General features: G+C 40.3%; 8 protein-coding genes, 2 long non-coding RNA genes and 4 other non-coding genes across 20 annotated transcripts; 9 read left to right on the top strand and 5 right to left on the bottom strand.

Annotated features, from left to right (window-relative positions):
• The first annotated feature begins 599 nt into the window (after positions 1–599).
• LOC115376531 (E3 ubiquitin-protein ligase TRIM39-like) lies at positions 600–8,212 on the top strand. Its single transcript, XM_030076184.1, has 8 exons — positions 600–826; positions 2,670–3,260; positions 3,852–3,947; positions 4,058–4,291; positions 5,026–5,173; positions 5,407–5,433; positions 5,541–5,716; positions 6,754–8,212. The coding sequence occupies exons 2-8, from the start codon at positions 2,673–2,675 to the stop codon at positions 7,129–7,131; spliced, it is 1,647 nt and encodes a 548-aa protein (XP_029932044.1). The 5' UTR covers positions 600–826; positions 2,670–2,672; the 3' UTR covers positions 7,132–8,212.
• A 3,059-nt stretch (positions 8,213–11,271) lies between these two features.
• On the bottom strand, positions 11,272–24,215 carry trim2b (tripartite motif containing 2b). The gene is made up of 13 exons (XM_030075573.1): positions 24,117–24,215; positions 22,805–22,956; positions 21,734–21,914; positions 21,261–21,520; positions 20,605–20,743; positions 20,331–20,516; positions 19,381–19,576; positions 18,597–18,700; positions 18,062–18,229; positions 17,321–17,489; positions 16,294–16,364; positions 15,590–15,730; positions 11,272–14,938 (listed from the first exon to the last, which is right to left on the bottom strand). The coding sequence occupies exons 1-13, from the start codon at positions 24,213–24,215 to the stop codon at positions 14,786–14,788; spliced, it is 2,019 nt and encodes a 672-aa protein (XP_029931433.1). The 3' UTR covers positions 11,272–14,785.
• Positions 24,216–24,659: 444 nt separating this feature from the next.
• Positions 24,660–34,472, bottom strand: LOC115376111 (uncharacterized). Its single transcript, XR_003929779.1, has 2 exons — positions 34,353–34,472; positions 24,660–24,908 (listed from the first exon to the last, which is right to left on the bottom strand). It is a non-coding gene; the product is annotated as an uncharacterized LOC115376111 (long non-coding RNA).
• Positions 34,473–37,193: 2,721 nt separating this feature from the next.
• LOC115376110 (uncharacterized) lies at positions 37,194–40,810 on the top strand. 3 transcript variants are annotated; one of them, XR_003929777.1, is made up of 6 exons: positions 37,194–37,262; positions 38,434–38,573; positions 39,106–39,202; positions 39,613–39,715; positions 40,009–40,129; positions 40,421–40,810. It is a non-coding gene; the product is annotated as an uncharacterized LOC115376110 (long non-coding RNA). The 3 variants fall into 3 exon arrangements; XR_003929776.1 differs by lacking the exon at positions 39,106–39,202; XR_003929778.1 differs by lacking the exons at positions 37,194–37,262; positions 39,106–39,202 and adding an exon at positions 37,333–37,465.
• Positions 38,931–39,023, top strand: LOC115377193 (small nucleolar RNA SNORD14). Its single transcript, XR_003929943.1, has one exon. It is a non-coding gene; the product is annotated as a small nucleolar RNA SNORD14 (small nucleolar RNA).
• Positions 39,438–39,530, top strand: LOC115377195 (small nucleolar RNA SNORD14). Its single transcript, XR_003929945.1, has one exon. It is a non-coding gene; the product is annotated as a small nucleolar RNA SNORD14 (small nucleolar RNA).
• LOC115377194 (small nucleolar RNA SNORD14) lies at positions 39,841–39,933 on the top strand. Its single transcript, XR_003929944.1, has one exon. It is a non-coding gene; the product is annotated as a small nucleolar RNA SNORD14 (small nucleolar RNA).
• LOC115377196 (small nucleolar RNA SNORD14) lies at positions 40,249–40,341 on the top strand. The gene has a single exon (XR_003929946.1). It is a non-coding gene; the product is annotated as a small nucleolar RNA SNORD14 (small nucleolar RNA).
• A 522-nt stretch (positions 40,811–41,332) lies between the features above and the next one.
• Positions 41,333–50,688, top strand: rnf175 (ring finger protein 175). The gene is made up of 9 exons (XM_030075575.1): positions 41,333–41,353; positions 41,670–41,707; positions 41,895–42,036; positions 43,199–43,353; positions 44,500–44,607; positions 45,261–45,381; positions 45,885–46,018; positions 47,352–47,453; positions 47,875–50,688. Exons 1-9 carry the CDS (start codon positions 41,333–41,335, stop codon positions 47,993–47,995), a joined length of 942 nt encoding a protein of 313 aa, XP_029931435.1. The 3' UTR covers positions 47,996–50,688.
• Positions 50,689–51,491: 803 nt separating this feature from the next.
• Positions 51,492–64,158, bottom strand: tlr2 (toll-like receptor 2). Its single transcript, XM_030075571.1, has 11 exons — positions 63,777–64,158; positions 63,208–63,364; positions 62,041–62,190; positions 60,192–60,398; positions 59,889–60,011; positions 58,526–58,676; positions 57,729–57,893; positions 56,132–56,311; positions 53,702–53,842; positions 53,065–53,579; positions 51,492–52,454 (listed from the first exon to the last, which is right to left on the bottom strand). Exons 1-11 carry the CDS (start codon positions 64,045–64,047, stop codon positions 52,025–52,027), a joined length of 2,490 nt encoding a protein of 829 aa, XP_029931431.1. The 5' UTR covers positions 64,048–64,158; the 3' UTR covers positions 51,492–52,024.
• Positions 64,159–72,972: 8,814 nt separating this feature from the next.
• On the top strand, positions 72,973–80,598 carry LOC115376107 (serotransferrin-1-like). The gene is made up of 14 exons (XM_030075574.1): positions 72,973–73,045; positions 73,328–73,430; positions 73,629–73,820; positions 74,813–74,942; positions 75,160–75,215; positions 75,817–75,980; positions 76,226–76,379; positions 76,527–76,684; positions 79,196–79,292; positions 79,403–79,426; positions 79,605–79,763; positions 79,892–80,042; positions 80,202–80,269; positions 80,405–80,598. The coding sequence occupies exons 1-14, from the start codon at positions 73,031–73,033 to the stop codon at positions 80,596–80,598; spliced, it is 1,665 nt and encodes a 554-aa protein (XP_029931434.1). The 5' UTR covers positions 72,973–73,030.
• A 5,132-nt stretch (positions 80,599–85,730) lies between these two features.
• On the top strand, positions 85,731–94,051 carry fgb (fibrinogen beta chain). The gene is made up of 14 exons (XM_030076306.1): positions 85,731–85,870; positions 86,243–86,260; positions 86,612–86,629; positions 86,739–86,842; positions 87,159–87,264; positions 87,928–87,996; positions 88,382–88,496; positions 89,153–89,259; positions 90,290–90,404; positions 91,074–91,193; positions 91,638–91,760; positions 92,033–92,127; positions 92,773–92,963; positions 93,609–94,051. Exons 1-14 carry the CDS (start codon positions 85,793–85,795, stop codon positions 93,838–93,840), a joined length of 1,491 nt encoding a protein of 496 aa, XP_029932166.1. The 5' UTR covers positions 85,731–85,792; the 3' UTR covers positions 93,841–94,051.
• A 5,866-nt stretch (positions 94,052–99,917) lies between these two features.
• On the bottom strand, positions 99,918–110,712 carry fga (fibrinogen alpha chain). The gene is made up of 8 exons (XM_030075698.1): positions 110,482–110,712; positions 107,181–107,282; positions 105,886–106,069; positions 105,155–105,300; positions 104,484–104,582; positions 103,150–103,314; positions 101,189–101,822; positions 99,918–100,627 (listed from the first exon to the last, which is right to left on the bottom strand). The coding sequence occupies exons 1-8, from the start codon at positions 110,710–110,712 to the stop codon at positions 99,918–99,920; spliced, it is 2,271 nt and encodes a 756-aa protein (XP_029931558.1).
• A 2,468-nt stretch (positions 110,713–113,180) lies between these two features.
• LOC115376928 (oocyte zinc finger protein XlCOF6-like) lies at positions 113,181–120,613 on the bottom strand. Of its 5 annotated transcripts, none has more exons than XM_030076767.1 (5): positions 120,340–120,608; positions 119,778–119,918; positions 118,251–118,410; positions 116,881–117,606; positions 113,181–115,832 (listed from the first exon to the last, which is right to left on the bottom strand). In XM_030076767.1, exons 3-5 carry the CDS (start codon positions 118,363–118,365, stop codon positions 114,388–114,390), a joined length of 2,286 nt encoding a protein of 761 aa, XP_029932627.1. In that variant the 5' UTR covers positions 118,366–118,410; positions 119,778–119,918; positions 120,340–120,608; the 3' UTR covers positions 113,181–114,387. The 5 variants fall into 5 exon arrangements, with proteins under 5 accessions (XP_029932627.1, XP_029932628.1, XP_029932629.1 ...); XM_030076768.1 differs by having other exon boundaries at positions 119,778–119,914; XM_030076769.1 differs by having other exon boundaries at positions 119,778–119,914; positions 120,567–120,608.
• Positions 120,614–121,896: the final 1,283 nt, after the last annotated feature.

Below are 121,896 nucleotides of genomic sequence, written 5' to 3'. Positions count from 1 at the left end.
GAAATAAATAAAATTTGATCAACTTAATGCCTTAACCTGACTGTGGCCAGTGTTCATGCCTTTTTAGCACGAGTGTCCCACTTGGAAATGTGCCGACAGGGTTTATCTATTGATCTACGTGACAAATAGACTCCTGCGTGCAACCTTTTGTGATGTAATGAATCATAAATACTTTATTGTTTCACCCAGCTCCATTAGAGTGAATCACCATGAAACTTTCAGCCACTGTAGGGTCAGTGCTGAGATACTTGGATGTAGAAAAAAAAATTAGATTCTTATCTTGATTTGAGCGTAAACAAATGGCTGTGCGTGTGAATGTGTGTGTGTGTGTGTGTGTATACATGCGTTAAAAGGAAATGCAGAACTGCAGCATTCCTCAGGTTAGGTGGTTATCTGTGTGGTTGTGTGTCATAAACAGAAAATGTTACCCGTTGGACTCAAACGGCACACCCAATGGCAAACAGACAGTTTGGATACTATTATTGTGCCTATACATGACTGCATGTGCACACACACAGACACACACACACACTGTTTTACTTTGGTTAAATGCAGCATGTGATCGTAATAACACTGGCTATGCAAACTAATAACAGGCTGTGTGGTAAAATACTGGCATTTTAAGGTGATGTAACGGCAGACAGAGAGATGATCACTCAGCTGAGGCTCAGGAGAGAGAGGGCTGGGCTGCGCTGTGAGGGAAAACTGTGTTGACGCTACATTTTCCTGCTTCACAGCTTGTCAAACACACTCACACTCATTCAAACAGCAGGAGAGTCACCGGCCTTACTGAGACCTGCTCACCGGAGGACACCAGCTCAGAGAAGTAGGTACAAACATACACAAAGAGTTAAAAATATATATATATATATATGAACATTTATATATTCTCTTCTTTGTCTGAAATAGGCTTAGCAGGTATTGATCTGTTATGATTTAATGTTAATCCACTTCGGTTGTCAATGGGAGATGCTTCTTAGAAATATTTCTACACAAGGTGGTACAACACATTAGTAGTAAGTTGTTCCTATTGTTGTTCCTATTGTTACTGCAGTCAGTGTACAGTGCTACGCTGTAGGTAAGGGTTTTATACAGAATTGTTCAACATGCAGTTTTAGAAATGTCACTTTAAACCCAGCATAGTCACTCATTCAAAAATATCAACTAGGAAAGGTTGTAAAATCGCTGCTAACTTTATTTTCTGTCTTCAAAAGGACCTTTGCTTTCTGTTATTTTGATAAAGTACTCGTCTCCCTCTGATTATCTGTGCAAACTACACCTCTACATGCTGACAGCTCTGAAAGGCTATTTCAGATCACTAATAGTGACAGTGATTGGGATAACGTTATTTCCTGGTTGGTGGGACGCGTCCTGATGAGAGAAGCTGTTGTTAAACACAGAATATGGACAATTTTCTTTGTTACAGAGTAGACTGTGATTAGTGGATCTCTTATACCTGTTTTAAAAAGTGACACTTGTGCCATACAGTAAATGTTGCGCAGGAGAATATGCAACGTACATCAAGGCAAAAGTCAATTATTATTATTTGTAGTAGCTGTAGTAGTTGTAGTAGCAGTAGTAGCAGTCACCGTAATGTTGCTGTGGTTTACTGTATGCTTCAGTGGAAAGTGCGGGTGTGTCTGGTGTGTGTATTTAGCAGTGGAAACTAAGACTAATACACCCAGTAGGCCAAACAGTGCAGGGTGTAGACTGTGACAGAACAGAAACCACCTTTGACACGACTCCGGGAATGCATCCAGGATTTTTACATACATAGTTGTCAACAATAAAGGCAGTTCACAGTGCTACATAACATCTACAGCACATGAATGAATGAATGAATGAATGAATGAATGAATGAATGAATGAATGAAAAGGCCACAAGATGAATTATCCCAACCTAATATTACTGTAAGCTACACGATATTTTACTGAATATTGAAGGCTCACGGATAATCAATTCAGTGAACAGTCTTGGGGAAAGAAGTTTTCCGTGTCCATCTGGTGCACATTTTAATTATTTATTTGCTTCCCAAATTTGTGTTAAAATGTTACTCATGCATGGTACTCTTGCTTTCAGGCCCACAGCGGGCAAGCATGGAAATGAAATGTAACTTTCACTCTCTTAACTTTGGCATTTTTTATGTACTGACTGGAAAATTGTCTTTCACTGCATAACAGTGGACAAATGAGGATTAGACATTTATTAATATCCAGATCAATGCAGCTGTTACAATCTGTGAGCAGAGGAGAGTGATCAGGCTTTGGACTTTGGTTGCATTTATGTTTTCTTATTATAAAAATCTACGTCAGCCTGTGTCATCTTGTCCTTTGTGAATTGCAGGGGGAAAGATCATATTTATCAACGCTCCCTTTTGTTACTTCACTTCACTTTGACGTTCCACAGTTTTACTTTTTCTTGAGTAGATTCTCACACTGCTAATCAGAGGTGAAAGTAACTAATTACATTTACTGGAGTAATGGAGAAACCTTTATGTGTATTTGTAGCTCTTTAGGTGTTTTTTTTAAAGGCAGTAATTTTACTTTTACTCAAATTTGAGGCTGTTTGTGGCTATGTGCTTTCTCTCTCTTCCTCTGCATGCGGTTCCTCTATCAAATGTCCTCCTGTGCAACAAAAGCACCAAACTTCCCTTTTTTTTGTCGTCTAGAAAATGGCCTCCTCAGGTGTTTTACCAGAGAAACAGTTCCAGTGCTCCATCTGTCTGCAAGTGTTCACCGACCCAGTCACCACTCCCTGCGGACACAACTTCTGCCAGGCCTGCATCCAGAGTGTGTGGAACAGCAGTGAGGTGTGCCAGTGTCCCGCCTGTGGGAAATCCTTCACTTCCCGGCCTGAAATAAGCATCAACACAGCGTTCAAAGAGCTGGCAGACATGTTTAGAAAGATGCCGGTGAGCCTGTCACCCCCACCGGTGCCCGTGGCCAAACCCGGCGAGGTGGTGTGCGACGTCTGTGCCGGGACGTCCCAGCAGCTCAAGGCCGCCTTCAAGTCCTGCCTGGTGTGTCTGACCTCGTACTGCGAAGCCCACCTGGAGCCTCACCAGAGAGTCGCCACCCTGAAGGTCCACAAGCTGATCGAGCCGGTGGAGAACCTGGGGCAGAGGATGTGCAAGAAGCACGAGAGGCTGCTGCAGATGTTCTGCAGGGACGAGCAGATGTGTGTGTGCCAGTTCTGCACCGAGACTGAGCACAAGACTCACCAGGCTGTTACAATAGAGGAGGAGAGTGGAGAGAGGAAGGTATGCATACTCAGTATATAGGTTCTTGAAATCCGAAACAGATATTTTCTATGCGCTTATATTCAACTTGTTAACATTTTCCCATTTCCTTGCCAAACAATCACAGTTATTCAGAGAGCTGTATTCTTGTCAAGGAGGGGAAGGCTTCAAAACAGCCTTTTTTCCCTTCATTTATCTGTTTTTCTTTTCAAATCATCACTGGACACTAAACTCACCAGACTAAGAAACTCTTTTTAGACTTTTTAGACAATTGCACGAATTTACAAAATCAGGTTTTATAGTTTTTCGGTACTCATGGAGAAACTCCCATCATCATATCATAGTTAAGAAAAGGCCAACATTGGCTTGATTCTATCAGTTTAATACATATCTGTCCTTAATGTATGTTTACAGTAAATACACTATGACTTTAACTTAATGTTGGTCAATGAAGAATTTATTCTACAGTCAGACTCTAGGCAAGCCACTCTCATAAAGCCATCTGTTAAAGGCTTAAAATGTAAATTTAGACCGACCACAGACGACTCACCAACAATCTTACAAGCTTACGGTGTACTCCACCAACTAAAGATGCACCGATTTCTGTCGTAGGTCCAAATGAAGAAGACAAGGGCAGACTTTACGCAGATGATCCAGGAGAGACTTAACAAAGTGGAGGAGATCAAATGTTCTCTGGAGCTCAGCAGGGTGAGTCCCGATAGAAACATTCACAACTGATTGATTGATTCATTAAGCTTGTGAGTGTCTGTCATTATACATATATACATGTGACTATGTATTTTTTTAATCCTAATCAGGTGAGCGCACAGAAGGAGACTGAAGAAAGTGGGCATCTCTTTAAATCTCTGATTCGCTCCATAGAGGAGAGACAGGCTGAGGTAAACACAGAGATTGAGGAGAAGCAGAGGGCAGCAGAGCGTAGGGCGAAGGAGCTCGTCAGTGAGCTGGAGCAGGAAATCACTGAGCTCCAGAGGAGAAACACTGAGCTGGAGGAGCTGGAGAACAGAGACGACCACTTCCAGCTCTTACAGGTTAGAGTGAACCCTCGATACCGAGGCGTGAAGCATCTTGCACCTGATAAATACACATTTTTGAGAACAAACAGGCCAGCATGGTCGATAACATTATAAACAAGTAAAACAAAAATCACTATAGAAGCCAAAACAAAGACAAAGCAATACTTGATCATACTTGAATAACAAAATGAAGCGAATAGTCAATGAAAGGCCATGAGGTCACCAAAGCTGACAGTTCTCTATCCTATGGCTTTAAATTTTGACCATAATGGGACACGAAAACTCTCTGTTGAAACCTATACTGGTAAAATAATGAGGGCGAGCAGCTCTTTGAGGCAAGGTGATCTGTAAAACAATCTGTATTTTCTTTTCACATATTTAATTTTTCCCATTTAACTGTTCATTGTATTTTTGAGCTGTTTTTCTTTACATTTACGGGGAGTAGTGTATCCAATTTCACTGTCTTAAAGGGCTGCTGGGTTTTAATGGGGAGTTTTGGTGTGCCTTCACTGGTATCACTTCACTTCATTAAGTAAATTAAATAGAAACAGAAAAATTTTATACACACTTTTTCAGATTCATATCAGTAATTAGGAGTATAAAACATGCACAAGGCTAACAGGATTTCAAGGCCAATGTGCAAACTTCACATAATTCAAATCCCTCTGTAATGCATGGACAATATACAGTATATCCATAGATACGTGTTAGTCTAATGTGTGTTCTCCTTTGTGTTTGTGTTGTGGTAGAGCTTCCCTTCACTCAGCACCCGGCCGCCCACCAGAGACTGGTCGGAGTTCGGTGTCCACCCCGACCTCTGTGTAGGAACTGTAAGGAAAGCGCTCTCTAAGCTGGATGACACTTTGACGAGTCAGCTGGGAAACCTAAAAGAGGAAGGTGAGGTGAAGAGGAAGGTGAGGTGAACTGGATCATTCTGTGTTCCTGTGTAGCTCAATAGGTCAAGCAGTGTAATGTGAGAGTAAGGTCCTTCCTACCTGTGATGTTTTTAAAACCAATTTGGATGTTTTTCCTCACAAGGATGCTCCCCAAAAGCTTTATCTTGAATTATAAACCAGTAAAATCCTCCACTGGTTGAACTGATTCGTCACATTTTGTTTTTTCTATGACAGAGTTGAAGGCGATGCAGAAATACGCAGGTATGGCCTCACTGTACACATATGGAAATCCACTATTGCCACTTTGAATGTCTGTGTGTTGTTTTGACTCACTAATTAATTCATTTGCTTTCATTTACTCTGTCCAGTTGATGTGGTTTTAGACCCGGACACCGCCCATCCCAACATCGTCTTATCAGCCGATGGGAAGCAGGCCGGTCGAGGAGAACTTCTGCACGTCCTGCCCGACATCCCTCAGCGCTTCGACCCTGTGATCTGCGTTCTAGGCAAGAAGGGATTCCTCTCAGGGAGGTTCTACTTCCAGGTCGGTGTACTTTCTTTGATATCTATCATGTATCACAAAACATATGCGAATGGGACAATGGGGATACCTGAACTAGCACTTAAGTTCAAGTATGGTTTGTTATCCCTGTCAGATATTGGATTTTTCAAGTGAGCTTTAGACAGATGGCCCTAGAAATATTATCCTTCGCCCAAAGTAAATGTGCTCTTTTTGCTTTGGCTCTGTTGGGTTGATAATCATGCCGTCAAAGCATAAGACTTGCATTTCATAACCTGAGAACCTCTGAACTTTTTGATGGAGAGGTGAAAAGTTGACCACTGTCCTCCATCACCTTTCTTTGACCCGTTCTGACTAAGGATAGACACACATAGACGAGGATCTACTCTTTGTTGGCATGAATGTCCACCATAATACATGCAAGGTTGATGTACGCTCTATGGTTTGAAGGGTACCTGGGTATGGGTAGAGGTAAATATGCAAAAACAAACAAAAACAAACAAACCATAAAAAAAAACAACATAGCATTTTTGGGGGGATCATAGGCAACCTAAGTCCTCAGTTAACAAAACGATATTCTTTTCGTAAACAGGATGAATTTTCATGTAATTACCACAAATGATATTTTGGAACTGAACTCTTCATATGGTAGGCTCTGTTCATGTCCTGCTTGTTGAGTTTTTTTTATATTAAAAAAAAAACAGAAGTTAGCTGTGTTCCTGTTCAGTGGGCCTACTTCCTATGAATTAGCAGCAGTTGTGTGTTGAAGTACAAGCTACCCTATTAGGTTTAAGTTTGTATGTTTGACACTGATGAAGATATAATATCAAAGTGTTCGGCTTCCCGATGCACCAGGTACTTTTTGCACTTTGCTTTAATGAATACGCACCAACTTTTTTTTTTTTTTTTTTGGCTTTGGCCTCTGTGGAAGACCTGCCAAATGTATCTCCCATCGTTTTGTGTCATCTGTGTGTTGTCTTTAAACCAAAAATGCAACTTCGATCAAATTTTAGAACTATGCAGTCAAGCCTTTTTTTGTATTATTTTAAATCCCCATTTAGGTTGCAGTGGGGAACAAGACCTTCTGGGACCTGGGTGTGGTGAAAGAGTCGGTCAACAGGAAGGGGATGATCACTTCCACCCCGGACAACGGCTATTGGACGGTGCGGCTGAGGGGCGGGAACGAGTACCGCGCCCTGGAATCGCCCTCAGTCCTTCTCCCTCTCAAAGAGAAACCACAGACTATAGGAATCTTTGTGGATTATGAGGAGGGCACGGTGTCGTTCTTCAATGTGGAAGCCAAATCTCAAATCTACTCCTTCACCGGCTGTTCATTCACCGAGCGACTTTTCCCCTTTCTCAGCCCAAGTGTTAGTGATGAAGGGAGGAACACTGCGCCGTTGGTCGTCACAGCTGTCAGTCAGGGGACACAGGCTTAGGGATGGATCCTTTTACGGCTCCACACTACAGATGAAAACTGAGGGCAGCATTGTACTGTAAAGGACGAAAGTACTGTAAAGTTTTTAATATTCCTCTCAAACATATTTATGTAACAAACCAAAGAACAGGCAGAAATTAGGTCTTTGGTCCTCTTTGTGATGAGATTTTGTGCCAGGGACCCCAATGTGGGAAGATTTTTGCTGTTGTTCTTGATTTAAGATTCAGTGTTTGAATAAATAAATTGACAAACTGTTTATAGCTACATTGTAAAATGAGACCTATGAAAAAAATAGTCATTCTTACACACATTTTCTAATTGGGATCATTCCCACTGAATTAAATCTGAGTGAATTTTCTGAGGTAACCTCAATAATCCTTTTGGGATCTCTTCTGTAACCCCACTTTGAGACCAGATCCCCAAAAATAATCTCCATCAATGTGATCTGAAAAGTAAAAGTGATCCTGATGAAGCAGTATCCTTTTTGATGAGCATAAGATATAGCTCGTGTACAGAAGACATGACAAAGTGATTAAAGTGACCAAAAGAGTGCCTGATTTTGTGTTATGCTGTGCATTTCACACATCTCTATTTAATGTAAAATAATGTTTTTCTTTTATGTTTTACTTGGACAATACATAGGTGATTATAGGGCACAGATTTATTTTCAACAGACCTAATTACCACCTGAACCTAAATGACCTGTTTGTGTATCAAAAACATTATGAGACTGGCTAATGAGCACTGGCTAATGTTTTACATACTGTTTTGATATCTGAGTAAAGAAGCAACCAGTTATATAGGCTATAAGAAAATATAACTGTACATGACATAATAAAGAAACACCACCGAAAACACCAATAACCCTCGAAAAACATCACACATCAAAAGCAATAAATCCATAATTAAGTACAGCTGGATTGGATAAAAACTCAGCAAAGAAAAAGACATAATAAAAAGAAGGCTAATATGGTTATTTTGACAATGTGGTGGCCTTTGTGGTTTTGCTGTTTGTCTAATGTTTTATTGCCCTCCGGTGGAATTGCCAGAACATTGCAGGACATGAATTAATGAGTTCAGAGCTGAGGGACTGTTAATGAGATGTGGATATGTGTGAGCAATCTGTGTTACCATCAGAGTCACCGCTTAATATTAAATAGATTATAGTCCAATTAACTGTTGCACAAGCATTCATTGGCTATTCACATTTTAATTCTGCTGACCTTACAGTTTGGCCGGTCAAATCAGCTGCGTGATGTGATGGAGTGGCACTTAAACTTACTGACTTACTGACACAAGACGCTATTGTGAAGGCAAAGCGGTCAATTTTCTGTTCAGTCTAAGTGTTTTCACCATCTGGTTTCTCTGGTCTTAACTTGAACTGCAGTTATTGCATGGATATTTCCCTTCCTATGTAACTTTCATTAAAACTCATCCATCCATCATTGCATTACTTTTGCACTGAAGGCTCAACATTAAGTTAAGACTCATCCTGGCCCATAAGTTGATGTTGATGTTGAATGCATGTTAAATATTTTGATAACACTTGGCACCTTGTTTACTCCTCAGTTAACAAAATATATATATTTCTTGAGTCCATGACATTCATACAAATGAAAGTTTTCACTGAATTCAGTGAATTTAAAGTGCAAGTTATTATTCCAGAACAGGAGTAGGTCAGAGGTGGCTTTTGATGTTTTTATTGTCTTCTTCTGTTGCATTTAAAAGCACTTATGAAAAAACAAAAGACCCAATTTTATGCCAACTGTGACTCACCTATGAGCATTAATTTTATCTTAAGTCATAAAATGTGCCTTTTTGAAAAGTATGCCTCACATGGATACAGTGGGCTGGAAGAGGATAGAGGCTGATGATGTCAAACTTTTGCTCTGCAGTGGACCGCTGACCCGTTCAGGCTCTTTCCTCACCTCCCGCCCAATTAGCCCTGGGATATTCTCCAGCAGCCTCCCACAGTATTTAGGATAAGCGGCTTGGAGAAGGAATGAGAGCATGAATAAATCACAAGGAAATCCACAAGAACTTAAGTGAGCACAGGTGTTCCACTTTTTCTCTTTTTGCATCTTTGGAGCCCAGTATTAATCTCTGTTCCTGGAAACCTCTGGCCACCTGGTCTCCTGCTCCCCAGTGTTAAACTGCAGTAATACTGCACCAAATTTTATCTTATTGATATGCAAAGCATTAAAAAATGGCACAAAGCTCATCAGGTCTAATGAATCAACTGTGGCCTCCTCTCAATGCTCTGTCCTTTGTTGTTCACTTATATGTTGTCATCCTCTTGGCCTCACAGGGTGTTATAATGTTATCATAATATAAGCACAAATTCTTCATTTTCATGTCTACCATCTCCAATATTATTTTTTTCATTCATTCAAATAATGAATCCAACTGGACACTGAGCCCAAGGAGCCACACCGAACCACACCAGTAAACTCTCTTTTCATGCACAAAATCATCACAAAACCAACCAAACAAATAGTTGCCATTTAGGAATCAATGCTTTATTTCAGTGCTGACTGTGTGAGTAGCAAGAGACTGTTTCTAACAGTGAACAGACATGACGGATAGTAAATACAGAGAGAGAAAGAGCAGGCAAGTCACATTGTAAGAAAATGGATCAATATCTTCAGACTTCTATTTCATAATGCATAACATCCATTTGGGGGATTAAAGAAATCACGACCTGAAATTCAACATTTGATATCTCTCAGTGCTGTCTTGTGGTGATTGGATGCACAAACTAATGATGTCATATTATGATAGATTTGTTTTTGTGGGCAGATAATTAACTAATCAAGAAAATGATGATTTAATTAGAATTAACCTAACGTTTCATTTTACAGCTCCAATTTGTTAGTGTCATCAGAGAATGAATTTTAATTTTCAGCTGTGCATGCTGGTGGTTGTTTTGTGTAGCCTCCAATCTGTAAGCGTGATCACAAATATTACCATTGTCATGCCAGACAACAGTAACACAATCAATTACATAAGCACCATGACTCGAATTTACTTTTAATTTCCCATTTTCCCGATTGTGAATATTGCATTTCAGAGCCAGATGTCCCCCAAATGGATGTGTAGCCTCTTAGAAATGAACTCTTTATGTTTGAAATGGTGATGAAGTAACTATAGATTATGTTTGCGGTGACTTTCAAATTGTGGTGACTGAAAAGGCAGTTCTATCATGTCAACGTTGAAATAACATTCATATGGATTACTGACATTAAGGCTGATTCTCTAGCAAACAAAAGGCCCTGCTTACTTATCAAACTCTCAGACTGAATATCAGCACAAGATTATTAAGGAGGCCCTATGAACTGTACCTTTAGGCTATGGGGTACTTTGACATTTGACAAAAATATTAATCTTTTCTTTTTCTTGTTCTTGTTCTTTTACTCCAACAAAGCAATTGTCACATATTTTTAAAATTTCCTTTTGTCTTTTTGCTACTCTAAAAGTAGTTTGGTTGCATTGTTAGCACTCTTGGAACCATTGGCAGCTTACTCATTCTCAAGTTAACACATTAGCCAAAAGCTAATGAGCTAATCAGTTAACTTTTAACTTTTGGTACACAACACTGTGAAAGCATTGTTATATTTCTTTAAGTCCCCTGGGCCTGGGAACTGCAAACTAACAATCTGATGATTTGTGAAGGTTGCCATTATCAGACCAACGGGTATTAATAGCCAAAAGCTTGAGAGCTGTCTTGCGAATTTGCAGCTGGCAGAGCTCAAATTGTTACCACGCATTTTTTTTGTTTTGTTTTGTTTTAATTTAGCCACCTACTAGAATTTTTTCCCCCACAATGCGACAACTTTCCTTTCAAGAAAAAAAATATAAAATAAACCTCTCAAGTCTTGATTTATCAACTTACAACAATCAATACAAAAGTTATCAAATACCCACAATCATGTTTTGAAATAAGCTAACTGATGAAATGTACAAAAAGAAGACGTGTAATGGGCACTTAAGAATTTCAATGCACATATGGAACACAATCAAATGGCAAGATAGAAATGTTCAAATGGATACTTAGGCAAGCAAACAAACAAACAAACAAATAAATAAATACATAAATAAATAAATAAATAAATATTTTTGTTTTACAAAATATACAATGTTGTGAAATGCTTGATGAATTTTGAACATAGAATGTATGAGTTGTTGAAGAGTAGCCAAACCCCAAACACAAATCTGTGTGAAGCTTGACATCTAATTGTAAAAATACTGATCTTAAGTGCCAGGTGATGTCGCCACCTGTTTTAACAGAGGGTGATGCCACCTGACACCGAAGACCAGCCAATGGGAGGTGACCATTTAAGTACTTTCACCATGAGACGCCACGGCCTCAAAGGAGACCATCCGCCGGCAAAAAATGGCCCCACTGGTAGTTTATATGGCAGCTTATTATGACCTATAGCTACGTTTTAAAGTTAAGCGACCTCTAGTGGCCCTGTGAAACATGACACTGTGGTGTAGTATTGAGAGAGTGACAAAGTCCATGGCAGAGGTTGGTGGGCTGGTGGACGAGTCAGTCAACATGCCTTTTTCCTCTGCCAACCGGAGTTCAAATCCAAGTGAGGGGCATGTTTGTTTTTAGGTATGCTAGTTTAATATTATTACTATCAGTGAACGTTAGCTAACTGAATAATCCCTCCTCTCTGCTTGAAGGTGAGGTGATCAGTGAAATCACCTTGTGGAGTTTTTGGTCGGAATGAAAATCTTCTCCGTGGCACATGGTTCCACATCCCTTACGCATATGATTGATTGATGGATTTATTGGACGATTTGTTGTTTCACAGAGATATGGGTTTGGGGCTTGGGATTACTCTTAAATTATTGTTTCTCTTCTCGCTTCAGTGATGACTGATAGAAAACTATCTGTAGATGAACTGCTTGGAATACGGTAGCAGCAGCATTGACTGTACTAGTAAAGATGTTTGATATTATTGTTGATGGTGTTGAATTTTACTCAGAGTAACTTTGCTAAATTGTTTTCTATTCTTGTGAATTCAAATAACTGTTTAAGGACTGCAGTAAATGCTTTTCAGTTTGCTAAGGATGATAATGATGATAGTAATATAAAAAAAAAAAAAAACCATATAGCACTTTTCTTAAAATAATACGTAAATGCTTTGCAATTTTTCACTTTGAAGTGCTTTTGTTTGACAGGTACCGTTGACTGTAAGTTTACTGTAGCTCTACTTGGTTGTACTGTTTGTCGAATGGAAACTTACTCTAAGTTGAAAACAGGAGTGGTTTGTTTGATGTCAGCAGTAACAATCACATAATACAGAGGCATGCTTCTAGAACACTGAGGTATCCTTACGTGGATGATGACAGAACATCTAGAATTGTACTGGTGAGTAACAGCACTTTGAGAAATTCGGATGGCATTCTAGAATCCTTGGGGATAATGCAGAATGATTCGAAACATTCTAGAATCCAAGGGAATAATGCAGAACTAATTGAAAAGTTCTAGAATCCACGAGGATAATGCAGAATGAATCGAAACATTCTAGAATCCTCGGGGATAATGCAAAATGAATCGAAATGTTCTAGAATCCAAGGGAATAACACAGAATGAATTGAAACGTTCTAGAATCCACGGGGATAACGCAGAACGAGTCAAAATGTTCTAAAATCCATGGGTATAATGCAGAACGAATCAAAAGTTCTAGAATCCAAGGGAATAACGCAGAACCAATTGAAACTTTATAGAATCCACGAGGATAATGCAGAACGAGTCGAAACATTCTAGATTATGTCCAGAAATGAATGTCTAGAATGTCGAGAAACATTCTAACTTGGCTTTTTGATTCTGTTACTGAGATGACAGGCAAAGACAAGAGTATGTTAAAACATTGCTGATTCCAAATATGTCAATTATTTTGATCTGCAAACATTATTCATGATATTAATAAATGTATTTTCACAAATATATAGGATAAATTTATAGATTTTTTTCACCTTGCAACAGAGTATCTCAGGAAAAAATAGATTAATACTCAAACCAAGCATAGATGCATGATGCTGCTCATCAAAGCTACTGTATCAATCAACCAAATTCATCAGTCAATCAGTCATTCAGACAATCAATCAATCAAAGTCAAGCAATCATCTCTAATAATGACTCTACTGCCTAAGACTTAGAAAGAATACTAGAATATGCCATGATTGCATCCTTGAAACAGAATAAAACATTCCATATTCAGACAGTCCTAATATACAAACAATGGACAATGGGTTAAAAGCAATCCATGTCTCAGGCTGATATCATGGTTATTGGAGATTTGCCAGTTTGAGAAAGAAAAATGCCACCAATTCCAGCAAAAACAATACACCCAGGGAAGGTTTTCTGAGCACGTTTGCTCTCTTTGCTCAAAGGCACCCTGACAAGTTCTAATAATTGGTAGGTAAGCTACCAACTGTTAGAGTTGACATTTAGCTACCAAACATCAGAGGCAATGTTAGCTACAAAATATTAGTTGATATTGGTTACCAAATATTGCCTACTATACAAAAACCATAGAAGAAATTAGTTGGATGGGCCAGGAGGACTAAATAATCTCAAACCAAAACGTAGACCTCTTAACTCATTGCCCATTTAGACAACCCCATAGTTTGGGTATTACATATAATATGAGAAGGCAGAGCATATGTGACAATTTGTTTAATCTTCTCATCTATTCTCTTCACAGTTTCACTCTTTATTCATTTACTCATCTAATGCTTCTTTTATTTCTTTATATTCTATGCATCATTCCATTGCAGGTGTCTAAGCAGTGATTTTTTTTTTAAGTTTGGCATCAGTTGTCTTGTTATCCTCTTCCTGTCCTCCAGTCTTTCACCTGTCCTTCCTTCCTTTTCTTGGCACTTTTCCTTTTTCCACCAGATCTCCATCATTCTGCCACTGCTAGATTGTGAGAAAGGGGGATTTCTAGAATTTGACATCATGCATCCATCGTTGCACTTCTTCTTTTTCCTCCATTCTCACATCTCCCTTCATTCTTGACCATTTTCCTTCTATCTCTCTTGTTGCATTTCCCTTCATTCTTGTCCATTCTCCTTGTATCTCTCATCATCATTGTGTGATGACAGCAGATTCTGAGAAAAGGTTGGCTGCATATCCCTGTGTCCATTCCTTCACACCTTCTACTTCCCCAATCGCACTGTCTATCACTTCCTTCACCACTTAAGATTCTTTCACCAACCATCTATCCATCATTGCAGGTACCTGTAGACTTTAAAAGGAAGTGGCTCTGAAATTAGCATCCTAAATCCATCTGACCTTTCCCTTTGCATTTTCTGTTCTTGATTTTATTTATTCCACAACTTTAAAACCACATTAAGCATAAATGAAGTCATCAAGGATGTCGTAATAAAGTCCTATTTCCGCTGTGGTTCTCATGATGTGATGATGCCAACTCAGCCAAATCCCTCTGTTTTCTCTTCACCTCTGTGCATTGCCTTTTTCTCCCCTCTTTCCATCCATACCTCCATCGCTGCAGGCAGCTGTAGACGTTCATGCAATAGTTCCTAGAATATGGCACTGTGCGCCAATCTCTCCTCTCCCTCAGTTAGTCCAATCCGTCCATCTCTCCTACCTCTCCTTCATCTCTCCATTCATGCCCCCATCATTGCAGGTAGCGGTAGACTTTGAAGCAGTGGTTGCCAGAGTCTGCCACTACCACGTGTCCGTCTGAGGTCAGGGCCAAACCCTGCGGTCCATAAAGAGGGTCAGCGGACGTGTTGATGTAAGAGAGGAAGGAACCACTACCATCAAACACCTAGGAAAGGCAGGACAGTGGAGGAGACAGGCATATTAACGTTGGCAAAAGGGTGTTTTTAATGTTTACTGTGATTTTGGGTGCAATAAAAAAAGCACCATTTTTGGGCAGCTGTATCAAACTACCACTAAAGCACCCATAGCATAATCACAGTAAAGAAGGATCTGTGGTTTTCAGGTAACAGTCATGCCTGTACACTCTCTGGAAAATGTTCTTATGGAGGTATTATTGAGGTATCTGAGAGTCTTCAAAGGCTTTTGCGTTTTTCCAAATTTTGGGGTGTTGTAGACCAAAAACAAAGTGAATTGGGTGGACATTTTTTGAGAACAACAAAATGTATTGAAAATGAAATGCCTATTTGGATTTTTTGCCACTCTAAGTTGCACATTTCCTCAAGCTCGGTCATTTATGGAGGTGGTAAGTGTCTGTGAACCTCTATCAAGTCATTCCACAGATTTTGACTGAGATTCATGTCTTGGCTTTTGCTCAGCAAACAAAGACAAGCTCTGACCCTCTACCCAGCTTTATGCATTCTTTAAACTTTTGTTTTTTAAACTGTTTATTCTGTTTTTATTTCTGCATTTATCATTACCGTTAATTATTATTACCTACCCCCAACCACCCACCTCTCCACACAGCACTGTGCACTACCTGTATTCTGCTGTTGCCCCAGTCAGCCACGATGATGTTCCCATTGACGTCAACGGCCACTCCAGTCGGGGCATTGAACTGACCGTTTCCCTCACCGTTAGACCCGAACTTCAACACCAGCTCTCCCTCTGGGGTGAAGACCTGACCGGGACACAGAGAGAAAGAGAGTTTTGAAGATTCAGAATCACAATCAACTCTTTTAAACAAATGTATTTACATAAGAATATCAAAGGAAAATTGCAGAACAGCTGTGCATTAGGAGACAAGTACTATCAATGTTGTAATGTGGTTTGTACAAGAAATAGAGGCATGCCTATACAAGGGCAAAGGGAAAACTAAAATGATAGAGAATGTAATAAAATCATGAGAGATGAAGGTTGAAAACCAGAGAATAAAAAAATGGAATAAAGTCTCATAAAGCCGACTTTTATTACATTTAAACACCCACACGTTTTTGTGGCAGGGTGGCCTAGCATGTAGAAAGACCTTTCTGTGACTCAGAGGTAAGAGGTTTTTGGTGTCTTTGGAATAGCCTAAATTACCATCAACAGACACATATCCTGCTCAAGCTTCCCTAAAGCAAGACTCTCCCTTTGTAATTCAGTCAAAAACCTAAAATCTAAATCTGTCCTGTTACCCTCCACTGCACACAACTGAGCACAGCAGAGCTGGCTTGAGGCGATGCTCAGTCAGTCAGGCCTCACCTTAACAGAGTGGTTATGAAAGTCAGTCACGATGATCTCATTGTTGTTGTTCACGGCCGCAAAGTGGGGACCTGGAGGCACAGGAAGACAGAAATAACAGACAACATGCATAGTGTGTGATTTGATAATAAGACTTTCTTAGGAGGTCACAATGGTAATCATTTTTGTCTTCATTCTTTATTAATAAAGTTAGATTGCAGGGCAGTGTTTAGTATGTTTGCATGTTACCCTTTCTCTTCTGTATACAGTTATACAGACAGATCTTATGCATGTGTTTTTTTTTTTTTTTTTTTGGTGAATGACATCTCTGTTATAGTTGACATGTTTGTGAAGCAACATCAGATCCCCTCCTCTACAATTTTAATGAGACAGTGCACTCGGAAGTCAAAGATGTAGGAGTCCCAGTCCTGTTTTATGCTCCGCTAACAAGCCCTCATCTCCCACTGTGCCGAGGACATGACCAAAGAAAAGGAAAAGGGACAACTGAGTGCATGCAGTGCCGTTTTTAAGCATCATCATCATCATCCTCATCATTGTTGTTGTTAACATGGAAGAAATCTGATTTGAGCTGCTTTTTGTCTAGTCTAATCATCTGTAATTGTGTTTTTTTTTTTTTTTTTTTTTTTTTTTGGTTGTCACTGATGCCCTACATTTTCATATTTTAATTCTCTCATAAATTTTTAAAAACCTGACCGAAGAGCCTCACAAAAAGGGGAGCAGGGAGGAGAAGACCAGAGGATAAAATTAGGAGAGGAGAATACTAAAAAAAAAAGGAGAAAAATTATCAAGGAAGAATCTAGGTAAGAAATTGTGTTGCTAAAAGAAATATTCTCTTACTTTGCCTAATATTTCATTTGTTTTGGAATCCACTCTTCCCTGATTGGGAGGAGCAGATTCTATAACAACAATCTGCATTATGAATCTAAAAAGCATCAAAGTACAGTCATAAAATACAGAGTTATTATCATAATTATAACAATTTTAAACATGTAATAATTTTTAAACATTATTACACTGCAGCAATTACCTGCAAACTGCTTGTCCCCGTTGCCACGACTACCAAATTTAGTGATGAGCTTGCCGGTCGGCTGGAAGATGAAGACGGTGCACGCCTTGTTGTCGACGACGATCACATGACCGTTCTGGTCCACGGACACGCCCTTTGGCCCCATCAGCCTACCAGAGCCCAGCTTCGCCTGATGGATGACAAACATAAGCGATTACAGTGTTTTGCCTTGTATAACATTTATTTTTGGATATTAATCTTCTTCTTTGATGCATACAACCATGGGAAGAAACTAAGGCACTCCTTCGTCTTTGAATGAAGTGATGTAATTTATTCCTAGAGCAAGGCAACTAAACAGACCAACGCCTGTTGTGTTCAAGTCTTCATAACACATAACATATAATCAACCTTAATATTATACCAGCCATGGGTGGCACTCCAACCCACAAATTGAGGCCTTGAACATAACCACAAGAGGGCGCTACATCATTATTAAGGCCCTCATACATACACAGCTGCCAAAGAAATGTGAATGTCCAATAAAATGTAATGGAAAGTGACTCACATTAAGTGGAAATACACTAAATCCTGAAAACAACCCAGCAATGCAAAAAATGCATACAAAAAATATCTTTGTAAACTGTCATTTTTTAATGTTTCATTCATTGGAAATTTGTTAAAACACAAACTGACAAACTTGAGCACAAATGGTGTTAAATCTTTATTAAATTAAATTAAATTAAATCAAGTGAAAACTCGTACCTTGAACTTGCCCTCGCAGGAGAAGATGCTGACCCATTTGTTGTCATAGTCGGCGATGATGATGTCACCACTGGGGTGCACAGCCACGCCTGTGGGACGCTGCAGCTGCCCCGGTGACCGACCCCGGACCCCGAACCGACTCTTGAACTCCCCCTCGTTGGAGAAAATCTGGAGTGGAGAGGCAGACACATATGGATGAACACACACACACAAACACACACACACACACACACACACACATGCACACACTAATCACATTGTAGCATTTATGATGTAATAACTCCATCTCTTCAATTTTTGTGTCCTGTTTTTCCTTAAAAATGGGATATGCACACACACACACACACACACACACACGCACATGCACATACAAACACACACAAAATTAAGGTTTAATTACAAACAAAATCCTGGACACCCAGAAGTGGGTCAGCTGAAGATCAACGGGAAACTGATCAAAGAGTTTGCAAGAGAGTTGGTTTACTCTTTTAAGTTTTACACGAGGAATGAGGATGACTGTGTGTGTGTGTGTTACCTGGACACACTGATTGTTGCTGTCGGCAATCAGTATCCTGCCAGTGGAGGAGGCAGCGACTCCTTGAAGGTTGGTGAACTCTCCTTTGTTCCTCCCCTTCGTTCCTGAAAAGAGAAAAACACAATGATAGTAGGAAGCAGAAATCAGAAGGAATCAGCAAGAAAAAAAATCCACTTCCAGCCATCCTGATATGAGTATGTTGATGCTCCAGTTAGAAGGCTGTGGCTCTGGCCCTTGACCTCCTCACTACTGGCTGCATGTAATGATTTAATTGAGGAACTAAAACATATTCTACTGTTGTTCCAGATGGGTTAAAAATGCGTAATCATGGCTGCATCATCATCATTAAAGCTGCCATTATGATCAGCTTTTTTATTTAAAATGTCAATTAAATAAATCAGATAATACTAGACATCAAGGGTCCCCAAACCACCAGCCACAGCCAGCTCACTACTGGCCACGCCCATATGTGACGCCACCACAGGAAACTGTATCCACCCCAAAACGCCTCCAGTATTATTGGGAAATGGTGGGATTAAGGCCTGAACACACAGGGGCACACACACACTGTTAATCTATAGCCCTGGATCCCAATTAAGGTGCGGTCCTGGAGAGGGTTTAACAACATTAAGTATGAGAAGGGCTATTTTGTACATCATTCTTACACTCACTATTTTTACCTCCCTATCCATCAACAAGGTATTTATTTGCCTGAAGTAAACAATTATGGCCGCCAAATTGTCTGTATCACTGGTCTGCTCTGACCTGAAGATTTGACCCTCACCGATCCTGAAGATGAGGTCGTCCTCGATGGGGTTCTGGGTTTTACGTCGAGGGGTTCCCAGGGCGCTGCTTGTCCTCTTGGAGCCCTTCTTCTTCTGGCCCGGAGACTTCCCTCGTCTCTTGGCCCCTTCAGAGGAGCCGGTGGATGGGGTGGCGTTGGCTGCTGAGTTGGTGGCTGTGGTGGTGGAGGGAGACACCTGCAGAGACGACAGTGCAGAGGGCATTTATCATTTACATTCATGTGAGTCAACGTGCAACAGGGGAACAAGCTTGGGTAATGGCTTTTAGCTTATTAAATAGCAGATATCTGCTGGTTCCTCCCTGAGCACAGGAAAAATATAATGTTTTCTTTGCACATTGCATTCATTCATTTATTTTTTCATTATTTTGTTGTGAATTACCTCTTTATTTAAAGCCCAAATGCAGTTTGGCCTACCATTTAAAAGATGAAGTAGGTCAACCTGTTTAAAGAGCAATTACATCAAATTGAATCATATTTCTCTAATCTGTGTTTTAATGGAGAGTTTCCATGTCTTATGATTATTTCTGAAAATGTCATTTCAGGGGCCTTTACTCCCTGACAATAATAAAAAAAAAAATTATCAAATTTAAAGGTACTAAATATCAGCACAAAATATTGTCAGTTAACTCAGTTTAAAAATACTGGCAAAATGCACACGGGTCGATAGACAGATGTAAGTACTGCAAGAGGTGAAAGGATGAAGTGAAGTAGGAGAGAAGGGTGGAAAGAGGGAAGGATATAAGGAGATCAAAGCTATATGACAGGTAAACTTTTACATTTAAGGTTTAAAATTCCTAAGGACCTTGGTAATCTTGGAGATGTATTTAATTTTTGCTTGAAATGAGGAGAATCGGGAACTAAAGGCTAGTCAGCCATATTTGTGCATATTAAGAAATACCTCTAAAAATGTTGACCGCACACACACACACCTCTACTTCTGTCTCCGAGACCCTGGTGACCGTCAGTTTGAAAGGACTTCCTTTGATGTGCTGGTCATACAACCTCAGAGCCAACGAGAAGTCGCCCTCCTTTGGCACTATGTACACAAACTCGTAAGTTCCATTCTTATGGTCCACTATCTCTCCGTCCACTATACTGCCATCTGGAGTAAACACCTGGAATAACAATGAATGACTCAGATTCACAAACTGGTCCACTCATATGGTAATATATCTTTCAATTTAGTGTGTTTGTAAAGAGCACCTCGGCCGACAGAATAGCGTTGCCGCTCTTGCAGGCTCCCCCTGCCTTGTCTCTGGTCACTATTGTGACAGATGCTGGATGTCCCACAACGCACTGCTCCAGGCCTGCCCCCATGGCCTCACTCTGGCTCGCCACCGCACTGAAGAAGAGGAGGAAAAGGAGAGAAAATGATGTTGCCAGAGTTGGGAATCTAAGATGTAAACTAACCCTGTCATCCATAAATGATGAATGAACCATGCACCAAATGCTGCTGTTAAATAATCTAATGGAAAACCCATCCTCCACCATAAAATCCCATTATATCTCATTAGTAGTGGAAATGCTGGGACTAGTGAGCAAGACAGATGTGAAGCTAATGTTTGCAAGGAAGACATGGTTCAGAGCCACTACATGCAGTGTAAAAAATGACATCAGTGTCACATATGATAAAAAGTGTTGAGAAAAATTTGTGCTAGTGCGATCATTTGACCCAAATGAAGCCAAGGGGGGTGAATACCTTTGCAAATCATTTGTTTTATTTTGTGTAGTCACACATAAATGTCAGCAAGGGCGCTTTGCAAAGAATCCCCAAACCAAATCCACAAAAAAATCAAATCTATAAAAGGTAAAGCTAGTGAAATGGCCCGAATACTGCAAATTCAAGCATCAGATCTCACCTGGTTGTGACGATGGTCCCCAGGTTGTGAATGGACTTCCTCAGCCCGTCTGTCTCCATCAACAGGTCCAGCTGGTCGTTCTCCTCCGGCTGGCAGGGCAGGCCATAGCTGGCCAGCTCCCCCAGCCGCTCCCCCAGGTCCCGCTCTGCCTGCAGGTTCGCCGCGCACGCCTCCTCGCCCAGGGCCTCCTCTGTCTGGGAACAGCTGGCCGTCATCTCCCCCTGACCCCGGAGAAGGCTCTCCACCTGGGCCTGAAGAACCTGGAGACGGAGAGAGAGAGAGATGACCAACATGAAGGGCGATTTATGCCTGATGATGTCTGTGATGTTATGATACGACAAATTGGCCGATCCCCGCGGGGCAAGTCTCATTTTGCCGGGATGCTTGCCAACAGGCTTGCTTGAACTCAAATGTTGCGAAGCCCCCCTAGGATCTTGGAGCTGGCCCTGAAAACTAGATAAGCTTCTGCGTACCTTCTGTTTGAGTCCATAGGTGACCTCCAGCTCCATCAGCAGAACGCTCTTCCTGACATCCAGCTGTTTGTGCAGATCTTCAAAGCTCGACTGGATGTCCTCCTCAATGGAAGCCCTCTGATTGGTCAGCTGTTGGAGGATCTCTTTAACAAAAGTCAGGGCGTCTGAAATCTGTGGAAGTCTGCAGGAGGAGAGAAAGCAGATTTAAAATTGCAAATCAGAAATGATTAATCCACCTCTTGTTTCTATTGACCCATTCAGAAACCAATGTTCTAATCACAAAAAGTATTAACTGTGGATTTAACTCTAAATGCACTCATAAATCTTTAGCAATAAAAAAAAAGATTATTTATTGTATGTGTTAATTTTTTTCTGTCCAAAGAATCTGAACATGAGAAACTGCCTAATATATAAAATGATAATAAATAGCCTTGAGACCTTTTTTTCCAACAAAAAAGTGTATTTATTTTTATGCATGGTTAACTCATATCCATGAATAAAGTGGTGCTTTAAAACATTTTGTATTATTTTAACAAAATTATTGATGTAAAAAAAAAACCCGAGCTTCTGAAGTATCTCCACAAAGCAGCATGTTAATCAATAGGATGCATTAGAATCTGATTGTATCATTAGAAAATCAAATCAGAACAGTTTGAATAAATGAAAGCGGCATTTCCTTATTTATTTCCCCATTTCCCCTCTGGTGACATTCAGATGCCCTGTCTTTTTCCGGTGGAGCAAAAGCTTCAAGTTGTTCATATGATATTTTACATGTGTAAAGTAATATAACATATCATGTTTACTTTAAACACAGTGCAAACACAAATTATGTACTTTAATAATCATGATTAGTAGATTAAAAATGTGCTTTATGCTTCCTCCTTGTCTCACGGCAGGCTGTACTTGATGAAAAAAGGGGCGTGGCTCCACTGCTGTCCACTTTAGATGAGGTGGAACACTGGGATTGGCTTATTGACATCCAGTCAAATGAGTTTATGCATGTGGGTGGAGTCAGTCAACAGTAATCATAGAGTTAGACGTTCTGGAAAAGTTATGTCAGCCCAGGCCTACCTGTTCTGGACAGTCCCCAGCCTCTCCTGCAGGGCGCTGCGGTGCTGTGCCAAGGCCTGGCTCAGGGGCACATTGGGGTGTTCGCCATGGCCCCCCGCCACACAGTCCTCACACACTGCACACTCACACACCGAACAGTACAGCTCTGTCACCTGGACATGGCAGGGGAGAGTGGAGAGGGAAGTGAAGAATGGAGAGAGGCCCAGATAAACATGATCACAAACATAATTTACAAATCTCTGTACACATTGTCATTACACGTTTGCAAATATCAGGTTTCATGTTTGCAATAATTAAAAGTGCACTGTACACAATACCACTTTATAATAATCATCATTAATAAATAGTAAATTGATCCTTAATTTAACCTTAGTTAATAGTTAATTTCAGTTAAACAAACAATGAGATGACATTTAATGATGTTTACTTAACAGTTTATTGTTGCACATTTTATGCTGTATATTATATTATGTATTTGCATATCATTACCAAATGAGTTGTAAACCTTTAGGAGAAATTGTTTGTAAAACTCCCGCAAACATTACATTGACATATCAGACAGATATTTTTCTATAACACTTTGTTAATGGGTAATAATTGGTTTATAGCCTGTCTATAAACAATATCTGGATGGTTATTATAAAGTCACAACTCATGTAGTAAATAGTAAATACGTGTAGTGCATCTTTAATTAAACATTATTTGAATAGCAATTATTATAAAGTTGAATATTTTTAATTAAGCTGTTAAAGTTTTCAAGTTCTAATGTGTCAACTTGGACCCGAGAATCACCGCTTTATAACAATCATCCAATAATGTTCATAGATTCTAATCCATTGGTAATCATTACTCAGATACTTAATTTCATACATCAAATGTTATAATGCATGCAACAATAAAATGCTAATAAATAGTTTATTGTGTAAAACGGGAACATTACTAATTATCATTTCCATGTTAGTTAACTGAAAGCAACTATTAACTAATGTTTAATTAACAATCAATTTACCATTTATTCATGATGGTTATTATAAAGCGCTACCCAAACAACATGTGACAACACAGGTCAATGATGAGATCCATGTAGACTCAATCATACAATTTTGTGCTTACCCTAGTTTTTCTGTCAGTTGAATAAAGCCTTCTTCACTCCATTTAAACCTCAGCAATTTTGTGCACCTTTCATGATTTTATGTTTTTATTTTGATCATGGTCTTAAAGCCTCGCTATACCGTCACACATTTATTTATTTTCTTTTATGCCCTCCTTGGTGTGTGTGTGTGCATACATATTTCCGCAGGAGCAGACGTACCTTCCCTGCATGCTGCTGGCAGGCGTTTTTGCCAGGCGGAGCCTCCAGGACGGTGCACTCCTCACTGCTGCTATCTGGGGAGTGTTGGTGGGCCTCCATCTGCGACCGGCAGCCCGGCGGGTGTAAACCTCCAAACACACCCCTTATTCCACACGGCAGCCAGCGGGGAGGGGCACAGGGCTCAAATACAAGAGGTTTCTGTTGATTTTTTATTCTTTAAGTTGTTTGTTGTCGTAAATAATGTAAGAGTTTAAAATAGCTTGGCATCCATACATGTACAAGAGGAGGAGCTAAATGTCAGGGGCAGCTGCTGCAACCAGAGGAGATTCAGTTATATGTTTTCTTTGCAGCTTTTTACGGTACAGTCATTAACTTTTGTCTAAATTCTGTGTGAGTTTCACCTCAGCAGGCTCTCCCTCTGCAGCCAGAAGGAACGTCTAAATGTCCAGACTTGCCCTTTACTGCAGACGGTCAAGTATCAAGGATCAATATGTTCACATCCAAAAACATTATTCGGTTACATTCCTGCAGCATACAGGCATCTGGGCATCCTGATTTTTTTTTTTCTTATTTCAGTAATTTTTCATGTGAAACGTCTTCCTAGTTCCAAGTAACAGCAGGTAAATAGTCCATATCCTCGAAACCCTGGTCTCTTGAAACTGTGACACCACAGAAGAAAAGCAAATGGAAGAATTATAGAGTTGGAGTATTGGTCCAGTTCTCTTTGTGCGTGTTTTTTGGCACGATGTTAATTTCCCATGCGATCACTTCGAGGACAGAGTCCACAGTGCCCTGTGGAGAAAAGAGAAAGATGAAATTTAGAAAGAAAAACAGCCAAACAGTATTTTCTACAATTTTATTTTGACCCTTTACTTCCTTTGTGTTGGTTGCTTGCAATTTTCATAATATTGTAATTTTAGCATGCATCCACACCTACATTTGCTTTTCTTTGTTGTGAACCAGACTTAATTACATTTCTTTCTTTCTTTTTAATATTATAACCAGGGCTTGTAAAAAATTATTCCTACATCTGGCAATTCATGCAGGTTGCACGCAGATTGCTTCTGCTTGAAATTCATCCACATTATATTTACATTTCTTATAAAAAATGCCTCTTAAGTGGCTGGATAGATACCTGATAACCCTCCCCTCACATATTAGATCTGCAGTAGCTTCAAGATGTGAATAATGGATGTTTTGATTGCTGCCCTAACCACAATGTTACCCTCGGCACATTAAATCATTAAGGCTCAGCAAAACTGTTCTGCTTAGCTAAATTATTGCAAGTTTTCCGTACCAGCCTATTTAACAATAAATGCCAAAGAATTTACTAAATTGATTTTTTGCATTTTTACATCAAATCCCATTATGTCTGCATCCTGTAGGCTATCTATGTTCACAACATCCTGAACCACAACACATGAACAAAAATTTCAACCAATAAAGACATCACATTTTTAAACAATCAAGAACCTCCCATCAAAATAAGAGCCTTTTCACACCTGGAAGTCTGAACTAAGTGTCATGTTTTTGTTACATTGTGAACAGCTGAGTGTTGGTCTCACCTTGCAATTACATTTACAATCACATGATATACCTGTGTGCTGTTGTCACTGTTGTCAACACCTCCCTACTGTACACTTGACACTGATTGGTTTATACAAGAGTGTGTGTCTGACTTCAGTGTGTCGTAAGTTTGGCAGGTAGCCTTCTGTTGCCATTCAAATTAATATTAATATGAAACATACATTTCCATCCAAAATGCAATAAATTCATTCAATCATTGTAGTAACATAGTTAGTGTCTCAAAATTGCAGTAGCTACTAAGTTCCTGAGCATGTTTCACAATAAAAGCTTCATAGGGAACAAATGGATTCTGTCCAGGTAAATGCTAGAGTTTGGAAGAAATTGCAGGAGTGGCCTTGTCTGCAGCGTTGAACTGGAACACACTGTGCTAACACAGTTTGTCTCATCCACTCAAAACACCTACAAAATGTCGGTATTTTTATGAGTTTTTTTTTTCAAAATGACATTTTAAAAATGTTGTTGGAACATATTTCAATTAAATTCTTGATCTTCTCCTCTCCTCAGGTGCCACCACAGCTCATCTTCCCTTCTTCTGGTTCTGACCACAGCCTGCCAGTACCGAGCCGAGATCACCTCTTTTTTTTGGACCAAGGTTATACTATCCGGTCTGGACCATGAGCTGTGGAGGGAGGAAAAATCCGAAATGCTGGATCAAGCCAGGTAGGTGTGAAAGCCCCCTAAAAGTGTGTGTGCCCTTACACTTTTGAAAGATGCCTCTCCATGTTAAGCACCGCCCCGACAACTTCTTTCAACATCAAATGAACAAATCAAGAGGCTCTCAACACACTGTGTCATTGCCACTTCAAGTAACACACAGGAAACAGTGTTTTCAAATGCACACACACACACACATCCTAGCAGAATCAGACATAACCCTACATTCGCTAATCACATAAACAACAAGTAACCCACACATGATGTACACACACACACACTATAGGAATGCTCATATGCTCCTTCCAGATGGCCCGTCAGATCACTGCACACCCCTAATTAACTCCCAGATGGTACACTCCACATCGAGAAGCAAGTTCAACCTGACCCAGGGACAGATGGCACCTTCCATGAACCGGGCTGTATGTGTGTGTGTGTGTGTGTGTGTGTGTGCAGGTGTGTTTGTCTTATGAACGGGTTAAGTTAAATGCAACAGGAAACCTTTTTGAAGAGTAATAATGTAGGTCACAGGAATATCTCCAGACTGGCGGAGACAGAGAGGGGGGAGAAAAGGCAGCAGTGGTTTCCATGGTAACAGACTGGTGGGGCGGAGTGGCACCCGCTAGGAAAAAAAGATTAAAAAAAAAAAAAAAAAAAAAGTGAGGCAATCATGGGCATTTCAATCCCACCCTCCTAAATTTAGCGGTACTCCTGCCGCTGCACACTGGAAATCGTCCCAGTGAAAACCGAAGGTGTCCCAGTTCTGATTTTTTTTTTTTTTTTTGTTACCTCCCAAACGGATCCCAAGAGATCACATCAGCCAAAAAGCAGAATTTCTCACTGCAATTCATGTAGTTTACAATGTACAATTCAATTTACAGTTCAATCTCACAATAATGAAAGAAAGAAGCCAGAGAGCCGGCTTGATCGGTGTCTGGGGAGAGCAGAGAAGCCTCGATGATTCAGTCAAGGTACAAATTAAAATGTGTTTAAATAAAAATTCATGTGACCTCCTGTGTTATTTGAAGTGCCTTTTTAAGTTCCCTGTCATCCAAAAAAAAAAAAAAAAAAAAAAAAAAAAAAATCTGAAATGATCATCAAGTTAGTTGAATTTGAATAAATGTATGAATGAATATGCTTTCTTAGCCTCCTTGCCCTTATGCCACAAATATATGGTAATAGTGGAAAATATAGTGCAATATATAAAACAAAAAGGTTTCCTAGGAAGCCAGAATGCTATTAAGATATTTCAACACAATATGGGCACACATGGCCCATGCACAGCCCATTATTACTACTACTACAACAACAACTACTACTAATAATAATAATCATCTCATTATATTCAATATTTATCTATTCATTTATTTTTGCATGACTTATCAGTATTTTCTCTCTTAGTTACTGAATGTTAGTGCTGCCAAGATGAATATGAACTCGCAACCAAGTAAACAAGTAAAAACTAAATAATATCACCATGTTGGCAGCTCATCTACAGTTGAATATATTTTACTGGAGTCTGTCAGTGTAACCGTCTGACTTCATGTCTGTCTCACTTTCTTTTCCTCGCCGTCTTTTTGCCATCCTATATCTCTCTGTAAAATGCGCCACGTATACAATTATTCTATTCTTGTGAATAATTCATAAAGGGGAGGGATTATGGATATGAGACGGTCTGTGATCTTGAACATAATCCTGTTTTTAACACCCACCCCCCCGTGCAGGATTGAGCTTCAGTTCAGTTCAGATGAAGGATCCATTGTCCTGAATGGAAATCAAGGAGTTAAATGAAATAATAATAAACGATAATAAACAGAGACTTCCTCACATCAGAGCATGCACACACACACATTCGAACACGCAAACACAGTCATGCATGCTCACACAGTGTCTACTACTGTTTCACACACACGTATATCCTCGCTCATACAAGCATGTTTTATGTCTGGCGCACACACACACGTGCAACACACACACACACACACATGGCTGCAGGAATTCATCTTTTCTTTGTTGCCCCTTTGGCTTGTTTTCATTTTGTTATACAAAGGATTACACTTCCTTTTTACAGTGTCTGTGCTGCTAGCAACCCTCAGAAAGCACGAAAATGCACACTACACACACACAAACACACATACACACACACACACACACGCCCCCACCCCTCTTGCATTCAGAGACACTCTGCAGTATTTCTGATGGTGCAAAGGATAATGGGGTAGCAGTAAGATTCGTTTAGAGGCTGTTTGTGTGTGAGTGTGTGTGTGCGCGTGTGTGTGTGTGTGTGTATCATGTGACACTGCCGTGACTGTCAGTATCTGTCACTCACAGCTGGTGACAGTTAGGCTTTTATTTCATTCTTCCTCTCTCTCTTTTTCTCTCTTTCTTTCTTTTTCCTCCACTCACTCTTATAGAAATCGCCACATTCACTCATCTTTTGTGTGTGTCTGTCTGTGTGTGTGTGTGTGTGTGTGTGTGAGACATTTACTGCCTGGCCTCTGTGCGCCGCCTCAGTGCAGTTTAATGTCAGCTATAGATCACGGCGCTGCGAGCTACTGTTGCTCTGCACCACGTTCTCAATAACGACAGATTCACTTGCTTTCTCCGTAATCCCACCTCAGCATATTCCTCTCTCTCACATCCTTTTACCTCCAGGCCTCTTCCTCCGTCTTCATCTCTCACTCTTTGTAGCCCACAGCACAATCAGTTCATTTACACACACTCTTTACCCCGATTAAGACAATACAACTCTGTTAGTCCCGGCGTTGTGAATGCGCGCTGCTTGGCTGAGCTCTGTACAAACCCACAGAATTTAATTTTTAAATCCTAGAGGCGATCCTACAGTTTCCAAAAATATCAAATACAGCCTGCTCAGCTACTGGGAAAAGTGTATAAATTAAGATAAGATGCACATTTATTGATCCCACATGGGGGGATTCATTTGAATGCACCATGCACAAGACATCTGGATATTTAGTCTTTGATGTAGTGATGCAGTTTTTTCTAACTTTAAAGCCACTTACACTTTAAATTTAAGGGTTGAAAAAACGAGTTTAAGGGGTTAATTATGAGTGAAGTCATAATCAGAGTAATATAACCTGTTAAATATACCTGTTTTTTTTTTTTTTTTTTTAATTTATTGGGCATGCATTTACTTAAGTCAGATTGTTTAATCAGTCAATCAGTCTATCTATCAATCTATCTATCTATGTTATGAATGACTGCAAGACAAACACTATGAAAGAAGACAACACAGAATACACTTTCACCTAGATATTTCCTCTCTCTCTGTAGTTGATTTGAAAGCTACTTACATAATCTTGGCTAAGGAGTCGAGACTCCATTACATCATTGTGAAATTAAAACAAAACAAAACAAAAAAAACAACAACAGTCAATAGAAACTCACTTCAATTAATGCAGTTCAGCTCGACTCAGGCCGACCACAGACACAGGACTGACCAGTTTCTCAAGTGCTCGTGAGTAAATCAGCTGTATGACGTCATCCTGACAGGGCACGCACACATGCATGCACCCACACACACACACACACACACACACACACACACACACACTCTTACTTGCAAAATGATGTGTAATCTGTTTTTATCACAAATACACACACAAGCTCATTATCTGTCTCTTGCTCCCTCTCTCTCTCCCTCTCTCTTTCTCACACACACACACACACCCACACACAAACACACACACAGGTAATCTGAGCTCATTCTCCCCTTATATTCCTATGGGAACGTTCATGACCACTGTCTCTCCCTGTTTCTGTTTTTTCTGTCTCTGTTAATCTCTCATTGTCTCCCACAGTCCGAGTTTCTATCCAAGTTTTATTAGTAGTGTTATTATTATTAGATTTTTTTTTTTTTTTTTTATTACATACTGGATTAGCATACCTAAAAAACTGAATGGCATCACTTAATACAATTCTGTGACTACGCAGATGAGTTTTGATGCTCCCTTGAAGCACAAAGTTCAGCGAGTCCAATCTTACAAACCTGTAGTGAGTTCACGTCAGGCTAAATTGAAACTGGAGCAATGACAGACAAAAAAAAAAAAAAAAAAAAAAAAAAAAAAAGTGGGGAGAGGGAACTGAGTTAAAACAGTCCTTTGATGCAGATGGGAGATGGGCAGATGAGAGCTGGTCACACCAGAGCTGGTAAAACACCAACTAAGTAAACAGTGCAGCAAATTGAACATGGCTCAGACACAAAGGTGAAACCCCGCCGGTCCCATCGCTGCGGTGCGTGTGTCATTACAAATGCGAGCTGTGTGGCCGAGCTTCATTCAAACACACGTAGAACTTCATTTTAAATTCTAGTGGTTTTCTTGCGGTTTCCAAAGATACCAAATGTGTCCTGCTGACTTGTGAAATGGGTATAAAATGACATACAAGACATCTAGGTATTTTCCATTTAAAGTAACGCTGCAGCCATAAATCAATGGCATCTTGGGCTTGAAACATTCACCAAAATTCACCAAAAGATATACAATATGCATTTGACATTGTTGTAAAATAGAAGATATTTGTTGTAGCTACTTAAAATGAGGGTTCAAAGGTTAACAGTAGGCTGAAAACACTTTTTTTTTTTTTTGCCTCTTAGAGTGCTGGTTTGCAGGGTTTACTCGGGGTAACTAGCCTGGTTAAATGTGGTTAAAAAAAAAAATCTTGTGATGATGATGTTGCACAGAGAGATGCGAAAACTGACTCTGACCTGTAAAACGGAGCTAAATTTGTCCTCTCCTACAACCAGGGTCTGATCTGATTTCAGATTATAGTTAATGTGATTTGGTTTATCTTTACAGGGGCAAAGCGAGGCTTTTCTGAAAGAGCAGAAGTGCCATGCATTTATCTATTGGGATAAAACATGGAGAGAGAGACAGAAAGACCGAGAAAGAGAGAGAGAGAGGAAGACAGACGGGGTCATCAGACAGAAGGAAAAGAGAGACAGTCATTGATAAAAAAAATCTACTTCTCAGTCTGTCATTTTTCAGTGTGGATTTGGTCATTCTGAGTCCAAAAGAGGGGCAAACAAGTGGATGGCATATGGAGGCTTTGCAGTTGTGTCTCATATCTCCTGACAACCTCACCTGGTACCATGGAGAATTTTTTTTGTGGAAATAATACTGAAAAATATAGCCTAACGACCAAGTTGTTAAAAGAGTTTCCTGGTTGATTGCTGGTCAATTCTGTGAGACGTTAAAGCCGCAATAATCAAGATTGCCAGAAGACAATTAAGTGAGGACCGTTGAGACGTTGTTGTAGTTGGTCCGACCTCCGAATAAACCATGTGCTTATTCCACAGTTTTGCCAGCGAAGTCTAAAGGGTGCTTGTTTTTTTTTGCAAATTCAATGACGGTGGCTTACAAATAAAAGCAAACCGTGCGGTAGATTTGTTTCTAAATGAAGCAAACGGTGTCGTCTTCAGCCACGTATTTAGCAGAAACACGGTATAATAGAACATATATATTAAATTATCTTCAAGGTTGGTGTAAAGTAAGGTGCCGCAGAGGGCATGGCACACCACAAGTGCACAGTCTGAAGAGCACGGCACAAGTGCATTTAGGGTGTGTCCGAGTCGACTTCTGCTATTTAAATGGTGGAAAAAAGGGTTGTAGTGCCAGGAGGGTGGTTTTAAAGGGTTATCGTTAGTGTCTTAATTGATCACGGGTGTGTTTTGGGTGGAACATGCAATAAACTAATCGGAGTGCCGTCTCCCATTCCTTTTAAAAGCCAGCTGCACCTTGGCAGATTGCTATCATAATGGCGGATTTGCCAGGTAAGGAGGAGGGCGTCTCTGCAGAGGAAAGGGATCTGTTTGTGCGTGAAGTGAAAGCGCACGAGCAGATCATCTACAGCGACAGCGGGACTACAACTGCCCCAAGAGAGCAACGCGCCAACAATTTGCCGGACCACACCTCATTTTAAGGCCAACACACCAAAGGGGCGCACAATTGCAAGTGCATTTGTGTCACTCTTGACGCGGTTTAGCGCCGCTTTTGCATCATCAGGTGTAAGAAAGGGCCTTTATGTTTGAGAAAGTTACATTTCCCGCCAGACTGCACTGCTTCTGGTGGAGCCTTCTGACAAAGGACCTCGGTATAAAATTCCTGGCGTTTAGAGAAATTTTCTAACTTCACTCTCGCTCTGCACAGGTCCCATGCTTTAGTGATTTCTCTGGTCTGTCTGTGTTTGTAGGACTTTGCTTGGAATTCAGAGGATGCTTTTACAGCGGCAGGGAATGGAATAAAAGGATAAAATGTGGGATTGTCCTGCACAAACTGGGACGTTTGGTCACTCTACTTCTGTTGAGACAGATGCATCACCAGAGCAGAGACTATACAGTTCACAGTCGGGCTGCAAAGATCTGAGGACCTCCAATATGGCCACCAGAGTGTGGGTTACACCCCCTGAAAGCCATGCACAATCTATTGTCTTTGTGAGCTTTCCACTTTCGCTTCGTATGAGATCCTGTTGTCCTAGTAGCCTATTTTATTTGCTGATGTCACATTCAGAAATGACAGCATTATGATCAGGCACCGATGTCATCGCCAAGATAAATTGCTGCCACATGGCAAATAAAGTGATTCTGGTTCATTAGGAATAAGTAGATAAACATGTGATCAAATTAACTAGCTGTTAGTTGAGCCAGACATCTTGACTGATTTTTGTGATCGCCTGAAGGAATGAACACCAGTTGCATCCAAGCAATCTGATTCGTCGATGATGATGCTCTGATAATTGCTCATGGGCTGGTGAGTTACTGGTTAAATTTTCCCCTGGTTTTCATCCCCATGTATGTAAATGACATTGGAGAGTACTTGACAGCATTGATAAATTTTGTATAGAAGCCATAATCCCCTTGAGAACATTGGTTTTACCAGGATTATGGGGATTTCATTCTGTGTCCGACTGCTGCATTACTGTCATTAAAAAAAAAAAAAAAAAAAAAGGCCTTTTTCGGTTATAATTCCTACATCGCACATCTCGATTTCCTTCCATGTGGCTTTTGCCTGATTTCCAAGCGAACCTCTTCCCTGCCACGAGTGAGAGGCTGACTGTGTTTTTTCAAGAAACATACAATCCAGGACAATCCCCGGGGGGTAGCGCAGAAAAGCATTTTATGAATCGTTTCATGGCATCAGGAATGAAATCACTCCCCCAATTTCACTCTGCCTCACGGAGACAGACAGGCCATATGTTAGCTAGCCTACCAGCAAAGTAAAGGCACCTCACTACCAGCATGTCCTCCTGCAGGTTAGCGTTACCAGCTTTCCATTTTACAGCCTGTTGAAAGCAAGGAGAGACAAATACGCAAAAGGTAGATATCATGACACGCTGCCAGAAATACATGTCATGTGCTGATGTGAATGAAAAATTGCCTGTATGACTGTGTACCCTGTCAGCATTATTTCCTGTGTTGTTGTTTTTTTTTTTTTTTTTTCCTTCTCTGCTTATTTCTACGGCAGTCTCATGCTTAACGGATCAGCCCAGTTTTTGTTTGAAGAAGTGACGTACCTCCTGTGACTGTTAGCATTTGGGATGCTAACGTGCAGGACATGCAGGCCTGCAAGTGCACACGCGCACACGCGCACGCACGCACGCACTCACACTCAAGCACACACACACACACACACACACACACACACACACACACACACACACACACACACACAGAGCCTTACGTTTCCTATAAAGCTAAAGTCGATCAGGCTGCGTCTGCATTCATTCATGTTCCATTCCTGATTCCTGCCATAGTTCCTGTGTCTGTTCTTTCTTAGTCGCTCCTTCTTTCCTCAGCCTCTCCAGACTTCTCTCCTTCCATCCCTCCCTCCTTCCATCTCTCCCTGCCTCCCTCCTTCCATCCCTCTCTCAGAAAAACACACCATGCCACAGATGCTGTTGTCATCTCCATCCATCCATCCATGCATCCGTCCATCCATTCCTCTCTCCTCTCATCTAGAAACAAAAAAATACACTCACCATGTTTTCCTAAGACGCAGGCGATGAGTGTGTGTGTGTGTGTGTGTGAGTGTGTGTGTGTGTGTGTATGTGTGTGTGACAGAGAGAGAGAGAGATTTGTTTTCCCAGCCTGGAGCCATCGCGTCATGATAGTGTCTTGTTTGCTCCCTCTCCTCTGTGTGTGTGTGTGTGCGTGTGTGTGTGGGAGGGGGAGGATATCATCGTCACGGCAACACCAGCAGCTTGCAGCAGCAGCAGCACCAGACTGAAGAGGAGGAGGAGGGGTGTGTGTGTGTGTGTGTGTGTGTGTGTGTGTGTGGTGGTGGAGTGGTGGTTGCATCCACCAGCATTGCAGGAGCGTTGACCAATGACAGGAAAGGGAGGGAGAGGAAGGAGAGATGCGATTGGCCAGTGTGACTGTCTGCTTTCCTCTGGTGTGGGTGTTTGTCTCTCTCTCTCTCTCTTTCTCTCTCACTTGTATCCACTCAAAAACAGTTCTCTCTCTCTCTCTCCCTTAGCTTCGCTTGACATAATTCAATATTTGTGTTGTTCTGTCTCTCTCTTGCCATCTCTCTGTCAACAGCTCTCCACCCCCTCACTCTCAAACGCTCCCTCTTTTCTACGATTGATTTGAGTCCTCCGCCTGTATCAATTACACACCAAAAATAAGCAATTGTTAGAAAAAGGTGCATAATTGGTTAATCATTCACATATATAACATGCAGTGAACATTTAGTGATTAACTCAGCTGGAGAGCATCTTCATTTTTTGTCTCGGTTTGAGGTGATTGTCATTGGTTTTGGAATCGTCTGACCACGCTGGCCACTGCCTTTAATCGATTTAATAAAAAATAAAATGTCAAGAACAGCTCCTTTATATTCTTCTCTTTCGCTCTCATGCTTTTTCCAGCCGTTCTTTCTTTCACACTCCACGTTTACCTGAGTAACACCAGGGCGCTACTGGAGGTGTTGGAGATTTAGGAGCTGCAGTTCATTCTCCTGTCTCTTTTTATTGGAGTTTTTCTGTGGTGATAACATGAAATTAGGACTGCAACTAACAATTCTTCTCATGATCGATTATTTTCTCATTTAATCGACTGATGTATTGGTCTATAAACCATCAGAAAACAGTGAAAAATGCCACAGCTGACATTTTTAATACCTGGTCTGGAACCGAATGAGGGAAAAAGGAACGGCGAGAAACGACCAACAACATGTTCATGTTGCTTTTCGACCAACCCATAATAATTTGATTTAAAATACTCTAAGAACCTTTTATTCTGAAAAATTTCTAAAGAACTATTTACATTACACTATTTATTGAACCAGTTGGGTCCAGAAAGACCTTTTTTAAAAATGGTTCTTCTATGGCACCACTTGGAAAGACCATGTTTGGTTCTGTTTAGCACCTTTATTTTTCTGTGTTTCTCTTTTCGTGACATTATCATCTCTCCGTTTGTGTTTCTCAGGCACCTTGGAGTTTAAATCACTTTGCGCCGGAAGCCTCTGTAGTTTCACCTTCTGTAGATATTGTGGTCAAATCCTACAAGAGCTGGAAAGAAGAAGAATTAATCTCATGTCCTTGGCACCTCATTTACACCTGGTATTATAATCCAACCTGCTGCTGGATAACATGTCTGGGTAAGAAAAAAGAGTTTGTTACAGTAATGCGAGGCTTAAACACACAGGGCATACCATACTATAACATACAGTAGACTCCTCAAAGATATTATAGCTTTTATACAATAACCAACATGATTACTGACTGCAAAGTGTTCTCTAAAGTGGTGTGCAGCTGTAGAAATGCACATCAAGAGAAAAAGAAGCAAGATAACTAATATGGGCTTCCTAGCAACCAGTTAAAATCTGCGATGTGTTGTCAGCCTCAAGTGAAAGTCTGTCTGCTTTCCACTTTGTTTTTAAGAAACTGTTTTTTAGTTTCTAATTCCTGTTTAAGCACCTTTCTACTTTCTATGACCCAAAAAAACAAATTCCACCAATCAGAGACACTGTTGTTATATACCGTGGACATGGCGAGCTTGTCTGAGTCGCACGGTTAGCAAACCTCCCAGCCAGCAAACAAAAATACCTGAGCATCAAATTAGAGCGTTAAATAGAGCCATGCAATAATAAACACTATATCTGTGTACGATAAATCAGAAATTATTATCATCACTATAGATAACGATAACTTCTGAAGAGAAGTGTTCAAAAAGCAACACTTATGGGATGTGTTGTTCATTCCCTGCAAAGCCTGTTATGTACAGTCTTACTTTGTTTTGGACTTATTTAAAATATTTGTTTGCTGTGAATCAGTTTTTATGAGGTCTTCATGATTTATTCACCTCAAAGGCAGCTGGACCAGTTCAAGCTGAAAAACAGTGACATTCTGTGGATCAGCTTGTTTCAACGCTTGTTTCTTTAAATTCTGCATACTATAAATAAGAACACATTACAGTTATTGTATGTTTACTCCTCCCTGCATAGTGGATGTAAAAGCCTTTTATTTTCTTGATTGTTTTTGTTTTAATACCCTGGCACTATTTTATTATTTTGTCTTGCACTCTAAACCATTTATTGGCTTGTTATCTGCTGTTTGGAGTTTTAATTTAATTTGTTTGGAGTTTTATTTTACTATTTTAAGTTTTGCCTATCTCTACAGAAGCCAAGGGTTGTCATATGAGACTGACACAGAGATAGAAAGGTTTGTAGGATAAACATGATGATGATGTGATGAGAGAAAAAAGGATTAAAAAAAAAAAAAGAGGTGCACATGGCAGCCTATGGGGGGCAGCACGAGCGTCCACGGGCTGCAGCTAAGAAAACGAAGAAGAAAAGCAGCGCTTTTATTCTGAAAAAATCCCCGGAAGCGGCACTTGTTCTCTGGCGGACGGAGAGGCAGCTGCGTATCCTTACGCAGAATCATGGAAAGGTAACTATCGGCCTAAATCTGATTTATTTTTGTACAATATAAAATCAAGCGTGTTGGTAGCAACGCGCAGAAACATATTTACCGATATTTAAGCTCAAATATTGAGTTTGTTTAAGGATGTTCACAGATTGAGGCGGCGGCGTGAGTCCCACAGAGCTGTATGAGAGACGAGTTCTCGCGTTTTTTTACACAAACTGAAAAATGTTCGTTAACTTTTTAAAAAACTTTTTTCCTCACATCCTACCGAATCAAGTTTAGTTTAAAGAGTGGCGAATCATTTCTCATGAGTTTCCTTTTGTTTTTGTTAAAACGTGGTTCTCATGGCATTAACTTAAACTAGCTAGTAACATTTTTTCTTTCTAAATGAACTCAAATGGCCTTTTCAGGTGACGTAACGTTTGCAACTCAGGTAGCAAAGTTATAAGGTTTTTTTTTTAGCCACAGGAATCTGAAGGCTGTTGAATATTTACACTACAAAGTCATTAATGTGCTTGTTTTTTATTGCAGTTAAATTTGGTTGTTCTAGACCGGATTTACACGTGTTTCCATAGTAACAGGCCGTGTTTCCAGCGTGCACGTGGCCGGGATTGGGTTGTGGGACTAGGCCAGGATCACACAAACCTCACAGCTAGAATAAAACTCCAACTAGGAGTGTAGTTTAAGTAAATTCACCCCCAGATTTACATTTGTCTTTTAATTTGGGCTCAGTTTTAAATTGTTAAATGATTTTGATGAATTGTAACTCAAGTTTATATCAGGTACTTTGCAAAATGAAGCAAAAAAAAGATGCCAATCATGTGTTTAGAGACCTTAAACGTTGAATGGGGTCAAATTGACTCCAAAAAGATCATAGGAGGGTTAAATGCCAAAACTAGAATTCAGCAATGTCATCCACAAATATTTTTTTTAAAAATATTTTTTTCATGTGATACAGTATTAAAGAGGACTGCGTTTTATGGGCAAAAAGTTTCGTTGTAAGTTTTGGTTGGACTTTGCGATGCCATGTGACAGCGTATAACACTAGCACACGTTTTTAGTGGTGACCGGCTATTTCCCCTAATGTTGAGTTTATTATTAAATTATGCAAATGAGCCACTGACTTGTGTTGCAGATTATGGCCACTGTGTTAAGATGTTGGTGTAAAGTTGTTGGCTTGCTTTTGTCCATCCAGCATTTGTTACATGGGGCTGTTGCGGTGGAGAATGGCCTTCAGGGACACTGTAGAAAAGTCGCTCTGAGGATTGTGAGACGCTGCAGGACTTGACGATGGCCGGGCGTGTGAACACAGCCGTGCCGGGAGCGTGTGGACTGGTGAGCAGATGAGTTTGTATGCTTTGACGGAGCATGGGCTAATCTGGATTGCAGTTAAATCGGCTCAAAATGCAACCAGTTTTTATGAAACATCTCATTCAGGGCTGTACAATTGGTGTTAAAATGGGCCAATAGAGGCTGCTGCTGGTGGATATTTTATGCCAGGAGCCACTATCTTCAAAGTTTGATCAGTGTCTTGGCAATAAAAATTACAAAATTGTCATTCTAATTTGGGTACATGTTTATTTCCCCCCCAAATTTAACCTTTTTTGAATAAAATCCACTTCCTGAATTGACTCGTGAAAGTCAGATTAGCCCATCCCAGGTCTGTAGACGCACCCTCCTCCTCACTAGTTGTCGCTATGATGATGTCTTTTCCTGCCATTCGTAGTTTCCACCAGAGGTCGAAAGGCCAAAGATGGTCCAAACCTTCCTTGGATGTCTGAGCGATTTATTATAATAATCAAGGGAATATCGTGCATCTTGTGCCGAATCTTTTACGCTAAGAAATTAACCGGAATCTCAATTTCAGGAGGGAGCTGTGTGGAAACCTCTTGACCTTCTGCTCTTTGGCTGAACCTGTATGGAGTCTGGAAACCAAAAGCACTAGAAGCTGCAGTTTGTTGAAGGTATGACATTCATTTTATCTTTTTCTTCTGAAACTGCATTGAGTGCAAATCAAGTCAAATATGGCATAAAATGAAGCCACAGTGGTCTTGAGAATTTAATGACAAAGCCTGTTAAATTAAGTTGTTATTGCAAGTTGGATTTTACCATGCGAGTCTTTGAAATACTAAGAACTTGCACTTGATTGTTTAATGAATCCAGCTGAACCCTCATGTGTCTAAATCTACCCGACGTGTTTCGCTGTGATGACGCCTTTTCCTGCCATTCGTAGTTTCCACCAGAGGTCGAAAGACCAAAGATGGTCCAAACCTTCCTTGGATGTCTGAGCGATTTTTACAAAGATGGAATATCCTCCATATTCTGTTTTGTCTGTAACATTCAGAATTAACACAACCTTACCTCTTGCTTTCAGGGTGGATCTGCAGAAGCGTCCTGCTCTCTGGTCTTTCATCATGTCTGCCCTGAGAGAAAGTCTGAAGCTTCTCCTCCCCAATGAGCTGTGGCCTCTGAAAATGGTAATGCATGTTTGATCTTGTCAAGATTAACTAGAACAAGGCTGGGTGTGAGACGTTTACTCAGATTGGCGTTCACTTTTTGTGACTCCAACCCAGCCTTGGTCTGCACACCTGCTCACTAGTTGTCGCCGTGATGATGTCTTTTCCTGCCATTCGTAGTTTCCACCAGAGGTCGAGAGACCAAAGATGGTTCAAACCTTCCTTGGATGTCTGAGCGATTTTATTAAAAATGTGTCATTGATCTTGTGGATTTCCTGTTAAAAAGCTAACTGAGCTTGAAATTTTGCTTTCAGGGTGGAGCTGAACAAGAGGGTCCTGGCTCCCGGGTTTCATCTTTTCCTCTGCGTGTGTCCTGATTTTTAAGAAGGCAACAGAAGATTTGACCTGTGAAGATGATCATGGCCTTTCAAGGTGGTATGTATCTTGTCTGCTGAAAGTAGAACCAGGCAGGGAGTTAGTTCAGTATTGGCTTTGTTTAAAATCTCTGTTGTGTGAATCTAAAAAAAAAAAACACTCATAATTTAATGACCTGTTTGCTGTGATGACGTCTTTTCCTGCCATTCGTAGTTTCCACCAGAGGTCGAAAGGCCAAAGATGGTTCAAACCTTCCTTGGATGTCTGAGCGAATTGAATTGTGCTCATGAATAGCTCAGTCAGTAACTTTGTGTACATTTGCTCAAATTTTTGTTTTTGTCTTTTCAACAGGTTTACCAGACGAAGGACCAAATTTGGATCGGCTCACTTGACTTCAGTGCAAGACGTGGGCTTTTGTCCAGTCAGCTCTTGATCATTGAGGCATTCAAAGGCTGAATGTGTGTAACTAGTATGTATTAGCGATAATGCTGGCTTCAGTATTAACTGCTTTGTCAAGTTGTATCCCATGAGTAGTTGACTTAATTTTTCTTGTTTTTTTTTTTTTTTTTAAAAAGGTAAATTGTTTGTCCTTAAATAGCTTCACACATTAAGAGCTGAATCAGAACCAGTTGAATGACTGGTGTAGTTGGTCTGATTTTAATTGTAATTGTTCCCTGACATGAAGAAATGTAATCACTGCAATATTGTCTCATGAATCCAAATAAAATGTAAAAACAATGAGCCTGGATTTTTTTTTTTTTTTCATCTTTGTGGTGAGTGGTGGGGTAAAAGCTAACGAATGCTGTCCATTGAATGTGCCTAAACTGTTTTTGCTGATCCTGAGATAAACCACAATTTTTTTTTTTTTTTTTAAAACGTTGATTTGTGCATTTTTTTTTTTCCCTTATCAAAGCCCTTGTTCTGAAAATATACCTTGCAGAAACTGTTCAGGTGGATTTTCTATTGCTTCTCATATCCAGTAAACCTGTGCTTGTTTTTGTTCTAATTTTACTACCAATACTACCACTACTTTTTGTATGTACAAATCACAGTGATTAGTGTCTTATTAGTGCTACTACCCATGGAAATACTATTTAACTGTACATTCCCTTTCGCGTATTCAGTGAGAACAGAATTTTGACCCTGTCATTATTCCGTACGCGGGCTACGTCACGACGCAGCTGTCAAATTTTACAATGGGGAATTGTCAGGATAGAGCTAGCTGCCGTTAGTCGACTAACGTACGAGGGGGAGAAAAAGGCAATGGCAGGGGTGCAGCCCCAGGTAAGACACAGATTAGGTCATCTCATTTTAATTACCCAGTTTCCCGACTATGAAATAGAAGTAACGACGTGCAGGTTTACGTCGAAATGAAGGGAATGCATGAGCCGCCACCGCCGCCTAGCTAGCATGCTAACTCAGTTCAGGTCAGCTGTGACTGGAGTTGTGTTCAGACGTGGCAACACACACAGCATTCGTTGTTTACTGATTTGTTTGTTTGTTTGTAACTCGACTCATCGTCTGTTGTGGTGACTGATTAACTGCATAAAGCTGTGCGGTGTGACCCACAAGTCTCCTGTTTGTGTGTCTGTGGTTTCAGGACGACCTTTTAAAAATGACGCACAGAGAAAACTGGAAGTAAGTAATGACATTTTTCACCCTCACCTGAGGTTACGAGGACGTGCTGGCAACCACAGTTGAATTTAAAGTTAACTTCCAGTGTATTTTCCTTGCTTTCTCACCATACCCCTCCCCTCTTCCCTCATCTCCTGTCTTACCCCCCTTTTCCTCCATATTTCTGCCCCTCTTCTCTGTTTTGTGGCAGGGTGCAACATGAACGCCTCCATGTGAAACACAGGGGTCATGAGGCCATGCACGCTGAGATGGTGCTCATCCTCATCGCCACCCTGGTGGTGGCTCAGATAGTCCTGGTGCAGTGGAAACAGCGGCACAACAGATCGTACAATGTGAGTGGGACGCTGGAAGATCAACAAGAGTGATCTGTCGATATGATGAGGATTGTTTGAGGCTTGAACTTGATTGTGTATCGGGAAGCTACAGTAGGCACTGCAAAAACTCTAAATCTTACCAAGAATATGTCTTATTTCCAGTCAAAATATCTCATTACACTTAAAATAAGACATGATCACCTAAGAAATAACTTGTTTTTAGACAATTTTCACCTGTTTCAAGTGAATTTTGACTTGTTCCACTGGCAAATTTTGCCAATGAAACAAGCAAATTTTCACTTGTTTCAAGTGAATATTGACTTGAAACAAGTGAACAAGTTATTTCTTAGGTGATCATGTCTTATTTTAAGTGTAATGAGATATTTTGACTAGAAATAAGACATTTTGACATGAAATAAGACAAATATTCTTGGTAAGATTTTGAGTTTTTGCAGTGGGGGAATCCAAGGTAGCACCCGGGCATGATGGACCCCCTCTTAGGACCCTATGGAGGAGAGAAGAGCAAGGAGAGGGGAGAAATGTGGCGGGAGGGAGGGGTGCAGACTACAAGAGCTGAACAGTAGGACAGGGTTAGCTGGGTATTTATTTATAGGAAATGCCGGAAGAGGTGTGGTTGAGGTGTGGTCCTGCTCCTGAAACTCTGCTTGTAGCTTCAAAAATGAGAGACATTAGTCATCAAGAAGAATCACAGTACTTAGTGATTCAGTTTTTTTTTTTTTCAGTTTCATCTCACCTTGATGCTCAAAAGAACGACTAATGTTGAATTTTGGGGCAAGGGTAAGATAAGATAAAATATTCCTTTATTAGTCCCACAGTTGGGGAAATTTCAAGCAGAGTCTCTTACTGTATGTAAAACCTGCTATAGGTGGAAAAATCATTTATGGGTTTTCCCGGCTACATCACCGTAAAATTGTCAGCATTTTAGCACAGTATGTAAAAATGCGCAATGCTGTTGTTCCCATAAGTTGTCGAAAAAAGTTGGAAGAATGCAGGAATGTAAAGTTCTGTGTGGAAAAATAAGGGTTAAGTATAGAGCGGATAAATATGAATATCTGGATTGTGTTTTTGTACCATTTAAATGTAAATGCTGTCCCTGATGGCTGTAAGGTCATTGCAGAGTTAAAAGAGGCGCCATCATTCCCCCCTGTCTCTTCCCCAGTTAGTGACCTTGGTCCAGATGTGGGTGGTGCCCTTGTACTTCACCATCAAACTGTACTGGTGGAGGTTCCTGTCCATGTGGGGCATGTTCTCCGTCATCACCAGCTATGTCATTTTCCGAGCCACTCGCAAGCCTCTGTCCTGCAGGACGCCCAGGTAAGACGTGAAGCTCTTGCCACAAGCTCGTACAGTCGCCGACAAAGGAACAACCCCTGATTAGGTTTGGTGACCGTGGATTTTCTGTTTTGTATACATTTTCTTGTCCTCCAGTTTGTAACAGTGGTGTTTTAAGCCAGCCATTCGTCAGATGTAAATACATCAATACAGGAAGCCAGAACTATTTTTTTAATGCTCATATTGGAAAACAGATTTGTTTATTTCTGAATTCAGGAAACAGTTGCTGAAAGAAACCACATTACAGGAAAATACAAGCCAGTTTTGGCTTGAACATGAAAACATTGGCTAATAGGCAGGTTAAAAAGCATTGAACAGGCCATATCAGTGTTTTGCATGGTTTAGACTATTAACTACAATCCAAATGTGCTTTACATTACATTACATTATTTTCCGAAGCATACCATATCTTACTAGATGTTTGGACATGGTTTTCCCACCTTCAGTGCAGGCATCCATGTCAGTACGACACAAAAATCAGTTTGTAAATTGTGCTGCCAAATAGCGTTACATTTCTATTATTAGATATGTGCATCTTGAAAAGGATGATGTGGATTTGGCTTCCTCTTGCTGTGAAAAGTTACAAGAGTCTGGCTAGCTACCAAATAGGAATTTTGTTTTTCCAATTTACCACTTGCACCTGAATGCACCATTCTGCTCTATAACACTTGGAAACCCACAAAACAGGGTTTAGACATCATTGGTGTTTGAATTAAAAATGTGTCTGCCAATTAATGCCTTTTTCACAGGAAACCTGTTCAAGTGAGGCAGCAGCATAAATAAAAACAAAAGAGAAAATTCTAGGAGTTAGGTATTAGAAACACTGACATTCTAAGAAATTTGCATCTGATTCTTTCATTTTGGATTTAAAGGCATTTCATGAGATTAATTTGTTCAGTGTCATTTCAGTTTGTTGAGGGTGCAGAACACACAAATGCCCTTTTCCAATTTCCGTACGGGCTTTTGGGACAGAAAGCATAAAGGTCCTGAATTGTGTGTATGCGCATGTGCATTTGTATATTTTAAATTGCTGTGGTACATTTTGGTTGTAGTATAATTTTGTGTATTTGCATTACAGTAAAGCACGGTCTGTGGTAATGGAAATATGAGTGCATTGCTCTGTTTCAGGATGGTGTACAAGTGGTTCCTGTTGATTTACAAGCTGAGCTATGCGGTGGGGGTTCTGGGCTACCTGGCCATCATGTTCACCATGTTCGGCTTCAACGTCTTCTTCAGGTGACTCGCTTTTTACACAGTCACATTAAAAGCAGATAACAGTCTTTTTTAAACTTAAAACAAGACCAGAAACCGCTGAATGAAGCTTGTCAAACTGTACTTGATAGCCAAGCTCGGTGTTTTTCCAATGTGTTTGTGATACAAATCCAAACCAGGGTAAAAAGCTACAAACAGCTCAGGATTATTAAAAGTCTTAATAAATCTAAACTTTATCACATAAAAGCTGTTTAAAAAAAATCTTTGCACTGCCATGCTTAGATTAATACTGAGTAAGGCTAATCTGCATCCTGCCTGCTTAACGAGTCACAGCTGGACTTCATGTCCTTGTCTCACTGTTGTCCTTTTTCCTTATAAAGCCTGTTGTCTTTCTTAGAAAATAGTGTGTGTATTCGTTGTGGGTTTGTTTACCACCCCAAAACATAGAAAAACCACAATAGCTTTTTGCACATAGAAAGTCACTTCTGTCTATTTAAATTTTTCAGTTGAGCTCAGCACAATTCAGATGTAGTTAGGTTTACTGGCTTGAAATTCTCTTCACAGGTAATTTCTGCCAAAACAAAATGAATAAATTAGTGATAGACCTTTCTTTCTTTCTTTCTGTCTCTTTCTTTCTTTCTTTCTTTCTTTCTTTCTTTCTTTCTCTCTCTCTTCAGGATCAAGGCAGAGGACTCTATGGATGTAGGAGTGATCATGTTGTTCTATGGACTTTATTACGGCATCATGGGCAGAGATTTTGCTGAGATCTGCTCTGACTACATGGCTTCTACCATAGGGGTAATATTATTCATTCATTCATTCATTCATTCATTCATTCATTTATTTTTCCATGAAGAGCAGCTCTAATTTCCCGTTTCCATTTCTAAATTCCACAGTTGATTGAAAAACAGCTGAAAGCAATAAATCACCTTGTTTGACCGTTTTCATGCCAAAAATTTAACATTGTCACTGAATATTACCTATGTGACACAAAGTCTTCAACTCAGACTAATCAAATGCTTACAGGGTTAGCAACTACTTGAAGTAGGATGACCCACCACTCCTATGAAAAAGGGAAACGCTACGATATATTAGATCTTTAAATGATGAATTCATCTACATAAACACACTGAACAGTAAAATTAATAAAGAAAATTGTCAAAAGAATAACATTAGTGCAGGCTTTTCTGTAGATGTGGTCATGCAGGAACTTACCCAGTATGCAAAGTTTAATAAAAGGCTGGCCAAATGTATCAGTTTAAGCTTATTGTGTGTTTGTGTTTTTGTTTGTGTGTTTTCAGTACTACAACAAGGGTGGCATGCCCAGCAGGAGTCTGACTAATGACATCTGTGCTGTGTGCGGTCAGAGGATCTTTGTTGATGTGGACGAGGAGGGATTTATAGAAGACACCTACCAGCTCTCCTGTAACCACATGTATCCTTCAGCTCTGATTTTAAGCTTTGTTTTTCCCCAGAGATAAATCCTCTTTTCTCCCACTGTTGCCTTCACAGAAAGGTCAGAGGTCTCCTGTAACTGGTAGGGAATCTGTGTCTTACCCAAGGACACTTAAACAGGGCGATGCTTGCTAACAAAGAGTTTTGAATCCATGTCATGTCTCCATATTCACAATGCCACTCTGTTGACCCTTCATTTTGTGTGTGTGTGTGTGTGTGTGTGTGTGTGTGTGTATTTGTGTGTGTTTGTATGTGTGTGTGTGTGTGTGTGTGTGTGCACTCTTGTGACTTGGAAAGTTTGCCAGTTGATGAAGAGGCCAATCTACTCCCCCTCAGATATATGATGATCATTTTGGAAAAACCTTACCTATTGCCCATTTTTAAATAAATACAGTGCCTTAGAGAGAATTGATAGAAGGTGATAGATAGACTAATGCTGGAGATGAAGAAAAAGCAATAGAGGAATAGGGAGATATGTGGTTTCATAATGGAGAGGGGGAGGAGATGAATTTGACTGAGTTGCCATTCCTGTCCTTCTACCTCCCCCAGGAGGTGAATCCAGGTCGCTGCATTGTCGAGGGAACGAGGCCCAGTTATCTAAAGCACCATTTTGATAGACCAATTAGTTTAGAGAGGATGGCCTACCATTAGTCAGCGGGATAATCATCTCTAAACTCTAGAGGCTCGTTGCCTCAGCACTTTTAACGCCTCTGGTAAAATGCCATGAAAGAAATTTTCAAACACAGTGTGTAATTTTGATGGTAAGTGCCTTAACACAGCTCTGTCCTCATTCCTTACTGTCCTCAAGGGTGTTACAGCTTTTGTAGAACAGTTAAGGCCCTTTCTGATAGGACACGCAAACTCCACCCTTCCACCATGGAGTCCATTGATTGTCTATGTGTTACGTGATGCAACAATGCATTTGCACTGCGCTAAGCTGAGTGCAGTGGGACAGGGATGCTTGTGTCCTGCATGGCGCAGGATGCAAGCAAATCCAGGTGCTACACTGTCCTATGGAGATATGAACACTTTCATTCACTACGACAGCCTATGTCAGTATAGTAAACTTACAGCGATATGAATTACTAGTATTATTTAAGATAAGATAATTATATAACTCCAACACAAAAACTGTACAATGTAATTTTTTTTTTCTGCACACAAGCCCATCATCCTTTTTTTTTTCTATTCTGCTGGTTCCATCGTGCACTTTGTTTTTCCTGTGCTGTATTGCCAACTGCCATTGACTGTCTTGCAACATTATTCATTGTCAAACTGTACGTGCTGTTCCTTAATGTTTCCTTGCCCCTCAGATTCCATGAATTCTGCATCCGTGGCTGGTGCATTGTGGGTAAGAAGCAGACATGTCCGTACTGCAACGAGAAAGTTGACCTAAAAAGGATGATGAACAACCCGTATCCTTTCATTGGTCCACGACAGAATGGTGCCTTTGTATGATCGCTTGAGACTAGAGAGACTGATAACAATGGTGATGTCATGAAATGATTCTTTGATTGATGAAATTTTTAAAAAATTTGCCAACTGAAATTAATCGATCTGCTAAAAAAAAAAAAAAGATGAATCACTCCTTCTTTAGCATGAATCACTTTGCACTGATGATGTCTTTTTCACATTTTGGAAAAAAAGGATATTTAATTTTGGCTAACAGTACTGAATCAAACTAGGCTCAGATCGTGGTGAACAAATTTGAATCAGAGTGAGTCATTCCAAAAATGAAATGTTGTCCTTGAATTCAGTCACCAGTTGTGACTCAAATCGATAATAGGACAAAGATTCATACTGAGCATGCTCCTTAACTCCTACCCTTCCGGCCAGTTGGGAGAAGACACATGTTCTATATGGGCAGCTGCTTGACTGGCTCAGGTACCTTGTTGCCTGGCAACCAATCATCATTGGAATCGTTCATGGGATTAACTTCTCACTGGGCCTAGAATAGACCCCTGAGGAACACCGCCAGGATGTGGGAGTGTTGGTCAGATCCTTTTTAAAGTGTGAGAGAATGCCGGACATTTGGCTGGAATATGTCACGCTTAGTGCTTCAGTGAGCTGGTCCAGGCTGCTTTGGGAACCGTTTGTTTCTTTTAATCTAAATTTGAGTGTCTGTTTGTACAGTTGCCTCTAGAGTAATACCAGGCACTCTGGGGCGCTTTGATCCTAAATGATTGCCAGCTTGTACAAAGGATACTCAGGTGCACATTGAGTATTTGAAAGATAGTTTGAAAAACACAAGTAAGATATGTAAAGGTTGGAAGAGTCGTGTGAAAGGTGTCGGTCTATTGCATGTTATTTATTATTTTGTTGCTGTACTTTGTACTGTATAGAGAAGAAACTGGCTTTTATAAGATTTCCTATAGTTTGTTTCTACACACTCATCAGTGTCACTTCTCTCTGATGGGTCTGTGTTTACACTGCTCAACACCTCATTCAGCATAGTAATATTTATTTGCAGTCAAACAATAATTGGTACAATAACAATAAAACTAAAATAAATTCCAATTAAACAAATTAAAATACTATTGCATAATAGTGACCACAAAAGTGTACTCTAGATTATTTTATTAAGGATAGTACAAGTGGGACTGACGGTGACGAGAAATATTACGATCTTAAATGAACATGAAACAGGAGCCATTTTCAATTTAAAAGCTTGTCTTGATATTTTGAATTTCTGCTTTTGTCTTTGTTTACTTTATTTGCACATTGCCAAATCACAAAATAACAGATTTGAAACAGTTGTGCAAATGAGGTGTAAAATTGAAAAGTGCTTTTTAAAACGATGACAAGTATTGTTTTTCTTCGACATGCACTCATTTACTTTCTACATTTTGTCACATCAACTACCCTAAAAACTATGCAGGTGCAGTTGCAGCCATTGACGTCACTCGCATTTGTTTTGCTGCACTATGTCTCAGCCTTCTTTCTTACAAAGGCCACAAATTACTTTCAACAACGCCAGCAACATGCTTACCTACATGACTTGTAATGGCCATAAATTCTCAAGCCAAAACCAAATAATTTTACAGTATTTCTGTTTGTAGGCTTTGTGATAATTTTTTTTTTTTTTAATTTTAAAGTATTGAGTAATGAGTTCACTTTTGTCCAAGATGTCAGTTCTTTATACATGGCTTTCCTGCAATAATTGGTGTTTCATCCCTCACAGCACTAACAAAAGCTATGGGCTTATCGATGAGTGTGTTTTTACACTGTTTAATTTCCTTCCTCCTTTATCTGGCACACTAATACAAAGCAACTTGCAATGACGCTGTAGTGAGCTTAGACTCCCAGATTACTAACAATACAGGTGAACAGCTGTAAAGAGGTCAAGGGTCAGGCATCCTTGGCAACCCAATATAAATACACCAAATATTCCTGTGATCCTACAGTAATACTAGATGACAGACAAGTGTTTAACCAGAGGAAGGAGACAAGATAGAAGGGATTTTTTTCACCCTTTGTTTTTGTTGGTGTTGTGAAGCAATTTGTTGATGTTGTGCTGAGTCGAGCAAGAATGTAGCAGTGTAAAACAGCTTATTGGTCTACGGATTGAATCGCCAGACACTGTTTAAACCAAACACAGACACTGTAGAGAGAGAGAAAAAAAAAGTATATGTAGCTCTGAATTCTGAAAGTAATTTGCACAGTTATTAGAAAAGGTCACTATCCAGATGGTTCTGTTGCTCATCACCTGTTTACATTTAATTTAATATTGTTTACCATGTGTTTTATAAGGGATATCGGCTGTTAGCAATATCTTTTATTTTAGGTTTACATTACATGAGCAAATATTTGGAGCGACAGATGAGTAGGATTCACAACGAAAGATGAATGTTGTCACTTCTCTGTTTTGAGCAAATTTTGCACACACCTCGTCATCATGAGAGATAGACATTATGCTCCAGTATGTTAACCGTTAATGTTACAGTCTCATTTTAACATGAACTTCAAAGTTGCAAAGTTGCCAGTAGAACATGGAGTATGCCTGCAGCTGCAACTAATCTCCACCAGAACAAAATCAAGGCAAGAAGACATGCTAAAATATGACAAAAACCTCCGTCATAGTTTATAGCGATCTGCATCGCCTTAAAATCTGTACATCGTGGTGATGGTGCATTGGTTTGCTGACAGAGGGGAGTTCGGTCATGCAGTGTTTGGAGGGCAGTGGCTATGAGTAACACCAAAAAAAAAAAAAAAAGCTGTCATTGTCTCCTCAGCACAATGAAGTGTTATTTTTCTATGTGTGTTAAAATGTTTTGAAAGTCGCCCATTAATTGAATTTCTCAAGTTCAATTTTTTAATTTCCCTCAAAGGATGAAAACAGTATTAAGTTGTAATGGGGGAAGGGGACGGTTAGGCATTGCTCTATGCTCTATGCTCTTTGCTTTTCTTTCACTCTCCCAACATGGAGGCACATCCCTGGAAACTGCTCCAAACATTTCATGTCGCATCTCTGTCACAGAGGGTTTGTCCAGATTCTTTGCGTAAGTCCAGCTCAGTGCTCTACTGCTAAGAAGGCTTTCTCTTTCCAAATATCTCTGTAGCCACGCTGTGGTTGCAGCAAGTGGTTTTTGCTTTGTTATCAGGACCGCTGCTGATTTACACTTCATATTGAATAAATATGTATAAAAGCAAGTCAGAGTGTGTGGGGGTGTGATCACACCTATGGTTTGTTTTCTTTGTTCTGAGCAACAGTGGAAAAGTTGACATTTACATTTTTGTATTTGGTTCCATGAGATTTCCCTGGCCCGAGCAAACCGTAGCCTGTGAACAAAAATCACACGGACTCCACAACAGGTTGTTTATTGGACAGAGTTTTTTGTAGCTGAATACGAGGATCATCAAGTCCAGGCTGCACAGTTCATTTTATGCTATGACTTTAAAGAATGTGGAGCTGCTGATTATCAAATATCAATATCCGTCTCCTAATACCTGTAAAATTTTGAATGATATAGCTTTTCTCGGTTCAAATTCCAGTCTCATTCCTTATGGAAAACTGTGAGGGCTGAACATAACAAAAATCAAATGATTGTAATACATAGTGAAAGTAAATATACATAAAATGTTTACAGCTAAATGATTAAATGAATATGTAAATCAAAAAATAATTTGATTAAAATTCATTTGAGAGCTACATGCAGCTTATTTTACCTTTTGCTACTGCTCATTTTCATTGAAATAACAAAATAGCCATTATGTAAGATGAGCAACGTCATTCTAAAAGGTTAAGTGAAAAAAAAAAAAAAAAAAAAAAACAACTGATCAATGCACAGCTAAGGAAAATGTCAATAAAAAAAGATGAAATTGCATTTGAACTGAACAAAAGATAAACTGAAGTGTCTTAAATTCAAAATCATTTTCATTAAGTACAAGATTTAGAAGTTTTTTTTTTTTTTCCTTCTGTACATCATTCACACTGCAAAATTTCCAGTGTGGTCTCTAGTGTAATTTTTATTATTCTGCACCCACACCTGAATGCCAACCAATAAACTTTCTGAAGCTCAGGAATTTGCTCTTTCTACATCAGATTCATCAAAGGTGGTTTGTCACAGAATGAGAAAAGTCGGGAAAAACATCATTTTGAATAATAAAACAAATAAAGACGCCACATTTTACTAACTTGGGCATACAATTCATGCTCATGTTTATAAGATTTAGTTCACCCCTGCGGTTAAATCATTACCATGTGTAAACTATTTACACTTTTTTTTATTCTACCTATTACTTTGTACTTGTCTCTTTGGCTGGCTCTCACTAACGTTACATGAAATTGATTTAATTAAATTGAGGGAATAAACTATCTTCTGTGCACGAATGAACAAAATGTGGAAACAAGCTTTATTTTGTTCACCCTAATGAGTAAAATGCATCCTATGCCCAAAAGTATTTTTCCTCTCATTGCACCTCCAGGCCCTCATCTTCGGCTTCTCTCTTCTCTCCCTTCCTCCGCACTTACATCCTTCGTCCTATCTCACGGCTCCTCTTCATCGTCACCTCTCAAGGCGTTGCGGAGGCTCCCCCAGAACTCGGGCCTCTTCTCCTCCTCCTGCGGCCACTCCAGATAGGTTGTGGAGTTCATGAGCTTGCGGAGTTTGCAGAAGCGCTTGGGGATGTCGTCCTTAGACAGCGGCTCCAGCAGGATCAAGATGGCTGTATCGCCGTCGTCTTTGCCATCGAAAAGGCGAAAGTGCGAGAAGTCCAGCTCGTAGCGGCACCAGTCGGAGCTGACAAAGTTCTCAGAGAGGATGAAGACGGTCCGCCGGCTGCGCTCCATGGCGCTCATGATGTTGTCCACGATCCATTGTCCTGGAAGGAAGTCTCGTTTGTGGAGACACAGGGAGAAGGCCTGCAAGGGCTTGTCATTTGCTGCTGCTGTTGCTGCTGTTTCATCTTTCTCGTCCCTAGACCAAGAAGCATTCAAGCATTAGGAACACAAAATAAAGAGGGCTAAAATATTGGCATACAGTGAGCATGAATCAAGGAGCAGCCAAAACATAGTAAAATTCTAAAATACTTGAAACCTTAGTATCAATTCAAAAATATAAAGGTGCCAGTGGGAAAGTGCCTTTCTTCACTCTACAAAACCCCTTTTTTTTGCCTTTCAGCAGTGTTTTATGATGTTTGTTCACATCATCATATATCAAATCATCAAATCATCAGATCATCATGATTATAGGTAAAGTCGTAGAGAGAAAAATATTCATCAGCTGCACTGAATCAGGTTTTGTATAACATTTTCTGCGTGGCTTTATAGCACAAAGCAGGAAGACGGTACTGCTCAATCTAGGGTACCGCTTCAATCTAGGGTACCGCTTTCAAAGTGTCTAGTAAAGGCAGGTGGTGAAACAAGTGAAAACCTGATGAAAAAGTCATTTCCTCCATGCTTGTCATCATCAATAAAGACAAAAGTTTTCGCCAATTAAAAACCATCTTACTTTGATTTATGGAAAATGTGATCTTAACGTTGAGAGATACTATCAGGAAAAACTCTATAGAACTGCTTGAAATTACCTCGGGTTCTCCAGCTCAGGAACGAGGTATTCCTCCACCCAGCTGGCATCTCTCTCACTGTATGAGACAAAAGCGTCGTAGCATAGCAACGGTTCTGAATCAGTTCCATCTCTGTTCTGCCGGCGTCGGCGGGAGCTGGAGCTACGCTTGGCCTTCAGCCACGCCCATGTCATCTTGACATACCAGAATGCATGGATACGCCACAGCACGACTACCAGCACAACCATTATTACGAGTGCCACGCCGCAGCACACACACACAACCAGAACCTGATGGCAGTAGGCAATGGAGAGGTGGACTTGACCCACCTGCTCTCCCTGCAAGGGGAGAGGAGAATCGCAGATGTAGTTCTCTTCCTCATCTGTTAAAGCAACGGCTCCCTGTCCTCTAAAGCTCATCTGGAGGAGGTTGACGAACTCGCAGGAGCATAAAATCTTGTTCTGACCGGCCTGGAGGTTGGTGAGCCGCTGGTAAGACTTCAACTCCGAATCGTGAAAAATGCTCAGGGTGTTTGACTGTGGGGGAACAGGCAGCATTAATGCACAGATTTACGTTTTTTGTGAGTGCATGTGTGCTTGCCTTTCACATCATCAGTTAATCTTGTGAATGCTAGTTTATTGTGAGGCGTGCCTCTCACCTGTATTGTCAATGATTGCAGATTTGGGAACTTCGATCCATTGGGCAGATTCTGTAACTTGTTCCCAGAGAGGTAGAGCTCTCTCAGGGCAGGCAGGTCCACGAGGAAGGTCTGGAGGTCGTTGTTGCTGAGATCCAACACCTTTTAGAGATTACAATACAGAGCAAACTCTTTGATGCTGACATTTTAGCCAACCACAGAGGGCTTCTATGTTTTGCTCATGGGCACTTCGAAAGGATTTTCCCAAATCAGTTTGCATCCCAGGGACTTAAAGCAGGATTAAATCATTGGAACGGGTATTTTATGGACCTCAGCACCAATTTAACAAAGAAGCAAGGTTAGGTGGCTGACGACCAATAAGGCCTCTATATATAAACAAGTACCAGTGCTTATCACCTCTCTGTGAGAGACGACCAACAAACCTCATTGTATACGATGCAATGCCAGTGATAAACCTAAGGGCAGAATGATACTGAGTGTAGAAATTCAAGAGTGGTTCATGAGGCATGTCTGTAAATTACATAGTCCAAAACTGATGGGAAATATCCGAAAGTGGAAACTGATTCTGTAGAGAATTTCTGACGCAGTTTACTAGGGAATCTAAGTTGAATTCAAATATAATTTTTCCATGAAGCCAGAAGCCAACATATCCTCCTGACTACCAGGAAAAAAAATATTGTCCAATCACAAATTCCCAATTAAATTCCCCAATCTTTTTAAGGTAATTAGAATACTGAAAACATTTAAAAAACAAAAAAAAACAAAAAAAAGGTTTTATTTTTAAGATATCATGTGTCCACTACAGTGGACATCGGAACACCGTATATGTGAAACGGAACCTTGATGGCAACTAGTTAGTCCCAAAGAAAATACCAAAAAGTCAACATAAGAATGAGTTTAACATCCACATAACTGTCCATCATCACTTTTGTTTTGTTTTGTTTTGCTTTGCTGTGCTTTTAAGATATCATGTGTCCACAGTGGACATTGAAGTTTGAAGTCAAGGAACTTCAGTAGTTTCTTCCTCAGAAACTGGCAGTCACTCTTATAATGAAGCCATGAGTTGGTGATTGCCAGGTCAAAAAAGTGGAAAACTGCATGCACTGTCCATTTCAGAGTGCGAGAGGCCGTCCTGTAGAAACTCAATATTTGGTCAACCAAGTCCACACCACCCATGTTGGTGTTGTACTCAACAATTGCCAGTGGCCTTGACACCTGGACAAACTTTTTGTCTTCCTTGGACCATCTTCTGCATGTGTCCTGATGCCATAGGCAGAAGATGAAGGATGCTGAGCCAGGATGGACAAAACGGAGGAATTAACTACAAATGTCCACTACAGAGGACATTTTTTCAACACTTAAATACTATGCTAAAATACAGCTAAAATAATTCAGAAAATGTTTTAATGTGTTCTTAAGAGACTTATATAAAATATGCCAACAACATTTCAAGCCAAAATTTGCTCAATAAAAAGTATTATGTACTTATTTTTCCTCTTCCCATAAAATCTGCCTGCACTGATGGATGCCATTTTCCTGAATGAGAAAGTGAAAGGTACCAAAGCCCCATCCCTTCACATTTGGTATCACTGAAAAGCCCTAAATGTCCTCTGTAGATTGCAAAAGGAGTTAATGCAGTAGTATGCAGTGGGTGGGAGATATTCGGGTTTACAAATGTCCTCCACAGAGGACAAATTTGAACCACTGGTAGTCAGGAGGATATTTTTATTCAGATGCTCTCTCTAATTAAGAGTAAAAAAAGAGTGAAGTAAGGGTTTCTGGCTCTAGACAACAACATACATTTTGTCTTATTTACATTCAGGGATAATTTTAGATTAATTGATTCAGTTTGCAGTACAAAAGTCCACTGCAATTTTTTCTAGGGCTAGTTGCGGTCAGCTAAACAATACAGATTTTTCAAAGGGATGTTGTTAATGATTCTAAATAACAAGAACCAATATTGATCCTTTAGGAGCCCTGTTTACAATAGGTGGAAATTTCTAGGCAGATATTAACACATGTTTAACACAATGATACAAATAACCACAATTATTACAATATGTATGATAACACACTGTTTCTTTGGCTCTTGTGTAAAAGCAGAAATTACAAAGCGCCTCAAGAAATGGCTCAACAACAATAAAAGTAAAAGCTGATAGAAAGGAGGAAGCAGGTGTTCACTTGGCAGTTGCCTGCATGTTTTTATTAATTTGCATTTCAAAGCAGCAAAGTGAGAGAAACAAGGCAAAATCAAATGGATGGCCTAAAAGCAAATCTGTAAAGTGGATTTGAAGAAATGATTCCCTCTTGTTGCCCAAGCTGATCGGTTCACCGTGGTGGGAAAGTAAAGTGCATCACTTAATACAAGAGGAATAGGCATACCCCCCACCCTCCAAAATCACTCCTAATTATGCTCTTTACTGTCCTTACCTGCAGGGTTTTGGGCATGCAAGCGGTGACTTCAGTGAGTTTTGACCCGGAGATGTTGAGGTATTGCAGGGTTGAGGGCCAAGTGCAGTGTGTGGGCATGACGTTGTACCCGTTCCTGCTGACGTCCAGATGGGCCAGTTTATCGAGCTTAGCGACCAGGTGGCTCAGTGTGGAAAGAGACTGAAGGAGAGACAACCCAAAATCACAACATGTTGCACATATTTCAAACACATGTACAAAAAAACAAACAAACAAACAAACAAAAAAAATGAATAAAAGATGCTCGGATGCTCAGAATTTCCCTGGTTGGGATCAATAAAGTATATCTATCTATCTATCTATCTATCTATCTATCTATCTATCTAGAGAGCTGCACATGCTGTAGGGAAATCTGCTAGGTTGCTTTATGGCACAAAACAGCAAGAGGGCGCTGTTTTTCCAGAGACAACAGAGTTAAAGCTTTGACAGTATACCTAGGGTAGATAGGTGGTTGGAAAAAGTGGAGGATATTTATTTTATGGAGAAGGTGACCCATAAGATTAATGGTAAGGACAAATTTTTGGGAAAAAAGATGGGCTTTCTTTATTTCAAACAAATGTAAATTATTTCCTTTATAATGAACTGTGAGAAGGACCACATTTGGAGACTTTTATCTGACAAAAACAAAAAACAAAACCAAACATGATCTAATACTAACATGACACAACAGGGCTTTTTTGAAAAAAAAATTGTTATTGTTATTATTATCATTATTTTGTTATTATTGCATTTATTATTATTATTATTAGTAGTAGTAGTAGTATTGCTATTATTGTAGTCACAATTGTTTGTACATGAGTACATGAAGGAAGAGATGGATTCTCTGTTATTTTATTTTATTTTATATTTTATTTTATATTTTTTCTGAATGGGTGAAGGGTGTAAATGTACAAATACACACACACACACACACACACACACACACACACACACACAAAGTGTCGATGTTTGTCCATTAAGAACAGGACACATGAAATATGCACGAAATGATAAGATTGGAATAGATGTGCGGTTTGATATGAAATATGTGCGATATGATAAGGTTGGTTTGGATGTAATGTCTGAATTTCCTGACACAATAAAGTATAAAAAAAAAAAAAAAAAAAAAAAAAATCACAACATGTCCATCCAAATGTTGTACATATTTGTACATATTTGTACATATTTTTGTACATAAAAAAAAAGTAAAACAAAATGTGAATCAGTGCAGAGTCCCATCAAATACATTATTCTGAAAAGCACATGGCTTCATTAAAAGCGAACAAAAGATGCTGTAGAGAGCTGCACATGCTGTAGGGAAATCTGCTAGGTTGCTTTATGGTACAAAACCGCAAGAGGGCGCTATTCTTCCAGAGACAACAGAGTTAAAGCTTTGACAGTTTCTGGCAGCTTCTAGTAGATTTTGTTTTTCTTAATTAATTCAAGTGCCACATGTAGAGACTTTAATAATCCCTGTTGCACCAGTGCACAGTGATAGCACATATTATTAAACAAAAGTATAAAATAAGCAACTCTAGGGCAAATGGAGGTAATAGTCCTCTCCTGACTATTAACCCACCTTCAGAGCATTGCCGCTGAAGTTCAAAACCCTGAGGTTCTTCAGTGTGCCGTCTCCATTGCACAGTGTTTGCTCCAGGGTCATGTCAGTCAGGAGGTTGTTAGTCAGGTCCAGATACTGCAGGTTCTTCAGGAGACGGGTGGAATTACAGGGCAACAAAAACACCTGGGAATGGAGCACACGGTAGACTTATGGATTTATGAAGCTTTTCGTCTCTCCGATGCACCGAGTTCATCTAGATGATCGAAAGAGCTTTGCAATTTGGAGTAAATATTGTTGCTTTTGATTTATGGATTCAAAGAGCTTTAGGATTTGGAGAAAATATCCTTATATTTCTCTCAGTTTTGGGGAGAAACGTGATTTTGTGTATGGTTTTCATATCTACCTCAAGTACGCAAGTTTTCTTTGTTTATATATCTGTCTGTAATACACCAAAAAACAAACAAACAAACAAAAAAAAAAAAACAGGTGAATGGATTTCCATGAAACCGGGTGAACAGATCCTTGGGCCAGAGAATTATTCAGATTTTGATGGCAATGTGGATTATCCCTTTTTTTTTTTTTTTTTGCCAGACATAGGATACTGAAGAAATATAGAATTGATTCCAGATCCTACAGTTTTCAGTCATGCAGAAATCCCCTGTAAATCTCTTATCACTTGAACTGCACAAATCAAAGTTGAGGCATAATCAAATGGATATATTCTATGGTAAAAGATAAGCATAAAATCTTGTGGTAACTATGTTATGAATGGACCTCCTAGTTAAGACCTCTATATAATAATCCCTGTTTTGTACCTTGGCGCCGATGACTGACACCCTCCTGGGGTACTGCAGCAGAAACCCTAGATCCATGAAAGAGACAAACTTCCAAACGTTCAATATCACCACATCTCGTATGAAGAACTCATCTATGTTCTTGTGGTCGGTCTCCTTGGCTCGTTCCCACCTAGAACCATCGGAAACATCATGAGATATCATTTGTTGAGAAAAATGACACCTGCTCGCATTGAAGAACTGTCACATTTGGCATTTATTGCAGTCTCTTTAGCTTTGTCTTTACAGCAAAGTACCATGTTAGAGGGTGTAATAACTCATCTGTAATAACTTAAGCCATTTTTTCCATGAAAAAAAAAAAAAAAAAAATCCCATTTGTGCTTTAAATATAACTCTAAACCTTGCTCACAATAAAAATATGCAGACCTATGAATATGCAAACAGGTCCTGCCCACCTCCCTGCCTGGTCGCACACCAACTCATAACTTGCATTGCATTTGATAATCTATCCATCTAACAAAAAAAAAAAAAAAAACAACTTTTCAGCGAATCTGTGACACTAATCAACACTATGCCATATTTCATAATCTAACCATGAAAAAAAATCAGATTTAGTTACATTCGAGTTGGTCTTGTTTTTTTTTGAAAACAAAACATGTGGATGCTTTTCGATGCTCCAAAGGGAAACCTGTTGGATCTATGTGCTAAGGGCTACTCAATATCCAGGCCTAAATGTTAAAATAGATTCCATATTAATTCACATTCATTGTCTTTTATTAACTACAGCTATATTTGTAATGGTGGCAATCTCACTCCCTATATATCCAGATGTTTTTGCTGGGCGTTTTTCATGTAACAATGTGCAATAAGGGCATTTTAATCCTACATCTCCTGTGAACGCCTTTGTAAAATTTTTCTGCCTTGTCTCCAGTTGCACATGATGCTTTTACACATGACAGCTTGCACAGTTTAACTCTATAAAGCCATTTGTATCATATATGATACACATTTTCAATTCCTTTTTTCGTTTTCAGTTTAATCAATACTTGACCAAAATACTGTTGTATACCTTTGAACACTTCCCCTGTTCACCCTGGACCATACCATTGGCACTTCAAGTACATGTCATATATCATACACCAGAAAGGTCGTGTAATAACATATTTTTGGATTTGTTTTATATATATATATATATATATATATATATATATATATATATATATATATATATATGTATATTGTTTTAGGACTAAATAAAGGGTTCAATTTAAAAAAATTGGAATCTTCTGCCAATTCTTTCATAGTTCAGGCTTTATAGGGTTAAGAGATCACACTGACACAGTGAGGAGGTTTCCTGGATGTATATAAAACGCTGGGCTCCCACCTGCCTTCACCCGTTAGCCTGGCATTGTTCACCGCCATATAGGTGAGCGGTGCTCCATCAGACACCTTCAGGAGCTCAACTATTGCCTCATCAGACACGGAGAGGTTATAGGTGGTCAGAAACCTGAGGGGTGATGTCATTTCAGAGGTCAGCGATAATACGATGAAATCAAAGGTGCCTGTTGTTTTTTTTCTTGCAAACACACTTGGTTTTATTTGGATATTGTGCTGTTCTTTAGGATGAAAAAATGAATTCATATTGGAAAAAAGGGGTAAATAAGAAAAATTGTGTGTATGGCCTCACCTTACTCTCCTCCTACTTGTCTCTCTGAAGGGCTGAATGGACTCATTCCCAATCAGGTGGAGGTCTAAGAGAACCATGGGTGTCTCAGGGTAGGACACATCACCGAGCAAATCTGATGCCAGCGCCGTGTTGTTAAGAAACGGCCCGTGGAGGCTCAAAGTGACACGACCCAAAGGCCAAATGCCTGCTAAAGTGCCAGCATCATACCTAAAGAGAGACCGAGAGAGACAGAGATGGGAACAGGAAGAAGAGATAGGGGAAAAAGCACAGATAATTGAGGCCCTTTATCTGCTGCTTTTGTGTCCTGTCTTTTGCCTCATGTCATGTCATATTCTTATTTCCTGTTTTACTTGCCCATGTCGTGTTACTGACTTCCTAATGACTGAACTAATTTGCACTTATGAATAATACATATCACTTCTAAAGCAAGCTTTTACATAGAGTAATGTAGATGAACAGTGATATAGTGGGCAATCGTAATCAGAGACATCAAGGTATGTTTTTCTCTCAGTTACCAGCTGATGAATTCTTGAAAGAGCAAGCTTTAAGTTTGTCATAGCTTCTAGATCTGGGGTTTAACAGTTTGCGGTCACACACTCTGTTTTTTGACAATGGCGTGGGGGAATTTGAGTCAGGATTTCATCCTGACTCAAATTAGTTATGTTCATTGCTAAAATGGCCCCCACACTGCAAAAAGTCAAAATCTTACCAAGATTATTTGTCTTATTTCAAGTAAAAATGTCTTATTTCTAGTCAAAATATCTCATTACACTTAAAATAAGACATGATCAGCACAGAAATAAGTTGTCTTTAGACAATTTTCACTTGTTTCAAGTGAAAATTTACTTGAAACAAGTGAAAATTAGCTTGAAACAAGAAACAAATTTTGCTAATGAAACAAGCAAATTTTTACTTGTGACACAAGTGAACAAGTGAAGATTTGCTTGTTTCATCAGCAAAATTTGTTTCTTGTTTCAAGCTAATTTTCACCTGAAACAAGTGAAAATTGTCTAAAGACAAGTTATTTCTGTGCTGATCATGTCTTATTTGAAGTGTAATGAGATATTTTGACTAGAAATAAGACATTTTGACTTGAAATAAGACAAATAATCTTGGTAAGATATTGACTTTTTACAGTGCATAGACTGGGAGAGTCCTACGTTTGTCTCAGGGAACATTTTGTGGGTGAGAAACTCAACCTCTGTGGCAAAAAGAGGGACTGGCTCCTCTGGCGCTAACAGAGGTAAGAGTTCCTGGTTCCTCAAAAGGGTTCCTGAGTTCTGGGGACAGTGGTATTAGCTTGCAGGCCTTGCACAGTGACACAGGTTAATGGTCACTGCAGTTCAATGCAAAAATTGTAAAACAAAACAAAACAAAACAAAAAAATCCTCTTGGTTGTATGTTCATTCATTCGTTTTCCAAGTTGCTTATCCTTGTAAAGGTCACAAGGGGCGCTGGAGCTGTTGCTACGTGCCTAACCTACTCTAACCTAAAGCAAATACTAACCCCTTGTAGACTATTGTTGCGAATTCGCCTCAAACCACTTCCAGTCTTAATGCAGCCGAGGTGGTGTATGTATCCCACTAATGCTGTTGATGCATATTTCACACATACCAAGAATTGTATTGGAAGCACTCTACCACCAATAATTTAGCATCTGCTTGAAGGCAAAAACACAAACAATTTATTAAATTAAAATTCAGGCAGTAAGGGGCTAATTCTAATCTAACATGAAACCAAAATCCTGCATGGCAGAATGAGGCTTTTCCTTGTGTCTCGGACCTTGTGGGAACATTTTGGTCCACATAAGCACAGCACTACAAGAGCACACACACCCTGTCCCTCCCACCTCTGCAGGTTGTTGGCATGCACAGTGAGCTCCTCCAGCTGACTGACTCCTGTCAGATGTCCTCTTCTCAGCTCCACCAGATCATCACTGCCAAACGCCAGCTTCCTCAACCTGACCAGCCCCTGAAACAGTAGAGAAGAACCCAGCGACCTGCAGGTCGGGGGAAGGAATTAACTTTACAGCAATACTTCATTTTTCTTTTTTTTCTCCACCACTCACACCACACCACTGTTTTACATTTGCACATTTCCCCTGATTCACAACCAAGAACAGCCCAGAACAACCACAGTCTTCTATTGTTAGCCACCAATCACCTCCGCTTTAAGAATAATTCTGGTATTTTTTCCATCTAGGCCCTTTTTTTTCACCTTTTGTGGTTCAAATGAGTGAGAGGGACAAAACATTTTGGAACTGCTCCAGTATTGAGCAAGAACGCTTCAGTCTCACTGCAGGCGGCATTTTAATCACACAGGGCGATTGTGTCTGTCAAAATACATCCACTAAAAGTGCTTGTTTCGCTCAGATTGTCATTATAAGTGCCAGACAACATTATGGAAAGGATCCACACTTTCTGCAGCCTCCATAGACTACCTTCGTTGGACAGGGATACACTGAAGTTGTGACTAGTTGTGCTACAGATGGATCCAAACACTCCTGTCCGTACACAGCAGACGATTGGGTCTGCAGTGACCATTTTGACTGGGATTACAACTGCCAGAAGAAATCCTATACGAAAGCACTTTTGCCGAAAGAAAAATGCGTGTCCAAGAGCAGAGAGACCTGCTGCCAACACTGGAGGTAATGTCATTAGACATAAAGAAAAGTGTCTAGCTCTATTTCCATTTCCATAATGTTGTCAGACACTTGCAACAATTTGAACCTGTCAGTGGCACAAACAAGCATTTTTAGTGGACATTTTTCAATTTTACAAGCACAATCGCCCCATGTCATTGCAGTACAGTCCATTTTGCGATAGCCACTGAAGTCTTCGAGCTCATTACCGGACCCAATCGTGGATCTTGGCCTCCCTTTCTCATGTGGAGGAGGTGAGGATCTGATTGTGCTCAGCAGCTTCAAAAATATTGGTCTAGGCTTTCAAAATCAAACAAATCAGACAAACCCCAGTCCTTTTACTCTAACTTGAGGTGTACACCGAGACGCACTCACCTGTATGGATTACCCACTAGGTTGAGCTTCTGCAGGGCTCCTAGTTTTTGGAACCAGGTGTGGTTGAGAGCAGTCAGCCGATTGTTGGACAGATCCAACTCCTCCAGGTTCCACAGAGCGTCGAAAGCCGAGGGCTGGATCACAGTTAACGTGTTACCTGGTGGAAAAAAAAAAAAAAAAAAAAAAAAAAAAAACATCTGGGTGACCCTTCACTTCTGCAAAGGCTTAATTCCAGTGTATTGATGTGTGTATAAACCTATGAGAGATATTGGAGGGACACCTAATACCCATTTGTAGAACTGACAAAAATGTATGTATATGCATACATTATGCACACCAGCATATCAAGGCAAATTCCTCATACATAGACCATGTTCAATTCCAATCCTGATTTGAAAATTAGCTGTGGAAATTTTAAGCATATTGCATTTCCAGTTTTCAAGTAAGTCCATGAAAAATCATTAAATGGTCATTTTATAACGGACGGCTGTAACTGAAGCGGTAGTTTTGCTCTCAGACACTTCTCCTGTAATAAAACTATAAAGGTGTGAAATGCAGGGCAGCGTTACCGTGGAGACTTAGAGCCCTCAAGTGGGCGTGGCCGATCAGGTCGTCGTCAGTCACCTCCGAGATGTTGTTAAAGGAGAGATCAAGGGTCAGGGCGCCGTCCGTCACCGTGGGAACCCGGGTGAACCCTCCGTAGGTGCAGTTACAAGAGAGCCGCCGGTCGCAGCGATCACAGGACGGCTTTTCATCCTCGGGGTTTGACCTGTGAGCCCGAGACAGACAGGGGAGGAAAAGGAGGAGGACGAAGGGGAGGCTGGGTGGTCGTCCCATCATGTGAGACAAGAAGAAAGGAAGTGGATGAGGGAGGAGGACGGAAAGAAGGATGTTCCCGCTGTGGAAAGAAAAGAAAGTGAGTGAGTGGGAGAGGGAGACAAAGCTTGTGCGTGAGCGTTGGAAGTGGTGAATGAGTGTAAGGAACTTGTACAGAGACCGCCTGTAAAAGAGTGAGAAAAAGAGGAAGCATGGATTGAGCAGAAGAGGAAGTCTTCAGAGCTGTGATGCGACTTTCTAAAACCTCTCGTCTGCTTCATGACGGTGACACGCCGAGGGATTTTACATCAGTGACAACTTAAAGATTCATTTTGATCTCCCCATTGTGTCAGAGGGCTTTGGCACACATTATGAACTCACAGTGCTGTGTGTTATAGTTTATTCATCAGCTGATCTGCAGTGTTTACCCCATATCGTCCCAGTCGTCCTACATTTTCAACTATTCATCGGTGTAGATTCCCAGAAGCCAGCAGTTTCTCCAGTTGTTTTCTTTTTTTCCAGTCGTTTTCCCTCAAGATAACAACATAACCATGTCTTAATTTTGAGATAGGAAACGGTTTACTCATTTTAGCTGCGTCACTACAAGAGATAACAATACGGACGTTTCTCAGAGTCACAACTTGAATAATTTGCATTTGCAGTGAACTGTTGTGAGCAAAGTTCAAGATCACAAGGAACTTTTTCAAAGCAGCTATATTGACATGAAATGAGGTAAACACAGGGTGTCACTAATGATATGTTTTTGCCCACCCGCTCTCCACTAAGACCTATCCCTAATCTACAGTACCTCTGATTGGCTGACCCTAACCTGCGCCACACCCATGCACTAACCTTAACCAAACCAATAGAGGTAATTTATACAGCCAGTGGAAGGCAGAATTAGCAGAATAGCGGTGTGAAAAAATAAATAAATAAAGCAAATCTTTCCTGAAATCTCTGATACATCCGACAAAAAGGTAAATAACACAGTAGTGTATCGAGAATAGCAGCCGGTTAATGAATCCAAATTTAATGCTACTTTTATCATGCATGCTCTTTAACCAATAAACCAGCTCTACCTGTCGCAAAACTGAACTTTTTTTTTTTTTTTTTTCCCCAGTGAACAGTTTAATAGCTTATCTCTCTTACAACTCTTACAAATTGGATTGATGGGACTCTCTCCAACCTGTGCCTTCATTCCCACAGGCCCAAGACAGGAACGCAGCTTTAGGCATTTAACAAATCCAGACACATTCATCTGCTTCGGGACTTGCAGGCAGAAAAGTCATGACCCTGTACATTTTAAAGTTTTTTTTTTTTTTTTTCCCAGATCAAATGTCAGCCATTTTGAAAAGTCACACCTGAGCCAGTTTTTCAGGCTACATCTTGAATTTACTTTAGCAGGCTGCACACCTTGGTAGGGTGTTCACGCGCGCCTTCTGCTTGGAATATACGATAAATAAAATACAATACAGACGATACAACACATGAGACCTAAATGGAGCACAGTCGTAATTAATATCATCGGTGATACCTGTGTTTACCCGCTGCAATTTTATGTCAAAATGTCTGCTGCAAAAGATCCATTGTGAGGATCCTCATGTGATGAGTAAGCACACAGCTGCAGCACTATTTTATTTATTTATTTATTTATTTAATTTATTTATTTTATTTTATTTTATTTTTTTACTTCCATAATCTCAGAATTTAATTATTGTGTTATCTTGATATTACAAATTCAGTTACAAGCTTGGTCAGCCGTTGTGGTAAAGACAGGCAGAAATTACAACCACAATTATGTTATATAATTATATTATACCTCCCATTCATAAAAGAAAACCATTTGAAAGTTTTTCATGGTGGAAAAAAAGGTGCTTACTAACATGGCAACAACTTTGTGCTCAAGATTTGAAAGAGGAAATCTTTTGTGGGGAAAACGATGAGGGATGTCACTGTGGCTTGCGAAACATGAAACCAGAACTTGGCATGTCCTGTTTGCATTCGTGTTCGGTGCGGTTCAATCATTTACCTAATTACGTCACCATCTTGGGAGAACAATTTTTTTTCATTTCAGGATCATGAGATAAAGAGTTCATTCAAGTTAGGCAATCGACATAAAATAAGCAATGACGGCTTGACAGCTTCTGCAGATTAACAAAGCAGAACCAGGCACTTTAAAAAGGAAATCCCTTTGCCAACTGTGTTTAACAGGATCTACCACAAACCCCCAGAATAACTTCAAGGCAGCTTCATGACACAGAGTGTAAAGCGATTCAGCAAAAGTTTGGACAAATCTTCTCATTCAATGGTTTTTCTTTGTTTTTATGATTCAAACATATTCACTTTCTTGTTGTCTGCATAATTCCATATGTGTTCCTTCCATAGTTTCGATGTTTTCAGTATGACTCTGCAGTACAATTGTAAAAATAATAAGATTAAAGAAAAACCACTGAGTGAACTTTTGACTGGTACTGTATCCCCTATCGGTTCAAGCGCTTCCTCTGTTTTGTCAGTAATCTGTAATTCCGCCATCTGAAACCTGGCAGCATCACTGGTGTCCTATAATACAAAACAACAGTACTGCGTTCATCAGAGAAAACACAGAAATGTAGGTACAAAAAATGAAGTACTGTAATATAGGATTCTGCAGTGCAAATAGTGCAACTGCTGAGCTGCGGTTTATATAGCTTTACCTTACCTGTTTTTTGATTTTTTTTTTTTTTTTTTTTTTTTTGAGTTTTGCTGATCCCGATGCTCTGAAGACGAGAGAAAAAAAAGACAGAAAAAAAAAAGTAAATCGATTACTTAAAATAGAGAAGGATTAGAGAAAGGGAGAAATAGTGCATTTTGTGACAGGAAATTGAACCTCAAGGGAGATTTAATGATGACAGCTGGTGGCGAATGTGAAAGAGGTAGTGAGCATGAAACTGGACCTTTGGGAGGAAATGAGGGCGTTTTTTTTTTTTTTTTTTCTGTGTGTGTGTGTGTGTGTGTGTGTGTGTACTTGTAAATGTGAGCGCACAAAAAAAGGAAAAATAATAATAAAAAAACAGAACACATAAGTACACATTTAGACTTGGACATAATTCAAGATACATCAAGTGAAATCCTTTTTTTTCTGCACTGGCATACATTTTTCAGTTGTTTCATCATAACACTCACACTCTCTAGAAAAGCCACATTTTATTCTGAAAAGCTCTATTCATTTGAGAAACAGTTTGCAGCAGAAAGTTAGCAATTAGTAATTCGGAAAAGCCAAACTCAAAGGCATTTGTTGGAGGAAAATGACATACGACGTCTCTGAGAGGTAATTCATAATCAGCAATATTCAATCAGAGCTCTAAAACTCTACTATGAGACAAAAAGCAGCAGTTTAAAAACACACTTGTATGTGATTTCTCTTACCTAACTAATCAGCCACGATCTGAGCACAGCTACTTCCACCACTCTGATTTCTGTCTCTTCCCTTTTCTCAGAGTCATGCAGACTTGTCATGCAAATCAGGGCCACAAATATCTGACTTATTTTATGTCTCCGAATTACAGAAGCCTCAAGCAACAGGAGCATAAGAAAATGGGACCCATGTTCCCCTTACTGTTAACGAAAGCCCTTTATTCTAATACGAAATGCTTTTCATTTTGCACTTTGTACGACCAAGCAGGAGCACTGCTGTCATGATGCTTGCCTGTGTGTTTGTGAGCCATTAAAACCAGAGTGTCAAACCTCCCAGCTGCTCCAGTATTAAAACATTGAGTTGTGTCTCCCCCTGCTGGAGGAGACAGTGATTGCACATTTGATCTAATCTGAATCAAGTGTGGTTAAGAACAAAATATAGATTAAGTTGCATGATCATAAATTACATGACAAAATGATGAATTTCTATGACCTATGACCATCACAATTAAGTGACCCAAAGGATATCATGATTACAGTCACGTGAGACACTTTATCCCTCGTATGACCCCTGGACATTTTTGTCCATTTTCAAAATTCAAAACTCCCTCACAGACAATCACCATCCTCACCAGAGTTGATTTTTGGTGAGGGGGTGTCATTCTGGGTGAAATTTCAAAATCTAAACTTTCAGCACAAAAATCCATTTTTTGACCCTGTAATGCATTTTTAACCTGTCCATGACCCTTCGTGGACAAAAATGTCCACCTGTCATTTATCCATTTGTTATTGTTGCTATTTGTACTTATTATCCTCAAAATCTTTGAAGTGACTCATATGGAGTTACACTAAGTCACTTTTGACATGGATTTCAAGATTTTAACCCCTTCCAGGCCATTTTGAACACCTCTGGGTGCTGTTTTATTAGAGAGCAAAACCACAAAAAAGGGGGGAAAGAGGTGTACCTTAGAAATAAATTGTACTATCTACTGTGCTGTTATTGTTCAAGATTTACTGTGTTTATTGCTGTAAATCAAATATTACATTTTTCTCATGTTGAACTCTCATTTTGATTTTATTTCTAAGGTACACGTCTTTCACCTCTTTCAGGGTTATACACAAGGGGTTTCTCTCTGTATAAATACTGTAAATCAATGTCATGCTAACCAGTTAAAGAAATCAGTTCAACTTGGCCTCACACAACAAAATATGGGGAAGCTGGCTGAAAAGAGGCAGCAGCACCACGCAGCTCACCACAATCTACCAGACGCTGGAGGACACACCACCATGTTACATCTCGGAAAAGGTGAATCTCTTAAGCATGAAATAAATTGAAAAGTATTTTATGGATGATATAAAATCAAAAGCAATAACAACAAACCACGAGGAAGGCTTTTCTGCCTCAGTTTGTCTTGTCTGTCTTCTTCCCACTCCTGTTTCAAACTTGTGTTTATTATGATTTGATGATGATGCTTGTATTATTATTTTTGTTTTGTTTTGTTTTATGTATGCATGCATGTATGTATGTACATACACTTTTTGTTTTAGTATTTCTTTCTTTCTTTCTTTTTCTTTTAGACATGTTCGAAATAAAATTCATTCATTCATTCATTCATTCATTCATTCATTCATATGTATTTTGGTATAAAGATACAGTCCTGTTTGATTTCACGTCCAGTATTCGAGTGCGTTTTGACTTATCACCTCAAGGTGGCGTCGCCTCCCTGTCAGATGGCAGCTGTGCCCAGCTGGCACAGACCGCAGCCACGGTGGGGCGTTCACTGCTTTGATTGGTTTTCCAAAATCCAGGAACGCCCTTCTCTTCTTCTCTACTTTGCATCCCCATCTCCTTGTCCTCCTCAGAGCAGTGGAAGAGGGAGGGAGGAGACATCACTGAATTCACCTGTCTCATTATTTCACTCTCTGTTCAGGTTAGTATCAGCTGCAGGCATATTTGAATTTTTTTTTTCTATCGTCACTGCAAGAAGAAAATGTTTTGTTGCCAAGTGAAATAAATTTTGCAATTAAAATGCAAATCAAGGACTTCTGTTTGCAAATTCAAGCTTTGTTTGTGACACCAAAACTTTTATTTGCAAATCTGAAAGTATGAACATTTTGTTTTTGTAAAATCCAAAACTTTTATTTGTGAATCCAAATGCTTTACTTGCCAAAAGGCATGTCTTTATTGGCTAGTCTCTGTTGGAATGACAGCAAGGCAGCATGCACAGCTGTAATGTAATGCTGTCGCAGCCAGATTTTGGATTGTGGTGTGGATCACAACAACTACTGTACTATTACTGTTTTGGATTTGCAAACAAAACTTTTTATTGTTTGCAAATCATTCTTGTTTCGTTTTTGTCTCTCACTTTTAATCACAAATTTATTTTACTTACAATAAAACATTTTTTTTTTGATTGAAATGGTGGTAATTTTGCTCTCAACTCTGACTTTGATTGCAAACATATTCTGTTTGAATAATGATGAAAACACTCCATATATATTTCCATTCTTCTATTGTTTAAGTTGCCTGGTGAATGAGGTTTCTGACTGAGTGACATGTTAATTTTGATTGCTTTGTGTTTGTGTTGATGCACAGGAACCTTACAGCAGTTTTATGCTATTCCTCTGTAGCTGCAAATATAACTATGAAATCTGTCACTTTCTTATGCTTTCATAATTTGCAAATTTGTTAATCGACGCCGTAGTCTCAGTTGTATTCTGAACTGCGCTATGAGAAAGAGTGTATTATTTGGACAGCTGTTTGAGTGCACTGACGTATGCAAAAGGGAAATCATTCAAATGCACTACATGGATTGTGTAAAATGCTGTGGATGCTTGAAAAAATAAGAATCAGAATAAAGAGCAGTGGAAGCAAGGGGAAAGAGAGGTCATACCTAACACCTGATACCTGACAGAAAATGACACTGAATCAACATTTTTGCAAAGATTTGGACTTTTAAAGGCTGTGGTCTTAAACTTTTGATCAGCTGATGAACAGCCTATTTCAGTTTAATGGTTGTTTGCAATAAATTGCTTACTCAATCTTTTTTTTTTTTTTGTCTCACTCCCATTTCTTCTTTTTGCATTCTGAAGCTCTACTTAGAACCTTCTTCAGATCCAACAGTGCAAAATGTAAATTCTTGCAATTTTTCAACTGGTCTTAAAATTTTGATCAGGAGTGTATGACTGTAATCAGAAAATTAGTGGTGTGGTAATGTTATAAACAGTGTAAGAGTGTCTTTGACTGCTTCACTGCTTGCAGGCCAGACTCCACCACTGGCACCATCACCATGACGACGTTTTGCACATCTGTCGTTCTCTGCATCATCCTGGCCCTGAACAAGGCTGCCTTTGTTGACACGCAACAACAGGGCAAGTGCACGGAGCAGGCAAATAACGCCGGTCCTGTCCGTGTCGGAGCTTACATCCCGCAGTGTGACAGTGACGGCAATTTCCTTCCCCAGCAGTGTTGGGCATCGACTGGCTACTGCTGGTGTGTCCACGTAATCAGTGGAGCGGAGATACCAGGGACGAAGACGCCTCCAGGACAAACACCTCCTAACTGTGGTGAGAAATGATGCGTGTGCTGTTGTGAGTCTGTGTCATAAATAAATGCTTGGCAACATCCTTACACGCCATAATCTCCTGAGTTTTGACAGTCTTATCACCTTTAAACTTGCATGTTGTGTGTATAAGATTTTGAACGGACTTGCACCTCCACCCCTGAGTCAGTTTCTTGAACGTAAATCCACCAGCGGTACCAATACTAGAGTAACTACAAGAGGAGACTGTGCAATTCCATTTAGGCGCACCTCCTTCTCACAGTCTGCTCTATCAGTCAGAGGCAGCAAAATCTGGAACGGCCTGCCAACCTCCATAAGATGTTATAATTGGCCTTATAGTTCATGTCTCTTGTAGTATCCAATGTATGTTAGAGTTCAATGTTTCTTGTATTATTCAGAACAGCTTGACTGCTAGCAGAGGGCAGATAAAGCTGGAACCAGAAATATTTTCTCTATCTTGTTTGTTAGGTCTATTGCATTAGATACACGCCCAGTCAACATCCACACACTAGCATCGCACATTCCAGCAACAAGGCATGGACACTGGTTGGCCAATTATTCTCGGTTGCGTTTAATGTCCAACCTATGTACAGGGCAGGCCCAGCCCAAGAAGATAAATGTGCATCATTTCCTAATATCGGGGTTCATCCTGATAGAGATCCGGCGAGAGCTCTGTCATTTTGAAACCAGCGCTGTCTTGCTTTATATGTGACCAAATAAATATTATATCTGAGAGCTGAAGATTGACTCTGGTCTGTCCTTGGGCATTCAACAAATGAATCGGGTGCTAACAAAGAGACTGCTCTACTTTTCTTATTTTTAAAAGGCATTTAAAAGACTGGCTCAAGTCCAACCAGACCTGTAATCATTGTTAACTGAATGTACATGGCTCCCCATGTCGCTGCACATGTTCCCTCACGGACATGCGCAGTGACATGGGTAAACTATAACGAGCACTGCAGCACTTTACAAATGTATTACCTCTTCTCAATTCATCTTTAGCACAACTCCCAACAAGAAATCGTGTTCTGGTCTTTGCATTGTTGCACCTCCATCCCGTATACTCACCTCTGACAGCTAACCCTTAACCTCAACAACTTTTATGAGCACTGCAGCACTTTCCATGAGCACTGTAGCACTTTATTACACTGTATGTCTTTGGTTTCGTTGTGTTTCTCAATCCATCTTAGCACAACTCCAACAAGAAACCCTGCTCTGGTCTTTGCATTGCTGCACCTCCATCTTACTTATCCATCCCTGACAGTTCATCTTGGCCAATTTTATTTAATTGCATAATTGATTGTCTCTCTTTTAGTGTCATTGTCTGCCGGTCTCTGTTTTCCACATGGATATGTTGTATTCTTACTCTAAATTTTATGTCTCTTGTGTCCCTGTTTTTTATGTATTATGACCCTTGTGTCCCTGTATGTATATTTTAATGGTTCTTTAACATCATGCCGGAGGACTGCGGTTGTAAACTAGCCTCTGGCTGACACTGGCACATTTACAGCAATGTTAATTAATGCGCACTGTCCTCTCTAAATAAATAAATAAATAAACAAACCAAAAGAAAATTAATTTTAGAAAATGTAAATATATCATTTTATTTTGCACAGGCAAAATAAAGGTCAAGTGTGCGGACCAGACAAGTCGTGTCCGCCGTGGCCTTCTCGGAGCTTACATCCCGCAGTGTGACAGTGACGGCAATTACCTTCCCCAGCAGTGTTGGGCATCGACTGGCTACTGCTGGTGCGTCCATGTAATCAGTGGAGCGGAGATACCAGGGACGAAGACGCCTCCAGGACATTCACCTCCTAACTGTGGTGAGAAATGATGTGTGTGCTGTTGTGAGTCTGTGTCATAAATAAATGCTTGGCAACAAACCAAAATAAAATAAAATAAAATAAAAATGTAAATAAATCATTTTATTTTGCACAGGCTTTGTCCACAAATGGTGCGTGACGTCAGACCAAGAGTTGAGAAAGTGCACAGACCTGGCAGCCGCAGCACCTGTGTTCTCCTGTGTCAAACGAAGCAACTCCCTTGATTGCATGCAGGCAATCAGGGTTAGGATATTGTCCAGAATTTTCACACATCAAGACATGCTCAGTATTTATTCACAATGTGGGATTGCCTTTTTCATTCTAACCAGACCACATAAGTCTTTTTTAATAGTCTTCCATAAATAGGCTAGCAATGACCGAAATATTGTCACTGGCCATCTGATTCCTGACAAAAGATGGTGTATGTTACATTGCTGAGCTGCTGGAGCGATTAGACACAACGCCACTGTAAGCTTAGCAAATCATGTTCGGCGGCAAGATATTAAAGATCTGTCTCTCTAACAGGCTGGAGAAGCAGATGCCGTCACTTTGGATGGAGGGGATGTCTACATAGCTGGACTGAACAACTATGGTCTGCAGCCCATTATTGCTGAGGACTACGGCCCCAGTAGGTTTAGTGTTGCTACTTTTACTGATGCGGTAAATGGTGTTCCCTTTCAGTCCCCCAAAAATGCAAACGGTCAAATTTCAGAGATTATTTCGACAAGACTGTATCATGAGAGCGAGGGAGATTTCCATTTTGTGTTTACAAGATTTTACAGTAAGTGTATTTGTTCTCTGTTCTCCATCTTCTGAATATGACCAGGCTCAGACACATGTGTCTATGCTGTTGCTGTGGTAAAGAAGGACAGTGGATTCAACATCAATGAGCTACAGGGGAAGAAATCCTGCCACACTGGGTTGGGGCATTCTGTAGGCTGGAACATACCCATTGGGACTCTGCTGGCCATGGGTCTCATTCAGTGGACAGGCATTGAAGACAAACCTTTGGAGGAAGGTGAGCAAACAGTGTAGCACAATGCTTCATGTGAGGACGACAGAATCAGAATCAGAAACACTTTATTCGCCAAATCCATTAAATAGACACACAGGAATTTGACAAACAAACAGATAACAACAGACAATCAATGCACATTACCTGCAATCAGATAAAATGAAGTGCTAAAGTTAAGCAAGAGGATAGCTAGATGGGACACTTTCTGTCTGTACACAGATTCATCATTGTCCTTGATGAGACCGATCAAGGTTGTGTCATCTGCAAACTTAATAAGCTTGATGGATGCATTTTTGGAGACGCAGTCGTTTGTATACAGTGAGTAGAGAAATGGTGACAGCACACACCCCTGGGGTGCCCCAATGTGCGGACCAAGCCGCACATCCTGTCTCCTGTTAGTAAGGAAATCTGTAATCCATCTGCAGATAGAAGGTTCCACACTGATCGGCAACAGCTTTTCCTGAAGCCGCTCAGGCATGATTGTGTTAAAAGCGGTGCTAAAATCCACAAACAGCATTCTTATATAAGAGCCAGTAGAATCTAGATGGTCCGGTGCAAAGTTGCAGGCTTAGGTTAACTGCATCATCCACTGAGCGGTTTGCCCTCTATGTGAGCTGCAGAGGTCGGTCGAGATGAGGAGCTGTGATGGGTTTAAGATAAGTCCGAATCAGATGTTCCAGGCATTTCATAATTACTGAAGTAAGGGCCACCGGCCTGTAGTCATTGAGGCCTGTGGCACTGTTCTTCTTTGGGACTGGAATAATAATAGATTACTTAAAACAAGCAGGGACTTGACATAAGACAATGGACTGGTTAAAAATGTCGGTAAAAACAGGAGCACGCAGAGCACTGAACGCCGCGGCTGCCCTGTCAAGTGGGAGGCACTACGTCATCTGGATACATCTGCAGTTGATCTTTGTTGCATTATGTGTGCCACTGCTTAAGGTCTCAAAAACAATACTTAAACATTTTGGTGTATCTTTTGTTTTTTTTAGCGGTGAGTGAATTCTTCAGTGCCAGCTGTGCACCAGGAGCAACACGGGGTTCCAAATTGTGCGAACTATGCAGCGGAGACTGCTCAAAATCCCATGGGGAGCCTTACTATGGTAATGCAGGAGCCTACCAGTGAGTATCATTCTCCCATTTATATCAGTTTTTAGTTCTAGTATGAACTATATTTATCTTTACAAAGTGATACATTTACCCTCCAAAAGGGGTAACATAACATTTTAGGCCCATAGATTTTTCCCCCTGAAATCTCCTCATTACTGAAACACCCTTATCTCTCCTACAGTACATAGTCAAAGTGCACTGTATTGCTTTTTTTGGCTCTGCTTAACAGGTGTCTGGCGGGCTGCAATGGAGATGTTGCTTTTGTCAGTCACCTCACTGTTCCTGGTCAGTATCACAAGACCATCTTCACCATATACATATTTAAACATGCATGGCTGCACATTAAACACTGACTCTGCAAATGGCTGAACAGATGCTCCAATTCGTCTTTAAGAGGTGACAAACACAATCAGTCTTTTCTATTTGCTGCTGATACAATTATAATTATTTTGGGTCTTTATGCACAATCCTCCTGGTTTTCTCATATGTGCTGTGAATCATGTTTGTATTCATAGTCACAGTGAAGAACAACCTCACTTTTTGATATTATTGCTCTAATTGAAATCTTGAGGTTTTTGTCCAACATATGAAAAACAGTTCGTACTCTGCTCAAAAACAATACTTTTTACAATTGACCTCAAAAAATGTCACATCATTTTTTGGGGTCAGTGTGTGGTTACCTTATTAGAGCAGCAAGCTTATAACTGGAACTTCATTGGTTTGAGCTAACTGGTTGTATTGGGCAGCTGCCGTGCATATGCGTATACTGCAGTGCTTCAAAAGAGCATCTAACCTCAGTGTAATTTCCCTGAGAAAATAAATCAAAAAAGGATTAAAAAAAAAATATATATATATTTATGGTAATATGTACACTACACTTTTACAGAGTCAGAAAAGGCCAACTACGAGCTGCTGTGCAAGGACGGCACCAGAAAACCTATCGACGAATACCAGAACTGCCACCTGGCCAGGGTACCAGCACATGCTGTGGTCAGCCGCAGGGATAAAGATCTAGCCGATTTAATCTACGCAAGCATCAGCACTGTCTCGGTAAGATAAGCTAACCAGATACATAAAGCCAATTCTTTATACAGCTCAAGGAGTAAGGTGGATATTAGACAGTATACTAAGTTCACAGATACAGACAGAGAAAGAGAATAACCCTGTACTGGGAATTGCTACTGATAATGTTTGATCTCATGTAACTGGCGCTTCTAAAACCTTTGACACTTTTATTGTGTATTTCAGTGTTTACTTGGTGGTGTTTACAACCGTGCTTCCTTTGTATCTTTTAGAACTTTAACCTCTTCTCATCTGAAGCCTACACCCCGGCTAAAAACCTGATGTTCAGCGACTCAACAGTGAATCTGACAAGACTGCCCTCAAGTATAGACTCTCTCCTGTATTTGGGTGCTGAATACTTGAGTGTCATCCGTTCTATGAGGAGACGTAAGGGTACACATGCACACACGCGCGCCCGCACACACACACACACACACACACACACACACACACAAGCACACATTATTTATAGTAGCACTATAAATCAGCTGTCCATTTGCTTACGGTTGTTTCCTTGTATTTTTGTTTCTTCAGAAGTAATGGCTCCAGCAGATGAAATTTCTTTTTGTGCTGTGGGTCATGCTGAGACAGTCAAGTGTGACGTATGGAGCTTGAACAGCTTTGAAGAGGACGTGCAAAAGATTGGATGCCAAGTCGCCACCACAGTGGAAGACTGTATGAAGAAGATTCTGGTAAAGCAGTCTTAGATACAAATATGTGAATCTGTTTTTCCCGTGATGTGCAGCGGTTCTGCAGCCAAAGGCTATTCATGGCAAATCGTGGTCACTCACTCACACATGGACAACCTGCTGTTTACTAAGACGCATGTGCGGTATGTCCCGCCCGCCCCAGCTAGATCATCTGTACTGGTACAACAAGGAAATATCACAGAGAGAAGCATGAAACTTGTACTGTACTTGATAATCTATTCATGTAAAAATAATAATAATAATAAAATAAGCTAATCTCTTAGGCTAATATTTTAGCATTTTGAGTTAGTTTTGTTGATTTTTTTCAAAAATAAAATGACTGTGTGGGGAGCTGGTGGAACAGAGAAGAAAACTAGTCAGCACACCCACGAGCGATCTGCAGCAGAGGGCCATGGCTCTATTATATCATCCTATAGCCTAATACATCCATGGGCAGGAAGGACCTGAATTATAGTTATTTCTATTTCTTTTTTATTTTTTTCCCCCTTTCCCCCCCAAGTCCCCTATGCCAGATGATGCCCTATTAAATGCAACCTCCTCTAATGACAGAGAATGGATTTTATTATTTTATTTTATTATACACTATATTACCAAAAGTATTCGCTCACCCATTCAAATGATCAGAATCAGGTGTCCTAATCACTTGGCCTGGCCACAGGTGTATAAAATCAAGCACTCAGGCATGCAGACTGTGAAACAAGACATTTGTGAAAGAATGGGCCGCTCTCAGGAGCTCAGTGAATTCCAGCGTGGAACTGTCATAGGATGCCACCTGTGCAACAAATCCAGTCGTGAAATTTCCTCGCTCCTAAATATTCCACAGTCAACTGTCAGCTCTATTATAACAAAATGGAAGCGTTTGGGAACAACAGCAACTCAGCCACGAAGTGGTAGGCCACGTAAAGTGACGGAGAGGGGTCAGCGGATGCTGAAGCGCATAGTGCAAAGAGGTCGCCGACTTTCTGCACAGTCAATTGCTACAGAGCTACAAACTTCATGTGACCTTCAGATTAGCCCAAGTACAGTACGCAGAGAGCTTCATGGAATGGGTTTCCATGGCCGAGCAGCTGCAGCCAAGCCACACATCACCAAGTGCAATGCAAAGCGTCGGATGCAATGGTGTAAAGCACGCCGCCACTGGCCTCTAGAGCAGTGGAGACGCGTTCTCTGGAGTGATGAATCACGCTTTTCCATCTGGCAATCTGATGGACGAGTCTGGGTTTGGAGGTTGCCAGGAGAACGGTACATTTCAGACTGCATTGTGCCGACTGTGAAATTTGGTGGAGGAGGAATTATGGTGTGGGGTTGTTTTTCAGGAGCTGGGCTTGGCCCCTTAGTTCCAGTGAAAGGAACTTTGAATGCTTCAGGATACCAAAACATTTTGGACAATTCCATGCTCCCAACCTTGTGGGAACAGTTTGGAGCGGGCCCCTTCCTCTTCCAACATGACTGTGCACCAGTGCACAAAGCAAGGTCCATAAAGACATGGATGACAGAGTCTGGTGTGGATGAACTTGACTGGCCTGCACAGAGTCCTGACCTGAACCCGATAGAACACCTTTGGGATGAATTAGAGCGGAGACTGAGAGCCAGGCCTTCTCGACCAACATCAGTGTGTGACCTCACCAATGCGCTTTTGGAAGAATGGTCAAAAATTCCTATAAACACTCTCCTCAACCTTGTGGACAGTCTTCCCAGAAGAGTTGAAGCTGTAATAGCTGCAAAAGGTGGACCGACATCATATTGAACTCTATGGGTTAGGAATGGGATGGCACTTCAGTTCATAGTATGAGTAAAGGCAGGTGAGCAAATACTTTTGGTAATATAGTGTATATTGTATACATGTGATTATAATTAACTTAAACAAAACTAAAAACTAACACTGGATTTCACAACATTTTAGTTAACTGAATAAGAATAAAAACTAGACCTTAGGAAAAAAAACAAAAAACAAAAAAACAAAAATGTGTCAACTCAACAAGCAGTTGCCTTCACAAGGTGTTGTGTTTGTATTGTAATACTTCATCAATTATATTATGAACTTCTTAAATCTTGGCCATGACAAACATCTCCAATTTATGTGTATGTATGTATGTATGTATATATGTATTTATTTATAAAAAAAAATGATTTAGATATTATTTCTATTTGGATGGACCAGAGAGACTACAGTGGGTGGAGCATAGATCTTTCTTATCCGGTGTAGAGTGACTTGACTTGACAAAAAAAAAAAAAAAAAAAAAAACGAAACGAAAACAAACGTTTTCTACAAATGATGCTCATTTTTGATGACCAAAAAGTAGTTACGACTAAACACCGCCACCCCACTCCCCACAGGAATAAATCTCACTTCGAGCTGAAATCAAAAGTTGGTAGCCCTGTTTTTTTTAGGGACGTTTAGTTGGGACGCTTGCAGGTGCGGTTTTGTCCTTGTTCGCTTGTGGTTCACTTGTGCACACCTGATGGACATCATTATCCTGCTCCTTCCTCCAGTATAAAGAGGCTGATGCAGTGGTCATGGACGCAGGACATTTGTATACAGCTGGGAAGTGTGGTCTGATCCCCGCCATGGTGGAGCAGTACAATGAAGGTATAAGGCTTATATGGCTTACAAACACACACACACACACACACAAAGTCCTCCTGTTGTACTGTATTTTTCAACTTGAACAATGTATGAATCTCCAACCCTCTCCACAGACTTGTGCAGCACTTCTGGAAGTGGTAAATATCTGTTTGTGTTTTTTACTCCTCTCACCTTTTGCAGATATACATTTTGTCCTGGCAGTTTCCTCTTTCAATGACAACTTTTCTTACATTCTATAGTTTTCTGATCCATCAGTTTATGTGCTTCCACTGTTCTGCCATTTATTTACACCCACTGCTTCGTTCACCGGTTCAGCCTCCTCGTACTATGCTGTTGCCGTGGTGAAGAAGAGTTCTGGGGTGGCCTGGGATACCCTAAGGGGGAAGAGGTCTTGTCACACTGGCATTGGCAGAACCGCTGGCTGGAACATCCCCATGGGTCAAATCTACAAGGACACTAATGACTGTGACTTCAGTGAGCAACATCCGTGTTTACCTATGCACAGCACACAGAGAATGAATATGGATATTATTAAGCTTTTCTTGTGCATTTCTGCAGAGTGCCACATCCGCTGTGTTGACCGTGCCTCCTTATCTCCTCAGCGAACTTCTTCGTTCATGGCTGTGCCCCCGGAGCAGATCCTGGCTCTCCATTCTGTTCTCAGTGTGTTGGCAGTGGCAAAGGTGTTCATGATGAAGCCAAGTGCAAAGCAAATGCTGATGAGAAGTACTATGGTTTCTCCGGGGCCTTTAGGTAGGGAGCACCAGTGGCAACAATGGCAACAAATCCCGCTATGCCATGGCTGTTTGATTTATATTGTTGCTAAAGCTAAATGAGCTCACTACTTATGATGGCATCTTCATCTCAATCTGCTATTGTATTGTGTCTGTTTTATGTACTTTATCAATGTAGATGTCTCGTAGAAGACGCTGGAGATGTTGCCTTTGTCAAACACACAACTGTTTCAGAAATCATTGATGGTAAGAGACTCGCCATTGCCATTTATTCATCTTCCTGTTTTCACATCTTCTCCATGATATTATCATCTTCCAATAATACTCAACCATTCTTGTTGACTCTTCTCTCTCCTCCATTCCATCCTCTTTTTGTCAAAGGCGCCAGTCCAGAATGGGCTCGTCACTGGAAGTCCACTGACTTTGAGCTGATCTGTCCCGGGAAGCCTCACGCTCCAGTCACTGACTATGTATCATGTCACTTAGCCGTGGTGCCTGCACATGCAGTGGTGACACGTCCAGAGTCCCGTGACAAGGTTGTGAGGATACTTAAGGAGCAGCAGGTTGGGACTTGAATTGAATGTCACTTTTGGGTTGTTTGTATTAAGTATTATTACATTGCATCACATGCATGATTTAAAACATTATACGGTGGATATTAATCACAGTAAAAACAAAAAAAAAAAAAAAAAAAAAATTGGTAACAGTGGACTCTATGTAAATCTTTGTCGTTATTTTCAGGCCAAGTTTGGTAACCAAGGCAGCGATCCTACATTCAGAATGTTCCAGTCTGACGAAGGAAAGAACCTCCTCTTCAAAGACTCCACTAAGTGCCTCCAGGAGGTACCAGCTGGAACGACCTATAAGCAGTTCTTGGGATCTGAATACGTGGCTGCCATGGACTTCCTCAGGAACTGTAATGAAACTGTCCCAGGTTGGAGTTACTGTGGTTCCAGCAGCACCACAAATGACTTTTTTAACAAATACGCAACACACACACACACACACACATACCATAATGATGTGGGTACAACATTTTAAAGTCTAAATTCTTTTCTTTTCCTTTCCGTTAGATCTGGAGAGATCCTGCTCTTTCCATTCCTGCCTGCAAAAAGATTAGTGAAGACTTCTGAACATCCAGGGCTTCAGTTAACCCTCAGTGATTCATACAGTTTTCCTGAATGGGACCCAAAAATGACATTGTGTATTTTGTTTGTGGCCGTTTTCGAGCTGTACACACACACACACACAAATAAATAAATAAATAAATAAATAAATAAAAAATAAAAAATAAACCAAAGAAATTCAAATACACAGGCGTCATTTGCATCCTTTTCGTTCATATTGCACTACAACCTCTACAAAGCAACTGTAAGTGACAATTAATGTGTAATCTATTATTATGTGGCAATACTCACCTTGACTTTTCTCAAATAAATGGTGCTTTTTCATGTCCTGTCACAGTCACAGATTATTATGATGTATGAAGGAAAGAAACGTTTTGATTTTGGTAGAGATACATAATGGTTTGCCGGTGTAGCACTTTCTGTCACCTTTACCAATAGGTAGAGCCCTGAGTTCATTTACTTTATTCCCTAGTTTGATTTAGTTAACCCTTTTTACTGAGTGTATGTTTATATCAATGACCAATAAATGTATCTTACCTTAAGTTACTGTGACTTCACTGTGTCTGTTTTTACCTCTATAAATCACAAAACAACTTCTTTCTCAAAACTGAGACAAATTTATTAACAATAAAATAATAAAATATCAAAACATAATATCAGGTTCAACCCAAAATAAATTACAGTGCACCCAAATATCAGATGTCTGACCTTTTCCCAGAAATCACCAAATCAACCAAAAAATTGTATTTAGGCTCCTTTAACCTTTTTGTGTTACTCTATTTACATTTAATGTACTTATTTGTTTTACCTTTTAGTTTAACCAAGAAACAATATCAATAAAAACAAACAGAAAAAAATATACCAAGTCATATGGAAGAAGCTGCTTCACTCTGAACGAGCAAAATAAAAGTAAGAGTACTCACAGTGGTAGAGTTCAAGTCTTGAGTCCCAATTCACCTCCAAACAGTGGCACCCGACAGGCTAATGGCTGCAGGCTAACCGTAGCCTGGCCTGAAGACGGTGATGGAGTGATGGAGAGTGGTAGTGTTGGTCGTGTTGCTAGGGACGCCAACGTTAGCTAACATTAGCTAAAGCTAACGCTAGCGTCCCTAAAAAATCTGTTGACACCACATCCCGCCATGAGTATATCCAATCAGCACCAAGTAAACCCCAAGCCCCACCCAGGAGTTTTTCGGGGCCGTTCAGAGTACCTACCCCGAGGCAGGGACTTGTTTAGCCCCTGTAAAAGTTCCTGAACTCTCCTTCGGGGGTGGTTCCTGCTGTGGAGACACGCAACAACGGCCCCGGCCCCGTAAAATTACCCCGAAGTTCCTGCGGTGGAAACGGGCCTATTATCTACAGCACTACAACTCACAAACACACTTTTCACCTTACTTGTTACTACATTTCTCAGTCCTTTAGCCTCTCGTTTTCACCATTGCTCTCTGCATCTCATCCCCGCGCCCTCACTCCCTCTTGCTCGACCACTCGCTCCCGCCAGCTCCCGCCCCACAGCCAATCACAAACCAGGACAAGTGACATGAACCACAAACAACCAATTACATGCGAGAAAACTAAACAGAGGTTTTCACTCCAATAACGTACAAGCTTACTATATACCTGCCAATAATGTACACTATATTACCAAAAGTATTCGCTCACCCATTCAAATGATCAGAATCAGGTGTCCTAATCACTTGGCCTGGCCACAGGTGTATAAAATCAAGCACTCAGGCATGCAGACTGTGAAACAAGACATTTGTGAAAGAATGGGCCGCTCTCAGGAGCTCAGTGAATTCCAGCGTGGAACTGTCATAGGATGCCACCTGTGCAACAAATCCAGTCGTGAAATTTCCTCGCTCCTAAATATTCCACAGTCAACTGTCAGCTCTATTATAACAAAATGGAAGCGTTTGGGAACAACAGCAACTCAGCCACGAAGTGGTAGGCCACGTAAAGTGACGGAGAGGGGTCAGCGGATGCTGAAGCGCATAGTGCAAAGAGGTCGCCGACTTTCTGCACAGTCAATTGCTACAGAGCTACAAACTTCATGTGACCTTCAGATTAGCCCAAGTACAGTACGCAGAGAGCTTCATGGAATGGGTTTCCATGGCCGAGCAGCTGCAGCCAAGCCACACATCACCAAGTGCAATGCAAAGCGTCGGATGCAATGGTGTAAAGCACGCCGCCACTGGCCTCTAGAGCAGTGGAGACGCGTTCTCTGGAGTGATGAATCACGCTTTTCCATCTGGCAATCTGATGGACGAGTCTGGGTTTGGAGGTTGCCAGGAGAACGGTACATTTCAGACTGCATTGTGCCGACTGTGAAATTTGGTGGAGGAGGAATTATGGTGTGGGGTTGTTTTTCAGGAGCTGGGCTTGGCCCCTTAGTTCCAGTGAAAGGAACTTTGAATGCTTCAGGATACCAAAACATTTTGGACAATTCCATGCTCCCAACCTTGTGGGAACAGTTTGGAGCGGGCCCCTTCCTCTTCCAACATGACTGTGCACCAGTGCACAAAGCAAGGTCCATAAAGACATGGATGACAGAGTCTGGTGTGGATGAACTTGACTGGCCTGCACAGAGTCCTGACCTGAACCCGATAGAACACCTTTGGGATGAATTAGAGCGGAGACTGAGAGCCAGGCCTTCTCGACCAACATCAGTGTGGGACCTCACCAGTGCGCTTTTGGAAGAATGGTCAAAAATTCCTATAAACACTCTCCTCAACCTTGTGGACAGTCTTCCCAGAAGAGTTGAAGCTGTAATAGCTGCAAAAGGTGGACCGACATCATATTGAACTCTATGGGTTAGGAATGGGATGGCACTTCAGTTCATAGTATGAGTAAAGGCAGGTGAGCGAATACTTTTGGTAATATAGTGTATGTTGAATAAAAGATAATATAGTTTCAACTTGAATTGGATGTATTAATATCAACAAAACATTTACTTTTAACAAAACATATGTATTTTGAGCACTAAACCTATCACATTAATGGTAATGATTGTTAAAGGCAAATTAAATTGCCTGGGGCTACACTGGTTTGGTGTGAGGTTTTGTGATTAGTGTGCAGAGTTTTGCAAAAACAGCCTCTAGTTTCATAAAGAGTGCCAAAGCAATCAGAAAAAAACTGTAACACATAAATGTGCAGGATGTGTACTGTTCAACATCACACAGAAACATGTTCAGCTGTACAGGTGAATCAGTGAAGTCTGACCTGCAGAAATTAGTTGGTTTTTAGGAATAATGAGTCCAGTGTTTTCTGTTTGGCAGTCATTTTGCATCATTTTTGCTGTTATAAACTCCTGTTACAGGAAGTGTACACTCATAAACATACACAAATGTCATTTTGGCATACCAAAATACTGTCTGAGTCAGTATGCATGTCACTGTGTGTGCATATTTGTGCATATATTCGTGTATGTGTGTGTGTGTGTGTGTGTGTGTGTGTGTGTGTGATTGCATAACATAGCACATACCCTTTTGGACTCAAACAAACAGACAGTAGTTGCTCCACCATCCTAATTTCCCGACAGCAATGTTACTGTTGGGAAATTAGGATAATCTTCATTTAACTGGAAACTGGCTCCATCTGTTCGTTTGCCTGTCCATGTGTCCCGTGCATTTTTGGCATGTTTTGGATGAAAGTTGGGGGAATGGTGGGTTTTGAAACCGGGGTGCAGCGTTGTGAACAAAATCCTGATTTACCCACCACAGTGCCACCACCAGGCCAGCAGAGCCCTAAACGTCAAGCGTTCAGAAACTGCTTAGTCAAACTTAATAAACCCACAGGGGACGATGTGTTTTTATGTATATTCAGTGTCCAAACACTGCAACTGACTCTCCCACCACTGTATCACCAACAGGCCAAAAAGTCCCCAAGCTTCAAACAGTAATGTGTAATTTAACAATGCACATACAAAAAAGAAAGAAAGAAAGAAAGAAAGAAAGAAAAGGAGAAATTACTCCCAGTGTGACATGCATCAATCAAGCGGGGTGTCCCGGTGACTTCTGACTTGTTTTTTAGTCAAGATTTCAATCAAATCAAAGGATTACATTGTCCTCTATGAGTTGAGAAAGTCCTGTCACCATGAGGTTTATTAAACCTTAAAAAAACTATTTAGAAAAACTCAAAACTGCACGGTGATCAAGCTAAACCCAAAAGGCATCTTTTGTCATAGTTTATGAAAAACTGATATGTTTTGACATACAGGGTTTTCACCCTGATATTATATGTATGTCAATCTGGATAAGAGCATCAACCAAATGTCCTAAAATGCTTCTGTAAACTGTTTCACAATCCCAGGCTGACCATATTTGGGTGTTGTTCCATGAAGTCCTGTGCTTGTGTTCCTGCGCAAAGTCCAGGTTGGACCTTTTGGGCAGTGACTCAGGTTTGGGTAAACAGGTGCGGGTAAACAGGTATCGATCAGAGCAGTGGCAGATCAATAGGAGTGGGAGTTGTAGGGCTTTCAGTCCCGGGGACGAAGGATAAATATGTGCACATCTCTGCTCGGCACTCAGAAGAACAGTTTTCAGGTGACAGAGGAGGCACAGAGAAGCTGCTCAGTCGCATATTTTGGAGAGGGGAAATTCATCCAGGACATTTTCAGGAGGTTTAACATTACCGGCAGTGGAAGATGAGGACGCTGCTGCTGCTGTGTCTGTGTGTCTACGTCGCCTGGGCTGGAAGTTTCGATTATGACGATTATGACTCGGTGAGTGTGTGTGTCTGCTTGTGGAAGTCAAGTCAATGGGGCTGTATAGGAATACAGTGGTGATAATAGCAGTAACGACAGTACTAATAGGGTTACAACAACAGTAGTAATAATAATAACACTAATAGCAATAATAATAAAACTTCTGATAATTTTCCTCACCAAAAAAATTCAGAAAACATGTTTCAAAGTATATATTTTTGGCGGAATTGACTTTATTTGCCATTTCACTGTTACTAATAAGTCTAATAAGTTAAGCAATATCATAACTTAAACAAGATAATTCCCAAATTGCCAGTTTTTCAAGCAGAAAATGGTGATTTTTAATGTGCCAATTTATTTACCACTATTATTTTTTTCTTTCTTCCACAGGCCACCAAAAGCCCAGCGGTAAGTTTCACTGTAATTACACCAGCTTTTCAAGAAGAAGGAGGTCAAATTTATTTGATTTGATTTGTTTATTTATTCATTTTAAATAGTTTTAGTTGTATTCCAGTTGACTTTATATATATAAAAAAAAGGATTGCTACTTTGTTCATCACTATGATCAAATTGATTTTCTACAAGAGTTGTGACTAATATTTCTGTTAGTAGCAGTATTTGTCATAATGGTCGCAGTGGCCGTCATAGTAGTTACTGGTGATCGTAGTAGTGTTATATTATATTACCACAATATTACATTTTACCTTACCATGTTTGATGATTCAGATGATTAGAAATACCTTTTTTTTTTGTCCACAGGTCGCAAAAGCTCCAGCGGTGTGTAACCTCTGCTGTTTACCTCATATGATTCATTTTATTTTCTCTATTGTTTGACTATTTATTTAATGTAATTAATAATGTCCTATTTATTTATTTTATCCTGAAGGTAAAACCAACAGTAGCTGCCCGTGGACACCGTCCTTTGTCAAGGGGTCATGACTCCTACAGACCCAATCGCTATTCCCCTCCTCCCATCAACACCGGCGGCAGGTACGGACAGAAAGAAAGAAAGACAGAAAGAAAGAAATAATGAATAGAAATAGAATAGAATAGAAATAATAATAGGCCATAATGTGTAATCACTACACCCACATCTCAATTAGGAGGGGCAAATGTACAGATAGACAGATGAAAATCAAGAAATAAAAAATCTTGTGAGATGAAGCAACAAAATGTGTACACTGTGAGACTGTTACAGCGGGAGCTGTATCCAACAAACTCACAAAGTGACTTAATCAACTCCATTAGCCAAACTGCTGTCAGCCTCTCCTGCATGTCCGTCAAGTGTCTCCTGCTCCCCATGCAGGTACCGCGGCCGACCCAGCACCACTGTGCCAGATAAGGGACGACAGGAGCAGGAGAAGGAGGAGCAGCCGGAGGCCGGGGGATGCACACACGCTTCTGAGCAGATGGTAGGAGGCCGCTTTCAGACAGACACACAGCCACACTGACAGACGGCTTCCTGTGGCCTGCAGCTGACGTTCAAAACACAAATGAATAATAAGATATAAGGGATTTTGGTTTATATGATTAGGAATGTCCTCGGAACAGTCCTTTTTTTCAAGGTGGACCAGTCAGTGTGTTATCTGAACAAAAAATCAACCAGTCAATATCAAGTACATATTTAAAATACACTGTACTGTTGCATTTCTTCTTCAAGTGTAAGAAAAAGGGGGAAAGAGAGATTTATGAGATCTTTTTGTCCTATTTCTGCCTGGGGTAAATACAAACATAGTCTATTTTACAATTTCTATGTGGCATCATACCTTAAATGAATGAAACACTTGATTAGGTGACATTTTAAAAACAACATTATCTTGACAAAACTTGCTGAATTTGGCAGAAAAGAAAAGATGAAATAAGCTAGCATTTTATTATATGAAATCTAATAGTTGGTTGTTGCTGATTGCCTGACTATGTGATTTAGTGAGGTTAAAATAAAGACAAAGTTTAAGAAAAGTCTGAACCAGTTACTCACTGGAAAGTACTAGCATAAATACCATAAAATAGTATAGATACTGTATATTTTGAAAGAGAAGTACACAAAAATAACCAGTAATTTTCTCCTTCACCAGGGTGTTTTGTGTCCCACGGGCTGCGAGCTGAAAACCGCACTGGTCAAGCAAGAGAGGAACGTCAAGGGGGTAAAAGCAACCAGTCAATAATCGATAATTGTATACACTGCCATTCATAGCAAAAGCAGGTCTTATCAGTGATTACAAACAGGGCAGGGAACTGACGTTGGCTGATGCATTCCAAATTACACCAGTTTTCATCATTTTATCAGGCAAACATGATCATTTCATACCTTAACGAAGCAAAAAAGTATGATTTGCCAATGAAGAAGAGTCTCCAGGTAATGGCTTGTTACCTGCCAAAGTGTCTGTTAAAATCCATGGCCAAAATCCAGTAGCATTTGGCAGGCAGCTGATGTCAATTCCCTACTTTGAATGAGCAGTCGTTACCTCCAGTCACTGAGGAAACATCTGTGACCGACTGAGCATCTGTTTCCTCACACGTGTCCCTCAGGCTGTGGACCAGCTCAAGTCTCAGGTGAACGATCTGTCCCGGTCCACCAACAACGTCTACAACTACGTCGACCACATGTCCAACTCCCTGAGAGAGAGGCAGAGAGTCATCAACGGTGAGAGCAAGGCATTCATAGCAAATCAACAAAATTTAGGAAGTTTGTTCCACAGCTTACAAGTGGGAAGCAAATAAGAGCTGGGAAAGAGACAGAGAGATGATAAAGTGCACAAAGGTGGTCTCAAGCCAAAAATTACTATTAGATCACAATTTGTTTTCCCTAAATTTAAATTTAAATGGAAGCCTTCAAATTAAAATTTCTGCTCTAAAATGCGAAATATCATATATGTTAATGACAAAAAACCCTTATCTATGATCTTTTTTTTTTTTTTTTTTTTTTTTTTAATTTTGGAAGATGCAAAAAAAAAAAAATGTGGAAAAGTGATTTGATAGGGTTTGCTACTCTCCCTAAAAATTGCAATCATATGTTCTTATATTGTACATTGGATCATTTGAATTTCTTGAATTTCCCCTATGAAGATAAATAAAGCGTTATCTTATCTTAACTTATTTTTATAATAAAGTCTTTTGTAAGAAAAACACAAAATAGCACCAACTAAGCACCAAGGCTTGCATCACTTTTTGCACCGACTGTCTTATTACGTCCCTGTAAGCACATTATGTGTTAGGGTTTAATAATATTGAACGAATAAATAGTGAATGATAGTGAATAATTCTTGTACACTTTCTGGACTGTCTTTAATCTTTCCGCAGAAAACAACAGGGTGGTGAACCAGTACACGAACAACGTCGAGGAACAGCACGCCTACATCAAGGAGACAGTCGATACAGTCTTCCCCTCCAACATCAGAGTGCTGCAGGTAAATGTTGAGAAGTTACATGTGACCATAGTTCTCTGAGTGACATAATGACCATGTACCCGGATGGAGAGATTGTCTGAATATGATACATCTTTGATAAACCCAGATAAACCCTATGACAGACAGAGTCAGGATTAAGGTCCAGTCACATCTCCATATTGTATTAAGAAAATAATTTTGCATGGGTCATGGTTTAACTTGTCTTTGGTTTTTGCAAAGCAGAGCGGTGAAATTGCTTTGTAACCAGATATGACGTGTTTTTTCATCTTATGCACAGATTTGAATGGAAATCATTGACAGACAGAGTGAAAGTTTGCCATTTAAATGGTAGACTAATATATTAATTTGACAATACTGACTTAACTGTAGATCAGAAATGGAGTGCCACATGAAACACCTTGAATCTATCTTGAATCTTGATGCACTTGAGGTATTGGCCAATCAATGCCAACTGGTGTCATCTGAAAAACCTACAATAAAATTTTACTCTATTTGCACATTTATTAATTTAATAGCTTAGTTGTATTTGCTGTAAATTATTATTATTATTATTTTTTTTAAGGTTAATCTCTCTCAGAGTTTCCCTGTTGAAAGGTTTGGTAGGCCATGGTACCTTAAAGAGTGGCTCATTATAAAAATAATTGTATCATCCAAGGTTTCAGAAATGTTGGGGACATGCAGTGCAAAAGCACCACTGCAATGAATGCAGCAGAATGAAATGAGACAATTGCATATTACCCGTTAAGGACTGAAAATCCTCAACAGAAATTTGGAAGTTGATAAATGACAATACCAGCTTTAGGCACCAAAAAAAAAAAACTAAAAAATTCCTTCATCAGAAATAGAAATCATGAAAAACCACATGAATTGATTTGAAGGTCTATAGTTCTTTTTAAGCTATACTCAGTGCAGTTTCAGCACTTTCTAAAATGTAACCTGTCCTGAAGTGGGGTCCAGGTGCTGCCCAAGATAGGTTATTGTATTAGGTGTGACCACCACTGATGGACAACATGCTGCCCTCTGGTTGCAGGGAGTCGTGGACAAGATCAGGCTGAAGATCCAGAAGCTGGAGAAGGCGATCCTGGCCCAGAATGAGGGCTGCAAGGAGCCATGCAGCACCACATGTCCCATACCGGTGGTCTCTGGTAAGTGTGGGAGTTTATTTTGATTTGGGGAATGAAAAACAAAGTAGAATGTGCCCAATGTATCATTATGTTTATTCATAAGCAAAACTTTGTTATGCTCCCGATGAACAAAATCCTCCAGATAAACAAAATGTTATGTTAGAAGCTTAATTAACTGTATAGAATCCTATTTATTTAATAATAAGCTGTAGTAAATCAACATTTGACATAACGAATTATGATTTTCTTTAATGAAAGCACGATGCAATATGTAGACTCCATTTTCCTTTATATTAAATGATAATAAAATGACACTTTGCTTATGGAGAGCATAATGCAGTGGGCACACTATCTGAAACCAGTGGATAGCATTAGAAAAAGTATTTTAAAAACTCCTTTGAAGGAAGACAAAATGACTTACACACAGCATAAAACACAATGAGAAGACAATATGAAATGCATTGTGCTAGATAAATTATTGTAGTGTTGGTCATTTCTTAATATGATACAAAATAATTGTATGAGTGTTGAGAGTGGGAGATAAAGTATCACTGTATCTCATTGTATACAGTAAAAGTAACTTTGTATATCAATGTATATCTACTGTATGCTGGGATATTCTGTATCACTCCTTATGTGTATCAGGATGAGTGTGTCTGTGGATGCCGACCCTTCTCTTTTGTAACCCAGGTAAGGAGTGTGAGGACATCTTCCGTCGTGGAGGAAGAGATTCCCAGATGTACATGATCCAGCCCGACGCCTTCTACCCTCCATACAAGGTCTTCTGTGACCAGACCACCGAGAAGGGAGGTGAGCGAAGAAAAATACTAACTCCTTTTTTGTGTTTTACGTGCCTGTCTTATGTATGTACTAACGATGGAAACACTGTAATCTCATAATCTCATAATGTTAATGCAAAGATCTTTGCTTTGCTTAATGTGGAAACGTCCCGTTTCAAAATAAAGCATTTGAAACTTGTCTTATATTTGCCAAAACAGATGTGCAATCAGGTGCAAAAGCAGTTGAGTTAAAAACAAAACCATGTAAATCAAGGGATCAGCTTGATCGCTATATCAACATAAAGATTGCTAGGAATGCTTATACTGTAGTGTTTATACTCAAATCTCCATTTAAAAGAGTGGCTATAATCTCTTTTGTGCATTAGAGAAAATGTAAGTAATATAGGGATGTGTCCTGTATATGTGAGAAGGATCCAGGATTCCCTCTGACTTTCTCACCCCTCTCTCTGTACAGGATGGCTTGTTATCCAAAACAGGCTGGATGGCAGCGTGGACTTTGGCCGTCGCTGGGACGACTATCGCCGGGGATTCGGCAACATCGGCTTCGACGTGGGCAAGGGTCACTGCGAGACTCCCGGTGAGCCGTTTGATTTAGGAACTGACAGGGTCCGTTTACACCTGAACTCATAATAACTGCCAAAATGAAGGAAAATTCAAACATAACGTGCGTAAATACAGTGTCTGCCCAGCTCAAGCCACCAAAAATAGCTCCAGTGGTCTTTAGTATCGATACCACAAGGGTGTGCGCACTAGACCCCTGAGCATGATGGAACTTTTCTTAAGCATTTTTCCTCAGAATCACTGCACCAGTTTGTGACTCACTTTGCTGCCTCCATCATCATGTGACAGGTGAATACTGGCTGGGTAATGACCGCATCAGCCAGATCACCAAGATGGGCCCCACAGAGCTCCTCATTGAGATGGAGGACTGGACAGGAACCAAGGTGAGTCCCCAAAGCCTCCACCTCTGTCCTCAGTGTTTTCCTACGCTACTTGCTTGCTATGTTACTTGCAAAACTCATTATTAATATCTGTATTCATGCCCACTGATACCATGTAGCATGATCACTGTACAATTAATAGTAGCGTTAGCACTGGTGGTAATAGCACTTTTCAAAACCACAATTACAAAGGTTATAAACAAGGTGCAAGTCTAATATACATTATACTTAATAATAACTGCAAATAAAAATGGCTCAGAAAGCAATGCCATACTTAAATAAAAACCCAAACAAGTGACAATAAAGAGAGCAAAATAAATGAAAAGATTATTAAGATTATGAAAAGTTCATTTTAAGTAGAGCTTTAAGAAATTACACCAGTAGCAGTAGTCGTAGTAGTAGTAATTGTGATATTAGTAGTAGTATCATCAGTGGTACTTGTAGTGGTAGTAACAGTGTAATGAATTATGGAAGTAATTAATTAGGGTTATGGTTAGTAATGTCAAATATCTTCAATGTAATATTCCATAGTTGACATTAATAATATGCCAAGCCTTTCATTCATCATTTTTCCAAACAGTGCAGCCTATATGTCTGTTTGCACTGAAACTCCATGTATTAACTACAGTAATTACTCCCGATGTTTAGGTCCATGCTCAGTACCAGCAGTTCACTCTCCAGTCAGAAACGTCCAACTACATACTGGCGGTGGATGCTTACTCTGGTACTGCAGGCAACGCTTTCATGGAAGGGTCTAATGAGCTGTTTGGTGAAAACCGCACCATGACCATACACAACGGCATGATGTTCAGCACCTACGACAGAGACAACGACAACTGGTAGGTTGAGCGGAAAAACCGAAGGAAGGTTGAAGTGAAATGCAAAAGGCTCGAAAACAAAAATTTGAAGAAGGGATAGCGAGGAGTGAACAGCGACTTTAGTCAGCAGACACGATGTTCTGGGGGGAAACTGGGTAAAAGGAGCCACTTTATACATTTTCTTCTGCTAAGACACAAGAATGATTCATTCTCTCAAACACAGATTGAAATCTGTGTTTAAAGTTGGTCTTGCATGGAAATTGGAAATGACAAAATCACTTCATACAGCTAAAATCACATTTTTATCACACCCCACTCTCCTTATACTCTCCTTCATCCTTGTGTATGGCCTTCTAGATATGAGATTGCAGAAAAAGACCCAGCCTACCCCATTCTCCCCTACTGCCTCCAGACTTATTCATTTTTTTGAGATTGCTGACTAGTCTGCATGTTTAAATATGTTTTAAAACTGTAGCTATCCTCTAATTATTGGGAATAGACATACCTTTGTCTTCAAGAAGATGTACATAAAGGTGAAAGCTGAACGTGATCGGTAACATTAATAGTTTGGCTATTACCTGCTTCATATTCATGCAGTTTGAAGGAGGTGCATATCTCATTTTGGAGTGAACGTCTCTCTTTTATCTCTGTGTTTGCCTGTAACAGGAACCCCGGCGATCCTTCCAAACAGTGCTCAAAGGAGGACGGCGGTGGCTGGTGGTACAACCGTTGCCACTCAGCCAATCCCAACGGCCGATACTACATAGGCGGGTCATACACACGACACATGGCCAAGCACGGCACAGATGATGGTGTGGTGTGGATGAACTGGAAGGGGAGCTGGTATTCCCTGAAGGCCATCAGCATGAAGATCAGGCCTTTTTTCCCCTCCAAATAGGCCAGCATGTAGCAGGCACACTTACACACACACACATACATAGCACATAGTAACTGACAAAATAAAAGAAAAGCTAATGTAAAGTGTCATAACTGAGTCCACGGCAACAAGCGAGTTTTTGAACTCAGCTGGGGGGATGACATGCCCTAAACATGATGGAATATTAATTTTGCTATCATCCTAGGAACTAACACCTGCTGTCAGTGTTTGCTTTATTCCTCATTTACTTAAGCATTTCCTTTTTTTTTTGTCAGTGAAATTTATGTTGAGGGACTCACACACACATACACACACAGGTAATGGGGAGCCTGAGAGAAATGCCTGCTGTGAAAGGGTTTAAGAAATCAAGACAGGAAGAAAAAAAAATATTTGAAGGAAACAGTGTATGCTGATGTTTTTATGAGGTTGAGCATTTTCTTTCAAAGCAGCAAAAGGTTCATTTAAAATTAAGGAAAAAAGAAAATATGGTGAAAAGTAATGTGAAAGATCAGCTAAAACTGTAATCTCCATTAAACAAGGGCGGGAGAAACCCTGCAAATGCATGAGTGATTGTGATGAGATCTGTCTCCTCTCACTGTGTATGATGTTTTTTGGTGTGCACTGCCAGGACGAGTTGACCCCAACTGTCCTCCGCTACTCAATAAACACATTGAGGAACCTACTTTCTGTCTGCTCTGGTTGTTTTTTCATTGTATATCATAATCCCAAGAGTGGGAGGGTAGCCTTTTGGTAAGAGACTGTCCAGTAAACAGAAGGCAAAGCTAAAGAGATTTCTATCCCTGGTGAAGTGCCCTTGAACCAGACATTGAGTCCCTACCTGCCCCTTCATTCCCACACTTCTTGACACATGCACATGCAAACATATCAGGAAAATATACATGTTATTGACAAATAGTCATAACCAGGAATTTGCCACAATGCAGCTCCTTGTCACACATGAAATTATTATTGAAAGGTTTTTCCTCTTCCCATCCTAGGAATTAAAATGTGGATTAACTTTTGGGACATAAAAATAATGTTCATGAAGGAGAACATGGGATTAAGCTAAGCATAAGACAAATAAAATAAATTATAGACAGAAAACAGGAGTCTATGACCAATTATTCACACCACGTTTTGGAATTGATCTGCACATTTGCAAAAAGCAACACAGCTGTAGGAAAACAGATAATCAGAAACATGGACCATATGCTTGGGAAATTTAATGCAGTGAGAAAATGTTTTTCACTGCTGAAAAATTATGAAGAAACTAAAATTAGTAACATATCAAAGCAACAATGAGGAGTGTGTTTTCAGTGTATTAGGGTGTAATGTCAATGAAATTTGCAAAGGGTATGAAAGATGCAAATTGCTTTCATACCATAGTTAGCTAAATGTTTATTGTCCTATGCCTTTTTTATGTTTATTTTTATTTTTTTTTTACACTGAGGACCATATATTTTGAAATATGTTAGCCTCAAGTCACTGGGTGTGCCAAGCAACTTTGCCAATAAAAGAAAAAGAAGACCCTTACACAAAAGGTATTCTGGACTTGTTGGATTTTGATAATAAAGTTTTATTCCTTGGTATCCATACTGTTGGACCTCTTAATGCATGTCTTTTAAAGCAGATCCCCTTCACTTTTTTCACATTTGTTATGTTGCAGCAGCCTGATGCTACAATCTTTTAAATTCATTTTTTTCCCTCATTAATCTACCTTCAGTACCCCATGACAAAGTGAAAACAGAAATTTGTGCAACTTTATTAAAAAGGAAAAACTGAAATATCACATTGGCATAAGTATTCAGACCCTTTGCAATGACACTTGAAATTTAGATCTGGTGCCTCCCATTTCTCTTGATGGTTGCTGAGATGTTTCTACACCTTGATTAGAGTCCACCTGTGGTAAATTAAACTGATTTGGACATGATTTGGAAGAAGCACACACAGAGAACACACCTCTCTATGGAAGGCCTCACAGCTGACAATGCATATCAGAGTAAGCAGTGCAATTTTAGGGAGTAGGATGAGGGACAGTAGGGCACAAGTACCGAGAATGAAAACACCCAAAGACTGAAACACTTCAAGCAGATTGTGGAAAGACATATGGCTGAAAAGCTGAGCAGCTACAACTGAAGAATTACATTTATTTGTTTATTTCCTTTAGCATCACATTTTATTTTTCTTATTTTCTCCATTATTGTTTTCATTTTTTTGTCTTTTTTTTTTTTTTTTTTTTTTTTTTTTTTTTTAAATCTAAGTTTCCTCTGTTGGTTGTGTTGGAGTCTAGGCCCTCAGCCTCTGCTGCTCTCTGATGACCTGGCTTACCTCTGTTTCTTTTGGACCAAATCCATTTCACTGAGTTATCAACCCCAGCAGCCCCTTCCTGCAACCCATTGATTTCCTTTTTGTTTTCTTTATGAGTAAGTTATTTTTTACCCTTTGAAACAGTCAAATATTAGTCTTTTGTAATATCAGCCTCATGTTCCAGTTTACTTGGAAGCCACACTTAGTTTGGGGACCGTTCCCCTAGTTTTGGTTATGAGTCTAACGAATGTGGGGACTCCTTCATGCCTAAGGCTGGTGGACTCACGTACAGCTAGGGTTAGGGTTAGGGTAAGGGTAAGGGAATTGCATGAGAATAATCAGTGTTCAAGAGTAACTTGTATGAGTAACTGGATTCTTGCCACAAAAACAGTGATGGAGAAAGTGCTCAACTAGTTTACTTGAGTAAGAGATGCAATACATAATGGATAAATACTCCAATAATATGAGGCAGTAATATGAACAGTACATGTATCCATTCTGAAGAGTAGTCCACTTGTGTTAAATTATTTGATGCATTAATGTATATTAGGTATTTTAATGCTGCGGGTGCTCAATATACTGTTGAGTAGGAACCTTCCTATGTTGAACACTGTCATTCCAGGTCTGGAGCATCCAGGGGCTCCATCTCCGAAGAATCCTCCAGCAGCTCTTCCAGAACTACCTGGTTCTGTCCGATGTCCTCAAACTGGGTCAGCAGTTCTCTCTGGACCATCGGGATGGATTTATATTCTCCAGACGGCGCTGGGTCTACGACTACAGGCTGCAGCTTGATCTTTGGGATGTCATTAGGAGGGGGCGCAGCCTTTCTTCTCTGATTCAAAGTCTTATCCAACTGGTCCATGTGGGCTTGCAGGGTCTGATAGCTGGAATGGTTGACGCTGAACGGCAGGGCCAAACGGCAGGACCCATGGCAGCTTCGTAGCTTGATGTCAATGTCCACCTGGCAATCGAGAGAGATGTGATCAATTTAATGTACCAGTGTCCAGAGTGTCAAGCTAATGACAGCATGCCACAAAGTACAACAAAGACACACAAACAACCTCAAAGAACCAAAAAGTACTATGAAATGTACTGCTAAGAAGTATTACCTGACCCTAACCCTAACAACGCTTGGGTGCAATTGACTTTCAAGTGAATTGGTAAATATTAACTTGCAGGCCAATAATTTAATACGAATGTCGACCTGAGGGAGTAAACATTCCTAACCTCTTCTCGGTACATGTCCTCAATCTGTTTCTGGGCTTTCTCACGCAGTAACTTCAGCTGCCGTGACAATTTGGACATTCGTTTCCGTAGCAACGTGAGGTTCCTGGTCAATCCCTCGGCTTGTTCCACGTACTTAAGCTCTGACACTGGGGAACAAGGACAGGACAGAGAGTTTGAGTACACACACGCTTATTTGTTCATCAGAAAGCAAGTCTTTCCTTTCACCCATAAAACCGAGCCCAAAGGTCTTGTTGCTGCATCTCACCGTATCTGTTGACTATGATTCTTCGGTTGGCGTTGTAGACGTGTACGGTTGCCGTCATGGACTTTTCGGCCGCGTCCTCAGACTTCTTCACCTTCTCACACACTTTCCTCAGCCTGCTCTCCACCTTGTTCTCCATCTGTGATATCAAACCCTGGAGTCTGCAGCCAGAAGGGCATTTAGAAACCTTGATAGAGCAAAGGATGGAAAGGTTTAGTAGTGTGTGTATGTGTGTGTCAATGTATTGGGCTTCTTTGGGCTAAAAAAAAAAAAAGTAGATTATCATTAACCATGTTGAGCACCTCTTATATGACTAAAGTGCCTCTCTGACCTCGGCTACACAAAAAACATCTGTCAAACCGCAACGGCAATGACATTTTACTTGTCTTGCACATTTTGATTTTCCATTTTTCATTAATGTCAATTGTAAATTTGAGCTTAACTTAAAGGCTTATTGTATCCCAGAGTTTCTCCAGCCACTGAATAAGTAAGATGTGTCAACCTCTCAGTGCAGAGTTTGATTGACCCACAGAGGTTGACATGCTCTTTCAGATTCTTCTGCAATCTGCTATGAATAAAATACTGGAGGAACCATCAAATCCTTGACATTTTTGCCAAGAAAATGGTCAAATTGAAGATACTGAACATTTGCCCAGACAAAGATTCAGTACAGAAGTAAGGGTATTATATCTGCCTTCACAAACCCATATAATTTGGACCTTAAATATGATCATTTTGATGTTCAAAAAGTGACTTTTTTTTCTTGCATGAAGCTGTTCCTGACTCTAAACCTAATAAGTTGAAAATTACTTCTCTTACTTTTCCGTTTTGTTGCATAGGGAGAGAGAAAAGGCCTTCATTCATGTTCACATATACTGGCTGTAGGGTTAACATACATGGATTCATAAACTGAGTGATTTAAATTTCTATTTATTAGTGTGTGTGCAGATGTTTGGGTATACACCCTTCTTACCCAATCATCATCTGAACACAGAGCATAGTCTGACCTAGCAGAACATTTTCTGCTGTCTCTGTATGTGTGACTGATGGACTGTTGGCCTTCTTGATTCTGCTTCTTCAGCCTCATACACACTGGAAACAAAACAGACAAACAAACATTGCCATTAGAAAAAAAAATAAGAATTTCTAATCATTATACATTCATTCTCAACCATTTTCATTATGACTCTGACACTTGGAGGTGTTAGTATTTTTTTTTTTTTTTTTAATGTAATTCTTCTGTTGCATTCACTATAAAATGTGCTGAAAGATAGCATTATGTAAATGGCTGTATGCATGTCAATCTGATGACTCTGGGAAAATGGTAAATGTGTACATTTAATGGCAACATGGGTTACAGTCCTTCCACCTACCCATTAACTTATGTGGTCTATATTCAGACTTGTGCTCTGGAGGCCTTTATATCTCATATTGGTCATGATTATTTATGTTTGGCTATTTAAATAAAACTGTCTTCAGGCGTGTTGAACTTGAGTAATTTTTCTCAGGAGAAGGCAATTGAAAATATGTATTTGTGTTACAAGTATTGCACATTAATCGGATTCATTCACTGATTAAAATTAGACCAATTGATGGTTTTTCAATTGTTTTGTTCCAAAATACTATATATCTGGTTTGGGTGGAAAAAAAAATGCAATCTAAAATTCATCAGTGAATATTTCTGAGATGCATGATAACCCATTACATGGCTTTACTTTAATCCTTTCGCAAAAGTGCAGATCAGTTTCTTCCAAGTCTGCTACTGTGTGCTTGTATTTGCATGTTAAGGAAAGATGAAACTGAAGTTAAATGATACCCCCTTACTTTTTGTGGATTTTTATCCCCCCATATAATGCAGTAAACCCCAAAAAACACAAGTAAGCAAAAGTAGTTGAAGTGAACATTAAACTTTATTGACATAACTGTTATTGGTACAGAGGTCACTGTGTTTGTTTGCCTGGGTTGAGCAAGTTGGAGATCAATGTGGAGCACTAAGGCCATTCTAAGAACATGGGTTAGGTAATTCTAACATCAGGACAGGTCAACGGCATTTACAGTCAGTACTGACACAAAACAAACAAAAAAGAAATAGAAAAAAAGCATGGCAACACACTGGCACTGTTTGACATGATTTTGAAATCCCATAATGATTTACGAGGAGATCAACAATCTACAAGGTCTATGATTCAACCTCACTCATTGTTTTTACCTTATTTCACCCTGTCAGTATTTCCAGCCCGTTCTGCCCCCATTTTCTGCAAGGGTTAAGACATCCCCCATTGCTGAAAGGTGAAGTGTCCCTTTAAAAAGCTGCAGGTCGAACAAACATCCTAACAGTCTTGAGGCTGTAATCTGCTGGTTTGTATGTGACCCATACAACCCCATTCTCAATCTCATAGGGACTGTTGCTGCCTGGGTCGTACTGGCCTTTGTAATAAATCCCATTCAAGTTAGCCGACTGGCAGTTGTTGTACCACCATCCACCCCCATACATCTCGGCGCAGTTTTCCTCCCACTTATCGCTGTCTTTGTCAAAGGTGCTGAATTTCATCCCGTTGTGGGACAGAAAAGACCCCAAATTAGAAACTCCAGTCACAAGAGCGTCTCCGGCATCCCCTGTGTACCCAGAAACATGCAGCGGGAACCCCTCAGCCTCAGAGCCGACCCTGATCGTGTACTCGGCATTAGCCACGCCCCCTTCCCAGTCCTCGAGCTCCACCTTCAGCATGGTCTCAACCTGACTAGTCAACAGGTGGAGGTACTTGTTGCCCAGCCAGACATTCCCCTTGCCCTGCGCGTCAACCGAACCGAAGCCGTCATGGTACTCGGCCCAGGTTCGGTTGAAGCTCAGCGCCTCGCTCTCTCTCTGCTGGACTAACATCCACCCGCCCATAAGCCCTTCCTGCTGGCAGTAAACCTCTACTACCTCTTTGGAGTCCAAGCCGCCAGGTTTGACTTTAAACAAGCCGTTCGTTTCCCCTTTCAGGTGTTTCTGCTGGATGTCAGCACAATCTGCGGACAGAGAGGGGCACACCGGGGGCTGCGAGTTAGCTTTGGAGGGGCTTATTCTTTGGCTCGGTGAGCTGAAATGTACTGCAGTGATAAAAATGCTAAGGGATAACTCCTTTACCCTGCAAAATGGCTAAGGCAATCTCTGTTCCATTTCCCCTCTCTTATTCCAGATCTATTCAGTTTTTTAAATATGTCAAAATTTGCTCAGTGCTCTGAAGTTTTACATGATTTATATGCAATGTCATCATATTCCCTGGTTTCCATGACATTTGTTGGATTTAAACTGTGAACATATTTTGTCAAACTGTGTTTTTTTAACATGTACAATCCAATATTTGTAAACTGTACATCTTAACATTACTGCGCTCAATTATAACATATCCTCAGCACAAATGCTAGAAATATTTCATTAATAGCAACAAACAGTTATGATTAGTCTGTTCACTTCTCATTTTGGTACATAGGGCTAGCCAGCGAGCTAGCTGACACTAAAGCGGGCTGTCTAGCTGAATGGCTGATTCTGGACCGAGTCGAATGTTTATTCCAGTTCTGTTGTGGTACCTTTTCCCACATAATCGGCCTGCCGCTCGACGCGTGGGTTGTTCAAGGTCCGGGCATGGAAATCAGGAACGTCATCGTCGGTATTGCCTTTCAAGAATGCTCCAAGGTCTATCCCGACGTCAGTGCCAAAGGGATTTGCAAATCCGGTCTTGGCACCTCCACTATGGGAGACGGTCTTGGTGAAAGAAGAGGATGAAGAGGTGTGGCTGAGGGAGGGGAATAAAGAGCCTGTCCCTCCCTTAGTGAGATCTGTCATCCCCTGGCATTCGGGGCCTCCTTCGATCACCTCCTCTGTCTTCTCCACTGGTCCAGAGGTTGTGTGGACAGTAGTTTTCCGAATGCTCCTGGTGCATCCGACGGATTTGGTGGACACATGAGATGTGGCTGGCTGGCCGAGGGCTTCAAACCCACCATTGAAACCACCAAAGATGTCGCCGTCCCCGCGTCCCCCAAGCACAGTGATGGACTTTGAGGTCCCAGATGAGGACGAGGACGAGGATGAGGACGAGGACGAGGACGAGGACGAGGAGGAAGATGAGGATGTGGAGTGGGAAGTACCTGGGACTTTGGAGACGGTTGCTGGGGAAGAAGTGCTAGAGCCTTCCTGCTCCAGAACCAACTGGACAGTCTTCACCTAAGACAGGGAGAATATTACAACTTAAGCATGTGTGCACATATTCAGATTTCTTTCACATAACATAAATCAAATCAGTGTTGGACAACTTGGCACATGTGTGGACCCAAATGGCAGCAAGAGAAAACTACTTTAAACCCAAACCCAGAAATCCTGTAAGATGGTGCGAGTGAACTGCACACATCTTAAACAATCCATCTGGTCCGTTATGCTTCATAACAAAGGAAAACAAAAAGATAAGAGATGCAAAAGTTAGTCAGTGAGTCCAGCTTCCTCTGGATAGAGCGCTCGCTTACTACTGCTTAGAGAACCGCTTATATCTCACTCTTAAGGGTCATTTTGTCACTTCCTGTGGGCCGAGATTACTCGCTATAATCCATACAGACACCAGAAAAAAAAAAAAAAAAAAAAAAATTGCATAAGCCACCAAAAATTACTCTGAGGACCTTTTTTTATTCTAATAACCTAACTGGCTGCAGGGATTTGAGGAGGTGATAAATTCTGGGATCAACTGATGGCTGTGGGCAGCTGACACTGTGCTCCGGTTGAAGCTCTTACAATGAGGACAACCAGCAGAATAAGTCAAGAAGACTTCAAAAATTACTGTTATTTCAGCTAATAAACGAAACATTACAGTAATCAATAACTAGGGAAGGAGTAAGGCAGTATTATGTGTGATTGTGTGTTTGGATTATGGGAATAAAAGCAGTGATTCTATGGAAACACAAGGTATTACTTATCTATTAACTATTGTACTATACTAGTTACATATCTAATAACTATCATATCAAGTGTGAAATCCACATATTATATTTATTTATATACTGAAAATAATGAAAGAGCCATATTATTCTCATTCTTATTGTTATAGAAACTAAAATGGGTCACTTCAAAATTGATGCACAATAAAAAAAAAAACAGCAACGATAAAATGCGCAAACAATAAAAGAACAAAACCTAGACATGAGGCTGAGATAAGTTAATAAAAGTATTATTTAAGGAGTGATTTAAAAGAGACAATGAGGACAGCCTGATGTCTTCAAGTGACATACTAACAATTACAACCATTACTGACAATTAGACATTGGTTTCATGCTTTGTATTGGAACTACGTTAAATTGCATCGTCCCTATGAAATAAAATTCAACTCCAATTGCAATTCTACTGTTGCTGGTGATTTTTACAAGTGCTGCCATTGCTACTCCCAGTTAGAAACACCATCATCACCATCGTAATCACACTTAGTATTTAGATTTTTTTTTTTTTCTCCAGCTTAGGACACTACCGCTACCTCTGCTGTTAATATTCAGCAGCCCTGCCTCCTCACCTCAGGGAATACGTCTTCTGTCTGCTGCGCTGTCATTGGGCTGCCGATGTCCCTGGATTTGAACCTGTCCTCCACCACGGCGTCCTTCAGCGGCCTGCTCTTCATCACGTAGAGAGTTCCCACCGTCTCAATGCTCTGGGCTGACTGGGATTCCAGCTGGTTCATCTGGGAAGCAGAAAGAAGGGAAAACAGAGGTGAATGAATGAATAAATGATGGATAGATGGATGGCGATAAAATTACCAGTAGCTTAACTGGTGCGAGGCAGGTGTAGGGTCACAACCAAGCTGACTTTTATCTTCTACCTTTACATGCAGGAAAAAAACAACAACTCTGTTCTCAACCAGGGTATTCGAGTGACTGGCTTTGACTTGATGCATGAAAACATCATCACTGGGTTAAAATGACCTGGTTAAGATAAAGCTCTCATTATGAAAAACTTGATTTAGGATGACTGGCTTACTTCCATACTAAACAGGTTACAGTAGCATGGAATCATGTTACGCTTTTGACTTTTTGGTGTTTTTTTTTTTTTTTTTTTTTTTTCTTAACCATGTTTTCCAGGTCAACCTTCCATGTATGTAACTGTATGTTATTATATCCTCAAAACAAGAAACAAAGAGACAGACAGACAAACAAACAAACAAACAAACAAACAAACAAACAAAAGCCTACTGGTGTGATGATATTTCTCCTGTGTATTAGAAATCATTACTACTCAGTCAAAGTGGGTGGGGGGCTAGACGCCACACATTTTTCATGCTTATTTGCTAGCTGGGTGTGATAAAACAATTGTAAATATGTAAATAGTTGGATATGGGTATGTGGGTGTATTTATAAGGTATAAACATATATTGTACACTGAATGATATCCTACATTTATATGTAGAATAAAGTAAGTAGTTGATATGGCTATGATAAATATATAAGTAATACTGTTGTGTATGATACTATGAATTACCTTCTATTTAAACAAAGTGAAGAATATCTAGTCTGCGTAAATAACAGGAAGCTGAATGATTATCAGTCATTAACTGATGAAGAGGGGCCGGTATTCCATATGTTCACACTTCTCTCCACTTCTTTTCCAATATGCGTGTGTTTCGATCATTTCTTTTGCACTGAGCTGAATATGGTTGGAACCTGTTTCATTTTCTCTGTCTCTGCTTGTTTTTGTTTTTTTTTATGTTTTATTTCCTTTTACATGTTCAAAGTAAATAAAAATGAAAGAGAGGAATATTCACAATAAAAAAGATGCTCAATTGCAGGGTGTTAAGAGTGCATTTGAACCCAAAGAAGACGTTAATCATGTTTGTGTTTGCGTGCTTGTGTTTACCTGTTTGTCCAGTGCCACATAGCTGTCTTGGTCCATAGAGTACTCGGCGTAGGTCTGGCAGGATCCCTTGCAGGAACGAAGTTTAATGTCAATGTCCACCTGTCAAACAGCACAGAGAGGAAGCAGAGGGTTAGAAACACAATAATTTAACAACATGTGTATTATTAATAATCGCAGCAGATATTTCGATAAGTAGATATTGATATGACAGCTTGCACCTGTGTTTAAAACGCATGTAAATTTAGCATCAAATCAAATTTAATGTTTTTTTTTTAGTTGTCTATATCTGCTGTTTTGCAAAATCAGGACCCAGTTATCTTTCTGGTGTCAGATCAAAAGTTTCTAAAGCTGTTTTGATATGTTTAATCTTGTTATAATACATTGTGACTATGTTGCCTGCTAGATAAGTTGAGGTCAATTATATGGAAAGTGTCTGAAAACTGGAAACAGTTGCTATAAAAAGACATCTCTAATCTGAATCTTACCTGTTATCTCTAAAGCCTGTTGTGATTTTATCCATGTCAGTCGATTGTGAATTCATCCCTTTGTAATGTTAAGAGGTGTAGAGGCTGACTGGCATTATTGCTGACAAGGCAGCTGTGTCCCCAGTGCCTATAAATGCATTTTAAAATCTCATTCTTTATACTTTTTGTCCACGTGCTGCTCCATACCTCCAGTCTCTGCATCTCCATGACCTGGTCTTTGACCCGATCCTTCATGGCTGCCAGAAGCCTCAGCTGCCTGTCGATCTTAATCTTCATTTCTACGATGCGCTGACGTAGGCTCTGGGCCAAGTTGTAGTAGGTGTTGTCGTTATCTGGTGGGAAGAGAAGAAGGCACGAAGGATTGGATGGAGGACTGAATGGAAGGACGGATGGGAGGAACGATAAGAGATGCAGGCTAGCTAACACACACTTTGACTTTGATAAAAATGTCATCCAGAGCTGCTATGTGCATCAGTTTGAGAAATCAGGAAGTAAATATCTAAATTCAGTTCAAACCAGAGCGAAAATATCCATTTCCTAACGTAACCCTACTGTGCTCTAACTAGTGCATGAAAACATGGAGATAGCAGCACTCTATGAAATGCCTGTAAAAAATACAGCAGTGAGCCTCAATATTACATAATTTTCCTAAGTTTGACAGTGTGACAGTTTTCACAATTTTTATATGAATGAACTATAATGGTGTTGATTTTATTTATTTTTTTTCCATTTTGGTTGAAGTTTATTGTGGTCACATATTGCATATTGCTATATGCCAAAAGCAAAAGCCTGATGGGTGCAGATACGGATACATAGACACACACCTATGCCATTCAGGAAAGTGCTGGAATGCATGTAAAGTGTCCCCGGTAGGAATCAAACTCCTACACCCCCCAACAAACAGCAGAAACACTCACTTGAATCAACAACGAGTTTCTCCCTCAGGTAATCGTAGGTCTGTTTGGATACTTGGTCGGTCGACCGCTGCTTGACCTGGTTCTGCTCCAGGAGGTGGCGGATCCTCTCGATGCTCTTCATCACGTCGTGGTCGTATTTGTCCATCAGGCCCTGGATCCGGCAGCCCGATGGGCATTTCGTGCCCTGATGGAGGAGAGGGAAGACACAGGGAGGAGGGGAGGAGGGAGATATTTCAGCATCTGGACTTGTGATTATACCCCTGGATGCACATCGTGACTGAATGCCATGAATCACATGTATAGTCTGCTGCCTGTTGAATCCTTCACACAATGCCTTGCCACTGCTTTCCCTGTGCTACTATCACACCCCGTGTTACTGTTTCTGCACAAAAACAATCCAGACAAATTATTGTGTATCTTTAAAGGTGCTATACAAATAAAATCACCTGTAATACACCTGTATGACACCTGTAATACATCTTTATGTCTTTAACTAGCTCCTATTTTATTCCACACTGTGTTGTCTTTTATTGTTTTATTTGCATCTTCTGTTTTATTTCAAAGTTCTCATCTTTAGCCTTTTCCTTTTTTTAATTCCACCCTGTGCTGTTTTATTCCTTTTAATGTTTTATTTTTATTTAATGTGTTTCAAATGTTCTTCTTTTTTATTGTGAAGCGCGTTGAGCTGCAATTCTTGTATGAAAGGTGCTATACAAATAAAGTTTTATTATTATTATTATTATTATTATTATTATTATTATTTTATTAGATACTGAATCGTCTTGTCTTCAACGTCACCGTAAGGAAAGCTTACGGTGATAAAAGCAGCAAAATAAAAGCACATTTTAATTGTTGCTAATCTATACGTTTTTGGTTGATAAAGTGTCAAAAATGATTAAGCGTCAAGTGAAATTGTCAGAACTCAAAGTCTGTCCAGTAGTAAAAAAAAAACAAACCAAAAAAACCCCAAAACAAATCCAAAGTATTAATTTTATAATGATATGAACGGAGAAAAGACTAAAATTATTAACTACTTATCAATTATAATCTATTAATGACCTGTCGATGGACTTAAAGATCAGTGAGTCTACTACTGAGTCTACTACCACTACTGCTTACTTCTGACAAGTATGTAGAATGTATTAGAAATAATTCAAATTAAATATCTTTTATGCTTGAAAACTAAATAATTCCACACAATTGAATGTGAACAACGAGAAAAAAAAGAGAAAAAAAAAGGCAGCGAGGATGAAGGCAGGGAGAAGGCTGACAGGAGTGAGAGTAAGAAAACACACCCAGTCATCATCTGTGCAGAAAGGCCATTCTTTCTGGGTGGCACATTTGTCCGCTCTGTGGCCGTGCTCTATGGGACGGGCTCCCCTGGGGTCGACCTGGGCCTGGAGAAGAGGACGGGACGAGGAGAAAGAGACACGGAGGCTGTTACAAAACTCACCTCTGCTGAAGAGATGATTCCAGTTGGAAATCACCTTTATGAAATGTTTACTCGTATGTTGCGTTTCTCTCCTAAGTGATTCCTTAAATGGTTAGGCATTACAAAATCACCTTTAGCAACGTCAAAATTAAAGAAGGTGGTTAAGAAAGGGAAAAAAAATGTAAATTTCAAAGAGTTTTCTTCCAAAATAAGATATCCATTTGAAAACACTGATACTGACATATAGAATGGGACAAACACACTGCTAAGTTATTTTATTCTCACAGGAGCCACAAAAACATATTCATTCTACTGAATCTAATCATCTGTTTTAATTTCAAATGAAGTTTGATTCCAGTGAACTCATTCTGAATGTTATATGCCCACTATATTGTCTTTTTGGCCTTATTGTTCACCTACTACCCTCTATCAAGTGCCATCGTTTTTTTTTATTTTAAGGTGGATATTATGATGTCATCTGAATTGTCACTTACCCAAGCTGAAACCACAAACAACAAGCCGAGGCAGACGAGTATACTCTGTCGCTCCATCTTTTCCTTCTCTCTTCCTGTCTCTGTGAGGTGTAGTGGGTGAATGCTGCTCTCCTGCCCGTGGCTGATAATTTGAAGCCTCCTGGTCGAGTCACTTTCTGAAAATCGTGAGTCATCGGGTTTTAGGAACCTCCTCTCTCGCTGTCTTAGTAGTCACTGTTGAGCAACTCCCACTGCTCTGTTGACTCTCGGTCGACCGGGACACACCGCTGGAGGATATTGATCGATGTAAAGGCTGTTTGAGAGTGTTTGACCTGTGACAGCCCATTCAGACACACAAACACCGTCCGCTCCAGTCAGCTCTTACCGGATTTATTGTCACAAAATACTTGAGTGAGCAAGCAAACAATGACACAGAATATTGACAATAGAAATGAAAACAGGCCAGTGACATTATCAAAGTAATTACTTAGGCACTGACTTACAAAACAGACCATTTGGGACATCCTGGTCTAAGGCATGAACAACATAAATGCAAAGCTCTGGATTTGAATCTGGCCTGGGACTTTCACATTTCACTTGCAATTTCTATTCCAGCAACTGTAGGGAGGACATGATTATAATATTAACAATACTAATAATAAATTAATAAATTAGATGCCAGCCTGCCTACACTTTTACATTCAAGCTTGGATTACAGTAATTTCAATATGCCATTATTTTGCTAACTCAAGCCTTAGCCTTGAGTTATTTCTTGTATTTTAAGCTTTGCCCATGTGATGATGATAGTTTTGCTCAAAGTATTACCAGGCCATAAAGTCATCCCTCTCTCCCCCTCAGGAGGTTCGAACCTTGTACGTAGTTGCGCCTGGTATACACACATACACCCACACACGCTCACTCATGCAAATGCAAAGTCTAAAGGCTGCTTTCACCATGTTTGTGTTTGATCAGAACTCCGTCCAGTACATTTCATGACATTTTTTTTTTTTTTTTTTAGCCCACAGGGACTGACACCCGCGGTTTTGGCTGAACGGGCTGTACGTCTGCTGCAAGGTAACTGATAAGCAGTAATAAGCACGTAATAAGCCTACCGCTGGATGTTGATGTGTTGCAGTCATGTAAACACTGTTTAAAACAACTCAGTGAAAACTGTAAATACTGGGACAGTGAGTTAAAACTACTGCTGTTTATCTGATGCATGTCAATTATGAAGGCAAACAGAATATTCATATTTCCCTACAATTTGTATATTTAGTCTCACACCTACCTACATGGAAATTGATAGTCTGCCTTATGTGCCCATTTGGGCTGGGCATCTATTGATGCATGATACTGCATTGATATCGGACCCCCCATCTTAGTAGATTTTTGTTGTTGGACATAATTTGCCCATCTAAAAATCAATATATTGTACCAACCCTTTACAGTTTGAAGTTCTGAATGAGCAGAGTCAGTTTATCATCTCCCTGCTCTCTGCAATCATAGGAATGCCTGTCATGCATGGCAGTCATTGTATATGCCTGTGGTTTGTGGAGCAGTGGAGAGAGGGACATCCCACTGGGCATATTTGTCGCTGTTGTTTCCAGTTTCCAGTTTCCAGTAGTGTGTGAGCTCTGTTTATACTAGTAAGCAATAAATGCCCTCTGTTTATGTTTTTTATGAGCACTTTTGAAGTGGTTCAATAAACTTTTCAGCTCAAGAAGTTCACTCTGGTTTCTAACTAGTGAGTAAACCCATTACCATATTTTAGCATTATTTAATTTTACTTATTTTCCAGTATAATGTTATGATGGTCAATTTGAAAATGTAATGTAATGTTTTTGAATGTAACTTGAGAAACTGCATGGAAGTCTAGTCACGGTTACAGCCATGCCAAGAACACAAGGAGCAAAAATCTAAGTGTATCTTCATACACTGATGATCACAAAAAAAAAAAAAAAAATTCTAGCTTGTTTGAAGTTACAAGTAGGTGTCAAGTCTCCTGTAGGTTTAATCTTGGGGTTAAGGCAAAGATTAAACTAATGAACAACTTCTTAGGTTGCGGTTTTGCTTGCTTATCCAGAAAGTGATGAGAACCTGCATCAAGCACACAGTGATGCATGAAGCACCCCCCAGGTGAATTACCAAGTTTTTTAGGGAGTCCCAAGAGAGAGCAGGGGATTGATGAGCCACATGTGTGGAGACTGCATGTTACACAGCATTTCTTTTTTTATTGACTTGTACAGAGATACATCCACCATACAGTCTCCATTGAAAGAGCAGCCAGTATTTGTGTGTGATCTGGCTCCTTCCCTCAATCAGCAAAGCCACAGAACACAAGGCAGAAGTTAATGGATGTGCATCCAGCCAGATAGAGATCTGCTGCAGGCCAGTTCTTTTTGGACAGTGTGAGTTCATATTTGACTTGGGTGCATTCGCGCAACAATCTGCTTAGGAGGCTGCACATCCACAACTTGAGTGTGTAACCCCCCTCCCCCCTTCCAACAGTAAAACAGTCTGCTGTTAAAACATGCAAGAGATTGGCATCTTTATTCATGTAACAGCATCCCAAGGACATTACTTTCACAGTAGCATCACAAAATCCTATCAGGTAAAATATGGAAATGATTTTACAGTATCAAAAACATAGACTGACAGTCTCTACACATTTACAGGGCCATCTATTCAAACCAGCAGAACTGGCAAGCACTGAGTCTCTAAACTCTTGGAGTTGAGCTCTGATCTTAATGCCAGCTGAATGCGTATGTGCTTGGTGAGGTTACTCTTGTCATTGAACTGCTTCCCACAATCCTTACAGTGGTAGGGTTTCTCCCCTGAGTGGACAAACTGGTGTTTCTTGAGGTTGATCATGTGAGCGAAGCACTTGCCACACTGGTGGCACTTAAATGGTTTATCCACCATCTGTTCACACTGGTGGGTTCCCTTATGGGTAGACTGATGTATTTTAGACTGGTGTGCTTTCAATATTGATGACTTAGCAAACTTTTTTCCACACTTGTCACACTGATATGGTTTCTCACCTGTGTGACTGTGTACATGCACTGACAGCTGCTGCAGGAGATGCAAACTTTTTCCCACAGTGCACACAGTGGTAAGGTTTCTCAGCCGAGTGTATCGTTTGGTGTTTTCTCAAGTCTGTGACGGCACAAATACGATCTCAAACTACAAGGTTTGGAAGGAAGAGGTGTAAGGAAACACAGCAAAGTTTGCGAGGAGCCATATGTTGTTTTCCGGGTTACTTGAGGATGACGTTATTTTTAAACCAATGAGTTCTGAGTTTGGGGGAAAAAAACGAGCGGCTTCTGCTCCAATCACTGTAGCACTTGGTAGGGAATGACCTCGCAACACGTTTCGCATTTAGCAGAGACCAGTAGGGAATACAATAAGGTATGGAAACTGTAACACGAGCAAGAAAAACTGAACAACTAAGCATAAAACTGCTCTGTACATTTCTGGGGCTGTATACCTGTATCCTGGTAACTACTTGAGTTTATTTTATTTCTAATTTTTTGCATATAATGTCATCTCTCTTGTTAGGTATCTTATTCCCCAGAACACCGCCAATCCTCCAGATTAACAACGCTGATGCAATGCTTAAAAGTCACAGATTACCTTATGTCCCATGCAAACACCATCGGGATAAAATACAAGAGTTTGCATACAGGCTAAAGCTTAAAATTGCTTTTTAGTATCCCACTATACATGATTCTGTCTTATTACATATTGCAGTCCATCTTGCCACATGAATAAAGTGATCCTGATTGAATATACAGAGTTATGGTCAGGTCAGTGTGCTATCTACACCGAGGCTACAGTACTTTAGATATGTGTTAAATTACTACATTTTTCCTCCCAAAAAATGCACAACACAGTGTATTTTGTTGTGTATTTTATTGTACTTCCATATATATAGTGTATTGTAGTTTTATGATAAATGAAAGCTGTGTATTTTTAATTACACAGCTACAGGTAAAAGAATTTAAATTCCGGGGAGTGCACTTTGACTAAAGACGTATAGGGAGAAAGCAGATACATAACATAAAACTGGGAAAAAAAGCATGTAACCAATTGATACTCCAACGAGGGTGGGTGATTTTTATTATTATTAGTATTTTTTTTTCATGATTTCTGGAATATGAAGTCACAAAGTTCACAAAAGTGTCATCAAAACAACATGTCAATATTCCGGGGCCATAAATTAAAAAACAATCAGAATAACATATCTATATTTGGGGAAAAAAAAAAGAAATATCTGCTGTGGTTTGTTCATGGCTGATTTAAAATTCAAAAATAAAAACTGCATGATGTTTGTGGATGTTGCAATGATTTTGAAACTGGACTCACCTTACTGGAAAGTGGCACCCCTCCTCCCTACTGGTCACAGTTGTAGGGTTTCTCCAAGTTTATGAAATAATAAAGGGTTTCTCACATTTGCCTGCAGCTAGTTAGGGGTCAGCCAGGGGTTTACAGCACCTGAGAGGCCTCACTTCTGTGCCCGACGGCCACTTGCTGCCTCATTTGTTGGAGTGTATTTGTTTGTTGGCTGCTTGATTTACGTGGAAGCCTTGTAGCAGTGAGCTGCCATTTGAGTTGTGTCCCCACTTCTTCTCATGTTTTAGTTAACAGACGTACAGTGTCTCCTCAGGCTAAATCTGCATCATGTATAAAGCCTTGTGCAGTCTTAAGTAGCACAGGACTATGTCAACAACATGCACACGCACACACACACGCACACACACACACACACACACACACATAAATCCACAGGCTGAGCGCTCTGATAATTTGTTCTTTTGAGGATGGACATTTTTGACGTTTCTTTTGAAGTGACATTTACTGATCTCTTTAGTGTGCGGGCTGTAGTGATTTAATTCGGTTATTTCAAACGCAAAGGCCTTTCTTTTCCCCCTCTGCATAATTTATAATTAGTTTATGTGATGTTGACAGAGTGGAAGAAGCTGGGCAAGGAAAGGGAACGTGAAACAGTCTCTGCTCTCTAAACAAGACCGACATGTCTCTGAGCAAGACATTTAATCCTCTAAAACAAAGCTTTGTGAATAAATTGCACACATAATCATGCCTTTAAGTAGAACATGTACATGTAGAAAACGTCCCAGGGAGCTGATCAGATGTTCTTCATTTCCAGCTGCACTGGGCCACTTGGAAACTTGGTGGGAAATAAGTGTTTGAAAGGACTTCATTACCTTAGAAACCATTTATTGTGATGTCAGACTTCACACTCACACAGTTTAGTTGTAGATATCGTGGCTCAGAAGCAATTGGCTGCCTTTCATTCAACCAGCATGAAAACCTCCGCAGAGTGAAATAATTAATCACAGTGAACATGAGGAAACACAGTTTTCTGCTCATTTCATTGTGCTGAGTGGAGTGTTTTAATGTTTTATGTTACACTCTACTTCCTGTCAATCAACACACACCCACAGGAAGAAGAAATAAAAGTCGCCTCAAGGAAATAATCCCACAAAAACATGTTGCCAAGCTATGTTGTCACATCCACGCCTTTTACTTTTGGGCGGCTTTGATAGCTGAGACAGCAGTTAATTTCAAGCTAGACTTGACACAAATTTTCTAGAAAAAAATAAGGAAAAGTGTTGACTTGAGGAAATGTAAATTGGACCTATGAAAGTAGCAACAGCTTCATTAATGATTCTAATGCTTTCCAAATATACCAAATATGCCCTGCTGAATTACTGGAAAATGTGTACACGATGTACATGGGCTACTATGGTGTGTACTATGGGCTGAAATGCCCTAGCACACAAACACACACAGATACTGTAGATAGATGAATGGATATTGTATATATCTTCCATATTGTATGACAATGTCACAAACATATTCTGTTTAGTGGTCGGAGTGACACTTATATTTGAGAATAGTGAAATATTCAATACACAAGATGGCATCATGTTATGGCTGCACCACTACATCAAATAGAAAATATAAAGATGTATTATTCATCATGTTATGCATATTTCCCTATAACAGAGCATTTCCACTAAACTTTTAAATAAAATTCTATGGGTCTGAAGAAAGTGCAGCGATGCTGCAATGACAAATCCACTCTTGGAAGTGGTGGATTTGAGGAGATTAATATACTTCACTTACTTGACAGAGTAAAGGCTGTTTGAATTCTGAAATACTTTTCTCCATTAAAGGCAATAGTGTTCACTCTCATAGTTTTGTTTAAAAAGCACATTTTGATGCAATTTGTACATTTACACACCTTGACAAAGTTCCCTGATTTCCTTGGTCTGGTATCTGGTGTATATCCCTGGTATACACAAATACTCCTCCACACACTCACTCATAGAAACAAAAGTCTAAAAGCTGGTTTAACCATGTTTGTGTCTGATCAGGGTTCATTTCATGAGATATTTTGGTAACAATTATAACCATGAGTAATAAATGGTGAATTAATAGTTATTCAAACTAAAACACTATGGAAATGATTTGATGGGATGAAGGACTCACTAAAGGTTCTGTACTCAAGCGAGAAGAAATCACAACCACTCCATCGCTTAGATGCTGAAGGTAAACTGACAGTGACCAAACTTATTTCTTGTGTGTCAGCCGGTGGCTTGCCAGATGCTGGAAGAGCCTGAAGCGCTTCTCACACTGTTCGCATGGGAAGGGCTTGTCGCCTGTGTGAATGCGTATGTGCTTGGTGAGGTTACTCTTGTCGTTGAACTGCTTCCCACAGTCCTTACAGTGGTAGGGTTTCTCCCCCGAGTGGACAAACTGGTGTTTCTTGAGGTTGATCATGTGAGCGAAGCACTTGCCACACTGGTGGCACTTAAATGGTTTATCCACCATCTGTTCACAGTGGTGGGCGATCAGTTCAGGGAGCTCACTGAACTGCTCCCCACACAGCCTGCAACACAGTGGAGCCGTTCCCTTATGGGTAGACTGGTGTATTTTAGACTGGTGTGCTTTCAGTATTGATGACTTAGCAAACTTTTTCCCACACTTGTCACACTGATATGGTTTCTCACCTGTGTGACTGCGTTCGTGTATTGACAGGTGCTGCAGGAGACGGAAACTCTTTCCACAGTGCGCACAGTGGTAAGGTTTCTCACCCGAGTGTATCGTTTGGTGTTTTCTCAGGTTGCATTTATCGCTGAAGCGCTTTGGGCACAGTGTGCACTTGAAGGGTTTCTCTCCTGTGTGGCTGTACTGGTGCGTCACCAGGGTCTGCTGGTGACTGAACCGCTTCTGGCAGAAGCTGCACTCGTATGGTCTCTCCCCCGTGTGCACCCGCTGGTGCTGCCTCAGTTTCCCGAGCTGCTTGAAGCTTTTCTCACACTGTGTGCAGCTGTACGGTTTCTCCTGCGAGTGGCTGAGCATGTGAATTCGGAGGTCGCCCTTCCTGGCGCAGCTCTTGCCGCACTGTTCGCACTGAAACGGTTTCTCACCCGTGTGGGTCAGCTGGTGTTCCCTGACGGTGCTTTCTCGCGTGAACCGCTTGCCGCACTCCTTGCAGCTGTACGGTTTCTCCGATGAGTGCGTGTGGAGGTGCTGCTGGAGGTGGCATACGGCGTAGAAGCTCTTTTGGCAGTGCTTGCAAACGTGCTGCCTCTCCCGTGGTCCGTGTTTGGCGGCTTGTGCTCGCTCTTTCTGTTGACCGCTTTCTGTATGAACACACGCATGCTGCTTCAGCTGCTTTTCTGTCTCAAAAGCCTTGCTGCATTTGTCACATGAGTACGGCTTGTTTTTATGGATCGATCTGTGTTTGAAGAGCTCCTTCTTGCTGGTGAAACCTGTCCCACACACACTGCAGCTGTGTGGTTTCTCCATCTGCGGCGCAGTAGTGGAGCTCAGCTGCTGTGATTCCAGCTGCTGTGTTTGACTGTAGGAGCTTTTTTCAGGGTGGCAGTTGTTGTGTTGGTGTCTGGTGAGATTGGCCTTCCTGGGAAAGGATTTCCCACAATGCTCACACTGGTGATGTCTGCCTTTGGATGCAGCTCCTGGTTGGTGCTTCTTTGTTGCAGGACAGCTGACTAAAAGGTATTGTGTCGGAGTTAAAAAAAAAAGGGAACGAAAGACAACAAGGAGGGAAAAAGAAAGAAAACAAGTGAGGTGGACAGATTAAAAATGAGAGTAAACACGTTTTCTGTACCTTACAGACAACATCACATAGATAGTAAATACAACCCCTTACTACATTTTGCAGCTATCAGTGGGTGGGAGGATGTGTATGGGCCTGCAACTGAGTGTCTTATATTTTTATTATCTTATTTATTTATTTATTTATTTATATTTATGAACTCACTAGCCATTTAACTGATGAAGTGTTAAACGAAATAAAGAACAATTAACCATCACAAGTTAACAGAGCCCAAATTTAAGTTTTCACATTGCCTCCATTGTTTTACCAGTAGCCAAAAACACCGAAAATATGAATTATAAAATGATATGAAATAGAGAAAAGCAAGCGAATGCTGATCAGAATTACAACTGACATATAATTTCCTGACAATCAGCTTACTGAATATTAATTTCAACAAGAGATTATCTGAGGGCTACACACACAAGCACAACATCTAAGAAACACTAGAACAGCCAGGCCTGAGCATCAGTCAGTGACACTCGTGTTTCTCGGCCTTCCCCACAGCAGCGCTCTAGCAAAGACTTAATGATAGCATCATGTCCATAAAAATGATTAAAGATTTGTTAAAGATCTAGACTTCTGTCAAGTCAAACCACATGATTTTTGCACCAAATAGTCCTGTGACACAATATCCTGTGCTTGTGCAATCGCTATGATGTTCCAAAACACTGACATTTCAAATAAAACTGCACTCTTTGTCATTTACATTGGAAACACACTGAAATTAGTCAGTTTATCTCAAACTGCAGGCTGATTATATCACTGCATTTTGTGTAAAGCTTGAAAAACTAAACATAAAGGCAATAAATAAGCTCAGCCTTTTATTAAATACTTAAATTCAACCTAGGACACTAAATAAAAATATCCTGAATGGCTTAACTTTTCATCTCAGGAGCCTTGTACCTCCCATTATAAACTCTCAGTATTCAGACATTTACCTTCATCTCTTGGCTCAGGTGCGTCAGTATTTCCTGCCTCTGTATCTGCTCCCGGCTCTGTTTCAGCCCCTGCAGCACTTTGCTCAGGTGTTTGGGGGAGGCAGCATCTGTCCTGACTCTGTGCTGCTTGTGCGTCCAAGCAGACTGCGTCCTCCTTGTCTGCCTCTGAATCAGCTTCCTCGCCTCTTGTGACCGACTCAGACAGGCTGTAGCCCTGCATCAGCCCCGTGATCGTGTCCAAACAGCCGGCGTCCTCCTCAAACGCCTCCACTTCCACATCAATCCCTGCGTAACTCAGCTGCGATTCGGGAGTTTCTTGGGTTTTGTCTTCTTCACCTTCATCGTCTCCCTCCCCTCGCCTCCCCAGCACTTTCAAATCTTCTGGAAGCCAACTGTCCTCTTCCTTATAGGAGCCTGACTCCTGTCTGACTCCTGTGTTGCACCAGTTCAGGAGGTCCAACCCTGGTTTTACCATGTAAATGGAGAGGATCTTCACCTGCGGCGGCGACTCCGGTGCTTTGATGAAGCAGCCGTCTTCATACGGATGCTTCTCTTCCTCTTCTAACTCGACTTTGATGCTTGCTGCACTTTGCTCCGCTGCCTCCAGGCAGTGCAGAGGCCTATTCTGCTGATCCAGCGCCAGGGTCTTCATGCAGTCCACCAAGCAGACAGACAGCTCCCTCAGACCCAGGAGAGAGACGTTTGCTGGACAGATCCCGGGTGAAGCTGAAGACAGAAGAATGACAGTTCACTTTACATGAAGAGATACAAGAGGAAAGATTTTCATGTCAAAATATGCAAGTCCAAACCATGAAGTTGGACGGCAACAAAGAAAACAGCGTCCCATCCCCAAGTAGTAACATCTCACTGCTATCCGAAGCTTCCAACATGCAAATTCACCTAAAGCAGCTTTAACTACCACAGACAAAAGTTAAAAAAATCAAAACCTAAAATAGGATTATAATTATTTTGGACAGTTGGACAGTGTTAACATGCCAGGCTTCTTTTGAGGCTAAAAGACCAAAAGTGCATTTGAAGAGCACATCACTTTTTTTTTTTTTCTTGTGAGCCATCCAATATAAATGAAGAGCCAGGTTTCATCAGCTCTGCCAGCCAAAAGATTAGAATAACAACCATAAAAAAATGAAGACTACACTTATTTAAGTCAGTTACATTGTGTGAGTGTATGTTTTTTCTAAACCTTTGTGCTGTAAAAAACACATGAATCAAAACAAACCAAAGGATTAAAAAAAAAAAAAAAATCTACTTTTTCACATTAAAGTTCAAAAAGACAATTCCTGATTATTTTTTGGCTTAGGGTTAGGGTTATGAAGTCAGGTGTGTCAGGTGTTTTCCTGCCAGCTTCTCACCTCCAGCGTCTTCCTTCAGGACGTCTCTCAGCCCGCCTGGCGTCTTCATGCAGTCCACCAAGCAGACCGACAGCTGCTTCAGCCCCAGGAGGGAAGCACTGAGAGGTGACGTCATTTTCCCCACTCCAGTGAATCAATGGCTCATCAATGCAGAGAAATCCTAAAAAAAAAATAGACAAAAATCTACATGATGTATACTCAAGTTTCTAGTTTTAGTTGTCATATTATCAGTAACAGCAGCAGAGCAGTGTTACGACAATGAAACTGTGGCCGGCCTCTCTGCTGATGTCATCCTTTGATAAAAACAACATCAAAAGCATGATAAATTTAAAGTGCTAAGATGTGGCTAAAAGTATATATCGCTCTGGCACAATACTGAGTCGATAAGCACTGTATTTAAATATAACACAACCTGTCTCGCCTAGCGAAGTCAAAGGAGAGAATTTCATTCTCCGGTTTCAAAACTGTCCAGGAGCCTTTTCTGTCCAGATCAGAGCTGCAGGAAACACCGAGCGTCAGCTACACGCAGCTTCAGCCCCAAACCTGTCATCAGTCCTCAAAAACTTCATTAGAATAATAAATAAAGCCTGTTATTGTGAGTCTACTAATCCACTACTCTTAGCATCCTGCACTTTAAAATTTTTTATTATTGTTTACTCAAAAACACTGGAAATACTTTTTTCGAGTTAGGAATAAAAGCCTTCCTGTTGGTCTTCAACAACTGTTTAAATTCAGAGGACATTGTAATTTACGAGGGTTATATACTTTTGAAACATGTAAAGTGAGAACTAAAGTAAAACACAGATCTGTTTCAGGTTTGGGAGCTGAATCAGGGAACGGCCTCAGTGATGAGCTGAAACTGTGTGGCTCTCTGCTGAGTTTCAAAAAAGCCTTCAAGTGTAAAATAATTAAGGATTATAATTTTAGAGTACATTTTATTTCATATTTCTTCCTGTTGTGATGCTGGTACTCTGGGTTATCTTATGGATTGTATAGGAAATAGCCTTGGGCCTTTAGCTTGTTCCTTTTATGGCCACTGATGCAGAAATCTGTTGTGTGTAATGGATCAGTGTGAACAGGTATGATGATATTTTGTTGTATATTCACACAAAGTGTTAAGTATTGTTCCTTATAGTGTATGATCGTAAATAAACCATTCATTCAAAACTAATTAAAAACAGCCAACACAACATGCACTGCCCTTATCTTGGCTTCTATGTTTTTTTTAAGTGGAATGAATTTACAAATTAATAAAAAGGGCATTAAGTTCAGTCGGTGCACAGACAACAAGGAGGCAGCGGATGATAACTGCCCACCTTGAGCTCAGAGCGCATCGCACTGTAATTTAGATTTTAATGACAAACTCTGAGCTACAAATTATGAATGTTAACCAAAACTGGACTGCAGTGCCATGGAGAGCTACAGATGATATCTGATCACAGGAGTGACACAGCGGTGTGTGTTTGATTAAAATGGTGTGCAGTCTCACTCCCCTGACTTCTCGCTCGTGCAGAATGGTTTACTTACACAAATACTGACTGGGCTGTCTCACTTCATGGGGATAACTTATTAAGAGTTAACCTTTATTCCACCAAGAGCCGCCCGAAACACCAGCAGCTCCTTTCTAAGCATCTGTTTCACTTTCTGACGCCTCCAACCAGGATCTAACTTGAAGAAAAACATGAGAGAAGGGGAGGTGATGAGTTTTTTTTTTTTTTTTTTTTTTGGACCAGCTCAACAAATTCCCTAATTAAAAGACGCATCACATTCACAACATCACGTGCACTAACACATCAGATAACCTAAATAGGATTAGGCACTGATATTTGCTTAAATCCACCCATTTGTGGACTGTGACAGTGAGAATTATTTTTTTCTTAGCTTGCCAAGAGTGCTCCCGAAAATTTTCTCTTACCAGTGACAAAACAGGAAAGCTATGAAGGCAATGGGCACTAACAAAATGAGAACAAATTAACGATTCACACACAAACCATTGGGAGAAAAATTATTTTATATCGTTTCTTGCACCTGGCTAAAAAAAGTCATAATGAACCGCATTAGCGTGACAGTATTATTTGAGAGTTATTACACTTTTTTCCAGTCCTCCTCCGCTGCTCTTTGTCTCTTTATTTGACGCTAAATGAAATGTGATGCTAGCAAAATAGCTTTTATGCGGCGGTCTGTTTGCCGCTAAGGTTAGCTTTAAGTCTCTCTCCGCTACCACCTGTATGACTTTATATACGACGCCGAATTAAACAAAAAAGACGACAAATCGGGTTTTTAGCATGTCTCGGAGAAGAGGAAAGCTTTATTTACCCCGAAGCCCAAGGAAACACAGCGAAGTTGACGGAGGGCCATGTGTTGTCTTCCGGGTGAACTGAGGACGAGCGGCGTCTGCACCAATCACTGCAGCGCTTGGTGGGGAGGCGAGACGGCAACTCGTACAGGACAAAAAACACCTCGCAACACGTTTCACATTCAGCAGAGACCAGTAACCTGTTTCTACACTGTGAACATTTTACCCATAAATACTTAACTATTATATTACTGATTTTTTCACATTTTATACATGCTAATTCTCTAAATACCACTAGATGGAGCTATATGATCAGTCTTTTTGGCTTCAAGGCTTCCAGTACATCCTTTTAAGGCCTTTTTTGTATTGTAATTACTACTCCATTTTATATTTGTTTGTTTTGGTGTGCTGCAAGGCCTCGAAAACCTGAGTAAGGATGCCAATAATGCAGCTTGTAAACCCACTGGAATATGTTGCTCATCCACATATTACGAATGCAAACCGCAACTAGACTGTAGGGAGGCAATTTTGGGTGGACAGCTCCATCTAATCAGCTGCTCTGACTTGTTACTGCTGAAGCTAGAGACACAGAAGCCAAGAATATATCGATGGGAATGCTATAAGTGTACAGCAGTGTGAGCTGCAGTTTTATCTTTTTATCTTCTTATGTATTTAATTCTTTTATTTCATTGGGTTTTATTGTTTTACTGTCTATTATTTATTGCTATTATTTTATTGCTATACGTGTACAGCACTTTAATCTGCATTTATGTTATGAAAGGTGCTATATAAATAAAGATTATTATTATTGTTGTTGTTGTTGTTGTTGTTGTTGTTGTTGTTAATGACCCTGGACCAAGACTGTGCATGGTCTTACTGGGTAGTCCTGAAACTCAAAATCAGGCTCCTTAGTCTTTTGGTATTTAAGAGCAGGTTATTGTTGGTGCACCATGCTGGGAGGCTCCAAACCTCTTCCCGGTGCTCTGGCTGAGGGTGGGGGATGTGTGCTTTGTCCAGGTGATTTGGAAATCCAGCATCCAGTCAGATATAGAGGGAGTTAGTCCCAGTGAGCTTGTTGTTTGGTACGATGGTATTAAATGCCAGGCTGTAGTCAACAGAGAGCGTCCTTACGTAGGTGAGAGAGGGCTGTATGGAGAGCCACGCAGTGACATGGCATCCTCAGTCAATCTGTTTGCCCCGTAGGAAAAGCGGAGTTGGTCTAGATCAGCTGGGACAGTGTCTATGATGTGGGGGAGTGCCAGTCAGTCAAAGCACTTTGAAATGACAGGGGTGGGAGCGACTGGCTGATAGTCACTGGGGACATGTTACCATACTACTGTGAACACTATT

The sequence above is a fragment of the Myripristis murdjan genome, chromosome 18 (assembly GCF_902150065.1).
Source record: "Myripristis murdjan chromosome 18, fMyrMur1.1, whole genome shotgun sequence".
Lineage (NCBI taxonomy): Eukaryota > Metazoa > Chordata > Actinopteri > Holocentriformes > Holocentridae > Myripristis > Myripristis murdjan.
The sequence above is the reverse complement of the archived record's forward strand: the minus strand, read 5'-3'. Positions and strand labels throughout refer to the sequence as shown.

Coding starts and splice junctions, on each gene's coding strand:
- LOC115376928 (XM_030076771.1), bottom strand. CDS start 118,365: ATGACGTCACCTCTCAGTGCTTCCCTCCTGGGGCTGAAGCAGCTGTCG. Junction 117,607..118,250: donor CCTGAAGGAAGACGCTGGAG/GTGAGAAGCTGG, acceptor TTCTGTCTTCAG/CTTCACCCGGGATCTGTCCA. Junction 115,833..116,880: donor ACCTGAGCCAAGAGATGAAG/GTAAATGTCTGA, acceptor AATACCTTTTAG/TCAGCTGTCCTGCAACAAAG.
- LOC115376531 (XM_030076184.1), top strand. CDS start 2,673: ATGGCCTCCTCAGGTGTTTTACCAGAGAAACAGTTCCAGTGCTCCATC. Junction 4,292..5,025: donor ACCACTTCCAGCTCTTACAG/GTTAGAGTGAAC, acceptor GTGTTGTGGTAG/AGCTTCCCTTCACTCAGCAC. Junction 5,174..5,406: donor GGGAAACCTAAAAGAGGAAG/GTGAGGTGAAGA, acceptor TTTCTATGACAG/AGTTGAAGGCGATGCAGAAA.
- LOC115376107 (XM_030075574.1), top strand. Junction 76,685..79,195: donor ACTGTATGAAGAAGATTCTG/GTAAAGCAGTCT, acceptor TCCTTCCTCCAG/TATAAAGAGGCTGATGCAGT. Junction 80,270..80,404: donor TGTTTCAGAAATCATTGATG/GTAAGAGACTCG, acceptor TTTTTGTCAAAG/GCGCCAGTCCAGAATGGGCT.
- trim2b (XM_030075573.1), bottom strand. CDS start 24,215: ATGGAGGCCCACCAACACTCCCCAGATAGCAGCAGTGAGGAGTGCACC. Junction 22,957..24,116: donor GCCAGCAGCATGCAGGGAAG/GTACGTCTGCTC, acceptor TGCCATGTCCAG/GTGACAGAGCTGTACTGTTC. Junction 18,701..19,380: donor CGACCTCATCTTCAGGATCG/GTGAGGGTCAAA, acceptor TTCTCTTTTCAG/GAACGAAGGGGAGGAACAAA.
- fga (XM_030075698.1), bottom strand. CDS start 110,712: ATGGTGGATAAACCATTTAAGTGCCACCAGTGTGGCAAGTGCTTCGCT. Junction 104,583..105,154: donor TGGAGATGCAGAGACTGGAG/GTATGGAGCAGC, acceptor GCTGTTTGACAG/GTGGACATTGACATTAAACT. Junction 101,823..103,149: donor CAGAAGACGTATTCCCTGAG/GTGAGGAGGCAG, acceptor TCCCTGTCTTAG/GTGAAGACTGTCCAGTTGGT.
- fgb (XM_030076306.1), top strand. CDS start 85,793: ATGAGGACGCTGCTGCTGCTGTGTCTGTGTGTCTACGTCGCCTGGGCT. Junction 86,843..87,158: donor CCCATCAACACCGGCGGCAG/GTACGGACAGAA, acceptor CTCCCCATGCAG/GTACCGCGGCCGACCCAGCA. Junction 89,260..90,289: donor CCAACATCAGAGTGCTGCAG/GTAAATGTTGAG, acceptor CTCTGGTTGCAG/GGAGTCGTGGACAAGATCAG.
- rnf175 (XM_030075575.1), top strand. CDS start 41,333: ATGGCAGGGGTGCAGCCCCAG. Junction 42,037..43,198: donor GGCACAACAGATCGTACAAT/GTGAGTGGGACG, acceptor TCTCTTCCCCAG/TTAGTGACCTTGGTCCAGAT. Junction 43,354..44,499: donor CTGTCCTGCAGGACGCCCAG/GTAAGACGTGAA, acceptor GCTCTGTTTCAG/GATGGTGTACAAGTGGTTCC.
- tlr2 (XM_030075571.1), bottom strand. CDS start 64,047: ATGATGGGACGACCACCCAGCCTCCCCTTCGTCCTCCTCCTTTTCCTC. Junction 60,012..60,191: donor ACAAGTAGGAGGAGAGTAAG/GTGAGGCCATAC, acceptor ATCACCCCTCAG/GTTTCTGACCACCTATAACC. Junction 56,312..57,728: donor TCAGCGGCAATGCTCTGAAG/GTGGGTTAATAG, acceptor TCTCTCCTTCAG/TCTCTTTCCACACTGAGCCA.